We start from the raw sequence: 103,015 nt of genomic DNA, 5'->3' as shown, positions 1-103,015 counted from the left end.
TCTGTGGTTTGACAAACCTTGCCACTGATTGGCTTGAGGAGGCTAATTGTTGACAGGAAAGCGCTCCCATTGCAATCACATGCCACACATGCGTATGGAGACAGTAGTGTTCCCCCAAGCCAGCGCTGGAGCTTGCTGGTAGTAAGCATATCAGGTGTAGGCAGACAGGTGCAGCCAAATACAGATTCAGCGTGCAAAACAGCTGGGGGCTGGGAAAGAGGCAAATGTGGGGGTCCTGCAGAACCTTCCCATACATTGGCAAGAGGTACACGGAAATTTAAAAGGACCACACAGTTATCTGTGTTAAAGTGCATATGATGTTTGGAGTGTCCCTTTAAGTGTATTGCTATACGACAGAAAAATATCTGTTAGATGACTTCTGTGGAGCAGAATGAGTAACATGGTCTATGGGAAGATGATGTATGGGAAAGATCTTCTCCTGTGTATCCTCATTTTCGTGTATAACCCCATGGCATGCCCTGCCTTATGAGACATTTCTTCTAGTTTTCTGTGCTCCTCTAAAATGGAGAAAATCCTGAACCAAAAAGGGGACCAATGAAGACTTCCATGTACACTCTTGATGGGATTATGCCAGGAAGATGATGAAGTAGAGCTATAGCAGGTTATTTATGGTATATGTTCATCTGATGCTCAAATATCACTGACCCCCAGAATGCTCAGTTTGCATTTTGTCCAAGATCATTGTCACTGGAGTGTCCATTGATGTCTCTCTCCTGATTAGTTGAGTATCATAGGACTCAGTCCGCTGTGGCACCTATAATTTCCTATCCCTCCTAGCTGAGTGATTATGATGGGAGTGATAGCCTGTGGTTTCCCGTAACTGTTACAATCTCTAACAAACACCAATATAAAACGGTAATAAGGTTTGTAAACATTCATTATACTGTTACTAAAATGTGTAGTCCTAACATTATGACTCACAGTGTAATAGGATGACTACAGTACCGCTTCTAAACGTCGCTACTAAAGCTATAGAAATTATTTTATTACTCTAGGACAGTGATGGCGAACCTATGACACGCGTGTCAGTGCTGACACGCGTAGCCATTTGGGGTGACGCGCAGGATTTCCTGCGATTCATCCTCGGCTCCTGTACGGCCGCCGAGGATGAAAGAATCTGTGCTGGAGGAACGGGGGGGGGGCGGGACGTGCAGTAGCGTACCTAGCGGGGGGCGGTCCGCACCGGGTGCCGCTCATCAGGGGGGTGCCAACTTGCCGGCACCCGGCACCCCTCCAGAGACGGACAGTAATGTCCGCCGCTGGAGGATCAGGCTCGCAAGGGAGCGGTATCGGAGGTCTTTAACAGACCACCGGCTCCCTTGAGTGATTTTAAGCCGGTTCAAGGATTTCCCTTGAACCCGGCTTAAAATCACTCAAGGGAGTCGGAGGTCTGTTAAAGACCTCCGAGACCGCTCCCTTGCGATCCGCGCAGCAACAGCTGTTGTGCGCCGGGGTTTGTTGTCAGATCCCGGCGCACAACACTGAAGCCGCGCCCACCGCTGTCCGTGCCCTCTGAACCCCGTGCCCTCGGAAGAAGAAGGAAGAACTGAAGAAGAAGAGGAGCGAAGAGCAGGAAAAGGAGCTGTAAGGAGAAAAGAGGAAAGGTAGGAAAGCATACAGTGAGAGTGGATTGGTATGTGTGTGGATTGGTGTATGTGTGTGGATTGGTGTATGTGTGTGGATTGGTATGTGTGTGGATTGGTGTATGTGTGTGGATTGGCATGTGTGTGGATTGTTGTATGTGTGTGGATTGGTATGTGTGTGGATTGGTATGTGTGTGGATTGATATGTGCGTGGATTGGTATGTGTGTGTGGATTGGTATGTGTGTGTGGATTGGTATGTGTGGATTGGTATGTGTGTGTGTGGATTGGTATGTGTGTGGATTGGTATGTGTGTGGATTGGTATGTGTGTGTGGATTGGTATGTGTGTGGATTGGTGTATGTGTGTGGATTGGTGTATGTGTGTGGATTGGTATATGTGTGTGGATTGGTATATGTGTGGATTGGTGTGTGTGTGTGGATTGGTATGTGTGTGTGGATTGGTGTATGTGTGTGGATTGGTGTATGCGTGTGGATTGGTGTATGTGTGTGGATTGGTATGTGTGTGGATTGGTGTATGTGTGGATTGGTATGTGTGTGGATTAGTATATGTGTGTGGATTGGTATATACGTGTGGATTGGTATGCGTGTGGATTGGTATGCGTGTGGATTGGTAAATGTGTGAGAGTGATGGGTGTTATGCTGTACCATTTCCAATGTATTTTTCATTATATAATTATGCTCTAAAGTACATCATAACTCCCATCACTCTATACTGTTCCATACAGTGGCAGAGCTGGGAGACAGAGGCCTTGCACCCCCACCGCAGGACTCCTGAAAGGTAAGTAGTTACTAAGCAGGTATGTTAAATAATTTGTTTTTGGTTTATTAAATACAATTATATATTGCAATTATACATTTTTGTAGTTTAAACTATAAATTGCGCAAAATTATGTTTTTTTGTCGAAGTGACACACCACGCGAGTTATGCTCGATTTTTTGCCGATTTTTGACACACCACGCCAAAAAGGTTGCCCATCACTGCTCTAGGAGCACTGCTAAACCCAATGTCTTTACACATAAACATATTCAGAATAGCCATATACCTGTTCCCATGCATGGTTAACCCATTGAAAGCCAGGGGTCAGGACTGTTTTTTCCCACCATGGTTTTGCATACATATTTTATATGCGTGTGTATAATGAAAGAGCACAAGGTTTAGTCCCAAATGGAATGTATCTCACACCCAAATCTGTACATAGCTACACTGCAACTTTTGGGTCCCTGGGGTTGAGTATCCGGAAGAGCAGGGTGAGCTGGTTCTCCATCCCACGTTCAGGAAGAGCGCAATAAAGTCCTGTCCAGGTTTTCTTCTATGCTGAGCCCTGAGGTGTTACAGGTAATTACACTCACCTGTTGCCTGTTTGCATAGTTGAAGGGGACACCAGGCTCTGGGCCTACTATGGACCTTAGCAGTTATGGGGGGGAGATTGATGAACTGCTCCTGATTTTGAAATGCTTTCGGACGGTGTGGATAAGAAGACACCTAGTTTAACCCCTTCTGTACCGGTGACGTACCTGGTAATTCCTGGTTGGGTGTCACCCACAGACCGGAACATACCAGGTACGCCATCGATGATGCGCGATCCAGCATCGCTATGGATGCTGGGATCGCGAGGGTGTCTGCTACTGACCGCTGGGTGTCCCCAGCGATTCGTAGCAGCCACTCCCCCCTCAATTCCGTGCATGTGATCGCTTTGAAGGGAATCACAAGCATGGGATTAAAATATTTAAATAAAGCTGCAGTCTTCAAGGGAAGACGCAGTACAAGAACGCCGGTACGGAAGGGGTTAAGGCAAACCATCATATAATATGACTGCAGTTAAATAAAAATATAAGAATAACAAATAATTTTCTTAAAAGCCCACTACCTTCCTTAGTAAGTGTATCCAATGGTTGTGGCTGTAAATACACTATATGACCAAACGTATGTGTACACCTGACCATCACGCCTATATGAGCACTTGTTGGACATCCTATTCCATGATGTTGTGTCCATCCTCCTTGAGGCTATAACAGTCTCCGCTCTTCTGGGAAGAGTTTGCGGCACTTTTTTTTGCCCATTCAGTCAAAAGAGCATTTGTGAGATCAAACACTGGTGTTGGATGAGAAGGCCTGGCTCACAATCTGCGTTCCAATTCATCCTAACGGTGTTCAAAGGGGGTTAAGATAAGGGCTCTGCGCAGCCACTTGGGTTCCTCCGCATCAAAATAACTGATTTTATGGAGCTTGCTTTGTGCACAGGGGGACAGTCATGCGGAAACAGGAAAGGGCCTTCCCTAAACTGGTGTCACAAAGTTGGAAGTTTTTTTGCTCTACAGCTACCATCATCGGTCCACAGAAGCTTATCAGATTTTTGTGGCGATGTCATTGTATTAGCAGGGATCATACCTTTTTCCTTCATGCTGGCAAGCAGACTTCGCAATGGATCAGATGGCTGCATGCTGTCACTTTTATTTCTGACCAATCAGCAGAATTTTCTTTGCCAAGCATGTTTTCCTGTAACTGTGATATTTTCCTTTCCATTGGAAAGGAGAAAGATGTCTGCCAATCAACTGGAAGCCTGTTTTCCTGATCAGTGAAGTAAAACTCCATTTATAACCTCATGTACTATCAATTCTCCTTCTTCAAAATATAATTCCCTCTTGTACTATGTTGAACCCCTTTACACATTTAAATGTAAATATCTTTACGCTGTGGAGATGGGGTCTCCAGAACTGGGCACTATACTCTAGGTGAGTTCTGACCAGAGATCTGTAACGTGGCAGAATCGTCTCCCTCTTTTACCCTTAGTGTATCTATGTAGCTATACAACCCAGCACCATGCTTGTATTTTCTGCTATTTTGTTACATTGTTTTCTTACCTTTAGTTCCTCAGAAATAATTACTCTAAAATCCCTCTGTTGTCCCAGGCAGCACAGTATCCCTAATACTATTTTTTGCCTTTGGATTTTTAAGCCCCTAGTGCATTATTTGACATAATGCTGCAGACTCTATCATTTTTCTAATTTGTGTAACTCATTAGCCATTTCATTTATTCTACCAGGAATGTCTAACTTGTTGCAGACCTATGTATCGTCAGCAAAAAGTCATACCTTGCTGTCGAACCTCAGTCAGCTAGACCCAAATCCCATTAACATCTCTCACATGATCCAACCCTAAATGAATTGGGGCTCCTAACTGTAATAGCACAGCAGGGACCCACACTCATAAATCATGAATAATTTTCAACTATAGTATGCTGTAGTGCCTAGGAACCAAATATTTATTTAAACATACAGCAGTCGAGTTTAATAGGTTCATTGATTGTTTTATTATTGAAGGCTCATGATGATTTCCAGAAAGCAATGCACCATGTTAACAAGGACAAATTCATGGAGAAGTGTCACTGAATGGTACAATCTTCACGCACCTCTATTGAGATGCCCCGGGCCTCCTGGTTTTGACCAGCAACATGCCCCACAGTGCCACATTTGCCCCAAATAGCTTGTCTGTGCCGTTTTTAATCCCAAACAGCTTGTCTGTGTCATCTATGCTACACAGAAAATGTCTGTGCCCCAAGAAGCCTGCCTGTGCCATCTTTTTCACCAAATACCTTGTCAATTCCCCCAAAGAGGCTGCCTGATCCATCTTTGCCCCTAAATAGCTTGTCGATCGGATGAGCGGGTATTACTCATATCGACCCCTGCGACCATGATTGTTTTGCCAATTAATATACATATTAAATGGTTTAAAGAATTATAAATATTGAAAGATTAGTTATACCTTTGTCACCTGTTGTTTCTGTAAGTCAAATTGTTATGTTATATACTCTTTGTTATGTCCTGTCTACCCATTGTACAGCACTATGGAATATGATGGTGCTATATAAAACAATAAATAATAATGTATATTGATATCTATGGCCAATAGCTGGAGGTTTTTGTTATTATGAGGTTTTCGCTTTAAATTTCCCAGTATTCTCAATAATTCTATTCAAATGCAGGTGGAGAGCCAGTAGTCAGTCAGAGCTTTCCTTTCTCTTTCTATAATGCAAATAAAGAAGTAGCAAGTACTAATATTACATTAAAAAAGAAAATAGTCATGGTTAAGCATTTAATTTATATTTAGGGGAAATTCCATTAAAAAATTTTTTTTTTATATTTAAAGATAAACTCCTCCTAGTGTCTTTTGTTTTAATTATTACCAATTCACTTTAGAATATAATTTATATGACAAAGTATGTGGGCATCTGACCATCAAACCTACTTGAGGTTGTTGGACATGACATGCTATAACCAAGGACATTAATATAGAGGTGCCCCCCTTGTGACTATAACAGTCTCTATTCTTCTGGGTAGGATTCTCATAAGATTTTTTAGTGTCTGTGGGAATTTGTGCCCTTTCAGCCATGAGAGCATTTGTAATTCCTCCTAAAGGTGTTCAGTGGGGTTAAAGTCAGGGCTCTCTGGAGGCCACTTGAGTTCCTCCACACCAAACTCATGGCTTTATAGACCTGGCTTTGTGATGGAACAGGAAAAGGCCTTCCCCAAACTGGTGCCACAAAGGTGGAAGCCTACAATTGTGTAAAATGTATTTGTATGTTGTAGCATTAACATTACCATTCACTGGAACTAAGGGGCCCAGCCCAAACCCTGTAGGTAGCCTTTTTCTGGCATCCTCCAAACACAGATTTGTCCATCAGATTTGTCCACATGCTTTTGGACATATGGTGTATTTCCAATGTATGTATGTATGTAGGGTGGTATTAAAGTGCCTGTCTCTTCAAACCTATGGAATTAATGATGGGGGAGGAGGGGAAGAATGTCAATACTTTTGAGAAGGTCTTACTTCATTGACCCCATTCATTTCAGCCTTGAGGCAAAGATGGAGTTAATAGGATCAAACAGACAAAAAAGCAAGTCAGGGGAAAACATGAACATTTTTCATCTCATCTCCTAGAAATTCAGCTTGATAAAGCCTTTCAAGAATGTGATTATTCCCCGTTTAAAGCTTCACGTGACACAAGGCAAAGCAGGCTGTTGTGGTTGCTGGTTCTGAAACACAATATAAAGCTACATTCCTGAACAGGTCTTGCAATTTCCTTACAAACACTCATGTAATATAGGTCAGGTTGTCAGAGGAACCAGGAATTGCAGCAAATGATTGAAACAATGACTTTTATCTCATCTCAATGGATTAACACCGTTTATCGTGCATTCTGTGCTTTGTATATTTAAAATGAAATGTTGATTTATGTTGCAGACTTCAAGTAAATGTTTGCTTTTTGTAAGTTTTATGTCAAATGTAAAGATAAATAACAGAATGATGATATGGACAGCACTATTGTGCTTTGGCATTTTTTGGAAACAAATATCACGGTTTTAGAAAACATATAAACCAGAATTAATAATTCTATTCTTTTGACAACACAAGATGAACTGTTTGGATGTTGGTTACTGACAGTAATTTTATGGACCTAATGGATTGTAGGGGTAGGAGTAGGGCTTGGACACATAATTTGAAAATGGTGGACCAGCTATAACGGATGTTGGTTTAACCATCAGAACACCCCATTGTATGTGTTCGATTGATACTGGTCCCTGCATCTACTGCAAAACCCACCAATGTATGGTGAAACAGATGTGTACAGAAATGAAATTTCCTATTATTAACCATTCCTTCTTACAGGCTGGATACTATGCAAATGCATCTTGATGTGGAGATTTGGGGCTACTACTGTCGATTTTTTGTGTGTTGGATTTAAAGTACATTCTTATAAAAAGGGAACCATTTTCAGTAGAATAGTTTCATGACAGACAAGGATGGATGTTTTCAGGATTAGTTACAATTTATTTTTACAATGTAGGAAGTGAATTGTCCTTGAAACAATGTATTTTATGTTTAAATAACACTAACATTAATTAATTTTTATTTTAAACATAGTTCTGCCACTTTGGACTAAAACAAGCAAATTTTGTAAAAATGTTACATAAGGTGTACATATAATAACTTTTAAAAATAATTAAAAAACTAGCTCATATGCTTACTGGTAGTTTCAACTCTGTATAACCAAGACCAAAGAGGTTTATAATTCATACTTGCCAGGATTTGGCACACAGGCTACTGAACACCTACCGTGAAGCTCGCCAGGAACTTGAGCCATAATCAGCTCATGTCTATGCGCTGGCTGCATTACTTTGCCACACTCACTTTCTGTTCAGCTACCTCAGAACCCTCCTGTGGAGGATGAGAAGATCATCATGGCTAGTAAGACAGCTTATAAATTGCCCATTAGTGCCCCACAACTAGGCCAAACTTTAGCATTAATATATGGCACGCCAGGATATGTTTCCTGCATAAAGTATAAAAAGAACACTTTATTGCTTTTGGCATATAGCTTCTTTACCTATATTTAGGTAATAAGTAAGCCAAGTAGGGAATAGGTAAGCCAAGGCCAATCTGCCCCCTTGGTCCTGCCGCCTTAGATCTAGACCTAACCCAGAATACGTTGCTGGTAAAATGCAAATGATACGTGCAATTACCCTGGACCATACATCCAAACTAACTATCAAGTGAAGATGTATGCTACATATCGCTCCACTGAAATGTCTATTTTGCCAGTTCAAATTGTACATAGTGTTAATGTTTAAACTGTGTGTTGCTCCTTACTAAGCCTAAATGATTACTTTGTGACATTTTGCACTAATGGATTAAATATGGATTTTACGCACAGCCAGCTCTGTCACTCATATGATGCCTGTGTCTAGCAATTCGCTCTGCTAATGTTAACCACATAACGTGATGTTTGCAGAGCCTGCTAGTATAATTTGGGGAAAAAATGCATTCAGTGCTCAAAACACATGTTTGATTAATATTACAACAAAAGAACCTCACAAATATCCCTCTTTACTTTGCCCCCAATGCTTTTATCCATAGCAATAGGGTTTCTAAAATGGTGAACCACGTACGGCTGATGTGTCTATGATTCTAAAAACATGAATTTGTAGTTGGCCTGCTCTTTGCAACTATAACAGATTCCACTCGTCTGGTAAGGCTTTCCACAAGAGCATTTGTGAGGTCAGGGATTGATGTTGGATGAGAAGGCCTGGCTCACAATCTCTGTTCCAGTTCATCCCAAAAGGTGTTCGATGGGGTTGAGGTCAGGGCTCTGTGTGGCTGGTCAAGTTCTTCCACACCAAACTCATCTAACCGTGTTGTTATGGAGCTTGCTTTGTGCGCTGGGGCACGGTCATGCTTGAAAAGAAAAGGGCCTTCCCAAACTGTTCCCACAAAGTTGGAAGCAGAGCATTGACCAAAATGTCTTGGTATACTGAAGGGGACATGTATTTTTTAGGGAATTTGGTATAAATTAAAATGTTCAATTTTTTTTAAAATACATCCTAGCTCAGATAAATTAACATATTACTGGCACTTCAATGCTTAGTGTCAGTGAACTATTTTACAGCTGTTCTTAACATAACTAAGTTGGGTAACTAACTATTGAAAACGAGACAGACACCTCTATAAGGGAATGACGTCAAGAAGTTTAAAATGGAGAAATAGATAACTATGACAGAAGGCAAGACACAAAAAATCCTAAACATATTGTCCCATTGGTATGACTTTGTAACATTGGTTATATGTAAGAATTTGCTGCGTCAAAAGATCTCCTTCTTAGATTAAGTGCTAATTTTTTTTGCCTGGACAGGGGCCAGGAAACTTCACTTCTATTTTCTTCCACAAACAGATGTTCCTCTAGCCCTTGAGTTGGATCCCTTACGGCATGACTTCTGATAGTACAAGGCGAGATGATGACTTCCAAAGGGGGAATTGAATTTTTACGGTTCAACAATTTTTATTATTTTTTTCATGTTGTAAAAGTTTAAAACTATCTATATGACAAATTGGTTGACATAGGTTACATGTACCTGTCTTTCTTGTTTTGCCTGACGCTGTCAACATAATATGCACTTCAGATTCAGTGTAAGTTTGTACGTGGCAATGCATTGTGTGTATACACACAAAATGCTACTCATGCCCTGCCTGTGATACTTACTTAACCTGGTATGGTATGGGATGTCTTACTTGGTCACATTATCCATATGGCTTCAAGAGTATCAGCGCAACTTTTTAAACGCAAAATAAAGCAAATGAGTCTAAAAACTGAGTCTGGGTCAGATGATTTTTAATGTATCCCTGGGGTTTAGTCGCTAAAAGGAGAGTTGAGGCTTCAGCTCCTTGATTTGAATATGCATTATGAAAGTCCAATCTCAGTTAGCATCTCCTGCACGAAGAGCTTTGCTGCCCTGTATATTGTTGTATAGTCTCCTCACCCATTAAATTATTCATTACTAGAGAAATCTGCTAGTGTTGCCCCTTAATGATAAAGTGTAGGAATTAAAAAACCCAACTCTCCAGCAAACTCTCTTGCCGATGGGCCCATAATGAATTAACAAGAAATGGATTTGCATGGCTGGAGAGTACTTCTACCGTCGTGCACCATTTCATAAAGCTCTCCACATCACAAACGATAATAATCCAGGTATTATCAACCATAGATCATCTTGCTCATGTCGTACACGTCCGATAATATAAGGCTCCTCTTTAAGGGAATATTCCTCGGTGTGTAAATCATTCTTTGTCACTATACAGTTGTTCCTCTTCTGCCAATAGCACAGGGGAGGCATGAGAACACTTGTTAAAAACACAGCTGTACCATTATCTTCAGTAAAGAAATAATTTGACGTTTAAATGACTGTAGTAAGATCAAGTACCGGCACTTATGGAATGCTATGGAATAATTATTATGTTTTTACTTCTCACAGGAAGGAAGTCGAGTCCTAAATGCAATTATATTTCAATTTGGAAAATAGTTTCAAAGCATTTATAGCAACCTGCATTAAGGATCAATAATGCATGTCAGTCCGTATCCTTTTCCAGTAAACAGTTTAAGAAACACCATACCTTCTTAACCCCTTAGCTGTCAAAGAAGTGCCCACACCTTAGAAATTCAAAAGGAATTCCTTTCTTTAAAAAAAAAGTATATTGTAGACATATGCCTAGCTCACCACTTGATATATCAATTTCAATCAAAATATCTTCACATCTTGGGAAGGGGCGTTGTTAAATTGCAACAATCATTCTACTTCAGGAAATGGTGAGGCCATGTACATCATGAAAATGTAAAAAAAAACATGTTAAATGAACACTTGTTGCCATATGTCACGTCCCGCGGTGTAGCTCATCGCCCAAGTACCCGCGCCTGACGGGTACTCGGCACTCACCTTGTCCGCCTCCTGTCCGCTGCCGCCGCTCTACTGAGCTCCCGCGTGTAGCAAAGGCTCCTCCTCCTATGTAGGTCCTCTTCGTTCCCAGGAGGGGAACAGAGGACGGGCGTGCTCACCAGGCCCCCTCTTATTACCTGCCTCCATGGTGACGAAAGGACGCACAGTGCGTGATGTCACTAACCGGAGGCGGGGCGAGGGAAAGCGGGAGGTTTAAAACCGAGCACTGACTTATATTCAGTGCTCGCTTATCGTGTATGCTGAGCTCACTGCTGTGAGCAGATTACGTCCATTACCTCCATTGCAGTCCTGCTACTGTTGTATCCTGCATCTCTACCTGGTGTACCTGTGCCTTTGTGGGCCTGGTCTACTACACTGCGCTCCTTATTCTACCTGGTGTACCTGTGCCTTTGTGGGCCTGGTCTACTACACTCCGCTCCTTATTCTACCTGACGTACCTGTGCCTTTGTGGGCCTGGTCTACTACACTCCGCTCCTTATTCTACCCTGGCGTACCTGTGCCTTTGTGGGCCTGGTCTACTACACTGCGCTCCCTATTCTACCTGGTGTACCTGTGCCTTTGTGGGCCTGGTCTACTACACTCCGCTCCTTATTCTACCTGGCGTACCTGTGCCTTTGTGGGCCTGGTCTACTACACAGCGCTCCTTTATTCCACTTGGCGTTCCTGTTCTTCTGAAGACCTGGGTAACTAAAAAGTGTACATCTGGACTTCTGATCTGCTGCAGCCTTATCGTCTAGTGGCTTTCTGTCCTGTTGCTTAATAAACCTGCTATTCACCACCATCCTCTGCATACTGGGTTCCTTCTCCATTACCAACGTTACACCATATAAAGGACTATGTATCTACTGACTTCTATTTCCTTACACTTCTACTACCATACCTAGGAACTCTCTGGATTTAAATCTATGGACAAGGAAGAGGCTTCTGTGCTTGCCTGGCCCCTCCTGCCTCTTCTATTTCTTTTCAGTTCTGCCCATAAATGTACCTTAACCCAGACGCATCCAATTCCTGCCTCCTGTAAGGAACATGAGTGGTAGAGAGCAAACTATATTAGATACATATGTAAAGGAATTGTGGTGCAGAGTTTGAAGAATAGTCAAGAATATCAATATAGGGAGTTATTCAATGTATTATTTAGTAAGGACTTTCATTGCTTACTTTAGTTATCAGACCACTTCCCATAATTTGCAGCAGAACCACTTTTTTACACAACCCAAAGTATTTTTTTCTGTCTGTTGGTTATCACTAAAATTATACTAAAATGTATCATGTCAATGAACTAAAACGTCATAAAGTAAGATAAAAACCACCTCTTAATTGTAACTTTATATAAGAATGAAGAAATGCGTCCTATCTATTTAGGATTTCAATTGTTCCTTTATTAGATGTTCTGCTGTGTCGGAAAAACACTTCTTATCCTAAGGTATATAATTTTATTTTGCATCATTTGGGAATGTTAGTAGCTTAGTGTTATGTAGTTATGCAGCTACAACGATTTAGCTAATTCAGACTATTTGGTGTGGTTGAAGATCATTACAGTCATAAGAATGTAGAGCAAATCCAATTCCATCTATGATGACCAGTACCACTCCACAAAACCTGCACTAGAAATATCCTTTATAAGTATTTCCCATGTTCTCTGCCAGATTCTCATACTGTGTATAATATTCCCACAGAGATTTGAAACTTTTGTACCCATAAAGATCAAAATATACCATGGTGTCATAATTTTGTTTTAGTTTACACTCAATAAATGGATATGCTTAAAATACATATAAGAAAAGTAAGTACACACTGAAATGATTTTTTGTAAGAGATATTTTAATTATTACCACTACTGAAATCAACATTATACGCAAAGTTGCTATTGAGGTGAGAGATATATTTTAATTAGGCCATCAAGAAGAAAACTGGAGTAATGAAAATCCTTCATGGACACAGAACTAATACGTACGGTCCCTTGGGGCTAATATACCCAGTGTGTGAGCTACGCTATACCGCTTGACGCAGACGAGTTCTAGGTCCTCATTAAATCCCCCAGGGACTAGTGTTCCACGTCTGAAAATCTACTATGTCTCTCTGAGACACGATTGATGAACCCATTACACCCTCTCATCTTCTTAGCTATTATCTCAGTCCCAGTGAGAAATGCACTGGAAAATATACTCTCCTCATAATGGTTTTCAATAAAATGTTTTACTATGGTGTATCCGCTCATTTTTGTTTCCAAAAAGTTTTTATGTCCTTTCTAGAACTCTTAGAAGTGTCCTGATTTGCTCTCCTAGACAATGAAGTAAATATACACAGGGTGATCACCATAATCGTGGACTCATCAATATTACTTCTATGGGTACAATTACACATATTGCCATACCAAGGCAAGTCAAAGCTCATCATGTGCTATGCCAACGATAAGCTCTTGCATCTCTTCAGTGCTACTGACTCATTGAGCCTTCTCTAACCTAATAATATAGGTTACAGATTGGTTAAAATGTATACTTTCCATCCTCCTAATATTCACATAGTAGTCAAATCCAATTATTACACAGAAATGAAAGGATATATATATGAGCCAGAGTTATGAAGCAACCAAAGAGTACTGATATTGGGAAATGGCCACAAAAATCACAGCATTTACAATATGTTCCCTTGTCTCTGAAAAGGTTTTCTACTATGTGGTTTTAGAATTTCATATCATGGCTGCCCCTAGGCTCCCATATTACAGGCACTCATTAACCAGTCCCTTCTGTGGGGCATTAGTGGCTGAGCATCAGTCAAAATAATTGGGTTGAATGGAGCTCTAAGGTTAGTGTGCCAAATGGTTTATTATATAGGGTAACAGCAATACGCAAAGAGAGACAATTGTGGTCATATTATCTGAATTATACATTCCTTAAACTAAAAGTATAGTGTTCTGTATCTAGATTAAAAAATCTAGAAATCCGAAGAAAAAATTAAAAATACAAATGAAGCTTGTATTTATTGAGCACTGTGCCTATGTAAAATCTTAGATCTAATGTGTACTAATATACAGTACATGCGTAATTTAGTACTGCATTTTAAGGAAAATATAGCTTATGCTAATTTGTACTTTGCATTAATTCAAATTCTTTCTCTAAGTGTCCTACAAAGGTAAAACATTGTAGTACACATTAGGATTTACAGTAATTATAGTTATTTTTCACAAGAAATTACCAGAGTGACCAACTAGGTTTAGAAGGTGGTTTGAATTCCTGAATAGGTCAGTCCAATTACAAAAAAACATACAATTTGCTACTGCTTTTTCATTGTTTTTATTATCTTTGCAATTGCTAGAACTTTTCTAGACCTGAACTTGTCTCATTATGGTTCATATTTACTATACACAGTTCCATGCCCTAGTGACATTACAAACAAAAAAGAAGGACCTGTGAATCACTGGTTACAATTATTCAACCTATTATCTGGAGGTCCTGTTATTTAATGATATCATTGTGTCAATTAGAAGTTTGTCAATTCGAAATACACAATTCTCCCTTAATATATTGCATATACATCTGTACATTTTCTGTTTTATGCAATCTTGGCAAGTCCACTAGCTATAGAATGTTTGTTTAATAAACAGAACAGTAGATGCCTTTGTGAAGGCTTGAGCCAGTTGCACTACTCGGTATTAGAACAATAAGCTGGTGTGAATCCAAACCCTGGAAGAGCGTAATTAATACACAATGGTGTCCCTTCACACACACAGGGGACCTGATTTTTACCCCAGCTGTATTAGGCTAGGGTCTGGTTCTTGTGCTTCACTTTGGCTGACCTGTCCAGCCCCCTTTCAATCCTAATCGGGGACACTTACAGGAGATAATTGAAGGTGGCTAGGGGACAGGTTAATTCCAAAAAAAGTGTTACTACATGACATGTTCAAAACATGTTACAGGGATAGGAAGTATGAGGACAATTATGTCTTTGACAAGGCATGTTAACGTTCATGACGGATATAGTATTCATAGTAATCTTCACAAAGCTTTTTGTCGCCTATTGGATTATCACAATTCCAGGGGTTCTGTGGCTCATGCTACTTCTGCAGAGAGGCTGTTCCATATGTATATATATATATATATATATATATATATATATATATATATATACCGTATTTGCTCGATTATAAGACGACCCTGATTATAAGACGACCCCAAAAAATCTGAATATTAACTTAGGAAAAAAAGAAAAAGCCTGAATATAAGACGACTCCAAAGGAAAAAAGTTTTACCAGTAAATGTTAATTCATGTAAACTATTTTTTTTAATAAAAGCTATTATTGAGAAAAATATTTTTTTTGTTTTTATTTCTTGTATTTTCCAACCTGTCCCCCAGTTACGCACATCTGCCCCCAGGCTTGCCACTCCAATATGGCACTGTGGCCCATGATATGCCTTTTAACCCTCTATATGCCACTGTGCCCAATGGTATGCCTTTTGACCCCCTATGTGCCACTCTGCCTCCAGAAATGCCTTATACCCCTATATCCCATTCTGGCATTTAGGGGGTTAAAATGCATATTATGGGGCAGAGTGGCATATAGGGAGGTATAAGGCATTTCAGGAGGCAGAGTGGCATTAAGGGAGTTAAAAGGCATTGTATAGAGCACTCTGCCTCCAGAAATGCCTTATACCCCTATATCCCATTCTGGCATTTAGGGGGTTAAAAGGCATATTATGGGGCAGAGTAGCATATAGGGAGGTACAAGGCATTTCAGGAGGCAGAGTGCTCTATTAAATGCCCCCTTAACGCCACTCCAGAAATGCCCTATGCCCCAATTTTAACACACACACACACACACACACACCCTATACCCCCATTTCACTAACACACACACTCTCTCTCTCCCCCCTTCCCCCTCTCTCCCCTCTCAGCCCTCTCTTACCGGTGCTTCCAGCCGGGGCAGCGGGTTGACGTCGCCTTCCTCTGCAGCCGGAAGGAGGTGGAGTTGGCAGCGGGGGTTTGTATGCGTCCGTCGCGTATACTTTCCCCGGCTGTCAGAGATCAGAGTTCCCCGCACCGGTGCGGCACCGTTGCGGGGAACTCTGATCTCTGACAGTCGGGGAAGGTCTACGCGACGGACGCAGACAACCCCCGCTGCTAGCCACACCTCCTTCCGGCTGCAGCGGACGTTGTCTACGCGGATCGCGTAGACATCAACCCGCTGCCCCGGCAACACAGCAGGAAGCACCGGTAAGTGTGTGTATGATGGGGGGGGGTCGGGTGAGACAGGAGGATCCAGGTCCCCTGCAGCGGTGCGGGGGATCTGGATCTTAGTCTCCTATTCAGACCTCTATTTGAGGTCTGATTAGAAGACGACCCCGATTAGAAGACGAGGGGTATTTTTCAGAGCATTTGCTCTGAAAAAAACCTCATCTTATAATCGAGCAAATTCGGTATATATATATATATATATATCCCTTTCAGTAAAGCAAATCTTCCTTACATTAAGTAAACCTTTCTTACATTAAACAAAAGTAGGGGTTACGTGGTCCTTAAACTACTAGAATAAAATATTAAATATGAAATATTAGTCTGTGCGGTCATGGGGAAATGCTACTGCTGTAGGGGCAGGAAAAGATTCCCCAAAAATAACAAACAGTGGCTTGAATAAAAAATACACAGGCATGGGATAGGTGTATGGCTCCTGAATCTAAGACAAGATCAAGAACTGGTTAAAATTTGAGCCTTTACAACAGATAAGACCCATTCAGCCCATCTAGGCTGCCTATTTTGTCTGTTTGTTACCATGTATGTAGATTTTTTGTTTTTTTATAATACTGTTTTAACTTCTATCACTTCTGCAGAGATCCTATTCCATTTATCTACTACCCTCACAGTAAAGTAAATATATACTGTGTTATGCCCCCATGCATATTGAGTTAAGCATTTTACACAATTAGAGACACACTGCATGGCCATGCAATCAGTTGAAACCTTGTTGTTGAAAGGAAAACTCATGAATCCCTGGCACTATTGCCAAATTTCCAAAATTGATTAAATCCTGAAATTACAGAAATACAAACATGTCTGAATATATTACTAAATATGCATGCATGAGTAGAACTTTGTGGCTATAAGGTATTTAGAACAAATGTCTGCCGGGCTGCTGGATATGAGCCTGTTTCCTCTTCCAGAAATTACAAAATCAAACCTTTATCCCTTTTTAAGGCATTTTCCACTACTGGTACCCATCCACTGGAAACTCTTTGCAATATATGTAGGAACGATTATCCTTTACTAAGAATTGGCATGATAAGAAATTTTACATCTCAAGAAACTTTAGCTTTTTAAATTTCATAGTAAATGACAACCAATTCATATATGTGTATATATATATATACATATATATATATATATATCTATATATACATATATAATAAGCAGTGATTGTATCATAGTTTGGAAAGAATCTGGAGACTGCCCTTGACTTGGGAGTCCAAAACATCCAAGCAACAATGAAAGGAAAAGGTGAATAAATGATGAAGTGAATGAATTGAGCCTCAGCTTAGGGTATCAGGGGAGACAGCAAACTGGCAAGATCTGGAAGTAAATTGGAAACTGGGAACCCAAACTTAAACGAAATGCAAAGTCAATGTATAGTAATAACTGAGTTTAAATAGAGAAGGCTTGGGTTCCACAACAAGTGTTTTTTTGACAATATCCATGCCTCTGAATGTATGCTTTGTCATGGAAACAATGTGTCAATGTGGTGTCATGCCTGTGGCAGAACATACGATAATGCTGTGTCTTGTTTCTAAGGTAACTGACACTTTATGATAACTTCCCCTCAGGCCTTTAACCAGCACAAAAAAGGAAGAAGCTGTGAAAGAAAGGGGCCTTTTGGAAGGAATCTGGGGACCACCTGCCCAGAATATACAATCAACAATCAAACAAATGACCAGAAGTGGGACTGGAACATCGCTCAACTAGCTGTCCATGAAGCTGCTACTCAACCAACAATCAATGATAGTCATCAGTAACTACGCTATATTCACTCACACAGGAATACTTTTTTCTTCACGTGAGGGGATTTTTCAATTTTGTGGACAGCTCCTTGAGCAATTTAGGGTATCTTATCTATTACATTTTTTTTATATAAATATTACTTTTCATGAAATGTCCAGCTCTTCATTGAGATTTTTTCTGCAGTCTGGAGGCTTATGTGATTCCTGCCTCCTTCGAAACAACAATTATAACTGTCTGCCTAGGTGTGGATTTCTTTCTTGGCAATGTTTGTAAGTTACTTTGCCAGAAACATGATGCCATCTTGAAGTCCGGATCTAAAACGATAAATTTGCATCAGTCACACATTTAAGAGCAAGAATAGTTTTAAGATATCTAGATGATGCATAAAGGGCTTTGCAAGTGCATGATAGACACAATGGCTAAAATCATATCTATAAACAGAATCAGCATTCCTTAAAGATACTTCTGTAGACGTAAAATATACATCTTTATTTGATTTGTTTGCACACTCAAATTTAGTTGAAAAACTGTTTATACAAAGCTTTACAGAGTTTTATGCATTTTTTTGCTTGCAGCATGTTTCTGCCCCCTATCTTATAATAGCTTTAATAGGGTATAATTATTTATGGCCACTCAAAAGAAAAAAGGGAATATTTCATATATAAAAAAACAATTTTGAGTAGAAAAATGTTGGAAGTGGTTGAAAAGTGAAGTGTGAAATATTGCAGAATTTTCTCATGTAATTTCTTGAAAGCAGCTGCCAAGATTTGGGAGATGATGCACATAAAGATGTGTTTTAATAAAACTGATGCCATTTTTTGAAACATTAGACACATTAGAAGTTGATTGAACTTGTTTTTAGATGATAAATCTCAGATGTGAGTTAAATTTCATTTTATACCAACAACAGAAATTGCTGAATGAATGTAGTAGCACATACATCATTAGGATGGTCAGATTACTACTGTTAGATTCAAAGCCATGCACTATAAGAATAAGGAACCAGTTACAGTAGATGCTTAGATATGGATACTAATGGTTCAATACATGGACAAGTCTCATAAATATATGCCTGTTCTGTTTATGGCTGTTTCTCCATTACTCCATATACTTTAGAATTGGTTCTCAATATAATTGTGATAGAACCTTATCTTTCTCTTTTAAAGAATCCAACCTAGATAAGACCTAGATAATCTTGAAAGCTTGCAATCCATTATATGTTGGTTAGCCAATAAAGTTATCATCTTTACCAAATAAATAGATGCTCATTTATTTATGACATTTTACAGAATAAATATCATCATATGTTTTGACCCTTTAAAAAAGCTGGGCAAAAAGTATATTAAACAGCTGTGTGTGTAAACAGCAGCATCAAGGTAGCAAAAAGCCATTTCAGCAGACTTCTCTCCTACCCAGATGCAATGCCAGCCATTCCTCTTTAACAGAAGCTTTGTACTATTAAACACACAAGACTTCTGCCTGGGAAGGTAGGACATCAAACTAAAGAAATGTTTGTGCAGCGACTGCTTCAAACAATAAACAATATATAAATAATAATTTTTAAAAAAATCCTTCAGATATAAAATAAAGAATAGTAACCGATTCTAACTCCTAAAGCCCACAGCAGCAACGTAACTAACGTGTTACCAATATCACTCACTGTAACCACTGTATCAAACTAAGAGAAAATGAGAAAAAAACGATGCCTCAAAGTGCTGCTTCTTTTGAGATATGTAGCTGCCAGGGAAGGTAGTGCGGTGTCCTAATGAAATGTTTGTGCAGCGACTGCTTTCCAACAGTAAAATATATAGCTAATAAAGAATAGTAGGCAATCCTAGCTCCAACCCCCCCCCAGCAGCAATGTAACGAAATTGTTACCAATATCACTCACTGTAACCCACTGTATCAAACTAAGAGAAAACAGGGGAAAAAAATGATGCCTCAAAGTGCTGCTTCTTTTGAGATACGTATAGGGCATTCAAGGGGTTAAACTAAACATCTCACTGATTGGCAAACAAAAAATCACAAGCTTTATGTAGTTTTAGTAAATGTAGTGTTAATAAAATCTGTAACAGAGATGGTTCACTTTGACATGAGTGGTTACAGTAAATGCAGAGTTAACAATCATGCCGCACCTTACGGCGATGCTACGTCTATTCTCCTACAAACTATAACGTACAATGGAAACATTCACAAACATGGCGAGATGTCGGTGCCAATGCCAGTTTTTCATATGGAGGTAGTTTGCCTAAGGCCTGCCCGGTGAATAAAAAGCAGGAAAGAAAGCTAAGCTACATAGGGGAAAAAAGCAAAAGGTAATTTTTAACCTTCAGTAAATACAGGTGTGACAGACAGGTCCAGAGGGATTTATTCTATCAGCTTATTTTAGAAACATTTACAATGCCTATTTGTTAATATTATATTTTGTTTATAGAGCTAAAGCAGATTTCACGGCAATATTACCCTAATATAGTATACAAAGGTAACAGTAACATTAACCCCATCCTAACCGGACTGCTTTCCAAATTTTGTACACTTTGTGACAATGGATGTTTCTGTGGTATTTGTTTTCTCATTTACTGTACCAACAGAAATTATATACAATTTGGAAGGGGTTTCTTTAGATACCATTATTTTAATCATGTCATCTAATATATTATAAATAAAATAAGATTTTTTTCTGACCTGTTTGAAAAATCTTTTACTTATCTACAAAAGCGAATTAAAATGCCTCCTAAATATATATGAAATATTTGTCCTGAGTTCAGCGTCATTACGTCCTGCCAGCAGAAGCCTCTGATATCTTGGGAAAGGCATGCTGCCCTCCAATATGGTGCTTGTGAGGCAATTCTGTTGGGTAAGCTTTTTCTAGCTAACTGTCCTCCCTTAAGGCTGAGATGGGCTTATTGCATAGATCTCATGTCACCTCATGCTCAGGGGTATAACTTGAAACCACAGGGCCCCGGTGCGAAAATTGCACCAGTGCCCCCAACTTCACAAGCAACATGTCCCAACAAATAACCTGACTTTGCCCCAACCTGTATGTGCTATGTTTGCCCCCAACAACATGCCTTGCTAAATTTGCCCCTGAACAGATTTCCTGTGTCATATTTACCCCCAAGCAGCCTGCATGCGCCATCTTTTGCCCACAAACAGCTTGTCAGTGGCCCAAGCAGCTTGCCTGTGTCATCTAATCCCCCCTAAACAGCTTGTCGGTGCTTCCAAACAGCTTTCCCCCAGAGAGCCTGTGTGTGCCATTGTTTCCCCCCAAACACTTACACATCCCTGGTAACACAAACACACATACATGCTTATTCTAACATACATTCATAGTCCCAACCTCTTGCACCCCCTTATCTCAGCTGCAGCTTCCCTCTCAGGTGCTTGCCCATTGTGCGAGCCGCCTCGCTTTTACGTGACCCCGCTGCCTCCCTGTGTCTGTTCACAAAGGGCCGTAGGCCAGGTCTAGGTTGGACCAACCCTTTGTGAATAACTAGGATCAACACCATGGAAGCAGGGACAGGCTGCACAAACAGGATGGGAGCACCAGAGAGGTGAGCTGCAGGCCCTTGATGTGCAGGGAGAGGGCGGTCAAATGGTCTTGACCCCGGTAGTTATGTCACTCCTACAACCTCGGTAGTTACGCCACTGCTCATAGTGTCTTCTGCCTCTTAAAGGAGAACTCCCATGGAAAAATAGTAGTTTTATTTGTCCATTAAATACAGTGCTGTATACGGTAATGTAGATTAGCATTAAATGTCCATTATAGGCGGTTGTGTGATATTTTGAATGTTTTTCCCTGCTCATACAACACAATGAGCTAACTCTTTCTAAAAGAAAACCTCTCTTCTACATACACTTTCTTAATTCAGAGTGTCTGGGTCTGAGGAATTAAGACTGAGCCATTCTGTTGTTTATGGCAAGGCAGTATGATATCAAGTCAGGGTATTTGTCAAGTAGATTGGCTAAAATAACACATCTGTCTGAAACCACGTTATAATGCAGAAACTAAAGCTATTCAAAAAAGGAAACAAAATATTTTTGAAAATTAAATTTACCATGATATTAGTAATAAAAATGGAGTTAGTTCCTTTTTAAGAACCAAAATATAATCATAACCCCCACTGACATGGGAGGTATTAGAGAACAGAATCAGAAAAAATACAGAGAGAAGAGAAATCCATTTAAATATGCAGATGAGAAATGTGTTAATTAGAGTTGAGCTTTTAAAATCAAACTGATTACATTGATGAGGGTTTTGAAACTCCCTTTCTGGCACCTATAATTACATTTCTACTTTTATATTCATGGCGAAATTCTTGAATGTATTCCTGCGGATATGCTTAAAAAGGACATTCGACAGATTAACATTCTGTTATTTTTTTCACTTGCCCGGGATGCTATAGTTTGATAGTCATACATATTAAGGCAATGCAGTTTACTGCTAGGTAAAACGCACAACAACCCCCCCAAAAAAAATGATTGTAAATTTCACTATATTCCTAAATTTGATCTAAGGCTTTAAAATTCTTTATCATGACATGGTATTTGATTTTCCATTTTTGTAGTTACATAATACAGTAAAGATTGTGTGTAACTAAGCTGGCAGTTGAGTTGTTTGCAATGGGAAAACTCACACTATTTAGAAAAGTTGATTTGTTACGAGTTGAGTTGTCAGTAACAACTTTCAGTTGCAGAGTTAAGAATAATTAAGCCTATTGGTGGGTATAGTGGCATCAAAGGCACCCTTTGGGTGACAGAAGGGTAGACACTGATATGCATCGTCCATTCATTTTTTACCCAAACCCGCAAAAAAATTAGTCGTCTAGCAATGCATATTCATCTTTAGCCCATGGAAAAAGCTATACCATAAATATAAATGTGTACTGTCCCAGATGGTTGTGAATAAAAAAAATGGTAGTTTGTTGCACAGGAGCACGTACAGTATATATATATATATACCGGTATATATATACACTGTGAGGAATTTGCAATCTTGGCAAGAAAATTCTTTTTTTGTTTATTAGCCACCTTTTGGGATGGCCTTTTTCCAATGGATGAAGATCCCTAGGTCTTGGAAGCAAAATTTCATTCCCTTGAACATGTGGTGGAGGTATTGATTGTGATTAGGCGGTGTGTGAGGGCATTATTATTTATTGTTTTATATAACGTCATCATATTCCCTAGCGCTGTACTTAACCCTTCATCTCACTGCATTGAAGGATGATGAGGCAAAATAAAACGTGAGTTTAGGTACTGTTCTAACTCCCCAAATCAGATTTTGGACGAAACGTACAGGGAAAAATGTACCCACTTTAGGTGTTCATACACATCTCATTAAATCATTTAGGGGCAGCGTTCCTATGGTTTTAATGTATAATGTTCTGTGCGTTCATAATAGAAAACATACTCGTTCTGTAAGATTTAGTCACTTAATTGCTGTTTTTTTAATAAACAAACCCTTTTTGAGTGATTTCTTCCCATTTTTGGCACTTTTGTGCGATGTCCAATAATACCATCTTTCTGGTCTCTGTGGAGACAAAACACAAGTTGCATGTATGCATTAAGCAAGCCCTCAACTAACTATACACTTCAAGGCCACCTCATGAGTGACTTTATAATTCATGTTATATGAAGGTAAATGGTCGTCTACAGCTTTATCGGCTGTCCATCTGAAATTGCCAGCGAGATTAACTATTTTATAGGCATTATTAAGTACATTGCATTGTCACACCAACAGGGCACAACCACCATTCATGCCCTCATTAATCTGCCCCCCCCGGCGAATAGCATGTACGTCGCAGCTGCTGACGTGTCGCGGCATCTCATTGGCTATTATCCCGGAAGTCCGTGTTGGTTTCTATGCGTGTCACCAGATCTGTCTGCGTTCCACGGGTTTTGGACGAAAGGAAGATCAGAATAGTGTAACGTCGGGCTGTGTAACCACCAAGCATGGCCGATGTAGACTTGAATGGGGGAAATGCATCTCTTTCCAGCTCCTCAACCTCGGCGCAAAGCTCTAACCCTCTGTCTAGGAAGCTCAATAAGATCCTGGAGACCCGACTGGATAATGACAAGGTGGGGGTGATGGTGAACATCACTGCCAACTGGTGCAGGAAGTGTTAACACTATGTATATATATATATATATATATATATATATATATATATATATATATATATTGTTGATATTTTTTTTTATGAAAAGATGTCAAACTGATCCTAAATTATTGAATGATGTTAAATTTATATAGACTTTATACACAAAAGTTTTAACTGTAAATACATCCTGTTTTTTTGTTTTTTTTTATCTCTTCAATATCAGTATTTCGGTTTGGCTCTAAACTATAATCCTAGTTCAAACATTACGTTTATTGCCCTTACTCTGATATGCACTGTAAAAACAAAAAAGGTAACTTTTTACTATTTCTTTTTATTTATTATTATTTGCAGGAAATGCTAGAAGCTCTTAAAGCCCTCTCCACGTTTTTCACTGAAAATAGTTTGAGAACTCGGAGAAATCTACGAGGGGATATAGAGAGGCGCAGCTTATCTATAAATGAAGATTTTGTGGCCATTTTTAAAAAGGTTAAAGAGGTATGTAATTTTTTAAAGGTGCTGTTCCACCTGTTCTACTGAATGCAGATTATAAGATTGTGAGCAGGGCACACTTTACCTAATATATAGGTCTGTCTTAGTCTGCCGTCTATAGTTGTCATATATATATATATATATATATATATATATATAATTACACACACTTTTAATATATGCACTTTAATTTAGTGAATGCTTAATTGTCATGGCACACATAAGCAAGCAATCATAGACTGTTGCCATATAAACCTCAAAATGTTATGATTTCTATGTTTTACGATTAAAGCCAGAAGTGCCAGGATTAGTACAGCGCTTTATACCGTAATGCAATTCAGCATTGAAAAAAATGTAGTTTTACTTTAAAGAAGTTTATTGCAATAAAATTATCTGCATATGTGGAGGCTGCTATTGTTGTTGAGCACATAATATTTTAAGTGACTTTCTCTGGACAGTCACCACACTGAGCTGATTCTTCATAGCAGTGCTAATGAAGTCCATTCCTCTATAGACTTTCACTAGTCAGAGAGTCCATCTGGGGGATTAACACTGAGCCATTCGATTGTTTACCATAAGACAATATGATAATATGTCAGTGTGTTTGGCAGATACGGCTAACAGAACTAGAACACTAGTAACGGAGAATCCCAGAAATCTCCATTACAACAGCTGTCTGGACCAATTGAGTACATGCAATATATAATATAATGAGAGGAATAATCATGCATCTTCTGAAAGTATGTTTACCCTTGATATACAGGTTAGACGTATTGCGAATATGTATATATATTGTTGGTGTTGTTGTTTTTTAAGCTATAAACACCATTAAATAGGCTTATTTAGTGTGATGTACCACAAACGGTAATATTCATAAAAAGTGATTAAAATTAACTATATAAATAAATAGAACACATTTAGACAAATGATACAACCTAAAGCATTTGTATTACTTAATAACATATATATTTGTGTTATGCAGGGGCTCACCTGTAAGACAAAATTGTCTAAAGTTGTCAAGTTTACAATCTCTACATCTTTATTATACATTGCGGTTTATTCATTAAAGTACGGATTTGCAGGAGAGCTGTGTTTGCTACTTCGACTTCACTCTATATCATGAAGAGTGGGCCCTATTTCTTTTGCAGGAATAAACCCTGTGTAATGCATATAGCAACGTGACTTTAAAGCTCAGCTTTTGTTGTAGTCAACCTCTGCAAGAAGTGCTGAGCTGGCCCTGTATAATGGATAGTTAAAGAGGAGGATCTGAGCTCATCTCTTCTTGCAGGAGAAGCACACTGGAGTTGACTAGTCATAATGTATAGTGAATTAAGGTAGATTAAATGTTCAGCTATTGTGCAGATTCCTGGTTTAGTGAATACGCTCGGTTTACAACATCCTTAAATAAGTAACTCAAAAGTGTACATATTTCAGTAGATGTTCAGACACATGGGACATTTTCCATAGAAAGCAATTTGAAATGGCCTTCTGCCATGGGGGTAAGACCACTTGTACACATAGGGTCGCTAACTGAACCGTTCTGTCACCATTCTTCCCAGCAGAAAATAGCAGGTAACATATAATTGTACCATCTGTTTATCATACAGGAGCTTGAAAGTATAAATGAAGATGTGCAGGCAATGAATAGTTGCTGTCAGGACATGACAGGTCGGCTGAAGGTAAGAATATGTCTCTGCTACTTCATGATGCCCACGGCCTTATAGCCAGCAGAAACATAGAATTTGACGGCATGTAAGAACGGTTGGGTCCACCTGGTCTGCCTATTTTTCTTGATTGTGTTTTAGATTCAGGAAAGCTTTTAGTGTGTTAACCTATACCGCTTCTGCTGGGAGCCTGTTCCGCTTATCTACTACCCTCTCAGTAAAGTAAAACCTCCTTACATTACATCTAAGCTTCTTACCCTCTAGGTCAGGGGTCGACAAATCCCAGGCGCCAGGTCGCCATGGCGACAGAGAATTTTGTCCTGGCACCTAGGTTTTGTCAGCCTCTTACATCCAGAAAAAATTGTGGATGTAAGAGGATGAGTCACCACACGGGGGCGCTGCTGCTTCTGTCTGCCCAGGAGTCTGGGCAGACAGCACAGCCACTCAGAGCCCGCCCCCGAGCCTGAGATCACTCCCACGGAGTGATTCTGTAGGCTGAAAACGCGGTTGCTGCAAAACCAGCAATCGTGTTTTCAGCTGCCACAGGCAGCTTCAGGGAAGGGGATTGTGTGTTGATTGGGTCCCCACACAAGTGTGGGGACCTGACCCAACACCCCCCAGCTGCCTGATCGCTCCATGAGAGCGACAGTGCAGCGTTAACCCCTTCAATGCCGCGATCGCGGCATTTAGGGGTTAATTCCCGTTTTGCACGGGGCTCTGCTGCTGGTGGTCTGCCTAGAAGCCCAGGCAGGCCAGCAACAGCAAAAACGAGCCTCCATAAGCCCTTTGATGATTCCTGTAGGCATGGAAGCCTACAGCAGTCATCAAAGACTCCCCCTCCCTGCAGTGGCTGGTCTATAGACCAGCAATTGAGTCCCAGCTGCCAGAGGCAGCTTCAGGGACAGGGGAGAGGGTTCTTTGGTCTCCACATGAGTGTGGAGACCAGCCCCAACACCCCCCTGCTGCCTGATCACTCCATGAGAGCGACAGTGCAGCGTTAACCCCTTCAACGCCACAATTGTGTATGACACATTCGTGGCATTGCAGGGGTTAACATTTGTCCCCACAAGCTTGTGGGGACTAAATATCAGTCAATGCTGTGTTCCAATGGAACATCAGCATCGAAAGAGTTAAAAAAAACAAAACAAAAAAAAAAAACAGCACTGACCTGAAAGTCCAGGGTGCTTCCAGGTCAAACGCTGTGGGTTTAGTAAGTGGGCTGATGATGATCAGATCACTCCTGACCAACTGTTAGTTTAAAAAAAAAATCCTGGCTCCTAACTTTTTTACCTGGCGCCTAGATTCGCCAAATTTGTCAAGCCCTGCTCTAGGTTAAAACATTTCTCCCCCTTTGAAATATACTTTCTTCGTGCACGTTGTTGGATCATTTTATATATTTAAGTGTTTCTATCCCATACCCTTCTTCTTTCCATCAAGCTGTACATATTAAAAATACTTTTTTATCCTACAAACCATTCACTGGTAGAATATGATGCGGTTCTGCGGAAATAGACAGTTCTAAAAACAATCCTGTTCTGAATTCAAAGTGCAAAGTTTCCAATACACTTAGAATTCTAGGTGACAATGACGTAAGGTATGCCAATGCTTGATTCTTTGCCCGTGGTTTCGTGGGCTCCCTCATTTACATATGTTTTATACTTTTATGTAGAGCGCGGGTTTTAATGGCATGAGCCGGAGAGTTCCACCCACATACAGCTCTTTCAGTCTTGTTAGACCTCATCAAATGCATGAAGTATTTATAATCATGTACGATGTGTAACTGTACACATTTATGCGAGCACTCTCAAACTTTTTAGTTCCGTCATTATGTGTGAGTAATTCTGAGCGCGGTTTGTATCCTGCTGTGTTTCGCATATTTACTCACTCATATTTATATATTTATTAGACGCCACTAATAAAGAATACATGCAGCTTCTGCGTGCCAATGTTCTCAGCTGAAGAGATATAGTAGCCACTATTTCATCTGTGAACCTGTTCTGTGACATCCTTTTCCTCTTAAGCAGGTGTTACTTGAACTGGGACTTTGCAAGAGAATTATTATTATTATTATTACCTTTTATTTATTAAGCGCCAACAAATTAGACAGCCCTGTACAATTAAGTTGGGGCTGTTAACACATAGGGAACAAATAGACATTAATACATACAGACACATCGGGAATTGGGAACACTGCCTGTGAGCTTACCATATAGCCTTATGGTACTTTATACAAAATTCTGGGCAGGAATGGTGGGCTTATGAGGGGGCGCTCATGAGCTTACAATCTAAGAGAATTAAAAAAAAAAATTGCTCCCCGGTGTCACTATGCTAGCCTTTGGGAGTTTCTCCTGCAAGAAGAACTTCAGTTGACGCTCATAATGTATAGTGATATCAGGGACTTGGGCCATGAAATGTCCAGGTTACTTGAAACACATCCCAAAGGGAAAGCAATACTATGTTCTCTGAACTATCAACACTCATCATTGAATTTCTGGAGATACAGATTTGTACTTGCCGTTGTGTTGAGGTTTGTTGATTTTGTCCAGCTAAGGTTTTAATAGGCATCCATCCTCGCAATTGGGACCAAATTGGGCCTGGCTTCTTAAAGGTGAATTGTCATATAAAATGTGAATTTTAAAAACTGAATTCAGCTGTTACTTGTGCTTTTTTCGTTTTTTAGTATTATGATTCCCATTTATATTTTCAGCTCTGACATCCACCAAAAGCATAGCCCGTTCATGGCATGCAGTTTTTTCCTTGTTGTCCTAAGTGAAGATGACCTTGGGATCCTATTGTCAAATCAAGTAGAAAGTGTAACATTCGGCATATAAAAGAAATAATGTTTGGTTGAACACATTGAGAATAGGATGCATAGTAAAAGTTATCCAGTAGCAATTACCGTAAAATCTCATGTATAATACACACATGTATGTTATATGCAGGTTAACATTACATGTAGATTTATAGGAAAGTGCTTGTGTATAATACGCACCCACCGGATTAGGTCACTGGCTGATGATTAAGGAGACTGATCATTGATCAGTGCCTTAAAGAGTCACTAATTATCATTCAGATAAGATAAAATAAATATTGTAAAGTAAAAATAAATCTGTAACCGCCATCAGATCACTTGTAAGTGACAGGTTTAGACCCCTGACATTGTTTGCTGAATCGATCAATAATCAGAGACCTAAAATAAAAAACTTTTTATCAGATTTGTTGGTGCAATAAAAGTGTAATAATAATAATTTTTATAGGTTTGTGGATTTCGATTCATACAAATTTAAATTTTAACACATATTGTGACATTTGTCAGTTTGTATGAATGTCAGAAAACGAGGAGAGCTTTGGTTGCTCTTCGACTCTCCGTCTTGTCGGGCCTTTCATTATTTTCCTCTGCTGCTCCTTTTCTTGGCCTTCTGTCTTTTCTCTTTCCTTGTCCCTTTTTTTTTTTTTTTTTTCTTTCCCCTCTTTCTCTCTCCTCCTCTTTCTCTCCTTTTCTTCTTGTCTTTTTCTTTCCTGGGAGGTTCTGTTTTGGGTATAGTTTGCTCTCCCTGCGGGGAGCTTACTCTGTGCTTTTGTTCTTTGTAATTTTGATGGTTCGTGACCTGCTGTGCCGGGTACTTTTTTGTTATTTGTACCTTCTTGTTATACTACTGGACTCCCTTCTATTTCTGTTTCTCCTTTTGAAAACTTAATAAAAACATATTTAGTAAAAAAAAAGCAGTGCGCTCTAAATTTTTGGCTGCATTTCGTTGTTTTTTTAACTTTTATTCAAGGTCACTCTCACATGCTCTCTGTCAACGCCTTGCTACTTCCTCTGTCTCCATCTCTCCTTTGCTATACTGCTTGTCCTCTGTTCCTTCTGTCTTCTCTAGGGGGCCGTTTGGCTTTCTGCAGTTTTATTTAATGTTGGCGCTTCATAGGAGTAAAGTATTGATTGTGACTTGCTCCTCCCAAGCCTTAGGGGACCAAAGACGCAAGCGGTAACGACTTGTGTCATTGTGATCCCGGCATTCAAGGGGTAAGCGACTCTGGAGCAGTCATGCGGCGTAAACAGTCGTGTCATACCCTTTGAATATATGTAATGTGAGAAGCGCTAAGTACATTTTTGGTGCTATATAAATAAAAGATAATAATAAAAGTAACAATAAGACCCTGCTCTTACAAGTTTACTGCCCATAAAGAACGTTTTGAAAAAACTATGAAACCCCCAGTCCAACTCCAGTCCAGCCCAGTTTCATTAAGTAACTGTGTAATCATTTTCTGTGTTTGCGTATATGACCCTAGCGTCTGTATTAGAATGCTATATTGGGTTTCTAACCAACCACTTGGCTTAATGCAGGACCACCAATGCCTTCCTAGACACCTCATATATATATATATATATATATATATATATATATATATATATATATATATATATATATATATATATATATATATATATATGTTCATATAGCGCCAACAATTTACATATCGCTTAATACAATACATATATATCCAAGGGGTACGACAAGAATTGACAGACTAAGACAAACCGATACATTAGGTGGAGAGGGCCCTGCTTGCTCGCAGATCCAATGCAGAGTAGGGACACTTTACCTCGACAGCTATCACGTTCTCAAGACTGCCTGGCAAATTCGGGAATGGTGGCAGCTATAGCACTATCAACCACATGTGTTGAAATCACATATGTTACCAAAATGAATGAAATAAAGCTTTGTGCACTACCCATTTTGTTTTAGAATTTTTTGTAAATTTAGAGCTGATGTTATCATAAAAATAACTGGTTAATTCCTGCAGTACTTTGAGATAATGGAACTCGCGTTCCCCGAGCAGTAATCTGCTAGGAAACCTTATATTTTATTCATTTATATCAGGACTGCAGCTGTATGCATTATAAAGATATGTTGGCATACATCTCATTTTGGGTATAATTTTTTCTTTATGGAAAGTACCAGCTTTCCTCAAATAAGCAAATCCTAAGAAAAAAACACATAACAGATTTAATAGCCCATTAGGCTCTGAACATTATTCCATTCATTCACCAAATGCGCCACATAAAACAAATATTAAGCATTTCATTGACTTGAAAGATATTCATCCTACACGTATGCCTACCTTTTATCATCACTGTCTGTCAGCTTCAGTGACAAATCATTGATATAACATTCCTATAGTCTGAAATATTGCTCTTTTGCTGAATCCCCCAATGCCTTTTCTGAAGGGACACCGCAGGTTAGACCCAGATAGCTTGACTACCAATGGCATTTCAGGCCCATCCCGGAAAAAGGGAAAAACCAATGACGTGCGTAACTGGAAGTAGAATAAGTGCATGGAAAGAGTTAAAATACCACAATTTGAAGTACCCCAAAGTTATCCCAAATAGGACACGGGGGCAGGGTGACCAAATGTCAACATTCCAAGTTGAAAAACTAAATTGCACATGTCCCAAATTTGGCCTGTTAGCCTCCAAACAGCCCAACAAACCCATGCATGGGTGACATCACTGTACTTGGGAGATGTTGAACACATATTGGGGTGTTGTTTAGAGGTGACATATACTAGGAGCTGTGAATTTATGTCTGAAGTACAATTTGTGTGAAAGAAAAAATGCACAAATTACTACCACAAATTTTGGCAAAGGCCGGGGATAAAATTAGTGCATGGAAAGATTTACTAGCATTTAAAATACCATGGGGTGTCTTGTTCTCAAAAATATATGGTTTGATGGGGATAAATTGAATTGTCTGGATTCAACGATGTCCCAAATAGGACATGGGGCAGCATTGCAAGGTTTGGAAAACAATTGTTTTGAAATAACAATACTCTACTTTTTGACCTATAACTTTAAACTCAGAATAGAATTGATTTAGCAGTTTTTTTTTCTCATTAAGCTTTATAGATAACACACGTTGGACTACTTTCCTAATTCCACTAGGAGCCTTCTGCCAGTGAGGACTATTGCATGCCATTATCCTCACTCCCCATCTACCTTCATATTCTTAGAATATGATCTTCGGCTTGCAAGGCTTATTACATTGATCGAGGAAGGGGGAATCGGGGAGTTTCATACGCAATATAACTGGATTCTTGTTAATGAGCACAGCATTAGGGCTACCTATGTAACTATTGTCTTACAATTGTAACCCTCCTTATTTGGGGATCCTTTTAATTAATACTTAATAATGTTTACATTTTAGTTCCTGTTTTCCACTCTTGAATATCAAAAATGGGACATAATAAATGTTGCCCCCCCACCTTTCAGAAAACAAGTTTTTTGCAATTACGCATAGTATAAAATGGCTTGTGAATACTGTGTAAAGTGTAAATGGAAGGCAAGCTTTTAGCTGACGCTGCATCATTTAGAATTCCTCTTGTTCATTAATCAGTTTGCAGCGATTGCGCCAGTTTCTTGTTATTTATTAGTGCTATTTTGAGGGTATTTTAATTGGAAAGTGTCATTGCTTTGCATACAGCAACATAAGGTAGCTGCCCGGAGCTTTTTAATTTTGGCAAGTTCTGAAAGCGCTCTTAATTTCACAGGCAATTACTCCATAATTCTCTGGAATCTGACTGAGTATTGTGTTCTCTCTGGCCTTATTACGCCGACATGGTTGCTTAGCTATGCTAAAGTAAGCTAACAGAACACACTGCTTTTAACCCCCCTGACATGGCACCAAGGTCCCTGAGTCAGGGATTACTTCAACCTTACTGTTTATATCAGGACTTCAAATACTCTATATGGACAAAAATTATTTTAATCAGACCCATCGCCACGGGTGTATAAAATCGAGCACCTAGCCAATCCGTCTGCATTTACTAACCTTTGTGAAAAAAGGCTCGTTCTGAATAGCTCCGTGAATTCACACGTGGCGCTGTGATATGATGTCACCTTTGCAATAAGTCAGTTCGTGAAATCTCATGCCTGTTAGATATTCCTCATTCAGCTACAGGTAGTATTATTGGAAACAGCAGCAACTCAGCCACGAAGCGGAAGACCATGTAAAGTCACAGAGCGTGGTCACAGAGTGCTGAGGCGCATAGTGCGTAAAAGTCGCTCTGCTGATTCCATAGCTGAAGATTTCCAAACTTCCATTGGCATGGAATGGGTTTTCATGGCCGAGCAGCTGCATGCAAGCCTCACATCACCAAGTACAATGCCGAGTGTCGGTGGTGTAACACACCCCGCCACTGGACTCTGGAGTGAGGGATCGGGCTTCTCTGTTTGTCAGTCTGATGGGTCTGGGTTTGGCGGATGCCAGGAGAACGTTACCTGCCTGACTGCATTGTGCCAACTGTACAGTTTGATGGAGGAGGGATAATAATATGGGACTGTTTTTCAGGGGTCGGCCCCTTCCAGTCAAGGAAAATCTTAATGCTTCAGCATTCAAGACATTTTGGACAATGCTGTGCTCCCAACTTTGTGAGAACAGTTTGGGGAAGGCCCTTTTCTATTCCAGAATGACTGTGCCCCAGTGCACAAAGCAAGGTCCATAAAGACACCGTTGGATGAGTTTTGTGTGAAAGAACTTGACTGAGACCTTACCTCAACCCGCCAATGCTCTACTGGATGAATTGGCCAAAGTTTCCACAGAAACTCTCCAAAAACTTGTGGAAAGCCTTTTCAGAAGAGTGGAAGCTGTTATAGCTTCAAAGAGCAGGCCAACTACATATTATTGTCTGTATTTAGAATGCAATGCCATAAAAATCCCTGTTTGTGTAATGGTCAGGTGTCCCAATACTTTTGTCTATAAAGTGTACATTTAAACATACAGAATATAGATTGAGAACATGAGCCATTTTCATATAAGAAGTAAGTCTATTATTTATCTGGCTGAAGCACCTGTTATAACTGTACCACCAGTAAATATTCCATGTTTAGGGGGAACTTTCCTAGAAAAACAGTATACCTGTACCAGGTGGACACACTTGCTTGGACCTATAGTTTAAAAGCATACATTTTTGTAAGGGTTTCTATTTAAAAAAAATTGAAAATAGGTTTTTATTGGCATCTGCGTTTTATCCATGGAAGTTTTAATATAATCAGACCTTGCATATGCTCCAAGAATACTTACCGCCAAGTACAGCAGGCTTTCATTGGACCTCTGCTTTGCTAATTGTGATAGACGGTAGAACTTATTCCTGTTCTTTGTCACTAATAGTCTCCATCCCTTCAGTTTTTTTCTTTCTTTTTTTACCCTGGTGTTTTGGGAGTCCTCCGTCTTTAGACAAAACAGTGCTCTGTAATCTTTCCGGGTACTTGCCATTTATTAGATTCTTGGCTCACTCCTTGTTTTGACTCCTGTCTGGCCTCAGTTGTGGGAAAGTCCCATGGAGAAAAAAAATATGATCCTTGAGCTTATTGTGCTGTATACAGTAATATAGGTTAGCATGTTCAAAAACTTGGTTTCATCAAATTTTGCACCAATGATCTCCTTTTATCTGCATGACTTTTGGAGTCGTGACAGCCTACAGGTCTGAATCAAGGAGCTGAATCAGTAGGACTTCAATGTATTGGGGAACGCACAACCTAAAGGCCTATGTCCTTTTAGGTTGTGCACTCCCTTGTTTTATATATATATTTTTTGTGCTGTGGATATTTACAGGTTCTAGCCAAACCTTAATGTTGAGCAGCCCCTCCTGACACATGAGTGCCTCATTAATGGTGTCCAGAGAAGGCTTTCAATTGCTTGAGAGTCTCACTGGGTTAAAATGCAGTCCCACTGATTCAGCTCTGGGGGGAAGCAATATAGCCATGAAAAATTAGATAGGATTCACCAAAATGGTGGCACTTTGACATAGTGGCGGGCTAAAAAAACATATGACCATAGAGTGTGATGAAATGCCTTAGGAGTATTTGTTGGGTGTGCGCTGATTTTCTTGCTTTGGTATGTGTGTGTGTATAAATATATATGTATATGGGCACATTGTTGGCTATTGAACTTTCATATATTAACCCCTTAATGACAAAGCCCGTACATGTACGGGCTCATAATGCATTGTTTTCAATGGGTTTAAGGACCGCCCATTGTCCTTAAGGGGTTAAAAACAGTATCTTTTGAAAACTAAAGGAAATAGTATTTTTAAACCCCCATAGTATTTCACAAGATCCTGCAATTTCTTGAGTTAACTAGCCATTTACTTGATGTTTGTGTTTTTAATGAATAATTCATAGTAGAGTCATTAGTAGGAGGTATATTAGATACTCCCGTGATAAAACGGCAGGTGGTTTTAATGGGTAATTATGTATTGTTTTATATTCCTCAAGAATAAAAAAAATCGTGTTTTTCAAAATCCTATACCCAAGCGTGTTGTCTTTAACCTGAATTAAATAATGAGGTATGTTTCACTTTTTGTAAAGTAAATTCATGTTTTCTTCCTAGGCAGCAAAAGAACAGACTCAAGATCTGATTGTGAAGACAACAAAGCTTCAGGCAGAAAAGTAGGTGAACTTCAATTTCAATTAAATGGCCCACTTTGCCAATCGTATTGTATGAATAAACAAGCGGGCTGCATATTAAATCACATGCTGCTTCGAAACATGTTATATCTGGTAAATAAGAGCTTATACATGTAAAACCCAAATTATAACAACTTAAAGGGCCAGTAATGGTGTTTATATTGTTGTTGTGAATCCAGCCGACTACGCCAATTGTTGTGAATCCTGCCGATTACGCCAATTGCTGTGGTTGTGGCCTGATTCTAACTTTAAATTATTTAATTAAGGTAATCAGGAAACCTTAATAACAACAATAAAATTTATTTAATCTATATACACTCTGTATCTTGATATACAAATGGTATATAATATGAGGTATTCCAGTCGATCATATGGTGAGAAATACTTAAATACTGTGGTGAATGGTAATTATACTTTAATGATCAGCAGAATTAAAATCACACACCAGTCTTAACAGATTGCAATAACATAACAATAATACTTAGCTTCGGTAGATGGTCAGCTTACAGAGATGATGAAGAAACCCAGCAAAACAATATCAAGTGGAACTCCGTTGGTCATAACGACTACTTGATGAAACGTTGGAAGGATTCCGGTCTATAACCCAGGGCGCTTACAAACAGGTGAAGCCCTCTGGATCCAGGCACCATCAAGCCCTGGATTGAAGTTCCCCTAGCACATGGTGTATGGTTCTTTTTAAGGTGTTTTTTACTATAGTATTGATAGGTTGCTATGTAAATAGCAACCGTATCAATTGTAAACTAGTAACAGTTTTTTCAGTTGAAAGGTGTACAATATTTCGGTTGTACACATCCTATACCTACACACATGTGAATAAAACAAAATGCCTATATGTAACTAAGCAACACCAATCACACAAGAACTGGCTGTTATCGCCTCAGGCTAGGATAGGTTGTAGAGCAACTTTGTTGTTGTTGTTGGGATCCTAGGACAACTATTGACCAGTAGGTCAATAGTTCAGCCTTTATATTAAATTAATTCTACTGTCATTCTGCTGTCTATGACGTAAATCACAAATTAGGAAAATCATTTTCATAACAATTGTTTACCGGCATGGTAAGCCTCACTGTGCTCAGATAAACCAGTGGTGTTTCACTCACAATCACTGCTTGTTTCATTAAGTGTCGATGCTGCTGAATTCATGGTAGGCAGCCACGCGCATTTTATTGTGCTTGTCGTACTTGCATATGCCATGCGCATTCAGCAGGTGAGAGCTGGCACGTTTTGGATTGGGGAGCAAGCGAAGCCAAGTGCCTCTACAGAAATTATATACACACACACTTACACACACACTTACACTTATTTCGTGTTGTGCAAGCTGCCATGTTGCTACTGCTGGGTCAAACAATGCTGCGTTGCATTACCCCCTACGTACCAATCCCTGTTTGAGGAATATGAAATGGCGCGGGAGGCAATTGCCCCAACCTGCCAGGCCAGCCTGCCCCGTACTGCAGTCTTCAGACTAAAGTACTATCAAATGTAAGGGGGGCCAAGCCAAGCGGCTCAGCAGGGTGTTTAATTCATAAACCCTCTGCAGAATAAGAGTAACACTTCAAGCAGCCAATCGGGATCAGGAGAATGATCCCATTGGACTCAATGGCCGATCTTATGTGTATGGGGGTCTGAATAGCTTCTTCTTGAAGCTTTGGCCAAGCCAGCGATGGACCTGACTGGCGGTGAGTATACTGGCAGAATTCTCCCATGCATTTGTGAAAGGGAATCCACAATGGACCGCTACAGAAGCAGAAGAGGTTTTTCAATCTATGCGGATGTTACGGGGGAATGGGACTGACTCGACAAATGCGTATTTATATAATACAACCTTACCTTTTAAAGCATTGTTTTTAGAAAACTATAGAGATTTTTGCCCTGGTGCTCCTTTCATAATTACATTAAAACAATAGCAGATACACGGTAATGATCATAATACTAAGGAAGCTTCTGCTGTAGATGTTTTTTTTTTGCTCCTATGGCTGCTCATCGCAATCCTATAGTTTGTTAGCCTCTAAAAAAGTATTTATCTCGCTAACAGCACGATTCCCGTCCCCTTTCTCATTTTTATGTGCGGTGGCACTCATGTTTTATGGTACACATGAAAATATAGTTTACCTGTAATTCATCTATCTGGCCTCAAATAGTTGTATTTGCAGAGTTTGGAACACGACATTCATCCTGGGCACATGGCAGCGCAGCCATAATTGAGATTTAATAACAGCCGAGCCGGCTTGAATGTGCGGTATGATAAACCTTCCCTTGCTTTGGCCAACTTTAACGACCCTGGAGGTTGTACAAAGCAAACATTTCCTACCTGCTAGTCTGTAATACGCAGAGCGGAAGTTTTATGACTCGCTCGTAATAAAAAAAGAAAACTTGGTCTTTATGTCCCATTCATCTGCGTAACAGGTATTTACAAGCAGGGATATAACGTTATTTAATTCAGATTTGGACTCAAACAATTGATCAAGGTCGTTCAGTAAACTTAAGTAGTACCTCACATTTTGATTCTAATTAGGTTACATCATTTAAGTTCTGTAACTACAATTAGTTCTATCCAAAACAAATAAAAATAAAACCACAGATCCGTATTGTTCCTTTTTTTGGTGTTAAGAAAGTGATCCTCTGGTGTTGTTGAGGAACAGCAGAAACGCCTGGTACTTTATAGTTGTCAATAACATCTATACAATGTTTATGAACAACATCTCAGCTCTGCTCTGAGCCAGAACGAAGTTCTAAATGTTGTCTTATTATATTAGTAATGAATAGAGGTCCAGTAATTGGGGTACATTCTGTTGGCTGCTTTGGAGAGAAGACCATATTCAGATGTACTACCGTGATCACTCGTTACACATAATCCCCACAATTTGTTTTGTGTACGATATATTTAACTAACACTGCAGAGATCTAGCTTATGGTGTGAAAGGAATTCTTCTACACCAAGCAATATGTAGCACCTGTCATTCAATTTTTCACAATCAACTTCTAGAAGACTTTGTTGGAATTATCACCAGTAGTCAACTTTTACTAATGGTAAAGGTGTGTTTTTCATATATCTTGTTTGATTGATGTGCCCCGGGTACATGTTCTCACAGTTCATTATCCACATGGGAGTTTGCAGGAGATGGTCGGGACATCACCTATCTCTGGATGTCACACTGAAGCGGTAAAGCTGATGATCCTGACTCTGCAATCATCTCAAGTTCCTCCAAACGTTGGGAAACCTAATGGTCTTAAATGTCTACGCAAAAAAAAGAAGCAAAGGGAGCATTACTCCCTTAGGGTGTAGTGTGTATTAAGCATAGCCATTTTATATAGTAGGAAATGAATGAGAAGCCAACATGTGCTCCAGGATGATATCCATACTAGTGCCACCAACAATTCATTAGTATATCATGGATGCCGGGCTCATGATAACACATGAAGAGTTTAGGGCACGATGCCCCCTTTAGTTACCCTCCCCCCCTTGTATTAAGTGATGTGTGGGGAATTTTGTACTTCTAGAGAATCTTTAAATGTTATGTTTGGTTTTCACCAGTTGGAACGGATGTGTCAAAAAGAAGAGACTACCAACACTCAATGTGTGATTACAACTATAGTATTAGAGAATCCTCTTTCTTTTCCTGCACCGAGTATTCTGGTGCTTAATGGAATTCTGTGTGTGAATCGGAAGCGGATCAGAAAATCTTTTTATAACTTTTTAAAGTGCTAAAATATAAAAACTTCAAACAAAAAGAGTTTGACCTCTAATTTGCAAGTAGTTCAGCCATCATAATGTATAGACACGTGCAGTGATATTATATAGCCTGTAATTTAACCCTAATCTGAACATTTAAATACCGGGATTTGAAACATTAACATTCCACTTTTTTCATGTATTTTCGTTTATATGCTACATATGCACATTCGGCAATCAAGAACTGATTAAAGAACTGCCTTGCATCTGGTTATTTTATGTTTCTTTTCAATTATGATACGTTTTATATGAAATCCTGATCATTTCATATCATGCTCAGTACCGTTAGGCTATCAAAGTATTTTTTTTGTTTTTTCTCTCATTTCACAACTGTTTCTTTTAGATTGGCATTGCTAATTACTTAGCTCCTAATTCTGAATCAGCGGCATCATTTTAATTTTGTTCTTTTCATGAATATTCAGGAGTGGCGCTCATAGCCCCTCGGGGAGCAATTTTTCCTGCTTAATATGATCAGAATGAGACACCGTCTTGCCACCTTTGTCCTGTATGGTTGTTCCTCTATGTTCACCCCGTGTGGCACTCGAAGTGTTAACCAGATCCAGTGAGAATGGGTTTGTGGATTTATGTAAATGCACTTGACATGTGTAAGCCTGATTGTCACTAGTGGCAAATCTATGTGCGCGCATGCAAATTGAGGTCAGGCTGCTCAGTGCCCAATAACCGAGACAGCGCTTGTAGCATGGATGGCTGCACATTTTCTATTACTGAAAACAGCAAAATGTCAGATCATCCTTTTCAGTCCCATAAAGTGTCAGCGGTCTATAGTGGTAAGGGAATGTGTTGTTTCGCTCATATAAGACATATTACTGATATGTGTTATATTATTATTATTATTATTTTATTATTTAATAAAATTAACGTCTACCAATTGTTTGCACTGTAAACAATGATGGTATGTAGTGTACAATAATCTAACATTCTGTAAGTTTTCTATATACTCCATTCAAACGTAATGAAACACATATGGTTTACTCCGCACTTAATATGCATATAACTGGTTCTTACAAAAGCTTTGATCCGAATCGAGTTGAAAGCTTTTTTTTAATTATTATTATTTGTGTTATCGGCATTCCTCGCTTATATAAAAAAAATACACTAAAAGAACATCATAGGTCAAAGCTGCAAACGTATCATTTAGATTTAGAATATGGGTGTTTATAGTGATTTAAAAAAATAATCTGGTTTAACATGGGACTGAACAATACTTCCTGCTGTATAATAAACCCCCTTTAATAGTATAATGTAACACGGAGGAAGGACATTGATAGACTGTAAAACCTCGGGTTTAATATGCACAATCTACCCCTTTTTGAGTCCTGTAAATGAGGGGTGTATTATACAGAAGTACAAATTTATTTATGCTGCATGATTACTCTGAGAGTAATTGTGCAGCGTTAACCCCTTCAATGACACAATCGTGATGAGGCATTTGTGGCATTGAAGGGGTTAATGCGTGCGTCTTCAGTTCCCACAAGCTTGTGAGGACCAAGCCACAATGGAGCTCCAGCATTGAAAGGGTTCCCATTAGTGAGAGTCAGAGAGAGAGAGAGGTCATCTAGGTCATAAAGTAAAGAAACACACACTGATTACTATCTGATCAGTGACATTTTAGGTCACTGATTATTGATCAGATTCACCAATCAATGTTGGTGGCCTAAACCTGTGACTTACAAGTGATCTGATTAATGACTCCCTAGGTCGCTGATCATTGATCCGTCTCACCGATCAGCAGCCAGTGACCTTAACTGATGGGTTCGTATTATATGCAAGTATTATTTTTTTTTTACAAACTTGAGTGTAAAGCAATACCTGCGTACTATACTCTACACTAAGTACATTTTACAAGTAAATACAGCATGACGGACAACTTTAAAGGAACAAATACAAATAAAGGACCTGAAACCATATTTGTACTCCCTTCTAAATTACATTAGTCTTGAAGATTTTTTCTTTATATTAAACTAAATTAGGAATTACAAATTGAAACGTTTCAACGTAACATTTTAGATCTAAAGGGTTTTTACTTCCCTGAGAGGGTAAATAAGTGGCACGGCCTTCTAGCAGGAATGGTACGGGTTAGATATAGGTTGGATAACCATATACGAGACCAAGGTCTGATTAAGGTGTTAGATTTTTACAGCAGGAAAGTGTGGAAAGACTACATGGGCCAGGTGAATTATATCTGCTGTCCAGTTGTATGTTTTAAATGCATTATGAAGACTCGGTAGTTAGAGGTACATGTAACACATGTTACATGACCCTGCAGTAGTAAAGCACTGAAGATAAGGGTTGTGCTTAAGGTAAGAAGGAGATTTATGTAAACTGTATCGGTGATGGGAGAGGGCTAAGGTTAGAGGATATGTATATGTGTATATTGTTAGTCAGTATGTTTGTGCATGGTGTTGGAGTGTGCGTTTGTGGTGTTGGTGTTGGAGTGTGTATGCTACTGTATGGTGTCAGTGTGCATCAGCATATGACATTAGTGCGTATGTTAGTGTTTGTTATTAGCATGGCTATATGTTACATTAACACATGCACTCTTACATACAGCATGTTGTTAGCATGAGTGTGTGTATGTTAGTGGATGGTGTTAATATAAGTATGTGCATGTTTGTATATTTGTGTGTGTGTTAGTGTATGGTTTAAGCTTGAGTGTGTGCACCCTGCTGCCTCTAGCCCTGGGCTCATCCCTGCCAATACCAGTTATTTGGGTTGGCCCATAGTAATAATTAAACTTGAGATGTTCTCATCAGCCCTTCCAGCAGAAGAAGCTTCCAGTGTTGGCAATTAAGACATTGCTGCGTCAGTGCGTTAAAATGCTTTTTTGTATAAACCCTCAAATTTTAATGCAGTGGTGAGATGAGCTTTTCTTTAAATGTATTTCTGCTGAACACAAAGAAACTGCCTGCAGAAATGTATAGTTCCATGGCATCTCTTGCATCGAAGAGCTCTTGAAATTGCAGTTCAGAATATCCAGAGATCCCCATAGTTACTGCCTATGAAATCTTAGAAATTGTCTACATTTGCTCAGGCAATCCTGTCTAATTACCGAGAATGTTATTATGAAGCTACCTGCGGAACAGTTTTGGCTTTTATTGCCTCAGCGGGGTTGATGCTACAGTTCCATTTAAGTCATTATGCAGAATTCTCACCTCTGCCTCACTTAACATTCTAATAGCCCGCTAAGCAAGCAATCAAGTGAATTAAAGTTTTAGTTGAGGTAAGCAATTTTCATGGTCAACATTAATTCACATCACTACTACCAAAACAAGATTTTTATTGGAATAAAAAATATGTGAACTGTATCCTAATATTAAAGTGGAAATACATATTTATGTGACATCCTGCTTTAATGTTTTATTCATAGAAGTTTTACATGTTTTATGTGTAATGTAAATAACATATTTTTAAAATGTTAGCCTAATTTGAAATAAGTCCAGGCTAACAGTTCAGATAATATTATTAAATGAGTTGTATGTTTCATATATAAAATTAGTGTTTCTCCTCTACTCTTGATCCATCTTGAGTGCCCGAGCTTATTCATGTAGTAATTGTATTTTTTACATTATTTCATAATTTGGGCATTTTATGTGCCCAGTCTATTTTTTACGCAGGTTGGAAGTGTATATTAAATACATTAATACATTTAAAGTGATAAGCTTAAATAAATTGAAATTAAAAAAGAAAAAAGTAATTAAACCATTTTTCATCTAGTACTATGACATTAGGAGTTGATGAATATTGATATTAGTTAATGAAACTAAGGATGTTATTCCAACACTATGATGGGTAAAGCAAAAATGAAATCAGACTGATAGAATCCCTGTCTATTTACTGCAAGTCTTAATATACTGCATGTAGCCGATTGTTTTAGTAACAGTAATTTGAATTTGATTATTGTATATGTTTTGATACAGTGCCCATAATTTTCATATTAGTTACATAGGCTGAAAAAGACATCGCGTTCAGCCTTTCCCATATCTGTTAACTGCTGTTGATCCAAAAGAAGGAAAACAAATCCAGTTTGTAGCTCTTTCCAATTTTGCCACAAACTAGGATAGTAAAATCCTTCTTGACCCCAGAATGGCAGTCAGATCTCTCCTTGGATCAAGAAGCTGTTTCCTCATAATTAAAAAATTATTTCCCTGAATATTATGTCTTTGCAAATATCCATCCAGTTACTGTTTAAACGTCTGTACAGACTCTGATAAAACTATCTCTGCGGGCAGAGAATTCCACATCCTTATTGTCCATGCTGTACAAAATCAATTCCTTTGCCTTAGTCTAAATCTCCTTTCTTCCAGTCTAAACGCATGACCACGTGTCCTGTGCATAGTCCTGTTTATGAATACATTTCCAGACAATTTTTTAGCCCGCTTCTGCACCTTTTCCAGTGCTATGATATACTTCTTTAAAATAGATGCCCAAAATTGCACAGCATGTTCAAGGTGTGGTCTTACCATTGATTTATAAAGAGGCAAAATTATATTTTTATCCCGCAAATTGATGCCCCTTTTTTATACACGACAATACCTTACTGGCCTTAGCAACTGCTGACTGACATTGCACATTGTTACCTAGTTTGTTGTCTATAACAATTCCCAAATCCTTCTCATTTGTTGTTATCCCCAATTCACTGCTGTTTAGAGTGTAAGTTGCTTGTGCATTCCTTACCCCAAAGTGCGTAACTTTGCATTTATCTACATTGCATTTCATCTGCCATTTGTGTGCCCAGCCCTCTAAATCCCTCTGCAGCAAAGTAACATCCTGCTTCGTTTGTATTACTTTACAGAGTTTAGTGTCATCTGCAACATGACTTTCAACACCTATTTTATATATATATATATATATAAAATAGATTAATATAGTGGAAATTTACTAGTCTGTCTGATCTAGTGAATTTAAAGTCCTATGAAGATGTATCAACAGCTTACTTCTAACTTTAGAGCTAAAAGAATCAAATGATACTTTTTATTATTTGATGATGATACTAATTATGTCTGGGACATCGTATGCAATGGCAGGCACTCCTGATTCTTTCCTTGCCATGGTCGGTAGGCCGGTAACCTGTACCATGGAAGCAAAAAATTGCAAAAGAGCTGCCCTTTGGTTTAATAAAAAAACAAAACATTTTTTTATTGTGACATACAAAAAGTGTCGGCCAACATTTCTGCCAACCCATTGCAGCCAAGGTCTTGATGAAGCAGAAATTTTGACCGCTTGTTTGTCTGGATCATCTAGCCTCCCTGCAGTGAACACCTTACTTTGGTCTTTGGCCTTGTCTTATGTTAAGATAACCTTACAAAACAAGATTAAAGTAACTTTTATATTGACTACTATGGTTTAATTGAGTTTTTCTGAGAAAAGTATAATTGAGTATTCCTTAAATGGAAGTTCTTAAATTGTGGTTGCAATAAGCATTTTTTTTTAATACTAGAAACCCGCATGTTGGCTTCAGTATCTGTCGCTTGTGGGCAGTTTCCGTTTCATTGATCCATGTTGTAATTTCTTTCAGCCTTTGTCTTTCTAACAGAATAATAAGCACAAGCCTTGAAAAAACTTGGCTTTACTAAGTAACTGTAAATGAATTAAAGTAGTTGTGGTCTCTGTGCTGAAATCCCAGGAAACAGTACTCTGTTGTAGTCAGTTCAAAGGCAAATGGACTATCACTTTATTGACAGCGTGAGTTCACTACCATGGGAGCCTGGTTCCCATAGAAACTGGTTAAACTGGGGAATAGGCCTTGATTAGGCCCTCCTGAGATCAGGAAGCGAGGCCGTGCTGGGGAACGTTCCCATGATCTGCCTGCTTTGTATTCCTGTGGCGTCTAAGTTTTCAATAAGACTTTTGTTTCCTGTGTCCGCAAGACTTATTCTTACAAGCGTGTTTAAAAGCCAGGCCAGTTATTTTAGCCGTCTTCCTACTCACAGAAGTGCGATAGCCATACACGCTTAATATTTTGCGCCTTGTGACGTTAAGATTGTGACAATAATAATTTGATCCCTAGCAATTTCCACGTTAAATAAAAAGGCTATGAAAGTTTAGGGCAGCTCCTAACCTGGGAATTTGCAGGCGGATTTAATGTTTCTCCCTTACTTCAGTGTGAGCTGTGAAGGTCCCACACACAGCCTGCGTATTTATCTGCTGCCTTAGCCCAGGCCTAGGCTTCGTTGCTGCCGTTGTTACTGCTGAGCGTCAGATGTGATGTCATATCCTGGCGCTTTGCCTATTAGGCACGTATGGCACCTGGTGATGGCATGCTATGGAGGCTGTTACGGCTAGTGGTAGTGTAAACTGGCCAGATTGTAACTGGCTTATTGACCGGTGGTATATTGTGGGGCCTGATCACTCAATAGGGCTATACGCCGTGGGTATGGTGGCTACTGTGTCCCCCCAAACCTGCGGTCCTAGTTAGCTAAGTTTAGAATGCACCTCTGCCAACACCCATGATGTTTTCTCCCAGAAAGGGCTGGGCTGATCCTGCATAATGCATAGTTTGTGTGAGAAGACCTCTTGAAAGTTATCTAGCCATTGACTAGATAACTTATTGACCCAGCTAGATGACTGGGTTAGAGCATCTCAAAAACTGGTTTGTTCCCAGTCTGCAGTGGTCAAAAGTGGTCCAAGGAAGGAAAAATGGTGAACCAGCGACAAGGTCATGGGCAGCCAAGGCTTGTTGATGCACATGGGTGGGTTCAATCCACCAGACAAGCTATTGTAGCTCCAATTGCTGGTTCTGATAGAAAGGTGTCAGAACACAGTGCATCGCAGTTGCATATGGGGCTGCGTAGCCGCTGACCAGTCAGGGTGCCCATGCTGACCCCCTGTTACCTGCTGAAGACACCTACAATGGGCATGTGATCATTAGAACTGGACCACGGAACAATGGTAGAAGGTGGCCTGATCTGCTGAATCGCGTTTCCTTTTATATCACGTGGATGGCCGGGCGCGTCGCTTACCTGGAGAACACATGGCACCAGGATGCATGCATGGAGGCTCCACCTCACAAATTAGAGAACTTAGTGGATCTGGTGCTAACTTCTTGGTGCCAAATACAACAGCACCCCTTCAGAGGTCTAGTTGAGTCCATGACTCGACAGCTCTGGGCGACAAAAGAGGAACCTACACAATATTAGGCAGTCGGTCATATTATGGCTGATCGGTGTATATTCATTTTAGCATAAGTCAGATTGATATGAAGTGAAAGGATAGTTTCCAGGTGATGCTTTGCTGCCATCTCCTGTTTGCAGAATTATTAGCCTTATTATCTTTTTGTCATATTACACAAAACGAAACTTACATATCTATCAACAAAGGAAATGTCTTCATCCAGTTTTGATCCAGTGACTGAAAACTGGTTATCCTACAGTTCTTAGATGTAACAAGTAGTCGCAGTCCACGTCTTGTAACGTGAATAGTAATAGCAGAACAAATTGATCCCAATTTAACAGTGTTCTGTGTGCCTTTACCAGGAGACACCGTATTGCATTAAAGTGGGATGGGTGGTGGGTATAATTTAAGCCTTCTATTCTCTAAACCCTTTAGTGAAGCTAATTCCAGTTTGCAGGCACAAACGTCTGGTAAAGAACTGTCAATTAGCAGCTAGTATTCACTGAAGCAATTAAATGTAGAAACAAAGGGACAACATACAAAGGGACAACATACAAAAAAGAATGAGAACTGCAGACACTCCACTCAAAGACCTTGTAATACCTTATGAATGGACAGAAAACAAACTGGGAAAAGAGGCTGTCTTTGTGAAAGTAGGTACACAAGTAGAACAAGAAGCCATCCGTAAATCTTAAGTAGATTTGATCTCCAGAAACAAATCCATACTGGTGCGTTGAGCAGATTTCAACAGTCACCCAAGTGCCACCTCTGTTTCTATAGTTTATTCACAAACCAAGTCTCCTAAACCCTGTAATTGAACTTGGCCTGATCTTTTTGCATTATGGAATAGCCTGCCGTCAGAAGTGGCAGAGACTAATACAGTGAGGGAATCTAAACATGAATGGGATAGGCATAACGCTATCCTGAGTCTAAAACAAGACCAAGGAACAGTCCCTACAAATGGCAAACTAGCTGGGCAGGATGATTCTTATCTGCTGTCAAAATCTCAAATCTGGGACAGATTATATAGATTATATAGAATTGATATTTTTAATCCCTCTGGTTAGGTTACTAGGAACAGGGGGTGACCGTGGCCTGCCACAGAATTCAAGTTACCTTATTTATAGTCCCTACAGATCTGTTCCGTAATAGCAGTTCTTTTGGTCTGTAGATTAATGTGTTGTTACCATACTCATGTTATTGATTTATCTTGTGAAAGTTACCTCTGTTTTATTTTATTTTCTGCTTTTTAATACAGTCAGAGACTAGAGGTTCGAGCACAAGTTGCAAATGCCTTCTTAGACAAGTTCCAGCTTACGTCGGATGAAATGAATATACTCCGCGGTAGTCGAGAAGGACCTTTAACTGAGGTATGGCCTGATTTTCTGTACAGTGTATATTAGTTATTTGTGAATAATAAAATATTCTGTTTAGGGGTTCCCCTTTTACTGCTAACTCACCATATACCAGGAAAAGCAGACCCTGGACATGGTTACGTTGTCAGCCCTCCATAAATATACATTACTCTGATCCCGTGACCTACTGCCCTTATATTCACTTGATTACTAATATATCACTTTTTAATAATAATAATATTGATTACTATCAGTATCCTGGTCAGTCGCGTAGGTCGCCTGTATGATAGGGCCGTCCCTGCCCCACACATCCAGAAATAATGATGCAACAAAGTGCTAAAACAGCGCCAAAATAGCTACTAATTTTACATGGTGTAAAGAAAAATCGACTTTTCTAGCGGAAAAGGAGCCATTCTTAAACACAGTAACTTGACACTGATTAATAAATACCGGTACTATTTCCTGTGCTTTAATTGTTGTCATAATGGTCATTAAAAGCATTTTAACCCTTGAGTGCCAGAGAAGCATGCAGTCCATTGCAAACCCATGCTTTGATCACCTATACCCCAGTGGTTTGATTTTTAAGTAGTATTTTTTATATTCTGTGCTGATTTCTGCTTCTTCTTCTTTTGATTTGCAGGACTTTTTCAAAGTACTGGGTAAAGTTAAGCAAATACACAACGATGTAAAGTTACTACTGCGTACAAACCAGCAGACTGCAGGGTAAGAATCGTGGCGTGGATATTTTGGCTGTAATGTTTTTCATTTTTGCATTCTAAGTGGCTAATATGCTTAATGATCTAATGATAATTAGACAATTAATTTTTCTCTTTAGCCTTGAAATTATGGAGCAGATGGCACTCCTTCAAGAAACCTCTTATGAACGGCTTTACAGATGGGCACAAAGTAGGTGTTTATTCTTAAATGGATCTCACAGTCATATTGTCACCTGATTAGATACATATTGATCCAGCTAAAGTTTATTCTTTGTATTATGTACATAAACGTTTGCATTATTATATGTATTCTGCAGTATGGATGTGTATGTATGTGTGTGTGTGTATTTTTATATATATATATATATATATATATATATATATATATATATATATATATATATATATATAGTAAAATGTTTACTTTTTTACGACAGATGAGTGCAGGACACTGACCCAAGAATCCTGTGACATTTCTCCAGTTTTGTCTCAAGCAATGGATGCCCTGCAGGACAGGCCTGTATTATATAAGTAACTATCCATTTATACATATATTCTTTTTAATTGCTGCATTAAGCTAAGTTTTGTAATGGCTTAAATTGTAGCTATATTTGATTTCCTTGTATTTTATCATAGGATAGACTAATAATTATACCGCTGTTGTAAGGGCTTGTCTCCAGTCACAGCTCTAGCCGAACCCCTTGAAACAAGTGTCTCACTCCCCTTCCCAGTTCAAATGTATACATAAGTGATAAAAGTCATACATTAGCTATATGATTAAGCAGACTTTGAACGCCACATGTTAACATAGAAACATAGAATTTACTGGCAGATAAGAAACCATTCTGCCCATCTCGTCTCAGTCTCGACCTAGAGCAGTGCACCCATCCACCCTTCCTCGTCGGAGTCTACAATGCCTTAAAAGGAGCACTGTGCCTTTAAGACATGGAGCGCCTGACTGTTGTGCACAGCCTCCATAGTCTTAATTGACCGGTTGAGGAGTTTAAAGATCTCCCCTGTAGCTAACACGGCAAAGGCATCATAAGGCTATCTTGAATACAAGATCAACAACTGAATACGATTTTGAGGTTTTTATATCGGGGGGGGGGGGGGTTGGCAGACTAGAATGGTTCTTATCTGCTATTTAAACAAATAGCTACTACAGGGTTCCTGGACAGACATTTTTAGCAAAAATAGGATTTCTTTCTCATTTATTCAGGAAGCCATTAAGCAACTTCACCCTTAAAAAGGACAATATGGAAAATATCTAGTTTTGTGTGTTTTTCACATTTTTTCATCTCACATTTCACCACAAGGTGGCAGCAGCAGAACAGTATAATGAAAAGTGATAATAATTGCCGATAATGCTGAATTATGTGTTTTCAATGAACTTTTCAGTTTCATTTCAATTAAAGTTGAGTGAACTTTGTGTCAATGTAAATACGCCAAAACAAATTCAGAAAAAAGTGTGGGGCTCGCGAAATATAATTAGATTATGTTCCTTTTTGCGTGCCCCAGTAATGTTAAACCTGCTGGTGTTATTTGAGTCACATAAAACCGCCCAAGGACACATTGCCCAACTTTCACAACATTTCTTGGAAGCAGCATACACTTACGCAAAACTTGTGTTAAGTTTTACAAATAATCCACAGCAGTATTTTTTTTAATACCTGAAAACAGCTTAAAAGCAAATATATGAATGTATACCAGACAAGATAATATATCTTGCTTACTCATTGCATGCATGTTCATTGGCTGTGAGTTTTAACTTTATTTCCTTGTTTTCAAGACAAGTTCCAGGTCTATTTTTTTTCTTTGTATTTTTTATTTAATCAATTGGATCCCGTGATTTTGGATCTTTATCAAAATATCTTGATAAATGTCCAAGACCCTAATTGATTCCAGCTCTGAAGATCATTTTCCATTTCAGTTATTATTGTCATTTTATGTTCCATTTTTAAGTTATTCAAATTTATATTTTCCATGTCTGATATTACATCTGCCTCCACCAAAGGCATAGCCAAGGAATTTTATGCAAATGTTCCTTTATTTCCCATGAACCTTTAGTGAACACAGCATCGGAATCAGTCCATGTTAGGGGGTTGTAAGGAGTCTCCTGGGGGCGCTACCAGTGTTTAGCATGTATTGCATGTAAAATACATAAAGCAATATAGATAGTTTACATTGATATAGTTCCTATATGTACGTAAAGGTACTTTCCCAGATAACTTGGGGTGAGCCACCATTTACAAATACGAAGGGGCAATAAGGTCTCAAATATGGCACAGAAGAAGACAACAGAGGTAATTTCTAAATTAATACTAATAAAAAAAACAATGTTTATAGATGATATCCGCTAATTATGGATATAAGTTTAATTATAGTAAATGGACTTGGACCTCTGCTAATGATGATGTCACTTCCTCAACGCGTTAGTGTGCACTTCTCTTTCGGTAATAATGCTTTTTGCCGACAATTCTTTTATTAAAGGGGCCTGTACAAGTTTTCACATTTTAAATGAAAAATATCCAGTCTCTAAATCTGAATCAGTATTTGGTTCCAACTACACTATATGGACAAAAGTATTGGGACACACCGCTTAACTATTGAGTTCAGATGTTTCAATCAGACCCATTGCTACAGGTGTATAACATCGAGCACCAAGCCATGCAGCCTGCATTTACAAACATTTGTGAAAAAATGGGTTGTTCTGAAGAGTCAATGAGTGCTGATCCACATGGTCTTTAAAGTCACCAACGCTCTGCTGATTCCACACCTGAAGAGTTCCAAAATTCCATTGGCAATAAGATCAGCACAAAAACTGTGTTTTCATGGCCGGGCAGCTGCATGCAAGCCTCGCGTCACCAAGTACAATGCCAAGCGTCTGATCGAGTGGTGTAACACAAAAGTGTTCTGTGGAGTGACGGATCATGCTTCTGTTTGGCAGTCTGATGGACGAGTCTGGGTTTGGTGGATGCCAGGAGAACGTTACCTGCCTGACTGTCAACTGCACAGTTCAGCGGAGGAGAGAAAATAATATGGGACTGTTTTTCAGGGCTCAACCCCTTACTTCCAGTGAAGGCATATCTTAATGGTTCAACATACCAGTTTGGGGAAGGCCCTTTCCTATTCTAACATAACTGCACCCCAGTGCACAAAGCAAGGTCCATAAAGACATGGTTTGGATGAGTCTGGTGTGGAAGAACTTGACTGACTCTCACAGGGCCCTGACCTCAAACCCATCAGACACCTTTGGGATGAACTGGAATGGAGATTCAAGCCAAGCCTTCTTTGTCAACATCAGTGCCTAACCTTACAAATGCTCTACTGGACGAATGAGCAAAAAATCCCACAGTAACACTACAAAATCTCGTGGAAAGCCTTCCCAGAAGAGTGGAAGCTATTATAGCAGCACAGGGGGTACCTAAAAATTTATATATATGTATTTAGCAATGTCACAAAAGTACCTGTTGGTGTAATGGTCAGGTGTCCCAATACTTTTGTCCACATGTTGCATAATCCTGAACCTGCATTTGTCATACACCAGATATTTGTGATGTTTTGGGTGATTACTGTACAGCTGTGTAATGTTTGACTACAGATAATCTTAATGGGATCATAAGGCATTGCCACTCTGTTCACCTCATTTACACACACACTGCAAGAAGACACACAAAGTAAAAGTAAGCATGCATAGTTATCTGACCTTCACATGCTTGTGTGTCTTCTGACCAGCTGGTATGTTTGCAAGAAACCAGAATTATAATATTTCAACTGTAGCCAGCTGTCAAAGTTTGAAGACTGGGTAAAAAATGGTGAGACCATCCATAAAGACTAGGGCCACCATAGGAGTTGCATCAGCTCTTTTGTGATCTCGATTATATATGGGGTAACAAATGAAGAGCGAGTAGGGTTTACCTCAGTCCTGTCAAGATTGGACCAATGGGGGATGGTTACCTTCTGGGCTGCATTGATTTGAAAATGTTAATCCTCTACCAGAAACTGTTTGTTTTTACTTGAAATCACTTGAGTGACTCAAAAAACTTGAGTTCCTTATAAAGGGCAATGTAGTAGCTTTTTGGGAGTATGTTTTCTATGTTAGAAGGTGCACTGACTGTTTTATCTCCCACCTATGTTTTGGTCCTACTATCACTGGATCATCCGGCTTGGCGGCAAGCCTTTTTTTGGGTCTGAGTTCGCCAGGAATTGCATCTAAATTGACTAATTCATGGTTTATACAACTGAGGATCTTTGACCATGTTTGCTTATAAGGATTGCACTTACATGAGACCCACCGCCACACTGTATAAATTACAGTATAAATTGTATGTTTTTATTTTGGATGTCAACACGTGGGAAGATGTCCAGCGAAGGACACTAATGGTCTAATTATCACAAATCTATTTCTGTATCTATTAAGTGTTTGTCCTCATTCAGGTTGGACTCCATTATTATGCGCAGGGCATCCGTGAGAGTTGGCAGGAAACGTAATACAAACAATCCCGGCTTTCTCACAACGTCGCAGTGACAACGTTTCGCTATCTCAGCAAAAGATGATTTATGGGTCTTTAAACTTGTTTTCTGGTCCGTCCTTCGTTTACACCATGTAATGGGAAAAGCGTAGAACTTGGTTCTCACTGAAGCCAAAGCAAAACATGGAGATAAATGTGATGTTTTGTGCAGACTCGTTTGTACAAAATTCTTCTGTCCTTTCTATAGATATTTGAACTTTTTCATATCAGACCATAATAATTCAAAGTGTACGTTTTGGAAATTAGTGAGAGTTACAGGAATTAAGTGAAGAGACACATTATTTGTATTCTCTATTATGTATTATGCTTTGCTGCTTGTTTCCAGATTGTCAGTTTGCATACAATGTTCTGTTGGTTTCTGTGTTTTGTGTTCACAAGGTTCCTCCCTTCTGAGAACTTGGGCTTGAGTTGTGGGTTCATACTTTGTGGTAAATAATAGAATAGGTCTGGAGAAATGGCAGTGATAAATAATCACATGATGACCGTTGGTCTCTATGAAGATTCTCGGCAATAATCACAGACCTTTAAATTCTCGTTAAGCAGACACTTAATGTTCCCATGATGATTGCTTCCCGTTTAGAACATGTAGGCGTTTTTTGGGGTTTTTTTTAACGTGTTTTTAGAGCAAAATTTAAAAAAACAGGTGGAATGTCCCTGTTGATTGGATCCTTACATTGGACTACTTTTTGCCTGTTTTGTCCAAATTTTTATTGTGTATGGGCAAATAGACAAGCTTACCCTCGAGCTTAAGGACTAGTCCGTTAATTAAATTAAAGAGCACCTAATATTTTCTTGAAGCAGAAGATGGGGTCTGTGGACAACCTTTTCTTTCTTTTCACCCTTTCATGGAAGGTGCCTCTTTGCCTAATCTACTGAATTAAATATATATATGCTGCATTAGAAGCTTCATATATAGTATTGCTGAATGCAATACAAACATTTTGCCTAGAACACTTAATGGATATGTGACACAAAGAGCGGGCAGTGATTGGTTGTTGAAAGTTCCTAAAGTTTCTGTGTCGTTTTATCATAAGGAGAAAGAATAAAATGATAGATTCTAAGGTTTCTTGGCTTGGCATACTAGACAATGCAATTAATGGTTTGGCTTAATGGAACAACACCTTTAAGTGCAATGGATTTCCTTGATCAATAGCGAACATTTGGAAAATTGTGGTTAACTACTCAGTAATTTAGTGAATATATAAACCTATGTGCATTTCAACAGCTAAATTGACCTTGATTCTGGGTTATGTCTGTATGACTACAACTTTGAGATCTCTCGATTGCTTTTAACGCTGTATCGCATCAATATGAAAATTATTCATGATCTATACATTCTTTGTTCCAGCACGCTAAAAATACACTTTGGCCACAATGTGACCCATAGTTATGCGTAATAGCTTTCATTTCGGTTATTGAAACGGATCGTAATCTACAGAAGGCATTTGTGAACATGCAATGGGAATGGCTTTGTGTAAAGTGGAGTTTAATTGTGGCCTTTGATCGTTCGAAATATTTAACACAATAGGTTGTTTTATGTCAAACATGATGAGAGCTATTCTGCTTGTTATGTTGTGACTGTGCAAAATGGATTTGGGTTTTTTTGTGTGTGTTTTTTTTGTTGTTGTGTTTTTACACGTATTTCCCTAATAAAATCCAAAACACAGTAACTGAAAATCAGTTAATGCAACCTGTTAAATTGATATGTCAGTATGCAGCGAACTTTTGTTTTCATAGCAGATTTCATGATTTTAGTTAAAAGCTTCACAAGGCCGTTTTAACGTAATGCTTTTATTCAAAATACAAAAACCAATAGATCAGTGTACAGTTAAATAAATGGAAATCACAGTGTGATACACGTAAAGGCAATTTAAGTAACATCACCCCCAAGGAAAAAAAATCTGTAAAATTTTAACAAAATTGTGTGTTGTTTTTCAGATACACCCTGGATGAATTTGGTACAGCCCGAAGGAGCGCAGTAGTCCGTGGGTTTATTGATGCGCTCACAAGAGGTGGGCCAGGTGGTACCCCTCGACCTATAGAAATGCATTCTCATGACCCTTTAAGGTAAAGCATGGCCCTTTTCTATATTTATTCTTCAAGAATAGTGAAATAAACATTTATCTGTGAGAATACACGCGTTCACCCTTATCATTACGTCTTATAGGTTATCTCCAACGTTAAATGTCATCTATGTTATCCTGACTGTTCAGATAATGAGTAGCATACTCGGGAACTTCCCAGGGTAGCACCTTACTCTTCTGTGGGAGTGGCTTCATGTGGGAGGGCAGGGATAACCCCTTTACAGTGAGGGTATTGGGTGAGCAGAGGGGAAGTGGGCGGGGCAAGGAGTGGGTGTGGTCACACAGAGCTGTCCTGCTCAGAGAAAGAAGAAACTGACCGGGTGACCTGGTGGAGGAGAGCTTCACCAACACACTCCGTAGATGAAGCATGGATTGGTCGGTTAGCCCTGAACGTCAGTGTATTTAGCAGTATATGGGCAATTAATGTAATAATCTCCTATGTGTATGGGGAATTAATGTAATGTACTCGTTTATGTTTACGTATACATATCTATAGAATGTTGGAAATAGATTTTCTTTGTTTGCTTAAAGCGTTGTTACCCCAGCTCTAGAAAAATACTATTTTGAAAATGTTGATTTATGTCCAGCAGCAGACATTTTTAAGGCAGGGAAACCTAAATCTTTTTGGCTTTCTACTAAAGTTCTTTCAGTCTGCCCCAGGTTTTGTTCATCAATGTGAAGTCTTGAGATGGCAATAATGCACTCTAGAAAATAAACTGAAATTCATCTGGCCTGTTTGCTCAGGGCTAGTTTGAATTAGGGCGCATAGATCACAGGTTTTGCGAACATTAAAGGGGTCTGTCCCATGCAGCCCCGCCAACAAAGAATGCATATTAAAGTACTTTAAAATCCACCCATTAAACCTTATTTTTAGTAAAAAAAATTTAAAAAATAAAGTGGTTTAACTTTAGGAGAAGTTGCAACTCCAGAGCTGCAGAATATGGTCCCCTCTGTGGTCCCGTCTCCACTCTTTAAATCACCTGAATTCAATCAGACTTGAAATCAATGAGTGCTTTCTGGGCATATCGGGGAAGGATCATGCAGAAGTGGTTATGATGGCTGGAGTGTCCCTTAACAAACTTTACTTGCATTTGCTAAGGTTTTGTACAGAATGATGGATTGGTAGATTTTTTTGTTATTTGTCGTTCTGTATTCACAGTCTGAACCACATGTACAGAACTATCTTGGTGTGTTTCTTACACAAACTACAAATAAAGTCCAAGAGTCCATAGCAGCAAGATTGGAAACAACATTCCAGTATTGTTTTTATCTGATTATTATTTGTTGGTTTGCATAGCACAGAGTAAACCGTCAGAAGAAAGATTAAAATAACAGGACTGCTAAGGTCCATTTCATTAAACTACATTAAAATTGTTTAAGCGGAACAGCACCTTTTAATATGCTTCTCCTGTGTCCCTGACGCTCCCATTAAACAAGAGCACGCAATAAACTACTTGAGTTCTTTAAAATGCATTTTTCATAACAAAATAAAACACTTACCTGACCTAGAAGTTGCAGCCCTGTGGCTGCAGCTGGCCCCTTCTTTCATGGTCCGAAATTCCTTGCCGTTGGTTGGCTGCTGGAAGGAAAGCTCTAAAATCAATCAATGGGAGTGCTAGCCACGCACGTGCATGGGGGTCCGAGCAGCCGAGCCAGCCTTGGAGCTCACTGTAGGTAAGTATATCACGTGCCAGGCGATGTGTTCAGCTGGGCGGTGGGAAAAGGTGCAAATGGGGTATTGCGCTGAATCCCCCCTCCAAGCATTTGCAAAAGCAACACCACAAAGACACCATGCAGCTGTATGCACTGAAGTACATTTCATATGTTTCTTAATTATAAGGAACTTTTTAATTCTGAGTGTGTTTCGTTGTTATGTAAAGGTATGTGGGAGATATGCTGGCCTGGTTGCATCAAGCTACTGCATCTGAGAAGGAGCACCTGGAAGCACTTTTGAAACTTGTAAACATTCAAGGTAGGCCAAAAGTAGTCCTATTTTTTTATATCCATTCCTTTGAACTATCATTAGATGTTTTAAGGGGATCTGTGTCCCATTCAATTAAAAATCTCTATTCACACAAATGAGTTTCTGTCTGTCTGATGGATTTCTCGTAGACAAAACCTCCAGTGATGCTAGCTGTGTGTTCCTGTATAACGCTTCTGCCCATAATAATCAATGGCGGCGGTAGATAAGACCAAAGAATTTAAGATATTTGGAAAACAGATTTTTTTTGTGTTATGCAAATATAGTATAAAATATCTCACCCCGTCTAAATAATATTCCAGGGTTATCAGCGAGTTCCCATGATGGAATTTGCAGTAAATGGACTTGATTATTAAGGCAGCATGAAATATCCAAAAAGAACAATGTACACATCCAGTGGTTGGTGAATCATTTACCCCTTTATACCCTGGTGCATGGTATGACATGCGTTTGGATAGGTCTTGGATTCACAAATGCAGACTGTGCCCTGGCTTACCGGAGATGACTACCTTAAATTACAGCATCTGATTAAGATACTCCAAGAAACATTCTACAAATGTTGCCTGATAGCTATTGAGTACAGCTATTGAGTACACCGATTGTTTTCAATCCTCTACGTCGTTCCAATTAGTCGGCCATGTATTTAATCTCTGTCCGTACCTCTCTCGTTCAGTACATGCAAGATCCTTTGCCGATTAGCTATTGGTATCCAGTACTAGCTACTTTAAGTTATGTAGATTTTAAACTCTCAGCCAAAGTTTGGAGATCCAGGTATCTAAACGTGATTTACTGCATATTTTCATGACGACATATACGCATAAAAGTATATTAACATTTGCATAAATATATAATTGAATAGTATATGTATCCCACATGCAGAAGCTATGAATGCTTCTGTATCTTTATTTGTGACGCCATTTTGCATATGTTGTTTATAGGGTTAAATAAACGTAAGGTTCTAGGGTAAATAAGCCCGACGAACTTCACCAGTATAGAAGACACGATATTTAATCCATGATCCATCAGGATGTTCTGAAAGAGATGTCACCGTGTGTTTGTTGACAGGGGTTGAAGACAATATCCAGGAGGTAGTCGGCCACATCACAGAGGGTGTCTGCAGACCACTAAAGGTTAAAAACAATAACTTATTTTTCTTTAATTCTTCTATTTCTTTAATTCTTCTGTATAACTTTAAACACATGCAGTACAATTTTATGTGCCAGCCCCGGCTCCCTGCACACATGCTCTGTTATCAAAAGAAGTAACTGTGCCTGCTCTGGAAGAACAGAATATTTTATTGTAATATTGTTTTAATTATCTGACTAATCAAACGGAAGTGTCGCTTTCATATTTCTTAGAACACAATTCATTTCTCAAAGACAGCTAATAACTCGTACTTTTCTATTTTTCCAATAATGAAATTCTTTTGGTGTTCTTTTGTTTCAAAGCAGACCTAATTTCTGTGTTGAGGCTATCTAACTTCTCTTTACGCACCCTTACATACGCTGCCTGAACCGATCAACAACTTAACACCTGGGAAGAAATAACTTAACTGTACATATTGCATTTATTTATATAGCGCCAGCAGATTCCATAGCGCTGTTACAGCAGTATCGGTAAAACAATTTAAAATCACACGCAATAACAGACTGGTACAAAAGGAGAAGAGGGCCCTGCTCTTGTGAGCTTACAATCTAGTCTGTGGTTGAGGGGCAAGTGAAACAGTAGGACTGCTTGGAAAGGGATGAGTCTACTGAAGTTGTTGAGATGGCTTGACTAGGATGCTGGCTGAGAGTGTTAGAAAACGTTGTATGGATCTTGCCTTCCTTTATGGAGAGATGTTTCAATCTAGTCCATGTGGAAAATAAATTGCATTCTGGAGAGCATCATAGCCAACGTTGGGGGAGGATGACTTAACCATGGCGCCAGCATGGTCTTTTTCTCTCACTGCTGAGAAGACCTCTAGTAGCGTTCTGTCTTTTGCTGTCAGCGGACCACTGTCGTTACTAGCCACAATGGTAAATATGGCCCAGTGTATGGACAGATTAAGCTTTAGGCCCAAGTAATAGTTACGGGGTATTTAAGAAAGGATTACAATACATGGTGGGAAAGTGACACAGTTTGTTCATTTTTAATCCCACTAAACCTGCACATAAGGAATTTATTCTGTAGTACACAATCTGTATACAATCCCTTGTATGGGAAAAAAAGGTCCCGTTTCAGATGTTTTCATTTGAATTCCTAGAAGATACTAGAGAAACGTTCTAATGCTATCAACATTTTATTTATGATTTGTACGAGTCAAGAACACATGCAATCATAATCAGTCTTTCAAGGTTCCCTAACCGTTACTACTGTAAACAGAGTGCGACAGCGGACCTATCGTACATATGATTACTTGGAGCTGATAGTGCTTCATTATGTGGTTAGCTTGTAAGTCGTAACATCTTGACCTTTCCTTCTGAGCTGGATAAAAACCATTGGTTTTTGGTGATGTGATGAACCTTGTAATTCTTGATGCTTTCAAGTTCCCAGTTGTAGACTAAAGAGGTTAATTGACCCTTAGGGGCTCAGCTAAAGAACTAGGCTTTTCTGTACAGACAGGGGAGTAACCATGTGTAAAAGCATATTACATGAACAAGGTATTGGGGTTGGCTTTCCTTTCCAAAGTATAGAGGTCTCCTCTTCAACTATCATTCTGTATGTCAATCTCAGACTTTTGAGAAAGGAGCTGATCTCGAACTAAGAAGAGAGACTCGTTTAGAATGAGATACCAGGATTATACATCATTATACATTGTAAAGGCCCATCCTAACAAGCTTCTCTCTAAGGTAGGCATGTCCAAAGTCCGGCCCGCGGGCCAATTGCGGCCCGCCTTCCGGACTGATACGGCCCCCCAAGTGAGCCACGGGACTTGGCGTCATCAGCCGGCGCAGGGAGAAGGAAAGCGCGAGATTTGGGCTTTCCTTCTCCCTGTGCCGGCACACACAGCCACAAGGGCTTTCTGATGAAGAAATTGTGTAGGGGAGGGTTAGATTTCAACCCTAGTCTACAGTAACTTTAAACAGGGTTCATGTTTGACTGTAGACGAGGGTTGAAATCTAACCCTCCCCTACACAATTTCTTCATCAGATGCCCTTGTGGCTGTGTGTGCCGGCGCAGGGAGAAGGAAAGCCCAAATCTTGCGATCTCGGATGTTGCTAGATTTGGGCTTTCCTTCTCCTGCGCCGGCACACACAGCCACAAGGGCATCTGATGAAGAAATTATAGGCAGTGGCGGAACTACTGGGGTCGCGACTGCGACCGGGCCCTGGAGTTCTGCCAGTCAGGGGGGCCCAAGGGGTGCCGAGCGGTTGCTGAAAACGACCGCTCGGCACCTCTTGGGACCCCCTGACTGACAGAAATCCAGGACTCCTCTGCTCGCCGCCGCCTGCCTCTGCGCTGCCCAGAGTGCAGTGTTGGAAGCGTGAGGCGTTTGTCTCGGGTGCCGACGCTTCACGCTGAGCGCCGGCATATGATGTCATATGCCGGCACTCAGCAGTGAAGCGCCGGCACCAGAGACAAACGCCTCACGCTCCCAACACAGGAGTTGATAGTAAGTGACCTACAAAGGGGGGAGTAGGGAGGGAGTGGATAGATTGTGAGAAGGGGGGGTAGGGAGTCAGGGAGAGGGTAGATTGTTAGAAGGGGGGTAGGGAGGGAGAGGGTAGATCGTGAGAAGGGTAGGGAGGGAGAGGGGAGATTTTGAGAAGGGGGGGAGGGAGGGAGGGGGGGGATTGTGAGAAGGAGGGGTAGGGAGGAAGAGGGGAGATTGTGAGAAGGGGGTAGGGAGGGAGAGGGGAGATTGTGAGAAGGGGGTAGGGAGGGAGAGGGGAGATTGTGAGAAGGGGGGTAGGGAGGGGAGATAGTGAGAAAGGGATAGATGTGGTATGCCGTTTTCAATAAACGTTGCATAAAATAGTTAATTTGCATTTAGTTTTAATGGTTCAGAAAATGTCAGGCAAAATGGTCGGCCCTCGCACATGTTCACTTCATCAAATCTGGCACTCTTCAAAAAAGTTTGGATATGCCTGTCCTAAGGGAATAGCTTGGCTGGCCGGTATAATTAGATCAGTGAGATTTCTTCGGTTTCCTTGCACATTGAATTATGCATTATGCAGGGCCATAATGAATAGTGAAGTGAGGGAGCTGAAACCACAACTCCCCATTTAGTAAATAAACCCCATTGTTCATTTAGAACAAATGCATATGTATGTGAACCAGAGATTAAATTGCATCTGGTGTCGGGGAAAGGGCAATTGTGAATCCTGCTTTTAAAGACTTTGGATTTGTAGTTCTGAATGTGGGTAAAGGTTTTCTCCAGGATTTGATGTCTATACAATGAAACACCTGAAAGATATCCTCTACTGTACTGTTGCAGTTGCAACTTTGTTGCATTACATTTATTTATATAGCGCCAGCAGTTTCCATAGCGCTTTACAATAAGCAGGTTAAATGTAAAATCCCAAACGATCACAAACGGGTTCAAAAAGAGAAGAGAGCCCTGCTCTTGTGAGCTTACAATCTAGTCGGTTAAGGGGGAAATGTTTCATTATTAAGCCTTACTTCACTATTACAGAAACGGGTGTGTTGATATTTGTTAGCGTGTCTAGCTGGCCTTCATGCCAGTGGAATAGATGGGTAGCAGAAGGGTTCCATACTCGGGTGAGGAGAAGAATAAAAACTCAAGCATAAGAACTTGATTAGATAATGCTGGCTTTGCCACAGGCTGCTGCCAATCTGGGCTTCCATGAGGTTAACTTGTTAATTAATTATCTCCAAAACAAGTACATTGATTGTCAAAAGCACAAGCTGTAGGAAGTTTAAACACATTGATTTATTTATGGTAAAACCTATAACAGTCTCTATTTTAAGTGTCTTCATTTTGTTGAAACATGAATCTCTACAAGTGGTGTGACAAGATCAATGATCTTTTGAAAAGCAAAAGCACATATTAATAGCGCACGCTCCAGAACCGTTATTTGAAACATTGTAATTTCAATATAAACATATAATTTGTTTACCATCAAACCATTTTGTCCCAATTTTTTTTTATCTGGCTCTAAAAGGCTTTCAGTGCTGGTCAGTTAATTTAGTTTATTAAAGTACCCCCAAAAGCACTGTTAGCCATAACTACTTCGTGTCTCATTCTTTATATGTAGATATATATACATTTGTCACATTGGTTAAAGCAAGGAGGCAGGGGATTATGTGCATATGTGTACAGACACACACATTCATACACACACACACACACATTCATACACACACCAGCACGCAACTGTTAGTGGTCACGAGCTTGTTGACTAGATTACTGGCATCTGTGTCTTATTTTAATTATTGACATATATGGCAACTGAAAGTCCCATTTAACAAAAGTTTTTATTCTGCTTGTTTCTGTAATTTCTTTTGTGTTGGTTTCCTTCACAGGTTCGCATTGAGCAAGTGATCATCGCAGAGCCAGGCGCTGTTTTGCTGTACAAAATCTCCAATCTTCTGAAATTCTACCACCACACAATAAGGTACCTGCACGATCACCCAGAGTACATTTTTGTGCTTACATTTTAACCCCTCCACGACAATTGAGAGCTGTCACAAGCGCCACTGCGGGAGATTTTGCTTCTCACAAGATGTTGGCGTCCTTTAAACAAATACGTTTCCAAGAGGGTCTCTCCAGACCCTCCTGAGAACTCTGGGCTCCCCCTGCAGGTTGAATACTGCATTCAACCATGCAAGTCAACAGAGTCCTGCTTTCTAATCACAATGTGATTAGTAAAATAAGTTAAAAAAAGGTAACAAATGTGGCCTATTACCCCCCAAACAAGCTGGTAAACACATGCATAGAGATGTTTTTTCCAGAAAAATTGAAACAGAATGAAATGTGGAATATCTTCTTTGAATGCCATGTTATAAACATTATTTTTCATTGTAAAACTATATTACATGAAAACCTTTATGAAAGATGCACGAGTAATGGCAGTTACTTAACTTTTTCATTTGTAATAGGTGCTAAGGTGCAAATCTGATTGGGCTCGCTTTCCCCGTCCAATTCATGTAGGAGGATTAGAGGAGATCTTTTGTTTTTTTGTGTCGATGGTTTCTTCAATTATTTTATTACATTTTATGGAAAGGGGGGGTTACCTGTTCTCATGTATACTTGAAATGTTCTTAACAAATACAGACCTTGTTGTTCCATTTGCAACAAAAAATAAAGTTTTAAAAAGCAAATTTAGTTTATTTACTGAATAAGCTGTATTTTTATTTCAAGCATGATACTTTTATATACACTGAATTTCGTGTTCCCAGTGTAACAAAATACATTTCAATTGGTAAAATTACTCCACTCTGCATTTTGTTCAACTTTTTCTGAAAAAAAATGTCCTGTTTTTTTTCCATGGCTTCAAATTTGCGGAAATTTTACATCTCTAGGGGGTATCACTGTACTCAGGAGATGTTGCTGAACACATATTGGGGTGTTTGGCAGTGACATATACCACGAGCTATAAGTTCATATATGAAGTAAAATATGTGTGTGGGGAAAAAAACTCACAAAGTTTGACAAAGACTGGTAGTAGAACTAGTGCATGGAAAGAGTTAAAATACTAGCATTTGAAATACCCTGGGGTTTCTAGATGCAAAAATATATGATTTAATAGGGTAAATTGCATTGGCCGGTTTCAAAGATGTCCCAAGTAGCACATGGGGGCAGAATGACCAGATTTGAAAAAAGAAATGGTTTTGAAATAGCAAAATGCTGCTTGTGCTTATTGCCCAATAACTCGCAAAAAACCCCCAAAAACATAAAAACATTGGGTATTTCTAAACTCAGGACAAATAGTAGAACCTATTCAGTAGTTTTCATTAGCTTTTATAAATTTTTCACCATATTTTATACTTTAAAAATATGATACAATCAAAATAATGGCATCTAAAGAAAGCCCCTCTTGTCCTGAAAAAAAAATATAACCTGTGTGGATACATCAATTGAGAAATTACAGCTAAACGTGAGCACCGGCCACTGTCACAAAGGGGTTAATTATTATGCCTTCTTCGGACCCTGTTTTGTATGCCTCTTTTATGTTTTTGCAAATAGTTTTTACGTTTTTACTGTTGACTACCGAAACTTCACATTATAGCAGGATTTTCAGGTACTAACCTCCCGTGCGATGCAGCCACCAATTTGTATTCTGTCCGTTCATATTTGTGGCTATAGCAACACTTAAACCTTTAAGGGCTATTTTACACTACAGGTCCAGAGTCATTTTCATGTGTTTACTATGCCTTTTTTCAACCATAATTTCCCTGTTTCTCATTTAGTGTACCCACACAAATTCCAAATTGATTTTTTTTTTCAGGACAAGTAGATCTTTCTTTTGAAACTATGTATGCATAAGACATAACATGTAATGAATACAATTTTAAAAAGGGGGCTTTAAAAAAGACAAAAAATTATATTCACAGTATTACAGGTATATATACATCCATATACATACATATAAATCCAGAAATATACTTGATAAATTCTATTTGGACACCACTTTATATTCCTACATGAAGTTTTTATTTTTAACCCCTGCCTAAGGACCCTAACCTAACAAATTCCCCACCAACTAATCACCTACCACACTGACTAAAAACAATTAACCCCTTAAGGACAATGGGCGGTCCCTAAACCCATTGAAAACAATGCATTTTGAGCCCTTTGTCATTAAGGGGTTAAATATAACATTTTAACTCCTTAGGGTAACTTTTTTTTTGGGGGGGTTATAATAAACCTGAGGCATGAGACCTACGGAAACACTGTTTTCTTACTGTTGCCTGTCTGTCTCCAGATCACGATCACAGTTATAACAAGAGAGGCAGTGATCAGAGACAAGCATTGCCTTTGTCATGTGACAGTGACCATGCATGTGATTGGCTCCCATACTGGGAAATGCAGGGTATTTGCTGTAGATTGACCGCTGGGGTCACAAAGCAATCAGCAACAGCATTACCTCCGCGATCATGGGAATGATTTTAACATATGATGTACCATGTACGTCACGGGTCCTGTGGAACCATTTTTTTTCTTTGATATACCTGGTACAGTTTTGGTTCCAAAGGGGTTAAGGTTGACTAGGAATCCATTTTTTTCATGTCTTTTATTCATGTATTAAAGGAGAGGCTAGATGTACATCCCATGTACACCCCTGGGATAGTCGTTTTTCAAAGATCAATGTTTTTGCCTGCTATCCCAGCAGTTAAGTGTGGGAGAGTAACAAATGTTACTTAAACTACGTTGCTCGCTAGTAATGAATATTGGCAAAGGATACAGTAATGTAGAGCTGGGGTTTTTTTTTTTTGTCTTTTCCCAACCCTTATTCTTTTTTTGTCTCCTTAAGGTCCTGGCAAGCTCAGTGCATTAACAATAGTTACTTTCCCCTCTGGAGCTCAGATAGTTACATTGGCTTTTCCATTATGGCTGACAGTATACAGTGGAAAACTGGTTTAACCTCTTTATTTTTTTCTTTTTCAGTGCTATTGTTGGCACGAGTGCATCCACCTTACTGACCACAATTGAAGAAATGCACTTATTAAGCAAAAAAATATTCTTTAATAGCCTGAGCCTGCATGCGAGTAGACTGATGGACAAGGTATGTACTGTCTGTAATTAGATACTGTCTGGATGCTTGTCTGAGCAACCTTATCGACCCGAATTTGCACTGGTCAGCAGCCTTCCTTCCCTGCATGTTTGTTCAGCGGTAGTAAGTAAACATTCGTTAGGAAGCCAGAGTTGACCAGACAAAAGGATGGAGGTTGTGACCACGGCCAGCAATATACTTTACAGTTCAATCTGATTTATGTGATAAGACGTCTCATTTACTTGAGGGGAGCAGAAATGTTAGAGATGGAAAGGTCCACATAGCGAGTTCCTTTCACATGGGGCTTTCTTTTGGCCTCAAAACTCTCCCTTCTCTTTCCTCCCCTGGTGTCCCTCTTTTCACCGAGCTCTGAAGGTTGTATCGCAGTGTACCACATCCCTAAAGCTTATAGTAATGTGCATAGAAAAGGCTGAAAGCTTGTTTTACGTTTAACTATGTAAATCAAATATTTACTCATTTAAATGCCTTATCAAATAACGTAAATGTGTGTATCACGCGGCGGTAAATCCATAAATTATCGTAAAAAGGCCTTCCTCCTAGTCCTGCCTCTAAGAAACGTCCAAAATCATAGCACCCTAAGTGTTGGGATGTATGTGACATTAGACATTATAGGGACTGTATGTTTCATATGTTTGAAACACTTGTTTCCCCCCTAATCTGGGCACGCCGGTGGTGTTATGCCCCTAATTGCGGCATGCCTGTGGTGTTATCTCCCTGATCCGTACAACAACAGCCGCTGCCACTGGCCTCTTTTTGTCATATGGCCGTTAAGTGTCCCCAGAAAAAATTATGAATGGGGCAAATTTTACATTTTTGTAATTATTTCTGGGAGCTGTTTTGGTATTCAGCAGTACCCCGAATATTGTTTACCAGTTTACTTGATAATGCGATTTGTTTATGTATCTCCTCACATTGAAAGTATCAGAAGCTAAATTATAAGCAGCATGAGTTTATTTTATCATAGCAAGCAAACACTTAATTTTATCCTGTTTTAGCTGCTTTTTTGTGGCTCCAAACACATAACCTTCGTTCAGTAAGTTGTGCGTGCTTGTTATTTGGTTAATGCATGGCACAAAATGAGCTCTTAGCTGGATTATTAGTATTGATTGTGCTTCGAACAAGCTGTTCTTAGTTCCAGTCTGTGCCGTGTTCAGAGATATTTTGGCTTTAATTTAAACCTGAAGTGTGATGTTGTTTTCACTTTGAATCTGCACGGCACTCATGTCAGGGAAAGCTTATAGTTTAGATTTTTGCTTTGCTCATCCTTCTGCCGTTCTCAATAATGAGCTAAAAGACCAGAGTCCGATAAATTGGGAATGACGAAGATCTATTCTGAGTCTGTGGGTCACTGATGATCCTGCGCGCCAGTAGAATGGAGCGTTTCTGTAAATGATTTAGTACAACTACATCAAAGCTATAACGGAGCAGGAATCAAGATGTGGGGGGGTTTTATGTAAGGCCACATGGGATACCCAGAATGTGTTTTTTCAGTTGAGCTTTTTGTATAAAAACAAAATTTAGTGTACTTCTCTCACTCGCTTGCTTTCTCTGTCTCCCCCTCACTCACTTGCTCTCTCTCTCTCCCCCTCACTCACTTGCTCTCTCTCTCTCCCCCTCACTCACTTGCTCTCTCTCTCGCTTTCTCTCTCTCCCCCCTCCCTCATTCTCTTTCTTTCTCTCTCACTCTCTCTCTCACTTTCTCTCTCCCTCACTCGCTTGCTTTCTCTCTCCCTCCCTCCCTCGCTTGCGTTCTCTCTCTCTCCCTCACTTACTCGCTCGCTTGCTTTCTCTCTCGCTCGCTCGCTTGCTTTCTCTTTCTCTCCCTCACTCGCTCGCTTGCTTTCTCTCTCTCCCTCACTTGGTTGCTTTCTCTCTCTCTCTCTCTCACTATCCTTGACACGTAATAATCAATACGCATAGGCAATACCTGCTACACAGTAACCCTACCCTATACACATGCATCCCAAGCTTTTCACAGTGACACAATGCATACTAAACAATTCACACAAGGCGATACATACGTTTACTATGTAAAGTCACATTACCCCATGCACGTAGATTAATCGATACACAGTGACCCAACCCAATGCACATTCAGTTCCACTGCCCTATATACATGCAAACTACATAGATTGCTTTACCTACATTCTTTTAATTATTGATATTCCTCACCTCACTGTTCCTCTCGTTAACTTAATCACTTGGAAGCTGGCCGGGAGTTTCAGTGATGTCATCCATCAGTCAATTACCCTTTGTTACATTTTATGACTCCAATGAAATGGAGCCAAAAGTAATTAACTGCTGGATGAGAACCAAAAAAAATCTGCGCCAGCTTCCACATGATAATGTGAGGTGAGGCACCAAAACAGACCCAAATAATAATGATCTTAATTTTTTTTTAAAGATTTTAAAAATCTTGCTTATATGTATAGGTTTTAAAAGTGGTAGACTAATCTCTTACATTTTATATAGGTGGAGCTGCCTCCTGCAGATCTCGGACCAAGTTCTGCACTGAATCAAACGCTCGCCTTGTTACGAGAAGTTCTGGTTTCTCATGACTCCTCTGTTGTTCCACTTGATGCGCGTCAAGCTGACTTTGTTCAGGTAGCACAACTAACAATGTGTTACTTTCCTTGTAGATGTGTTATTAACCTTTAATCATATTATCAAAGTAGTCCTGCGTGCTGTCTATCTTGAAATGGTGGAATCAATCTTTTCCTGTGAATCAGTGTACGTTATTGATTTTGATTACACTTGCTGCTCGTAGTACATGTGGAATGTAGCAGTATGGACAGAAACAAGACATCCATATAAAATACAACGTAAAATACAAACATCACGAGTCTACAATTCTACCTGTAACTCAGACTAAAATGTCTTGTGTAAAAAAAAAATTAATTTCAGCTTTATACTATAATGTTATTTTAATGTAAGTGGGAGCTGAATATTTTGAAACCCCAAGTTTTATAAAAATATTAAAATGCAGTTAAGTGTTAGATCTGTTATTACCCTTGAAGGTCATTAGATTTTAATATATGAACAATATATATGTGTGTGTGTGTGTATGTATGTGTATATATATATATATATATATATATATATATATATATATATATATATATAATGTGTGTGTGGTGTGTTGTGAAATATTTATAAAAAAGCACACATGCAATCAAAAACAAACAAAAAACCCTGCTTGCTCGCTTGTCACCCGCAGCTTTCCATCAGAGTTGGTAATGACGTCCACATTTTATTTATTACAAGTATCGTATTAAAACACGTTTTTAAGAATCCTTTTTTCCTGTTATTCTTCAATGGTCTTCATTAGCTCTTCCTTAAAGAGTGAGATCACATGACTGCGTACAAGCCTCGAGCTTGGGTTCAGGACCAAGTGTTGGGTCACAAGATGCCCTTCACTGGGTCATGCCAAAGCTCTCAATCTGCCCTCGCTGTTGTAACTCTAATTTTTGAGGTGATGCAATGCAAATGATCATATTCTCTGATTGATTACTGTCCTCCAAATGTGTATTAAGCAATGTCATATTACTGGGCATCTTGGCTGGACTTGGTCCTGTGGGCTAGAACTTGTCCTGCCGTTATTGTAAACACACAAACAAGGTCGTGAGTGTATCTGATATCACTGCACCGGTTCACCGGAAACACTTGAAGTACACTGACCTACTGCTTTGTAGATGAAGTCAAAAGGCACAAGACAAAATATAACTAATACAACATGCTAAACTGCGTTACAGTATAAAGCTGAAATTCATTTTTTTATGTAATACATTTTAATCTGAGTTGCAGGTAGAATTGTGATCGTTGTGATTTTTGTATTTTACATTTCCATTGTGTGCAAGTTTCTATCGGAAAACATTTCTTTTTTCCCGGTCATAGTTAATGACAAACATGGCAAGGAAGGCATGAATGGTAACTTTGTATCGTGTGCTTGATGTTTGCTCTCTTAGGTTCTCTCTTGTGTGCTGGATCCGTTGCTGCAGATGTGCACTGTGTCTGCCAGTAATTTAGGCACAGCTGACATGGCCACATATATGGTGAATTCCCTCTACATGATGAAGACAACGCTGGCTCTGTTTGAGTTTACTGACAAGCGGCTGGAGATACTGCAGTTCCAGGCAAGTCAATAAATCAGTTGGCTCAGTTCCGCGCTCAACACTGAGATACAATGTCATAATTCAGTTTTTTGTCTTAAAACGATGCACATGCACGGAGATATCACAGTTAAGACCACTGTAGTATTTCCCCAAGCATCCTGTTTGGCCACAACCCTCCATGGAGACTGATCTCCCGATTGGGATGCTTTTAGGGCTGCAACAACTAATCGATAAAATCGATAATAATCGATAATGAAATTCGTTGGCAATGAATTGCATTATCGATTAGTTGAATCGATTATTATCGATTATAAAATGAGGGTTTTTTCAGAGCAAACGCTCTGAAAAATCCCCCTCATTATATAATCCGTTTAGTCTGACTCACCGTCTCACAGCAGCAGCTCCTACTTACTCCCCCTCCCTGTAATCACTGTGACAACTGGCCCCGCCCCTTCCTTCTCCAGGCCAGAACCACATGGCTGTGACACTCATCTAACTGTAAGTATATGTGTATATATATATATATATATATAATGTGTATATGTGTGTGTATATATATATAATGTGTATATATGTATGTAATATATATATATATATATATATTTGGGCTACTGAAAGTTAGGGGAGGTGGGGGTTAATTTAGGGGCAGTTATGGTTAGTGGGGTGTTTAGGGTTAATTTAGGGGCAGTTATGGTTAATTGGGTGTTTAGGGTTAATTTAGGGGCAGTTATGTTAATAGGGTGTTTAGGGTTAATTTAGGAGCAGCTGTGGTTAATGGGGTGTGGGGTTAATTTGAGGCAGTTGTGGTTAATGGTGTGTTTAGGGTTAATTTAGGGGATGCTGTGGTTGATGGGGTCTTTAGGGTTAATTTAGGGGATGCTGTGGTTAAGGGGGTGTTAAGGGTTAATTTAGGGGCAGTTATGGTTAATGGGGAGTTTAGGGTTAATTTAGGGGAATCTAAATCCTGGGGGCAGTGAAGTGACATATCTGGGGGTATAAGGCATATACAGTATATAAGGCATATGTGGGGAGGGCAGTGTGGCATGTCTGGGGAGGACGGAGTGGTGTATCAGGGTGTATAAGGCATATCTGGGGGTAGAGAAGTGGCATGTCTGGGAGGCAGGGTGGCATGTCTGGGGAGGATGGAGTGGGGTATCAGGGGATATAAGTCGTATCAGGCACAGTGGCAGATGTGGGAGGCAGCGTGGAGTGGCAGATGTGGGAGGCATTGTGGAGTGGCAGATGTGGGAGGCAGCATGGCGTGGCATATGTGGGGAGGGCAGGGTGGCATGTCTGGGGAGGATGGAGTGGTGTTTCAGGGGGTATAAGGCGTATCAGGCACAGTGGCATGTGGGGGGCAGCGTGGCGTGGCAGATGTGGGAGGCAGCGTGGAGTGGCATATGTGGGAGGCAGCGTGGAGTGGCATATGTGGGAGGCAGCGTGGAGTGGCATGTGGGGGGTGGAGTGGCAGATGTGGGAGGCAGCGTGGCGTGGCATATGTGGGAGGCAGCGTGGAGTGGCATATGTGGGAGGCAGCGTGGAGTGGCAGATGTGGGAGGCAGCGTGGAGTGGCATATGTGGGAGGCAGCGTGGAGTGGCATATGTGGGAGGCAGCGTGGTGTGGTATATGTGGGAGGCAGCGTGGTGTGGTATATGTGGGAGGCAGCGTGGAGTGCTGTGGTAGGCAGCGTGGCATATGTGGGGGGGGGGGCAGCATGGCATGTCTGGGAGGCAGCGTAGCAAGCCTGGGCTCAAATGTGCATATATTGGGGGGCTGGTTGGGAAATAAAGACAAGAAATGTATTAATCGATTAATCGAAAAAATAATCGGCCAACTAATCGATTATTAAAATAATCGTTAGTTGCAGCCCTAGATGCTTTGTCCCCAATAAAGCACACAAGGACCTAGTCCTCCCAGGCCAGAATATACTATGCCTAGAGCCTCAAACAATGTAGAGGTACCTCTTACATATAAAATTATGGCAGTATGAATAGAGTTAACCATAAAATCATTCATACTGCAGTATTTCTTGAAAGAATGTTGTGACCTATAACAACTCAATAGCCCCATAATGCAGCTGAATAAAGGCATACAAGCTCAGGTTTAAGTGTTTTTCTTCAAGTGGCCTTTAAACTAAAGATAGTATGTACCAATGTATCTATTTCTGTCCTGGAGTGAAGCAAGGACAATGTTTTATGTGGTTTCTAGTGAAAATATTACTTTTGGAACTTTCTCAAAGTTCATTCTAGGATTATCCCAGGTATCTGTACATAGGAACCTGATACCAAACTCACAAGTATTTAGTCATTGCGATTTAAAATCAGTAGACAGCTAGAGGAACTGCTATCTCCTCATCTTAGCATAATTCTTCCATTTATTAAAATCGGCTATACCCTGTATTTTTCCCAATGGTTTTTTTCACAAGAGGCTATTTTATCCCAGGAAAGCCGAGATAAGGAGGTGGAATTTCTGCCCCCTTCAGTCTCTTGCTGCCTTCTCCTCCCACCCTCTAAAGGCAACCAGAACAATTCACCTGCCACCAAAGGGCAGAAATAACCGATTGGGTAGGAATTATCCACCTGCAGATCCTGAGAACATGAAGTTAGCTACAGAACATGCACCCCATGGGGTAAATAATGCATAGCAAGAGTAGGGGTTTATCATTAGGGGAACTCTATGAAATGAGAGGCTGGTGTTCTTGAAATGATATTCCACCTTCGGTCACTTGTATGTTTGGAGAATGGACAGTCTGTATAGAACGTGATGATGTATTCTGCTTTATACATTTGGTTTGGGACTGGACAAATTGTAAGTTTGTCTTGATAACTGAATCTAGCTTGTCATGCCTGATCGTTTGTGTCACTAGCACCGATGTATTGATTCATCATTCCATAAAGTATGCTTGATGCTGTTACTAGCATTTGCTTAGGTTTCCTTATTGCTGTAATTCACAGATTGAAGCACATATGGATACTCTTATCAACGAACAGGCCTCTTTTGTGTTAACAAGGGCAGGACTGAGTCAGATATACAGCTGTGTACAGTACCACAGACCTGAGCAGGTACATTTCTTCCTATAAATCATTTACACTAGACTTGTACTTTACGATTCGTAGTGATTTCAGTTTTAATGACATTTGCCAGTTTTGTCAATTCATACAAATCTCCGGAAACGAGTAGGGAACCCCAATGAAACCAACGAAAACAAAGCAAAGAGCTCTGAATTTTTTTTTTGAATTTTGTTCTCTCGCGCTCTCTCACATTTTTACCCACTATGAGAAAGTGAATAAAAGTTAGTGACAATGAATTTCATTTCCGAATGTTAAGTGCCCTTCGATTTTCGTCCAAACCTAAAGTACAGGAAACTAAATTTGTTGCCCATATTGTTTGGTTTTGGTCGATTTGCAGAAGTATAATTTACACCGTGTTCTTTCGCTACAAGAAATTGTTCTCAGCTTGTTAGATTAACTTTGGTTTGCTTATTAATTGGGGCAAAGTAAAACAATAAAATTATTTGACTTTTAGACAAACTTTAACCCCATAAGGGAGAAGTTACTTTTACAGGATTTTACAAAAAATCCAGTTTGGTTTTGAAGGAACCCTCCTGTGGTCATTTAAATCTGTTACAATGCCACAAGCACCCAACCCAAACCGTTACCATATTTCAATCTGGTCTCTCTCTTATTGCTAATGCCAAAGTATACATTTTAGATTGAAGAAGGCATTAAAGGGTAAGGTAGTAAAATGTGATGTATTATTGAGAAACTGACAAATTGCACTATATTAATTTTTTTTCTATCCTATGTAGGGGCCATTAACAAACTTACCAAGCATGGACTCTGTATCACTGAAGGCGGCAATGGTAAACAATTTGCACTTTTCTTCCTTATTATTTTGTTGTTTAACCACACAACTTGTGCTATAACATAACTAGCAAAGTGTGATTGTCAGGAGATATTTTTTGTTACTGTGATGTGCCAATTTAAAACCACCAGGAAGTAAATCTATTTCACAAGAGGTGGGCATCAAATTCCTCTCCATCTCTTAATGGACAGAAGTAAAATCATTGGTATGATAGATATGGGCCTTTTGTGACATAACTATTTTGCTAGTACATGGCTTATATTGATCCCGGCCTAAATGCCTTTGATTAAAGACATGTCCAGTAATTTGTCATCTCTTATGTCATCATTAGGTGCAGTTTGATCGTTACCTTTCAGCTCCTGACAACCTGCTCATGCCACAGCTTAACTTCTTCCTGAGCGCCACAGTAAAGTAAGTGCTTTCAATAAATCACTTCAACAGAAAAGGACAACGATCCATAGCACTCTTTCAAGGTTGCGATAGCATTACATAAGTTATGGTGGGTAAAGATGATGGAAAACCCTTCCACTAAAATTAAGGGAAGCATTATTAACCCCTTCAATCCCAGGGGTTTTTGGTACCTCAAAGCCCAGAGCAATTTTGCCATTTTTGGGGTATGTCGGTTTAGCGATGATTCTCTTTTCCTGTAAATAGTGTACCCATGTAAACTATATATATTGTTTTTTCAAGGAGAGATAGAGCTTTCGTTTGATACCATAGTTGGATGATTAGCTGAAAATTTAGAATGAGAAATTTAGTAAAAACTAGCGAAGATTAGAAAAATAAACTAATTTTTTTTTACATTTTCCCTCTGAATCCTCACAAAATTAGGTAAAGTGATGGAAAATCCCCTCCAAGTTTATTAATTCAGGTGTCCTGATTTCAGAAATACCTAATTTATATAGATTTTCCAGACTTTCCCAGCACCAGGGAGCATACTATTAGGTGTACAATTTAGTATAATTTTTATGCCTATGGCTTAACGGGTTTGGGGGTTGTGAACGGGGCCAGGAGGGTTATACTGGCTAGATGTTATGCTAGGGCAATGGGAAGTAAGAATTTTTTTATTATCTTTTTTTATACATTTATTTTTTATTTTAATTTTTTTACATTTTTTTTTGTATTTTTTATATATATTTTTTTTTTTACACAGTAACGGTTAGAGGTCCTCCTAGGGACCTCCTGAACATGCCAGTGATGTCACAATGACATCACAGCTCACATTATAATTTTTTTAGTATTATTTATATCATTATTTTAATGATTTATTTAATATTATTTTTTAAATGGTTTAACTTTTTTTCAGCTTTTCCGTTTCAGGACGGGAGGGGGAGTGAGAGACATGGTTTCTCACTCCCCTCCCCGCGATCCCCCTGCACCGATCACACTGTGATCTCTATGTATAAAGTGGACATGGAGGCAAAAGGTGATAATTGTTGACATTATTTGCATGCACCTACCAAGAATCCCTTGTGGTTGTGGCAGCACCATGAGATCTCTGAGGGAGAAAACAAGACTTCTGGCTTGTCTGGTGTCTGTAGATCAGCATTTAATAATACTTCTACTACCCCCTAAATTTTAGTGGAAGGTTGCTATAGATACTACTACTCTCCTCTGTAGCACCCTATGCAGCTTATGTTACTGGCGCTCCTTCTCAAACATGCCTGCTAACATACTAGTCAGCCAAGAGCAACACCACAGCCAGTCGCACAGTAAGGCCAGCCATGTTCATTGCTCAATTCCTGTGTTGCGATATCAGAAACAAGGGTGAAAATTGAGGGATGTGTATACCTAGCTGTTTGGTAATCAAGGGTTTTAATAAAGAGCAAAACAGCCTTTCAAATTAGAATATGTTCAATTCATAAATATATACCATAGTCACAAATAAAAAATAAAACCTAATGCAATAATATGCACAGAGCAGCCTGTATATATACAGTACCTCTTGAATACACATAAACCTGAAAAATAATGTAAGACATTACATTGAGGATGGCTGTGGGCTTCCCAGGTTATATAGCTTAATTGCAACCGTAGACACATACCAACCCTCTTCGAGAACGCGTGCGCGTGGCCACCTACGGCATAAAGGCACATAGGAGAACCTGCACTGAATCTGATATGGCCAATCAATTGTACCCTGTGTGCCACCATACTGAGCGGACTACTTAGGGCAATATTAAAGAAGATTGTCACTCCATAAGAGTGTCCGGCTGGTAAACCATACTGTTTACAGCAGTCAGCGATGAGGCTTTAGTATATTGGTTCTGGGAGCATCCGTGTAGAAACCGCAGCAGTTACCTCTTTGGCAATGACCTTTGAAACAAATACTGCACTTAACAAACTCCCAGGCTGCTTAATGGATTGAGCGCTCCAGTAGTGCTTTGTGTGCATTGCCTGTGATTTTAGCGTGAGATAAAGACATATATGTTTAAAAGCATTGTTGAGTAGACGAGTGGCCGTGTTTAAAAGCATTGTTGAGTAGATGAGTGCTCAGGATTAGGACCGGGTAATTTAATTTCTCCTCCTGGTAAGTGAAGAGGAAGCATTTGAATTCAAAAAGACACGTGACTACTGGGTTAATTGTAAATTGGCTATCCTCTGAGATTGAATTACATGTTTGATCAGACCAATATTCTATACAAAATCAGAGGGGCAAACAAGTATAGGCTTTTAACCTCCGTTGCATAGTCTTGCATGTAGTTAACTATTACTCTTTTTTTTTTTAAAGGTTCAAGTTTAAAAAGAAATAACTCAATAGACCAGACATAGCAAATGTAAGCAGTCATTGTCAGCTTTTCACAGAAGCCATGACAGAGAAATTGACAGCCCTTCTAATCTGCCCATTTATCACGGTTGTAAAAACCTCAAATCTTATTCTGTCCTTGGTCTCATCGTGGATTTAAGACACCCATATGCCTATACTATCCATATTTACACTCCCTCACGGTGTTAACCTCTACCACCTCTGCTGGAAGGTTCTTCCGCTTGTCTACCACCCTGTCAGTGAAGTGAAACCTCAACATTACATTTGTCTTTTGTTAGGCTATGTCCTAACATTTCCCGTCTTTATTAAATAAACCTTTCTGTGCTTTGTTCAGTCTCTATCATATCCCTGCTCTCTTCTCTCTTACAAGGACTTATCAACCCATCATCATTAATAATATTTTATTCTTTTGCAATAGTTGTTCCATTTAGATATTTGGTTTAAAAGTAAGGCAATATCTTACCTTTAGGAAGCTGAGATCTGTTGTAAATGGGGCGGAACTTGCGTATTGCGTAAATTGTTGGCACTATATTAATGAAATATAATATTTAGTTAATGCTAAATGCTGTGACAGCGAGAATTCCCCTTAACTTGAAAGTTTTCCCATTTATAAAGGTAGGAACGATGAGAAAAAAATATTACAAGGTCTATTTTTAAATGGTTGTGTAATTCGGATAAATCACATTTTAAGAGTCTTTTATTACTGTTCCTATATATATATATTTTTAATCTCAACACTGGCTTCCTTTTCTGGATTTTCTAAAATTGAAATGCTTTATGCACATATGTAACCCACAAACAGCTCTCATTAACGTGCTTCTATTTAAACTATTTAATAGGGCTTTTAAGAAGCATTAGCCTCTTCTGTAACGATGCCTCTAATGTCCTTCTCCCATTGAACGTTAGCTCTCTAGACGAGTGGAATTTTGTGGCATTTTAATGTGGGCGATGTAGGGGTAGGATCAAACATAAACAGGGAAAATAACATTCATTGTGTATTTATAGTTTTCTAAGATATAGAAAAAACAGCATATTTAAATAGCATACAAAGGATGTACTCTCCTTGAAGGTATAGCATTTATACCGATTTAGAAGCAAACCTATGCATATAAATAGTTATTTATATATATATATATATATATATATATATATTTTTTTTTTTTTAATTATTATTTATTTATTTATTTTTTGTAGTAAGAAATAGCTTGGGACAGTGTTTAAAAATACCTTCATTGTCCTGGTGGAAAGCCTAGGTTATGAACAGTCTTAGAAACAGGGCCGGCCCTATAATGGAGCAGACTGGGGGCACTTTGCCGCCCCAAGCCCTTTTTTTTTGTTTGTTTTTTTGAAGCGGAGGAGAGAGAGAGGGGCACCGAGTGGTTTTCGCTTACCCGCTCGGCGCCCCTCTCTCTCTCTCCTCTGCGGCAAGTCTCCCTGTTCGGTCCCGGTGCCGGCTTGTAATGCAGAGCGCCGGAAGTGACGTCAATTTCCGGCGCTCAGCATTACAAGCCGGCACCGTGGCAGAGCAGGGAGACTCGCCGCAGGACTGTTTAAAGGTAAGTACCGGGGGGGATCGTAGATTATGGCGTCGGCGAAGTTTAAAATGACGCCCCCCCCCCGGTGTCGGCGGGGGGGGGGGCGGCGTTTTAAACTTCGCCCCAGGCGGCGTTAAGTCTTCGGCCGGCCCTGCTTAGAAACATGTAAATCTTTCCACAATCCATATATAAGCATTTTCACTAGTGCAATCTAGATGCATTGTGAATATATGCAAACGTTCAACTTATCGAGGGCAAAATATTTATTTCCTTTCCATAACCACAAATACACTATTTAAGAAAGGGGGCACCCGTATAGTTTCTACAATATTGGGTGTGACATGATGTAACTTTTTATTTGGATTTATTTGGATCCTATAGAACTAATGATATTATTACAAGTTGCATTAACCATAAAAGTCCATATTCTAATTGTATCTCAAATATAAATGAAGTTAGGAGAATTTGACTTTAAATGGAAAATAAATGCCAGTGTAAATATCTAAAGAGGCTTTTATGGAGGGAATATAAATGTAGTAAAAAACAATATTATTAGAATCGGCTAAAAGTAGAATTAAATGCATTCATATGTAAAGGATATCATTTGAAAATACTACTTTGACAGTCAGTGCATTGTATATATAAATAAATATTATGCAAATGTATACGTCCGTACAGATTGCTCGTTGCTGAAAAGTTAAACACACAAAGGCTATGCCGCCGCTCACAAGGTCCCTTTGGCATGAGCCTTATGCTAAACCCTCTCATCTTTGGAACCGAGCCGCCAACATGCATTCAGTAGTCTGAGTTTTATACTGATCTTGTATTGTAAAGATTTATGCTTTTTTATTTAAAAATTATTTAATTTCAGTTTTTGCCATGATGTGCCAGCTTTGTTATGGTTCGTATTAAAAAAATATGTTTTGTGATTGAAGGTCACGCTCTACAATGCAGGGAAAATTTGTTGAAAGTTGAATGATGTCGCCATAAAAGGGATGCTCCTCGAAGGCTGTGATCACTTTAAATATTCCACATACACAAACTACTTTGGCTTAAAAACACGGATACCGATTTTTCCTCAAATTCTAAAACATTGCAGCAAATAATGTGCCTATTTTAATTATAAAAAATTATATGAACAAATAAAAAAAAAAAGCTATCCTGTGAACTCTTCAGGTTTGGAACTGCATCATTTAATCTGTTTAGATTACCGCAAGATCCAAATATTAGATCCTTTATTTACCTATTTACCTTATATGATCGTGATAAAGACATATTTGATGAGTTCATGTCCGTGGCATGTATTTGAATGTTTAAATTGTTATTTTTATTTACGTGGTACTGTTAATATATATTTATTTGTGTCAGACATTGGTTTCTACTTTTGAATTGACGCTCTTTTGTCTTCTGCAGGGAACAAATTATTAAACAATCTACAGAGCTGGTTTTTCGAGCGTATAAAGAAATCTATGAAGCCGTTATGAATCCAGCCAATGGATACAAGGAACCCACAAGCATTCTTCATAGATCTCCACAGCAAGTTCAGACACTACTGTCTTAAAAACTTTTTCCTACCCTGAACACGGTTATGTACAATAAAAAATACATTTGATTATGATTGTCAGCGCTGTGTATATGAAATTATTACTCCAGGCTTTCGGTACCCTATCTCTGACCATGGTTATTTTTTGAAGCTTCTGCGATGTTTATGAATACACAGGACTGTGAACTATTTTCACGTAAGGTACCGAAAAAGGTTCTTTACAGTAAAAAGAATAAAGATATGGAATTCACCTCCCAAAAGATGCATCCATGTATTTGATGTGTTATCAAATTCGAAAGATGCCTTTAAATATATATATGGAAATATCAGAAATTGCTTCAATGTCTTTGTTTTCTGTGGGTTTTTTTTCCTCCTTCTTTTGGAGCAACACCAAGGTTGGATTTGATGGAGTGTGTCTCTTTTTCAACCTAAATTAGTGTTACTATGGTAAATTTATTAGGGCGGCAACAACTAATCGATAATGAAAATTGTTTCCAACAAATTGAATTATCGATTAGTTGAATCGACTTTATCGATTATAAGATGAGGGTTTTTCAGAGCAAATGCTCTGAAAAATACCCCCCGTTTTATAATCCGACTTCAAATAGAGGTTGGATAATAACACTAAGATCCAGATCCCACGCAGCCCTGCAGGGGACTCGGATCCTCCTCTCTGACAGCCGATGCAGGGTGTCCTGTGCGATGCGCGCAGACAACCTACACTTCCGCCGGGGCTTCTATGATGGAGCACCAGCGTGACGTGATTTTCCGGTGCTCCACCATATAAGCCCCGGGGGAAGTATCGGCCAGCACAGCGGAGGTGGTCTGCGCGCATTGCGCAACGTTCGCATCATGGACTCCATCAAATATTTACAGATATTAAATGAACACTTGACTGCCTCTGCCAGAAATCTTAAAATGGGCCGTGGTTGGTTCTTCCAGCATGACAATGATCCAAAACATACATCGAAATCAACACAAAAATTATTTACTGACCATAAGTTCAAGGTCCTTCCATGGCCATCCCTGTCCCCTGACTAGAACTCCTTAGAAAACCTGTGGTGTGAACTGAAGAAGACAGTCCACCAGCATCAACCTCGAAATTTGAAGGATCTGGAGAGATTCTGTATGGAGGAATCGTCTCAGATCCATTGCCATGTATTCTCCAACCTCATCAGGCATTATAGGAGAAGACTCAGAGCTGTTATCTGGGCAAAGGAAGGTAGCACAGAATATTGAATAATAATAATAATAAAGGGTACCGTCAAAATTAATCTCTAAATAATATGAAAACCTTTCTGTGTACAGTGTAGACTCTAAAGTTCCAGTGGATTTAAAATGAATGTTGTGCCACTAATTCAGACTCATGGTAAATAGTACAGCCATGGAATTCGCCCAGATTGTCTCAGATCCATTGCCATGTATTCTCCAACCTCATCAGGCATTATAGGAGAAGACTCAGATCTGTTATCTTGGCAAAGGGAGGTAGCACAAAGTATTGAATAAAAGGGTAAAAGAGTACCAATACTTGTGCCACACTTAACATTTTTTGTTGTTGTTGTATTTACAATGGTTTGATATTCATGAGAGCTGAATATTTGTGGGGTTTTTTTTTTTTTTTTTTTTTTTTTTTGAAGAAAGGTTAAACAATCACAGCCTTCTTTAATATTTACCAAGGGTGCCAATATTAGTGGAGGGCATTGTAGATTGCACACAAACCCATAAATATGTAACATGTCACAGTGTATGGCACATTTCCATGATTGGTTAAAGATACAAAATATAGGTCGAAAATAAACATGTCCATTACCTTCACCATCATCATCATTCTATCTAAGGGTGGCAGGAGTTGTAGACCACAGAAGGTTCACCATTATATTTTTATGTTACAAAATAAAAAAAAATGTATTTATATTATTTAATCCCATAGGGTTTTTGTCTCCTCGTTGGTTTACACTAAATCTTCTGGTCAGTCACAAAGCCTTAGCATTTACGTTTAAAGAGACAGTCCAGTTGTTGGGGCATTTTGGGGCCTTTTAAGTGCCAGGACTTGAACACAATTTTTATGTCATTTAAGAATTATCTTTGGGAAGGGTTCAGACATTTTAGGTTTATGAAATACCTTTCTTATAAATGTTTAATAACATGTTAAATTATGTAGCTGTTAATCCTGTACAGTTTAACGAGACCTACAGTGTTGCCTTTCAGCCTAATAACATAGACTTGGTAATATATAATTTTGACTTCCAGACATAATGACGGTTTATTTTTAGTGTGAAATTTTAAGTTACTATTAATAGAATCCATAAACACAGCTCTAGAGGTTTTATCTTCCAAACATAGCTTTATGCGTGAATGATCACAAAGTCCTCTATTACATGTTTTTAGTGGGATGCTTTGTAAAGGCTGAACACATTAAATAACGTGTTGCCAAGGGCAAATAATTGTAAAATTTGATCAACATAGAATATAACTTGTTTTCAGCACAGATGAAAAGGTGACTTTTACAAAACCATGAACATAACTCATCCCTAAATAATATGAGAACCTTTCAGTGTACAGTGTAGACTCTATAGTTCCAGTGGGTTTAAAATGAATGCTGTGCCACTAATTCAGCCCCATGGTAAATAAATAGTACAGCCATGGAAAGATTACAATGGATTCGCCCAGATTGTAGCCATATAGCATGACTGAATCAATGCTTATACCTCTGCTAGGTATTCTTAACTACATTTTATAGCATATGTAGGATATATATCTACAGGGTGCTCGTTCTTTGAAGTTTTCTTATCAGCCGTCTACCTAATGTGGATATAAAGTTTGTAACACAGTGGTCACAACCTAATGTTGTATTAAATTAGCTAATAGGATTAAGTTAATAATGTTTTATTTCTATGTTTGTTTTCCGTTGGGTGTAATGTTATACATACCACTAGTCAATTTGTCACATTACCATCAAATAGTGAAATATAACAAAGGCATTTAAAATGGAAGAGCATGTAAAAAGTTATTTTGATGCAAAGTTTGAAAGGTTATCTTATTATTCAAGCAACAAGAATTTTTTTTTATATATATAGATACAAAACCCAGTTTGTATTAATGAGATTGTGTTAAATTGAAAGATTTCATCAATAGGTAAAAAGTAGTTGTGAGTTTGGACAATAAAGCAGAAAAAGTTAATACAAATCACAGGAACCAGTAATAACATCTTTTGGTCATGAACAGTTTTTATTTCTCATACATAAGAGATTAGTTTGATTTATTTCAGGTGTCAAGGATAATAGAGCCATGGCTGTGGTAGAGTACTTTGCACTGATAGTATCGCTCCCACAGAGTAATTCCCTCTATCAAGCTATTTATGAATGGTAAGTCACATCGCTTGTTCTCTTCCCACTTAATGTGGGGGTATGACTTGCACATGATCTTATCACCAGGCTTGTAGTATAAATTACGTGACCTCGTTCCTATTAGCAAGTCAAGTGTCTCCACCAACCCAGTCAGGTTATGAGTGTTAAATAGGATCAAACATGAGAAAACTGATATTTCCCAGTGTGTGTCCGAATATGCAGAAAAACAGAATGTTGCAGAATCTTGTAATACCTTTTTTATTGGACTAACAGTATTTAAAATAATAGACGAGCTTTCGGGAGTGCATATTCGTATACACTGGACTAATACGGCTACCCCAAACTCCAGTGTGTGTCAAAAGAAATACAAGTAACAGAAATGCCACCATAGAAACACGATCTAGGAATAAAATATGCATTTGCACAAATACAATACCCTTTTTGTACCTTTGATACACTGGATTTTATGGGTTACTCTCATTATCATTCTAAGGATCATAGAGGTTGTAGACATGGATGTTATGAGCATGCGCAGAATCGTTATAGCAACAATGACTTTCAACCGTTAGCCGTATAAAAGTATATTATTGTTATCCATGCACAACAAAAGGCTAAGTTTTTGTATAGTCAGCAGGCTAATGGCATCCTTGGAAATCATTGATTGGGATGAAATGGGAAAAAGAGTAAATGGAATATAATATGGCATCCAAAGCATATAAATCAAAGGGAACAGTGGCAACATATATGAAATACAAAGACACCGACAAACTATTGGGACAGGGCAATTATGGTAGCTTAAATTGAAAAAGAGAACTGGACAGCAATGACCCCCCCCAACATGTTGAATATAAAAAAATGGGACATTGTTGGTCCATTGATATCTAAAGGTGGTTTATGATGATCAGGAAAATGCAGAAGATCTTATGTGTGTACCAATTAGACTTGCACATTTTGTACATATTTGTTAAATATAGATGTGAAATTGCCATTTATATGAATATCCTATTCATACACCATTTGCTTATAGATTTTCAAAACGGTTTTCCCACTACACAATTCATTCAAAGGTAACATCCTGGCACACATGTGCGTGTTAATGTAATTATTAATTCCTGATACTAGCTATTAGTATGGCCTTGTTAGTACTTCTGCTAGTGGTCCTTTTAGGGTCTTTGTTGAAGGACATTAGTGGAAATACCTTTCATAATCCTGCCAAAGGAACTTAGTACAGCATTCTGAGGACAAGTAGTTGCAATTTGTTGTTGGGAAAGTTTGCAGCACTCAAGAGAACAAAGTCATCCAAACAGACGCAAGGCAGACCTGAAGTGCCCAAACCATCAGAAGACCAATATTTCAAGGTAAAATTATTACATAATCCAAGTGTGGATGAACCAGAAACTTCCTACTCCAGTAAGCAAAAGCAGAGACACATGATGGAAGATGATGGCCTCATGAGAGGCATTTTCCATATTATTGCCAAAAATCATATAAATATCACGTTTCACAAAATTAGCAAGCATTTTATTTCAAGGCTACAGATAAGCGATGGAACCTACTTTGTGCATACAAAGCGGTGATCTTAATTTCTCATTTTCAGGGTTTGCATGATTATATATCACCATTAAGTTACTCCTACCCTGATTATTCTGACAGAAGGATGAGAGAGGGGATTCTGAAGATCTTTAAAGTGAAAAGTGTTATGTCTCCGGCTACTTTATGTTGCCCCAGACAAAGACATCCGAGCTCTCAGCAATCAATTCATCCAAAACCACAAGAGAAAGGTAAGAATTTATAGTCATCTTCAACAAATAGGATAAAATGCCCTAGGTAATCATTGGGCATCCAGAAGGTGTGGGCATGAAGGATATGAAGACTTGAGAGTGAAATAAAGTGCTCAGATAAAGTCAGATAACCCATCCTGAGCCATACATGGTCCTCTGAGGACATGTGATTGTTTCCTGAGGGTAAATAAAATGGCTCTGGAGTTTCAACAAAAAAGAGACTTAAAAATTAAAAAGAAGTACATTCTAATGTTGGTATCAAAGGCCCTCTGCTTTAAATTTAATTTAGGTTGCAAAAATAATAATGGCTATTGTAGTATTTTCATCCACGTTGTTTGATTTCAATTACAAGAATTTTAATGGCATATTTTAAAAAATCTCTTCATCATTCTACAGAAGCCTGGTTAAGTGTAATTTATGGTATTTCTCCTGCTCAAAATTGGATGATTCTGTTTCATCGTGTGACAATTAACCTCAAATGTTTGCTTTCCATCAACTGCCCAAATAATAGGAGCACTTTGCTAGGCATTCAGAGTGTGTGTTGTATGTTTTCCCGTTTGGAACTGAATATCTTGAATACACAGTGGATAATAGTATATATATTTCTAATTGACTAAATAATTGAAACTATGACCTGGTTACATATTCAAGGGAAGAGCTGTTGCCATGGAAACAATATTTTATAAAAAGGTGTTTTAGATGAACTGAGATTTAATAACAAAAAAATGTAAATGATTACATAAAACATTGAGTGAACCTGAAAGAATAGTTTGCTACAACATTACATCTGGACAAAGAACCTGCACATTTTTTTTAAAATAAACTTTTCTTTTTAAAATTAAGTTCAAATCATTAAGTTTTATAATCATTAAAAGTGTGTGATTTAGAAGAACACTGTGCATTTCAAAGCTGATGACCAGAAATCTCAGAAATATTATCAAAAAGACAAAATATAGTTTGATAAAATGCCCATGTTCTGCCTCCCACTTCCCCTGCTCGCCAACCAATGACCAAAGACCAATGACCAATGACATTAGACCAAAAGCCTACCGGGTGCTAGCTCCACCCCTATGTGTGGCTACAGAAAGCAGATGCACTTTGTGATTGGCTATAATGGTTTTGCTACCATGGGTCTCTAGGAGGAACTATCTGAAATCATAACATTTCTGCTTTGGGGATAATGCCATATGTATCATCGCTTTGCATTATTGGTTTAATGTATGGCTATTAAATACGATTATTTACGTATTTGAAGATAAACTTTAGTTTGTTTTGTTCCTTAAGGTCATTATATCGTAAGTGTGTTTCCTTGTATATATATATTTGCAATCATTTTCATACAATCCTTTCAGTTATCTGCTATATAAATTATAATCGCCCGACCATTTAAACTGTATACTTCTTTCAATAGCTTCTACTAAATTGTACGTATGAAATGAAATGAAATTAATAATTACACAAATACAAATGTCACCCAAGGACATGATAACAAAAAGAATAATATTTTCCGTCCATGAAGTCACAAACATAGCAAAGGCTATATATGTAACGCTCATGTATTCTGGTCTGTGACATGTTCCAAGGCAGAGGTGTCTTGTCCTCAAGGTCCCCGTTTCTGAATAATATATAGACAATCATCACTGTGCATCAGCACGCATTAAACAATATGTATTGTTTTTTACAGTTATCGAGCCCTAAAGTTAGATACAAGCCATGCTAATGGACAGACGTAATTGACTAAGATCCATAAGAACACTTTTAAGGACTGTCCGACCTGGTATATATAAAAAAAAACACTGCTATGTTAGTATAAAGTAATATCATGTGAGACATAAGACTTATCTGTTGTGATCAACATAATACAAAATGACGATAAAATTAAAATACAAATAAATAAAAAAAATAAAGATATTACCTTTCCCATGCTAGTTATCAGGATCCTATTGAACCCCCCCCCCAAAAAAAAAAACAGGTCTGGGTATTTGAAGCACAATAGCCCATAATTTACATGAGCACATTGAGAAACAGTGCCAGACCCAACAGACTGTCAGAACCCTACAGCGAGTCTAAAAAAAGAAAAACTTTGACCATTTATGAAATAATCTGACTGACTGTATTTGGTATTTTCTTAAACTTTCTATTTTATAAAGTAGTACCAAAGAAAACAAAGTAAAGATGTCTGCCCTATGAAATTGTATTGACTTATATTTCAGTAAAGCTAAATTTATGGAACTGTATTAGGGAGGTAAACTCTGTAGAGGTTAAGGTATGGTAGAGCTTATTGAGACTAATATACAGTCTCTTTCCTGGCTGCTCTTACAGGAGGACATGAATGGGTTAATTGAATAGAAAAAATATATATACCGTATACTGTGAATGCAATCAATGGAGCAGAAAGCAATTATGTACAAAATAACAGGATCCAGATAATCAGCATAGCACCTCTCAGAATAGCTCCAAATGGTTCTGGTCTCCAGGTTTTATATGTAATATCAACTTTATAAAATAAATTATTACATCTACATGTATGCTGTGCAAATGAACTATACAGTCCACCTTGAAATGTGTAATAAATGACTTAATGTATGCATATCCACTGCACATGGACATCTCATGTTTCACATATGAATTGTTAAGTTTTTTTAACCATCCAAATGGCGTTTTCCTTCCTCTTTTGGCTTGTATTTCACCTTTTTTCACTTCTTTTATTTTAACTAAATGTCTCCAAAACAATTACACTGACTGTCAACACAGAAACACAAGTTATAGTATTTTTTTTTTTGCATTTGTATCAGCACAATTCCCCTTTATAGATGTTTTTCCACCTACTCTGATGAATTTAACATTTAACAGCTAAACATCAAAACCTTTTCCATGAATAATGAGTGTAAAATGTTGTGTCATTTACAATGTTTGCCGGGAAACGTGTCATATTACACAAAGGCACTTAGAGGATGTTTTCATAAAAATATTTAGTTTTTTTTTTGTAATTTAGACTTCAGATTAAAGAAGAATAAAAATGACAGATCTAAGGTGTTTTGGCTTAACACACCAAACTGTGCAGTTAATGTTTTTTCTAAGTGGAACAGGACCTTTAAAGACACCATCCAGCCATATAAATTGGTAGTATGCATACACAAGTGGCTGCAGCACAACTCACAAGTTATAATCCAGTTTAAATGTTTTATGCTATTTGGTCATAGAATGTTATGGAAAAAAAATACATTTACAAAAATACATAGATTTTTTATTTTTTATATATATATATATATATATATATATATATATATATTATATATTTTGTAGCAATTTACAAGGAGACAGCTGACTGCCATTTTGGGGTCAAGAAGGATTTTTTTTTGCAAAATTGTAAAGCGCCAAAACTGGGGTTTTTTTTTTGCCTTCTTTTGGCTCAACAGCAAGAAATAAAACAGATATGGGAAAGGCTGAACTTGATGGACGCATGTCTTTTTTCAGCCTATCTATATAACTATGTAACTATGTAACTAGCAGATCAATATCAACACTATTTCCAACCATAAAGTTAAATTATTTTAAAAATTACAAAGCACTACATTTGTCACAAGCAAAATTCTGCCAAAAGCACTCAGGTAATTTAGGGCTGGATTAAATAGCCAAAGCCAAAATAGTAATTAATAACCCTTTCTGATAGCCTGCAATAGAAAAAAAAAATAAGATTTTTTTTTTTACAATGTGATAAAAATGTAATTGCAGAAAAAAAGGAAAGCACATTTTACTGAATTTATTGACAATAATTTGTCAATATATTTGTATATAAAATATTTAGTAGTCTTTTTGACTGATTTACCCATACCCACTGAGATTTCAGAATCCACAGAACGGTGCAGTTTACCCATTCACTGTAGGGGGCAGTATTGGACAAAGTATACTCAGAAAAAGAACACTACATGTTAACAGCAGAAACTAAATAAGGTGATACGTAACTTAGGATACACCATATGAGCTTAAATCAGGTTATCATTTCTTTTTGGTGTGGTTGATATAAGAGCGCATGGATGCAGCACGATCAGCTTTAAAGCTGATCACAACAAGCAATATTAATATTCTATGTAAATTATATTTATTCTCTGTTAGAAAAATAACATACAACCTAAATCTGGTTCTGTGGGGCAGGCGGCGTTACCCTGGGATAAGCCTAGGGCAGCGCCTAAGTAAAATACGCCACTGACTACACCTAGTACTCAAACAAGTCTATTGGCTTCATTAGAAACAGAAGCAATTTTGGCCCCAATTTCATTTTACTACTTCATCTCTATTTAACCTTTTTTGCCCACCACCCTACTTTGCCCCATTCATCTTTTCGTTCTCTAACCCCTACATCTGCTGCACAGACATCCCTTTCCATGCATGTAGTTCAGCCACTGTGTGCAGGTGCCTTTAATACAAAACCTTTACTGGAAATGTATGTCATTTATGAACTAATCGGTGGAAACCGTATTGTATAACCTTGTTTAAGCAGTTGTTTAAAGGAGTCTTTATTTTCATAACTAACTTACACTGGGTTGTGTAATATATGTGATATATTCTGATTCCAGATTCATTCCATGGTAGGCTTAACGGTTAATACATTAAGCTGTCCTCCAGCAGGTGCATGTTGTTTCAGATGGGATAAGAGACTGGTAAAAAAAACAGCCTAACACCTGTCTGACTTCCCCTATTTGTGTTAAATGAACTGACACTTAGTGTATCGATGTGTTAAATTGTTACTTTATTTTGATACTGAACACAAGTAACAGGTGCATCACCTTAGATGCTTCAAACTGTTTTGCAAATACCTGGAATCGCTTAACGTGTTGGACAGAAATAAACCTTAAAGGGACGCTCCAGCCATCATATGCACTAAATGGGCCCTTACAATTTCCATGATATCTCCCTTGGAAAGTTTTCCTCCCATATACATTTCACCCTTTACCCACCACCTAGCCTTTTGGTGTGTAGGTGATATATTTGACAAAATACATTTCCTGCCGCTTGATATAACACGGGGTTAACAGAGGTCTAATGTGAACTCCAGAGCACATGCGCAGAGAACACTGCCATTGATTCCAATGGGAGCAATTCCCAGACGCTTCAAGCAGCCAGTCAGTGGAACAAAATGTCAGACCATGACGGCAGCTCTGGCGCTGCATCTTTTCCCTAAGCTAAGTTATTTTATTTATTTTGACTGGTTTCAAAAAAAGTATATTCTAATCCCTTTTTTCTTTATTTCTCCTCCTTCTCATCGTCTTTCCCATCTCTTACCTCGTTCATCATGACATCATATGCGGGTACCCAGTATCAATCGCCTGCAAACATTGTGAAGGAGCACTGAAACAAAGGTCACGCTCCCTTCGTTTTGGTTACAGGAAGATTCGTAATCTTCCCAATCGGCCCTGCTCCTCCAGCGGTGGTCACGCCAGTCCATCTCTGGAGAGAGCTGGCAGGGGGTCTGTTTACTGACATGGCAGCAGGCACCCTGGCATCTGGGTGGTCTGTCCCGGCCTTGGCACGCCATTTCTCTGAATGTAACTGAAGCATACATTGACTTTTTTTTTTTGTCTACGGAACAGAGGATTCTTTGGGGATATTCCTTAATTTAGTTAAATTCCTTGAAATGTAGTTAAATTCTGTAACTTTGCTACGCTTTGTCTAATGCCAACCCCAGTAAGTTTCTACTATAAGAAGGAAGGAATGCATTGAACTGCATAATGTATGATAAATTTGGGGTGGTTTCTTCATTTTCACACTAAATGAACTATGTTCATTTTAAGACAGCATTATGGAAGCTGCTAATCCATAACTTCCACAATTCAAAACATAGTTAATTTTACCTATCACAAATCACAAATAAACATATTCATTGTGTGTCTGATTCAAATTACCAATCTATACTATTAAATAGCATAAAACACTACCCATACATGTACATATTACAAAAACAAAACCAACACTGATATAAAGGATCATATTTATATGTATGTTTTCCCCATTCTACATTTTCTACATTTATGATTACATTTTTATAAAACCGTCAGCGAAAAAAAGGGCTGCGCATATGAGAATTTGTTGTTGTAACTTATCTTTCATAAAATCCGTGTTGCAATTCCAGAGAGATTCTCCAAACATATAAAAGAATAGAAAAAAATGACAATACAAATATATAACCTTAAAGACCAGGCTCTGGTTTATACTGCATATGGATTGTGGATCTGAAACTGCATGAAGACCCCCACACACACACTTAAAATAATGGTATCCCTCCTGACACACGAACACTCGTACAAATATAGCATGGAGGATAGACCGTGTAAAACCATAGTGTAAAACCAGAAAAACTAGACTTTATTTGGCCCTCATGTGTGCCGCTTGCTTCAAAAAACATAATAATGTGCTTCTCATAAAATAAAACTTGCTAGGCAGCACCATGAGGAATCTACATTTTCAGTCCTTCTCTTTATTGCACAGCGGGTGCTGCGAAGTGCTTCCTGGCAGCTGACATCACTAAGCCACGCCCACCACGTGCATAACGCGTTTCGCCAATTGATGGCTTCCCCAAGTGCTAACATGGTAAACGGGATGATTCTTCTTATATTGCGGAAATCTCTCCTCCATTAACCCCCTTCTTATCTCCCTATTCTGCCAGGGACGTGACATTCAAAGAACTGCCGTGGATTTTATTGGAAATATCATGAAAAACCATAGCACACAAAAAAAAACAATATAAAATAAAAACATTAATATGTTAAATTCCAGGGAAAAGTTCCAATATATAGCCCCAAAAAAGGAGACCAATATATCAAAAGATTAAAAAAAAACATTATACATATGAGTTAATATAATCAAATGCAGTACATCCAAACCTTTTCATAGTGTCTCATTAAAAAAAATTAAATGACTATAACTTATGTTAAACAGAATTCTAATTCAATAAAAGAAAACCCACATTTTTAAATTAATAGACTATGAGGGAGATGATAAATATCAAACCCCTCCTGTCCTGGGCAACGTATACATTAGTGAGAATGTCCTAAAATAAAAAAAGATGTAATATCCATCTAATTTCTGCCTGTCCCAAATTCCATTCTTTATTCCCCCCCTCCAACGATTAGTGATTTTTTCTTTCTCCATAAAACGTAATAGCTTAGGGTTTGATGCATGGTGGGTGGAGAAAAGCTTGGAGACATTGTGTTTTTGATAACTATTCCTGATGCTCATGTTCTTCTACGTGGGTTTTTAAAGTCCTGGAGGTTCTGCCCACATATTAATATCCACACGGGCAGAACATCAAATATATCACATTAGTGGTGTCTTCATAGAACCACAGGAACTAATAGTCATGCAAAAGCAGTAATATTCTTCAGGAAATTCAATTAAAAACCATATTATTTTCTGATTGAGAATGGATTTTATTTGTACTTTGTCTTCCTATTATAATTTGCTTTCAGAAAACATTTATTTACTTTTACCATGCTTCTGGAAACCAAACCGACGTTACATGCTATGCAGCTTCGTTCAAAAGCTTTTAGCAAATATTTTCTCATTGAGTGAATGCCGGTTCTGGAAAAAAAAATGTGTTTACAAACAGACAATGACGTTTTTGATGACATGAGTGGCTCAGATAACAGAGGCTTATCAGGATTCAGGACTAACCAAGAGTAGTATTTTTAAATGAGTAATATGTGCATTACGGATCAATTTCCTGTAAATCAATGTACCTTGTAGAAGGCTTAAAACCCAAAATAAACTTGCCCTTAAGAACAACACAAAGATCCCTAATGAGCTCTAAATTAGAAATCCACGTGTGGCAATCATGTTTTTTTGTTCCCTTTTATTGCTTTCAATCTAAACAGAGAGAGGCTTCTTGTTTGAATGAAAAAGAAGAAATATTTTTTATTTTTATTTTAAAAATACATTTATATAAATTTCTGATCGATTAATCTGCTCGTTTTCTCATTCTCAGGAGCTCACTCTCTCATGCTCCGAAAAGGAGGTAGAAAGGGAGAGTGGCCAAGATAAAGGTCTAAATACGAAGTCTCCCCACATTAACCATGCATTTTGCAGGCTCACCTCAGCCCTGCATAACCCCCGAAGCCCACCAGGATTATCCTTTAGTGTTTCATTTCCCCTCCTATATGTTCACTTTACAGGATACCTGAGTTGATATCATTCATATTATCATTCAAGTATTATAATCTTTGTCTTGGAAAAGACAGTATTAATCTCAATGATAAACTGTGTGGTTCGCAACACACCCAATGTTTCCTCATTTCCAGCAACGTCTGTGAAATATGCAGCCATTTAATTATACATGTACATAAGGACTTGCACCAGCACCCGGATTGCACCCACAGTGGTCTCCTCTCACAGCCTCAGGTTTCCTCTTGATCTCTGCTCTCCCTCTCTTTCTCTTTGTCTCTCAATTTTCTCCCTATCGCTCCCATTTCTCTTCATCTCTCTTTTTTATCCCCCCTTCTCCTTGATCCCCTTTTCTCATTATCTCTCCTCCTCTTTCTCTTTATCTCTCATTTCTATCTCTTCCCCACAATTTTACCCATACTCTCATATTTGCACAGACTTACACACTCACGCAACACACATGCACACTACTCACTAACATGCAATTAAATAAACACATCAATGGTCACACACACTTACATATCCATGCTCACACACCCTTAGACATACACATATATTATATATATATACTGGGGAGCTTGTTGGTTTAATAACTTCAATTTCCAGCAGGAAGTGCTGTTTGTTTGCCCACTCCTACTCAGATTCTGCCTAGGTCTGCCTACTCTCCACTTGATCTACTTTGTGCGCAGCTTCTGGACCATACATGCGGCTAGTTCTCCCATTTCATTAAAGCCACACTCTCAGTAGTGTGGAATCTTTCCAGGTATTTATGTGTAGTACACACAGCAGCATGCTGCAAAAGCGTAAGGCTTAATGTGTAATTTAAGGCCAGTGGCCTTAAAGTGACAGGGCTGATTTTAATCCTCAGTCCATTCTTGACTATACAAACCATACAACTATATTTTAAAAGCTGAGTATCTTCATGCACATTGCTGTTTGCTTTATCAATTACTTTGTTTTCTTTAAACTCAGATATTTGGACAGTTTGTTGTTTATCATGGGTTTCAGTTGAACATGGGTACTTGGTAGACATTCATTCATATTTTTCCCAGATCATGTGTTTGTTTTCATATTTGTCATCAGTGTTTGTATAGAATAGGTTAAGTGATATAAATAGAAAAAACCTGCCTTAGTCACACTAGGTAATTACTTTTATATGATTCTTGGAAGTCAGGAAGGTTCCTCTTTGATTTCTCATTATCACTTCGTAGAATGCTGGATATGAGGCAAATTAATTGCAGAATGTGTAAATGCAACAAACCCACTGTATTTGTGACAATTGGGCAGAGTAAATTAGTAAGAACCTGTTAATGTAACATGGATAATAACATGCTCGGTTATTATGGTGTGCTCTGTTAAGGAGTGATCTATTACTAAAGTTTGGAGAAGGGAGAATTTCTAAATCCGGTCCTTTTGGGCAGCAGACTGGCCTTTGTGTTAATTTAAATGACAACATAATATATTAAAGCAGTACAAATGCCCCTGGAGGACTTTTACAGATTGACATCTCTAAGACACCAAAGCTCCAGGTAGAAAAACAATCATAAAAAGGGCTTGGAAGCCACAAATATGGCCACTCCTATGGAATGCACATATGATACATTTCGAACATACCGTATTTGCCTGATTATAAGACGACTCCCAAACATTTGAATATGAATTTAGGGGAAAAAAGTCTGAATATAAGACAAAAATTTCAATATCCTTCTGGGGATAAAGTCTCCAGGACTATACGCGATACTCAAGGAGAGATCTGACCAGAGATCTGTAAAGTGGCAGAGCCACCTCCATCTTCCTGATGCTAATGCTATTAGGGCTGCAACTAACGATTATTTTAATAATCGATTAATCGGCCGATTATTTTTTCGATTAATCGATTAATCGGATAAAAAAAAACAATATGCAAATTTTTCGTTTATTTAAAAGAATTTAATGAACTGGATGTTAAAAAACAACTTAAAATTTACATTAACATTCTTATTTTGTTATGATGTAATAAAAAACAATATTTTCAAAGTACAAGAACCCAAACACAATATTTATGAAACAAAATAACCCCAAACATTCTGAAAAGAGGTGGACTATTACTGTTCAAGAAACTTTGCCCCAGCACTTTGCACTTTGCACCCAGCACTTTGCACCCAGCACTTTGCACCCAGCACTTTGCACCCAGCCCTGGCACTTTGCACCCAGCACTTTGCACCCAGCACTTTGCCCCAGCCCTGGCACTTTGCATCCAGCACTTTGCACCCAGCATTCAGCACTTTGCACCAGCACTTTGCACTTTGCACCCAGCCCTGGCACTTTGCACCCAGCACTTTGCACCCAGCCCTGGCACTTTGCACCCAGCACTGGCACTTTGCACCCAGCACTTTGCACTGTGCCCCTGCACCCAGTCTCTAACTCTGCCCTGCACCCAGCCCTGCCCCCACATTCTGCCCTGCCCCCACACTCACACTCTGCCCTGCACCCACTCTGCCCTGCACCCACACTCACACCCTGCCCTGCATCCCCACCCCCACTCTGCCCTGCACCCAGTCTCCCACTCTGCTCTGCACCCACACTCACACCCTGCATCCCCACCCCCACTCTGCCCTGCACCCAGTCTCCTGCCCTGCACCCCCCACCCCCACTCTGCCCTGCACCCCCACCCCCACTCTGCCCTGCACCCACACTCACGAACCGCTCTGTGCGAATGGAGCCACTCGCACAGAGCGAACCGCTCTGTGCGAATGGAGCCACTCGCACAGAGCGAACCGCTCTGTGCGAATGGAGCCACTCGCACAGAGCGAACCGCTCTGTGCGAATGGAGCCACTCGCACAGAGCGAACCGCTCTGTGCGAATGGAGCCACTCGCACAGAGCGAACCGCTCTGTGCGAATGGAGCCACTCGCACAGAGCGAACCGCTCTGTGCGAGTGGAGCCACTCGCACAGAGCGAACCGCTCTGTGCGAGTGGAGCCACTCGCACAGAGCGAACCGCTCTGTGCGAGTGGAGCCACTCGCACAGAGCGAACCGCTCTGTGCGAGTGGCTCCATTCGCACAGAGCGATTCGCTCTGTGCGATCCGTGCACATAGACATGAAGAATACTTACCTCCGGAACGCGTCACATCCGTCACGTAGCTGAAAGAAGGCGGAGACTGCAGAGCGTGTAGCAGAAGCGGGGAACGCTCGCGGAGGTAAGTAAAAGGAGCCGAGTGCTCCAACAACGAATTGATCACTCGATTAATCGATAACGGAAATCGTTATCGATGATTTCCGTTATCGATTATTATCGATTTTATCGATTCGTTGTTTCAGCTCTAAATGCTATACAACCCAGCGCCCTGCTTGTTTTTTGGGACACTTTATTGCATTGTATGCTTAATTTTAAGTCGTTCGAAATAGTTCTTCCTAAGTCCCTCTTTTCTGTTTTCACTGATAGGACAGCATTGTCTTATGTTATTAAATTGTAGCTGCCACACTCTCAACCATTCTTCTAATTTACTTAAATCACTTGCAGTAATATCTGCCTTGCTGCAGGCCTTTGTATCATCTGCAAAAAAAGACATATCTTGCCATTAAGATTTATTTTTAATAACACTAATATAAATATTACAGATCCTTGAGGTACCCCACTAGAAACAAGTCTTTCCCCTGAATATACACCACTAATAAAACCTTCTGTCTTCTACCACTCAACCATTAACTTATCAATTCTACTTTTTCATATCCAAGTCCAAACAGTGCAATTTATTTATGACCCCTCTATGAGGGACTGTGTCAAATGCCTTACTGAAATCAAGCTAGGCTTTATCTACTGTTCCCCTCTGGTCTGTTATTTTAGTTATCCAGTCAAAAAAATAAATCAAATTAGAGTTGACAAGATCTCACTGCAGTAAACCTGTGCTGTTTCTGATCTTGCAACCCATTTACATTTCCAAGGTTTGGCTACTTAGAGTTACAGTTCTGGAAGTGGCTTTGTTGATTGATGGGGCTAGATCTAGTTAGATATTAGCATACCTGGGAACTTCTGAGCTCCGGCTACCTGAAGCCTTCCCTTGCTGGACACGGCCAGGACTGCCCACTGATGTTGGTGGGCGGTCCCACTGCCATGTTGGGGGCGTTCCTGCTGCTGTTGGGGGCGTTCTCACTGCCGTCAACAGGGAAAAACCCCCATTTAAAGGGAAAAATGGGCGGAGAGCGGGGTTTGTCATAAACCCGCTCCCGCGACCCAGAGGATTCGGGTCTTGAACCGGAGAAGCGGTGCTTCACCTAGAGATCTCCGGGTCAAACCCAGAGAGTTCCCAGGTACGGATATTAGTGGGTGGTATGTGGGTGCGACCAAATGTTGCTCTCCTGCCCATAGATTGAAAAGCTGACCTGGAGCTCTGGGGAAGCAGAAGTTTACCCAGAAACTCCAGGTCAAACCTGGAAAGTCCCAAAGTATCCAAAATTCGTTGTCGCTTCTATACGCATACACTTTTAATCTGAGAACCTAGAAAACAAAGACATCATAGGAGGAAAGGGGAACAAAGGGATGTGGGTTTCAAAGAGTCATTGTCCCCCCTAAAGAGGGATCTTTGGGAGGTATACCTTGCAAACCTCCTTACCAGCTTAGATGCTGTAACTGTGATGCTCCCATGTAAGTGAATCCCAATGCGTATTTTCATAAAAGTATGCAAACATGTTCAACATATGTCTCCCTAAATCATCGGTTACCCTAAATTGCCCTAATGGTTTGTATTCAGTGAGTTTTTCCCTCTTGTACCAGCTCATTGGCACACTGTTTATACTGACAAGAGACAGGCTTTAAAGCAATCTATAAAAGGGAATTACTACAATCACAGGTAATGTGCTAAGGGCACGTGACTGTAACCATGTTAACATTTCATACGTCATTTGCTTAATGCTCTGTTTACAATCTGTATCAATCATTTCTTGACTAGGCTCTTTTGTGCTTACAGACAAATGCGTCCGAAACATTAGAACATCAACTAAAACGTTTCCCTGTTGAGATTTTACTGTGCTGTAAAAAGAAAAATCCTTAAAAAAATAAACAAATACATTTTACAACATTTTACTATTGTATTATAAGATTGTACAAATGTATTATCCTCCAATTAGTTTTAATGGTTTGCCCAGCATCTGGAAGAAATATTCTGTTTGAAATGAAATACTGGGTTTAGTTTGTCAACTCCTATCTACACAAATGTATAGGTAACATTAATACATATTATTAACATCATATTTATTTATTCAACATCATTAAAAAATAAATGCCACTAATTACAAGCTAAAATGATGTATATGTTTATTATTATTTACTGTATATCCCTGTATTCTCTGCTAGCATAAAACATTCAGTCCAGTTTTAAGTCGAGGAATTGAGAAAACTAATGTCCTCCGTGGTTGAACAGTCCTGTTCATGATGAGGTCACCAAAGAGAATTTTGTATTGACTCCTTATGTATTTAAATCAGATCCTCTCTAAGACACCATTTTCTAGTATAGAAAAAAAAACAAGTTTTCCAAACCTTCTTCATATCTAAAGTGTTCTATCCCCTTATTTATTGTATAGTTTGTTGCTGCATTGTGTGACATGTTTTACTGTGTTGGCCCCATAAAAAGATATCATCTTTGACTAAAGTCTCATCTTCTCTTGGAGCAAAAGGAATTTATTATATTTCAGTGGGTGAGTGGCTTGTCCACCAATAAAATTAAATATATATATTTATTACATTTAGAATTCTGTGCTGGCCCTTGGTATAAATATACATATTTCAGAAATTCTATCTATATTGCATTAAACGTGGTTATTCTCACATATTTGATATATGTGTCCCCCACACATGTACATATCTACTGTTTTTTTTTTTAAAGATGACATGTAAACCACCTGAGGCTTTGGCCTGGCTGTGGAACATTAAATAAAAATCTGTCTGAAGGAAACCAGTGTTTCCAGATTATCTGTCTGGTACTATAATTAATTAACAAATTATAGTTTTATCAATACTATGGGTGTTTTTTGTTGGAAAATGTCAATAATCATCTTGCTCATTTGTTGTGCCAGAAGATTATAGGTTTTCAGTCCTTCTGCTTCAATGCTTTGGAAAAATAATTAAACATTGAATATTATCTTTGGCACCAGCCCAGTGATATAATACTGTGGCTTATATATTGTATTGTTATCTTGAGCCGTCAGGTACTGGGAATGTGCCCGATTAAAAACAGATGTTAATCAACAGGTTATTGGATGAACTATCCCCCTCTAAAAAAAAAAAAAAAAAGTAGGAGAGTTTTTGTAATGTATTTTTTTCCATTTGTTCAGAGACAAAAGATCTTTTTTATTTTATCGTATATGGTATTTTATTGTATTTTATCGTATCTGGTTTGGTAACTCTAAAGGGACAATAACGACTGTTACTCGTTGGTAGCCTTCAGGAAATTGAAATGTGCATTAAGTTGGTCTGCACATGAAGAATATAGGACCTGTAATTATAAAGGAAAAACTAGAGTAATTCTGGTACAAAGTGCTCAATTTGGAACAATGAAACATAAAAGGTACACCACAGCCCTCATTGGTATAACTGAGTGTCCTCTTTAAATCATCCCCCCTGCAAGTACATTGAGGAACTGAGCAGAGTCCACCATGTGCACTTGTCCGCTTCTTCGGCCCCCCAGCTACTTTGGTTGTGTCTGTATAGCCAATCACTGGCAGGAAAGTGCCCCCACTAAAATCAATGGAAGCTTGTTCCTGCACCTGCTAGCTCAAGAGATTTAGGGGGTCTTATCCAACTTCATGTACAGAGAGTGCCTCCATTGATTTCAGTGATGTAGCCAGAGCTGGTATTAAAATCGGAGTATGCTGCAGCTTCTCCTAAAGTTAAGTCGACATATACACTTATATGTATATAGTAGACTTGTGCATTCGTATTCGGGTGAAAATTGAAAAGGAACATGAAGGGGTGCGTTTTTGTTGTTCAGCCCGAATACCGACAAACGAACATGGCAACGGCAAAACGTATACGAAGACACACAACACGAAAACTCTGGCATCAATTGGTTGATGCCAGAGGAGGCCCCTGCAGGTGACCAATAGATTCACTTGCACGGGCCATTTAACTCCTGAAGGCGGAACTCTATTGGTCGTTCATATGGACCTTTAAATTTTGGAGCGGGGAGACCAGTGGTCTGTAGGAGCAGCTTTGGCACCAAGATTTTAAAAGTCCATACGAGCGACTCTATTGGTCCCCAGCAGGGGGCTCATCTGCCATCAACCAATGAAGTGCAGGTACACGAAGAGTTGCCCGGCACCCAAGTTTAGTATATAGTGCATGGTATAGAAAACGTGGTTCCTGCTATCTCCCCATGTATCAATACATAGGCACCAGCAGCATTTGTATATAGGGAAACCTAGAAAATAATTGCGATTGTGGATATTATTTTCTTGTGGGGTAAACATTATTGTATAAATGACAGAAAGATCTCTTGCGGATAGATCTGATTGACCTTAGTAATAATACACATTAAGTGTTGTTTGTTAAAACTATAATAGTTGCAGTGGTAGCAGTTTGAAAAGTGTCTCAGACAAAGTGGATGCAGACACCTAATACCTCTAAATTAGCCATAATCCTAAAATTATAAAGCTGGTTAATGAGTCATTTATATGCCTCCTACACTGTATTTAAATGCCGGCTGTGAGTTCTCTAATATCTTCACTCATCATACCTTTTGCCCATGGCATTTTCTTTTCAACAAATTAACTTTGTAGGTCACACCATGTTCTAAGTTTGGTTTACAGCATAATTATTTTGTCTTTTTTAGCACTGATGCATCTCAAGCTCCTATTCAATGTAACAGCGTAATTATCCCATCTTCTTTGGAATGATGCTTTTTGAGTTCCCACTAATAGTCCATGTTTGTATGCACTTTATTCATTAGCACAAAGAATTATCCTGATATAATTTATAATATAAAATGAAAAAGGTTTTCAGTAAATTCTTGGGAAAGCATAATTGCCTGGTATTCTCTTTACCAGGGTCGATCATTTGACCTACTGAAAAACAATCAGTAATACCTCTAATGTAAATTTCAATGTGATTTTTATTTTGATTATTCTTCCCAGGTTGAACAGCCTACCAGCAGGTGTGGAAACTTGTAGGCTTCGGCTACCCAGAGCCTACCCTTGCTGGCCGCGGTCAGAACTGCCCACTGATGGAAACACCCCCATTTAAAGGGGAAATGGGCAGGGAGTGGGGCTTGCCAAGACCCCTCTCCCATAACGCAGAGGATCCGGGTGTTGACCTGCAGAACCAGTGCTTCTCTAGGAGTTCTCCGGGATAAACCCGGTGTGTGTCCAAACATATTCAAATACAGTGAGAGAACATACACCTGTATCGGACTGGCATAAAGCTATCCAAGGAGACTAACTACTGATTAAGGTTTGAATCTTTACAGCGGGAAAAATTAGGCAAACAGGATGAGCCGAACGGGTTATGATCAGGAAATTTTAAAAAAATTAGATTCCTCTTTTTTTAAATTAAAATCTTTTTGTTGCCATGTGAGATCTGCTAGATGCATTAATAATTAATATACAAATCTGCATATTAAGTGTCCAAGTTGTTATTTGACTGAATCCGTTTGTTATTTTGCCTGTCTCTAAATGTCTGTCTGTGTAAACTTTGTATAACTTTATTATTCCGATGGTGTGATAACACAAGGCTTCATAACTTTTATGCTTCTGTTAGTTTGTTTGTTTAGAGTGGGCGCCGCTTCACATACAGTTCATGTGAGGAAAGTTTACGCAGATCCTGTAACATTATTTGCACAGACTGTTGAAGTCAGATTACTTGGCAGTGCTCCTCGATTGGGGCCCACGCTTAGCTTTATTCAACCGTGCCCTCACTGGTGTCACCCTCTACTGAGTCACACAGATAATCACAAAGTTAAAACCAAATTTTAATATTTACAGATGCAGCCACAGAATGTTTGTTTACTATTTAGTATAGTCTACAAAGGTCATTTTATATTGATCTAGCCTAAAACTTAACCATTGTTGAAGCAAAACAAAAAAGTAAAATGAATAGCAATAAGTATATTACTATTAATACTAATAAAAACACTACTACTAATAATAAATATAAATATAATATTAATAATAAGAGTCTGAAGTAGGTAGTAGCTAGCAACAGGACCTAAAGAGACTAGGAATATTCAGTGCTTTTAGAATGCCCCCACTTGTGAAGATCTAACAGAAGAAAATATCAGGGTATTTAACTAAAGAAACGCTCATAGAAGTATCAAAAATGACGAATACTTAAAAAAAAAATAATAAAAGTAATTTGCTAGCTCCAATATATAAATATACCAAAGCAAGAATTTAGTGCACATCCAACAAGTACGATTTAAAAGCATCTCTCTGAGGCATAAATATGGTGGATCCCATCGCACTATATGACTATATGTTGCTTAGTCCACCACTTATATGTATACAAAGTTATATAGGAGTTCTATATAATTTGACATGGCTGAATGATTCAGCTCCATGGTAAGCAATATAGCCTGATTCCCATACCTGGGAACTTATTCGCTCCGGCTACCTGGAGCCTTCCCTTGTGGGACGCTCTGCACTGATGATAGAAGAGAGTAAGAGTGTGTGTGTGTGTGTTACGGTGTGGAGTTAGCATGTGTGTGATAGTGTATAGTGTTAGTGTGTGTTGCTGTTTGGCATTAGAGTGTGCATGTAGTAGTGCATGGGGTTAGCTTGTGCTTGTATATGGTGTTTACATGTGTTTGAGTGTATGGTGTCAGGATGTATCAGTGCATACCATTAGCACATGTGTGTGTGTGTGGTTGTTACTATATGATGTTAGGTTAAGTAAATGTATGGTGTGCATGAGAGCATATGGTGTTAGAGTGTCTACATGTGTATGATATTAGCATGAGTGGTTGTCAGCATATATTGTTAGAGCATGTGTGTATGTCAGCCTATGGTGTTAGCATGTCTGTATGTACATGTTATGTTGCCAGAGTATCAGGACCAAGGGTTATTGATGCAAGGGAAAGGAGGGAGATGTGTGT

General features: G+C 39.0%; 1 protein-coding gene across 1 annotated transcript; it reads left to right on the top strand.

The window, feature by feature from the left end:
- The first annotated feature begins 23,772 nt into the window (after nt 1–23,772).
- COG6 (component of oligomeric golgi complex 6) lies at nt 23,773–79,928 on the top strand. Its single transcript, XM_053456330.1, has 19 exons — nt 23,773–23,973; nt 24,348–24,491; nt 26,093–26,164; nt 35,539–35,597; nt 47,756–47,867; nt 48,493–48,575; nt 48,688–48,758; nt 49,006–49,099; nt 55,039–55,167; nt 57,065–57,156; nt 58,231–58,295; nt 62,635–62,726; nt 65,720–65,837; nt 68,319–68,450; nt 69,812–69,979; nt 72,914–73,021; nt 73,768–73,821; nt 74,155–74,234; nt 79,539–79,928. Exons 1-19 carry the CDS (start codon nt 23,848–23,850, stop codon nt 79,684–79,686), a joined length of 1,947 nt encoding a protein of 648 aa, XP_053312305.1. The 5' UTR covers nt 23,773–23,847; the 3' UTR covers nt 79,687–79,928.
- The last annotated feature ends 23,087 nt before the right edge of the window (nt 79,929–103,015 follow it).

Source organism: Spea bombifrons, chromosome 2, assembly GCF_027358695.1.
Source record: "Spea bombifrons isolate aSpeBom1 chromosome 2, aSpeBom1.2.pri, whole genome shotgun sequence".
In the NCBI taxonomy this organism is placed as follows: domain Eukaryota; kingdom Metazoa; phylum Chordata; class Amphibia; order Anura; family Pelobatidae; genus Spea; species Spea bombifrons.
The sequence above is the reverse complement of the archived record's forward strand: the minus strand, read 5'-3'. Positions and strand labels throughout refer to the sequence as shown.

Coding starts and splice junctions, on each gene's coding strand:
- COG6 (XM_053456330.1), top strand. CDS start 23,848: ATGGCCGATGTAGACTTGAATGGGGGAAATGCATCTCTTTCCAGCTCC. Junction 55,168..57,064: donor CATTCTCATGACCCTTTAAG/GTAAAGCATGGC, acceptor TGTTATGTAAAG/GTATGTGGGAGATATGCTGG. Junction 57,157..58,230: donor GAAACTTGTAAACATTCAAG/GTAGGCCAAAAG, acceptor GTTTGTTGACAG/GGGTTGAAGACAATATCCAG.